The following is a 144,179-nucleotide window of genomic DNA, read 5'->3' as shown; positions in this document are numbered from 1 at the left end:
AAAGAACTCTTAAAACTTAATTATAGGAAACAAAAACCCTCAGTTAAAAAATGGGCAAAAGATTTGAACACACTTTTTACCAAATAAGACATACGACTGGAAAATAAACTCATAGAAAGATGCTCAACGTCCTAAGTCATTAAGGAAATTCAAATTGAAACCATAACAAGATACCACTACACATCAAATGGAGGGGCTAACATGAAAATGTCTCACCATACCAAGGGTACGGGGAAACCAGATGTGACTTCCTGGTGGGAATATAAGATGGTGCAACTATTTGGTAACTTCTTAAAAAGTTAAACATACAGCCGTCATATGATTCAGCCATTTGGCTCCTAGGTATTTACCTAAGAGAAATAAAAGTGAATATCCATACCAAGCCTTGTACATGTAAAGCAGCTTTATTTATCTAGCCAAATACTGAAAACAACCAAAATGTCCATAAAAAAGCGAATGGATAAACGTTCACTTATGTATATCCACACAGTGGAATACTAGTTAGTAACAAAAAGAGATGAACTACATGATGAACATGAAGGAATTTTAAAATGATTTTGCTGAGGGAAAGAAACAAGGCAAGGAGAGTATATAATGTATGATTCCATTTACATAAAATTCTAGAAAATGCAAACCAATCTAAAGTGACAGAAGCAGATCCGTGGTTGCCTGGGGACCATGGGGCAGGAATAAGAGAAAGAGATTACAAAAAATGACAAGGAAATGTTGGTGTCTCACAGGTGTGTTCGTATGTCAAGATGTAGCAAGTTGTACATTTTAAATATTTGCAGCTTATTGGATATTAGTTATACCTCCATAAGGTTGTTACAGTACCAAAAAAAACCCAATCATCAGCTTTACAGAATGATTCAATCCTCTGGAGAGAATCCAACTGGATGGATAGTTCAGTTTCATGCAAGGAAAGAGTATTAGTGTTCAAGAATGGTTTCTAAACAGAGAGGAGGTTAAAGATGAACTATGGTAAACCTGTCTAACTCAGCTAACACATCGAACTATATTGATCATTTTTAAAGAAAACATTAAAATGGGCTATTTATTGGCAATAGTGGAGAAAAAGGCAAATGTACAATGATCTGAGCTTTTCCCCACTTCTGCTCTCAGGGCTGAAGATGCTGAGCTTCCAGGCATCTTCAGCTCAAGAATGGATGGGACTGGTGATGGCTAGCCACCTTGGACCATTCAAGGCTCTAGCTGGAAAGAAAGCATCTCTCATTTTAGGTCTTTGAAGAGAAAGCACAGCACTCCCACTTCCAGACCCAGACTCAGCTGATTACAATGCTCCCTTTCTGTCTCTGGTCCTACCAACCTAGGCCAGTTTTGGGTTTTTTTGTTTGTTTGTTTGTTTTTTTGCGGTACGCGGGCCTCTCACTGTTGTGGCCTCTCCCGTTGCAGAGCACAGGCTCTGGACGCGCAGGCCCAGCGGCCATTGCTTACGGGCCCAGCCGCTCCGCGGCATGTGGGATCCTCCCAGACCGGGGCACGAACCCTCGTCCCCTGCATCTGCAGGCGGACTCTCAACCACTGCGCCACCAGGGAAGCCCCTAGACCAGTTTTAACTGCTCCTTCTTACCCATAGTCAGGGCTTAGCTCATCAGCTGACTCCCTTATAGAAAAGCTGTATGTTCTAGTTCCTTACCCTGCATGGGGAGAAAGAATTTAAGCAGTGTGTAGAACCCCATCATTGCTACATTCAAGTCTTGCACAGAGTGGTAGCTAATCGACATTCTTTTAAAAAAAAAAAAAAATCTACAGCCTAACCTCTCTGTCTACTTCTTAAGGTGACAAAATCCTAAACAAAACATTATACTATGTAACAAAGTCCCTGGAAAAAGCTTCACCCACTTTTCTTTCCTAACCAATCAAAGGAAGAGAAAACAAACAGAATTTTAAGGTGTCTTCTAAACACGAAGGGGCTGTATGAGCTTGGGCCAGTCACAACTTGTTAGTCCTTGATTTTCCCAGCCACAGAAATGAAAAGATTATACAGAAAGATCTCGAAGGTCTCATTCAATTCTATGCAGACACATATGTTCCCAGGCCTTAATGGGTTTGCAATCTGGTAGGAGTTGAAGACTAAGCATCCTGAAAAAACAGTAAGCATTACTAGAAAAAAATACAATTAGGTGTTCAGTTATGCGGTACAGATTCTGAGTATTCTAAGATTTGGGTGCACAGTCATTTCTGAGGTTGCAGAAGCAAGTGAAGGTTCATGGAGAAATGGTCGTTTCATCTGGGTCTTAGACATGACTTATTAGCATTGTAATTCCAAAATCCACTGGGGCAGTGGCTAATTTTCCAGGCAGGAACTGTGTCTTCCTAATGGTTGTACTTTTTCTCCTGAGAGCTTCTTGTCTACACCATCGGATTTAGCTCTAAATCCATTCTATCTTGTCCTGTTTACTGTGGACTCATGCATGCTAGTCCAACTCTCTTGTAAGGCTTTTGAAAGCCAAGCCTCTGCTCTACATTTCTGTATCCAGATTCATGGATTCCTTGGTTCAACATCAGACTAAATCCTATGCTCTTTAAGTCACAACCCTTTCTAAACTCTTTTTCATAGAATTGAAATAATTTAAAGTGTGTAATAAAGACAGGCTTCAAAGGAAAAGAAATTATTAAAGAAGAAACGAGGAGCCTGCAGAGGAGTGGATGGTGATGGCAGAAACTTGTGTGGTACATACATACGACAAAAGTACATATATATGCGTATATACCCATAATTCCTTTGTGGTCATGGGCTGAAGCCCCAAGTTTTTTTGGTTATTTGGTGTATCTTGTTTGTGTTTAGCTCTACTCTCTTCTACCCTGTTTGTTGTCTTTTAAAATCCTTCCTCCACTCTATGTAAATTGGTGCCCCAGGCTGAGGTCATTAGAGAATTGTAGTCTAGTGATAACCGTGTCTGTATCCCTCTCCCAGACTCCAGTATGGAGCTGGGCATAGAGTGATGCTTTATAAGACATCAGTTTCTTCATCTGTTTATTTATCCCTTATATTTAATTTTCCTTAGATAATCGGAATGTTCTCTGCTTTACTAAATTAGAGTCAAATTTCAGGGCATGGTTAATTCTGGTGTAACAATTGGCTGAGGCTAGAGGCTCCACTGAACCTAGACCTGCCTGAACAGTATAGAAATTTGGGACATGATGGCTTAGGGGACTTGAGCTAGACTAGGCTCTGTGTAGAATATGGGTCAGGAGGGGTATAGTAGACTGAGTCAATGGTCTCCAATGGTCCTCATTCCTTCCTGAACTTGTGCCCTCTGCCGTGTGATTTTGCAGTTTTAGTCAAGAGGTGAACTCTATTCCCCTCCCCCTGAGTTTTGGCCCGACTTGTAACTTGCTTTGGTCAATTAAATACAGCAGAAATCACAGTGTGACAGTTCCAAGTCCAGGCCTCAGGGGCCCAGGCATGTTCACGCTTGCTCTCCTCTTGCTCCTCTGTGGTGGCCATGAGAACACACCTGGGGGAGGCTGCTGGAAGCTGTGATGTAGGAGCAGAGCCCCACCATCCCAGCCAAAGCTAAACTAAACGTAAAACCCCAAACGCATGTGTAAACCCAGTCAAGGTCACCTGAACCCAGCCTGTGTTGACTGAACCTTGAAAACATGTGAGCCCCCAAAATGTTATTGTTATCTGCCACTAAGGTTTTGAAGTTGTATGTTCTGCAGCTTTACCGTGGCGATAGATAACTGATACAGAGGGCAGCCACGGAAGTGGGACTGGTGTCCAGCTGCAGCTCTAGTGACAGAGGAGCTGTTGGACTTTACATTCCTGACTTGTTGGTCCTGTCTGTTATTTGGAAGCAGAACTGGCCTCTTCTGGACACAGTCAGAGATGTTCTTGGGCAATTGGAGGGCACAAAAGTCCTCTAGCTGGTGATGCTGTACTTTCTGCTAAAAAGGGGGCTTCTTTTGGAGACTCAAATGATATAAAAGAGATACGAGCATCTTTTGTAAGAAGGACATGCCGGTTAGACTATATTTCCAGGTAACTTAGGAGAAATAGAACAAAAGGAAAACAACTAAATGTAGTACAATTCCTATCCGAGATATGGTGACATTTGGATCTATTAAAATGTCCAGAATGGGTAGACTGATCTATCCATTCATGCAACAAATATTTATTCAGCAACTTGCATATGCCAGACACGATTTTGGATATTGGAGCTGCATCGGTGAACAAACAATAAAAACTTCCTCTACTTGTGGAGCTTCTGTTCTAGTGAAGGGAGAGAGAGAATAATCAATAAACACAGTAAGCAAATCATATAATATGCTGAAGGGTGACACAGGCTATTGGAAAGAGAAAAAAAATAAAGTAAGAGGCATTGGGAGTGCCACAGGGGAGGGTGCAGGGCAGTTACAATTTAAAGGTGACACTTAAGCAAAGACTTGAGGGGAGAAAAGTGAGGTGTGTGGAGGTCTGAGGAAGAGGCTCCAGAAAGAAGGAGCTGGTGGAGTAAAGGCCCTGAAGCAGGATCTGGCCTCATGGTTAAAGCAAAGCAGGAAGCTGGTGAGGCTGAATAACAAACGGGAATGGAGGAGTAATAAGAAAGCTCAGAGAGGGAGCAGGAAACAACATGGTCTAAAACCTCGAAGACGGTGAAGAGAATTTACTTTGTACTCGGAGAGAAAATGGGAGCCCGTGGAGGGTTTTAAGCACGGAGGTGGTCATAATCTGACTCAGCTGCCTGCTGGGTGAGGCTACACTGCCCTGGGGTATGGTGGAGATCAGTTAAGAGGCCATTACAGAAATCCAGGTGACATGCAGTGGCTTGACACAGTGCTGGCAGAGAATGTGGTGAGAAGGGGGCGGATTCTTGGTATATATTCAAGGTAAAGGGAAAAAGAATTTGTTGATGGATGGGATGAGGGGTATGAGAAAAAGCGAGAAGTCAAGGATGACTACTGGCTTTGAGAAACTAGAAGAATGGGGTTGCCCTTCACTGAGACGGGAAGACAGTGGGAGGAAGAGGGTTTAGAGGAGAGACTAGCATTTCTGTCTTAGACACATTAACGGTGAGCTATTCGCTAGACATTTAAATAGAGATATCCTATAGGAGGTGAAACTAGGATATTACTTTCTGGATTCATTGGAAAAACTACATTTTCCTTTTAAAATCATATAAGCAAAACCAGAAAGCCATAAATTCCTGATTTTCTAGCAGGGTGGTGACTATTAGTACCTGTTTGCTTTAGTTTCCCTTCTAAATAACTTGACCTAAACCTTTGCACACACAATTTAATTATTCCTTATCAGGATAGACCCAGTTATGTTATTTCCAAATTATGAATTTTGTTTGGTGACGTAAATTACCAATCAATATCACAAAAGTCTCTCAAGTCATCCCTTACATGATTTCCAGTGCAAACAGAGCTGAGAAAACCAGCATACCATCCAATTGCATATTTAGTGTTTTAATTTTAGATATACCTAAATTTATTTTATTCACACAAAAAACAGTTATTAACTAAATACCAAAAGTCTGGCATTGTGCTAGATACCAGGGGGTGCAGAGATTTTTTTAATTCCTTTTTTTTTTTTTTTTTTTTTGCAATGAGGATCCTGTATGAGGCAGAGGTGCAGGTGATGGAGGTGTTAAGGAGTCATTGAGTAGACCGAAATATTCATTATAACAGAACCAAGTGCTGTAAAGAAAAAGTTTGAACAAATTGTGTGGGTGCACTAGAGGAAAACACTGTCTCTCCATTCCACACGCAAATTCCATCCCTAGTATGCGGACAATTCCTTGACTTTTTAATTCTTAGTTTCAACCCTTCCTCCCTTCTACCCCAGCAAGAGGGGCTGGTCGAGTTCAGAAACAACAGGCAAAACTGAGTTAATTCGATCAAATATTCAGAGATTCTGGGTTACCTTCCCAGATAGCAATCTTTTATCCCCTAAAAAGTGACCACTCAAGGGACTTCCATGGTGGCACAATGGTTAAGAATCCCTCTGCTAATGCGTGGGACGCGGGTTTGAGCCCTAGTCTGGGAAGATCCCACATGCCACAGAGCAACTAAGCCCGTGCGTCATAACTACTGAGACTGCGCTCTAGAGCCTGTGAGCCACAACTACTGAGCCCTTGTGCCACAACTACTGAAACCTGTGCGCCTAGAAGCCCATGCACCGCAATGAAGAGTGCACGCTGCAACTAGAGAAAGCCCACGTGCACCAAAGACCCAATGCAGCCAAAAATAAATAAATTAATTAATTAATTAAAAAAAAAGAAATTGGCCACTCAAGTTTGAATTCTGGAGATGCTTTGTCATATAGGAGTAAGGAGGATGTACCTACTGCAATCCTACTCCAGTGGCACTGCCTACTCTATTTCAGCCCAGGGGACACATTACTTGAGGTCCTCTTGCTTTCTTTCTTGGAAGCCTAGAGCTACTCCAAGTATCAAGTATCATATACACTCAACAAAAAAACATGAAGTCACCAACCTCCCCACCCAATGCCATATTTTATAAGATGATGTCCATTCTTGATCTCTTGCACAAGATAAATTGAGGGAGTGAGTGATGTCTGTTCACTTAAGAGCCTGGACTCTGCATTCAAACCTCAGCTGCACAGCTTGGGACCAAGTGACTTGGGTGAGTCACTTAATTGTCCTATGCCATGGTTTCTTGATCTGTAAAATAGGGAGATATATACATCAGAGATATAGCAATCATATAAGATAATCCAGGTAAACCTTGGCACAAAGTAGATGCTCAATAAATGTTAGGCATTTCTCATTTCTGTCTTCTGGTCTTGATACTTGATTTTACAATGCAGATGTTGATGATTCTAGAGCCTATGATGCCCATGTGAAACAAGAGGGCTGTATAGGGCGGTGTGGAAGGTACCCCAAAGTCCCAGGTTTTATGATCCTAAGTATAAACACAGTATCAGGAAACTGGATGTCTAGACATTTTCTGAAATGTCCGCTAGGTGGCAACATGTTGTCATATTTACTGTCCTCACTGTCTAAATTTGCAGCAAGAATCCTGAGAGACTACATTCCCCTCAACTGATAATTAAGAATTTTGTTATCTCAAACAAAAACGCGCTGGCTACATTCATCATTTGAAGAAAGGAAACGTTTCAACTAGTGGCTTCTTGTTTAAAAAATAACATTTTTTATTCACATGTTTGAATTGGTTATCCTTGTATCGTAAGAGCAATGTAATGCTAACTATTACACTCTAGGATTCGTCTATTTCCTATTCTTGGGCTCTTCTTTATTTGAATTTTGAATGTTCTAACTTGTTGGTTTCCTGACGAAGGATGAATAATTTAGGAGATGTTCATATCCATGATTCAAAAAATTTCATTGCCTGCCCTTCTTTTCATTTGCCGTGATAGTAACAACTTAGAGAGACAAAGGATAAAGAAGTTTTCTCTTCTCATGGATTTTGTGTTCTTTGATCAAAGTATTGATGCAGATGAAAACAGTAAGGAACAGCACATGGGACTGATTGTGTGATAAAACAAGGGCGGCATTTTTTCACAAATATCAAAGTAATCTCTCCAAAGTGAACTTCTAATTTACGTTCTTGTGCTACTCCCTTTACAGCGTGTTTATTTGCAGAGGCATAGAAAAGGCACAAGGGAGAAGAAGTTGATGAATCTGACATGAAGCTTTGGGAAACAGCTATCAGCGAGAGAACAAGGAGTAAATAAAATAATTTGTGGATGAGGTAGAAAACATTCCTAATGATTCCAATTGACATTAAAGATTTACATCCTGAGGAAGGGTTTAGGTTTATAGGGAAAGCGCAATTATATAACAAAACCATTATAAGGAGATGAATTGGAAAATATTTGTAGGATGAAACTTTGTTACTTTACATAATACATATTTGAGTACATTATTGAGAGTGCTTTGAAAGTCCCATGACACAACTGATTGCTTACTTACTTTTACTGTAAAGCATTAAATGGATGGGGAATAGTTGATATTGATGAATGAAGTTCCAGAACAAGGGCTGTCTGTAGGCATTGCTTCTGAAATCCCACTGCCTAGAATAAAACAATAATATATTCTTGATCAATACACATGCTAAGTCTTTACTTTTTAATTCAAAGTCATTCATGATCAAATTATTACTTGAAAATGAACCTGTCAGCCTATTATAAAATTCTCATTCTCACACTCAGATTTTTAAGCAACATTTTAAAATTACTTTTGCTGTTATTAGTGATGGTACTGGGGCCCATAGTGGAAAAGGAGGCTTATTGATTATAATATGTATTATTGAGGAAGGGTCATCCAGCATAAACTTCCAATTATATTGAAAGTCACCCTGTGGTAATATATAAATAGTTGCAAATGTTGTAGAGTAGGGTTTTATCTGTTTGTTTTGTAAAGAATACCCTGTCAGTATCTGAACGGTTTAGAATTATTGAGAGTTGTAGTTGCTGAGCGCTGGAAACTTAGCCTTAGCAAGAACGAAGTATATCATTGTTCCTTAAACAAATATTTACTGACTTCTTGATTTAGACCTCAGGAATTCAGTGGTGATCCAGATAGACATAGTCTCTGCCCTCACAATTACTCATAGGTTTCAATAGGAAAACAGACAATAAGTAAACATTTGTATTACATATAGCAATGATGGGAAAGCAGGCTAGTGGACATTTGAAATAAAAGAAGAAAGTTTGCCTAGACTGCATATTGGAACTTAACTCTACTAAATCAGTGATTTGTACATGTAAAACAAAAAAAACCTCACAAAACCCCATGTTGTTTAATGTAACTAATTAATGATCTTTCAAATAATCAGTAGACATGTTACACTACCACTTTGTTGGTACCCTGCGATCCTTCAAGCTAGCACAGAATCTACAAAACTCTATCTGATCCCCAGCTCACTGACTCACTGGATGTAACTTCCAGTGTCCATTCCATTGATAAAATCTGTGAGTGATACCCACTGCCCTGAATATGGGCAGCCGGTAAGGTATGTCTCTAGAGCCCCCAAATACTTCTGCTCACACCAGTGAACTGTATGCTTATTAAGTATCAATTACATTTTTCCCCAGACCTGTTTATGCCAGTTTTACTCTACATTTTAGTTTTTTTAATTTACTTAAATATTATGTAAACTGATAAAATAGTGTGAAAAGGAGTAGTTGTTTTTATGAAAACAAGTTGAATGCTTTGAAGGCTTAAAGACAGATTGCTAAAAAAAATTTTTGCTTTTGAAATAGGTATAGGTAAGAAAATTAACAGATTAGGAGAAACAGTAAAAATCTAGAAGGGGCGTACCCTTAGATGGCTTCATAAGTGTGTTTAAGTCTCGGCTTTTTTAAAGAAACTGAATGTGGACATTGTAGTATGTGCCCTTTTGGGTGTATGCATTTAGAATCAAGATGCCCAAAGATGATTCAACAGACATCAGCCACTTACTCAAAGACTTGGGGCCTGCCTCAAAATATTGATGAATAAAGGTACACTTACGTTTGAAGTTAAAGTGAAATGTTTAAAGTATTTACATGGCATTTTTTATGATTCTACCACTTTAACCAACTATTTGGATCCCACTGCAATTTTTTTTTAACCAAAAAACTCTTTAAAGTGTAGTTAGACAGCCCCTGCTTCCATTTCTGTACCTTTCTTCCCCCTTAAACCCTGGAATCAAGTTTTCAGTGATCTTAAATGGGTCCCCTGACAGCCCAGCACCAGAGCCAGGGGACTGTGCCTTTCATTTCCTTTCCATTCTCTCTCCATTCCCTGTTCATTCCACATTCACATGCTCAGATATTGTAGAAGACTCCCAGGTAGCTCACTCCCTCCAGCCGGCACTCTACATGGAGGCCAGATTAATCTTCCTAAAATACAGCTCTGTTCAGGTTGCCCAAGTCCTACCTGAAAGGTCTGTGGGGCTGGGCAGGAATAGGTCTGATAAAGTGGGGTGGGCATGGGAGAGGGGGAGGGGAATGGGGATGCATACAGGGGTTCCAGAGGCAAGTTGAATGACCCCCATAGAACAAATCCGCAGAGTTCACAGAAAAAAATCCAAACTGTGGTTGAGGGAGAGCCAGGAAAACTGTGTCAAATGTGAGGGCTGAAGGGTTACACTGAAGGGGGAAACCACAAAGGGAAATAGGATTGGAGAACTGGAACGTGGAATATATATTGAATGTGGTCTGAGTAACAAGAAGGCCTTGAAGTAAGCAGGAGTGTGGGGTTGGCTTTCTCCAAGCTGCCTGATATTTGAACTGTTGAGCAATCTCAGGTTTGGGGTTGAGTTTAAGAGCGGTGATGCCTTTTTTTTTTTTTTTTTTTGCGGTACGCGGGCCTCTCACTGCTGCGGCCTCTCCCGTTGCGGAGCACAGGCTCCGGACATGCAGGCTCAGCGGCCATGGCTCACGGGCCCAGCCGCTCCGCGGCATGTGGGATCTTCCCGGACCGGGGCATGAACCCGTGTCCCCTGCATCGGCAGGCAGACTCTCAACCACTGCGCCACCAGGGAAGCCCAGTGATGCCTTTTTAGTTATACACCTATCCTTAGAAATTCCTTGGAAAACTACCTGTCTCCACTGCCTGCATTCTTGTCGGGACTGTTGACCAAGATTCTCTTCCTAACTTTGGCCAAATAATGAGCAATGACTCATACAGACCAATAAGATTCTCTGTCTTGGAAATTTGCATCTTGGGTGGACAGAATTTGGGGCGTTGACTCACTCTAACAGAAGTGTCTTGGAAGCACTTCCTACTGGGTCCTGCCCCTTGAATCCTGGCCTAGTAGAGCTGTCTGGGTTTCTCTTTTTCCTGAGAGTTGGTTGTTCAGCTTTTCCCTTGATTCTGTGACCTCCTTCCAATTAAATAACTTAATCAGGGCCCAGTTTCTGTTGCAGGCTGCCGAAGGCACTGACATTCTTCAGCTTAAAGGACTGCCTTGGCCTATGCCTATGGGGCTTTTCTGTCCAAACATTCAATCGTTCCCCAGGACCTGGCATATTAAGTGTACGTTCCTCTCCATGAAGTTTCAGGCCTCCCAAAACAAAATCATGGTCTACTTCTTAAGTTTTATTTCCTACTATTTTTCCTATTTACATTCTGCTCTCTAGTCAATAAATTACCTGACATTAGCTTAGCCATCTGGGATAACTGTCATAATAAAGATTGACGGTGAATCACACCCCCAGGTATCCATGCCTTTGCAGAGTCCCTCCTGCATTGACACTGGGCTTGGTCATGTGACTGGCTTCGGCCAATGGGACATTAGTAAATGCACAGAAGCAGAGGCTTTCAGAGAAAGCCCTTGTGCCTTGGGGTTTGTCCTCTTACAACACTGCTGCCACCAGGTGACAAAATCCAGTCTAGCCTTTTTGAGGGTGAAAGAGCAGGCAGTTCCAGCCCCCAGCATCCTCCTGCTGAAGACTCATGAGTGAGCAACCCACAGAAGCCAGTTGTGAGTTTTGATAAATGATGGTTATTTTAAACTACTAAATGTTAGGATAGCTTGTTACAGAGCAATAGAAAACTGAGACAAAAATGTTCCCATCTCCTTAATCAGAGCCATAAGTCCATTAGATATATTTTTTAATTTTCTAAGTATTAATTTTTTATATTCCACCAACAATCCCCTTACTGCTGCTCCAGCCTCTGCCTGCTGCCTGGACACAAAGTCAAAGCCACATATTTTCGTTTACTTTTGTGGCAGCGTCTGCATGACCAGTTTCTATCTCTTGCAAAATTGCAAGTAAAATTCTAATGTATTACAACATTTTAAAAATGCTACTTCTTCCATGAAGCCTTTCTTCCTGTACCAGGTGTGGTTTCTCCCTTTTTGAAACTCTCACCGTACTGGAACTTTGAACTTCTCTCATGGTACTAAGAATTTGCATCGTATTCTTTCCTGCCTTGTGTTTGTCTTCCAGGTGGCCTCCTGCGTGGCATTTACCAGATGTTAGAGCACTTGTCTCTGCACGCCCTCGGCTCTGCTTCTCAAAATGTGGTCCCCAGACCAGGAGCAATGACATCACTTGGGAGTTTGTCAGAAACGCTAAATCTCAGGCCCCACCCCAGAAATACTTTTTCCGAATCTGTGTTTTACCAAGATCTCTAGATAACTTGAATGCATATTAAAGTTTGAAAAGCTTTACTTTAATGTAAAAGTATGCAGCTGTGCATTAGAGTACCTTGGGGATAAAACATAAAAAATCTATCCCAATGCCTGGGGACCGCACCAGATGAATTAATTTACAGTCTGTGTTGACACCCACCATTCTAAAATAGAATTGCCAGATTTAGCAAATAAAAATACAGAAACACAGTTACATTAGAATTTTAGAACAAAAGTAAAGATTTCTTTTAGTATAAGTCTGTCTCAAATATTGCATGGGACATACTTACACTAAAAAATTCTTTGCTCTTGATTTGAAATTCAAATTTAATGGAGCATCATAAATTTTCTTTGGCAGCCCTACTCTAATGTTTATTCCAGAGCAGCGAGTGATTCTCAAACATGAGAGTGCAACAGAATCGCTTGGAGAGATTTATCGAGTCCTAGGCCCCCATCCTCAGAGTTTCGGATTCAGTGGATTTGGGATGAGGAAGAAGAATTTGTGTTTCTAACAAGTTTCCTGGGAGAAAATGTTGATCTGGGAACCGCATTTAAGAACCATTGATCTAGCATTAGATTTGTCTGAATGGATGCCTTATATGTATACAAATCGGTGACTGGGAGAAAACCTCTGGGTAGATCCCATGGTTATCTTCATCAGCAATGCTGAACATGAAAAAACCTTATAATGGAGATGAGGATTATATAAAGGTCAGGTGTGTGGGTAAGAAAATCCGTTCCCTATTGGACTCTTTAAGTTCCACCAGGGTCCCTATGTGTGCCCCTCCCTCCAGGGCAATGGGAAGCTTGACTTATCTCTAAGAAGATGGCTCTAAACCAGAGCTATCTCGTAGAAATACAATGTGAGCCACAGATATAATTTTAAAAATTTTAGTAGTTACATGAAAATAATTAAAAGAACATATGAAACTAATTTTAATAATAGATTTTATTGAACCCAGTATTTCCTTCATCTTAATCTGTAATCATTATCAACAATTAATAAGATCATTGACATTCTTCTTTTTCATAGTAAGTCTTTGAAATCTGGTGTATATGCTTAAATTTCATCTCAGTTAAGACCAGCGGCCACATCCCAAATGCTCAATGGCCATATGTGACTCGTGGCTGCCTTATTGAACACTGCTGCTTGAAGCTACTGCCTGACTCTGAACTTGGGGACACAACCTGACCTTGGACTGATCACCTGGTCCAACCACCGCATTCTTCTCTGACCACAGACTTGGGCTGGTTTCCAGGCCAGTTGTATTCTGTGATTTTTCCTTTTTCCAAATTCCTACCCTTGCCCATCGCCTCCTCACTCCTGAGACTTTGCTTGAGAGGAAACCACATGAATGAAAATTCCAATGTCAAAAATAACTAACGGGGCTTAAAGGGACCTTGTTGCCCATCCAGTGTCACGTTAAGTGGCTGAAATGTTGCGTGAGACCATTGCTTCTTTGCTTTGGAAAGGTTTACCCATCACCCAAGAGGCTTAACCAGAGTCTCAGTCCAAGAAGCCCTTGTTAATCTGGTTTTAAAATCCTAAGTGCCAGAGAGACTAACATTTCCCTGGGATAGCTTGACTCCTATAGCTTTCCTGTTCAAGGAAGTTGGCTCCACATAAATAACACAAGTGAAAGAGAAGGAATACCATGAAAAGGCAATAGGCCAAAAGTCTTAAGTTCCTGAATAAAACATAAACAGAGTGTTATAACTGAGACTATTATTTTTTTTTTTCACAGATCAGTGGCATATTGATCTCATATTTGAAACTCTTTAAGTTGCAAAGTTGTCAAAGAGTTTAGTCATTTTATAGTTACACGTCGGAAAGAAATTATTTATCAAACTATTTCTCTATGAGACAGAACAGACAGATGCGCAGATTTTCTGTATATTAGTTCTACTTTCATAGCCTTGGAAGGTTCAGATAAGTTTCAGACTGAGGTTCTGTGAGATTTGGAACTTGGCTACTTTCATGGAGAAGCAAAGTGGCAGACGGGGGATTCAAAAGCTAGGATCACTGCTGTGATCTGGAATTATGTGTGAGGTCCTGAGACATGGGTTAAATTTAACTTAGATGATTAACTAGATGAATTTTCGGCTACGATTTCAGCTGTAAACAATCTGACAGGGTGATTGGCAGCCTCTCATTATAGAGGCGTAGTGATTAATTAACACAGATCTTAATTAATTTTGTAAGGCAAGGAACAGTATTTCCTCGCAGTGAAAATCAATATTTGAATACTTGGGGCCCCTTCTCTGAGTTAATTTCACTCAGATATTTAGCTCACTTTAAATTCCCAGTTCCTAGTAAATGTTATGTGCTTCCAACTATTAAGGTAATTGGGAATATTTATGATATTCTATCTCAAGCTATTTCTGGAAAGATGTGAAGTGTAAATAAATATATTTTAAAATTCTAGTTTCAATTTCAAAATCATATTTCTATTTTTGTACTTGTCAGGATGTTAAACTACACTGCTAAAAGCAAAGAGGTATATAGAAATGGTGGGAAAATATCTCCCCTGCCCCAGCCCTGCCTTTGGTAGGAATTATCTCAATGCTGTGCTCAGTGCACATTTAAATCATTTTGCCACTGTGAAAGCCTAGAGAATTATTTCCTTAAATATTGGAGTGAGTCTCAGGGACTCCACAGAAAGGAGATCATTCCCTTGGCACATGACTTAGCAGTAATCTCCATTCTGCAAATAAAACAAGAATGGGAGATTTTCTTCAGCCTGGAAAAGTAATGTGCTGGGAGAAGCCAAAGATTGCTCAGAGGTTGGAAAGTGGAAGGGCTGAGATTCTCCCTCTAGCTGGGAAAGAGGGGCGATGCCTGCCAAGTGGCTTAAGATGCGCACTGAACTGCGAGGTGGTCACTTGGACCATGCAAAGTTGGGGTCAGAACAAATAAAGGTGCTCGCTTCCCTGAGGAAGACGGCAGTGAATGTGGCATTGACCAGCGGTGCAGGGCAGAGATGCAGAGGGAGATGGCACAAGAGGGGGGGCTGGCCCTCTGGAGGAAAAGGTGCTCCAGAACATTCCTGTAGAGGGAATGTGGAACCTACTAGAAGCCCAGAAGCCCAGGGAGGACTCAGGGGTGAGGGGATGGGGATCTTCTTTTTCCTTTTGCTAAACCAAGGGCTAGAGCAAAGCTTGAGGGCTCTGGAAGGGCAGAGTGAAGAAAGCAGACAGGAAATGACTCCGCTCTGAAAGGGCCAGAGAGGATTGTGGGAAGCGATGGTCAGGAAACAAGTTCCAGCCTGAACACTGTTGGTGGGAATGTAAAATGATACAACTGCTGTGCAAAACAGTATGGTGAGATTCTTCAAAAAAATTAAGAATAGAATTATCATATGATACAGAAACTCCACTTCTGGACATATACTCAAAAGAATTGAAAGCAGGATTTCAAAGAGGCATTTGTAATGTTTTGTAGCAACATTATTCATAATAGTTAAAACATAGAAAGTGACCCAAATGTCCATCAGCAGGTGAAAGGATAAGCAAAATGTGGTCTATCCATTGCAGTGGAATATTATTCAGGCTTAAAAAAGAAAGAAATTCTGACACCTGCTACAGCATGGATGACCCTTGAGGACATTATGCTGAATGAAATAAGCCAGTCACAAAAAGACAGATACTGGGGGCTTCCCTGGTGGCGCAGTGGTTGAGAGTCCGCCTGCCGATGCGGGGCACACGGGTTCGTGTCCCGGTCTGGGAAGATCCCACATGCCGCAGAGCGGCTGGGCCCGTGAGCCATGGCCGCTGAGCCTGCGCGTCTGGAGCCTGTGCTCCGCAACGGGAGAGGCCGCAGCGGTGAGAGGCCCACGTACCGCAAAAAAAAAAAAAAAAAAAAAAAAAAAAAAAGACAGATACTGTATGATTCCACTTATATGAGGTACTTAGGGCAATCATAATCATAGAGACAGAAATTAGAATGGTAGTTTTCAGGGGCTGGGAGTGGGGAGAGAATGGGGTATTGCTGTTTAATGGGTACAGAACTTCAGTTGTGCAAGTTGAAAAGAGTTCTGAAGATGGAGGGTGGTGACGTTTCTACCACAGCGTGAATGTACTCAACTGTACCCTTAAGAGCGGTTAAGATACGTAAGTTTTCTGTATGTTTTACCACAAGAAGAAAAACTTAAACAAACAAACAAAAAGAAACAGTTTCTAGGACTGACGGAACCTCCTGTCACACCTAAAACCCATGATGCGGGTATTTCACGTCTGCAGGAGCAGTATTTTACTTTATGGCATGTGGGATCCTCCCAGACCGGGGCACGATTCCGTGTCCCCTGCATCGGCAGGCGGACTCTCAACCACTGCGCCACCAGGGAAGCCCAGTATTTTACTTTAGTTTGCAGGGTAGTTCTCTCCAAGCAGTATATTGGCTTGGTCAAAAAGTTAGTACACCAAATAGTAGTTATTTGGTTTAGCTACATTTTTAAGTAAATATCACTCCTTTAAGGTCTCTTTAAGGTCATAGAATGGGGAGCAGTGTCTTCTTAGGACTGAAGTGTGGGAGTGTCTGAGTCTAAAAGCCCAGGGAGAATCAGTGATGTGGGCAGGGGGAGATGAGGTACCAGAAGGAGAATTTCAGGATCATCTGTGGACACTTGGGGCCCAAATGCCTGCTTGTTACTAAAGCCATGCTCCTCCCCAGGTGTCTGTGACTGCTTCACACCATATGTACAAATCGTGTGTGCACAGAGGGGACATTTATTTGCTAGTAAGATATGCTGTGACCTTTGGCAACTCTCTGCTTTCAGGAATAAGATGCAAATTAGACTTCTTTCCAGATTTTAAACTGATTCACCTGTTTGAGCAGTCCTAAATAGCTTCCTTTTTTATTTTTAATAAAATTTAAATTTCCCAGTTCGTCATCATGATAACATACACACATAAGCTTTCAATGGTTACATACTAGTCATTTTGATTCGTTAATTGGACTTGTGATCGAATCCTATTTTCATGGCATCATGAAATTTACAAAGAAATCTGAGACTTCAAAGCTACATAAATCCAGTTTTTCTCCCAATTCATTGGCTGTTTTTCCTCAGTTTTTGCTACATCCTCCTCCTATTCCTGTCATCTCAATATTTACTCGCTGTTCTCATTTCCTCAGTTCCTTCATCCAGTTCTATATTTTTCCCATGGCTATAATAATTCATATATATTTATATCCAATTTTGAATTCCAGACTCATATATTCAACTACTTCAGCGTTATCTGTCCTCACTGGGTATCTAATAGGCATTTTAGTCATAAAAGTTTGAACAAAACACTCCATTTTCTCTAAGACTTGTTCTTTCTTCTATTACTCCAATCTCACAAATTAGTTATTCAACAAGTATTATTGAGTACGTCTTAGATGCCAGGCATTGCTCAAGACTCATCAGGGAACAAAAAACGGAAGGGGTAGAAAATAAGCAGCAAATAAAACACCTAAATAAATTACCTAGTGTGTCAGAGGGAAATAAGTGCTTTGTAAAAAAAGAAAAAAGAAAATTAGATCGGGGTGCAGTGGAAAGAGGCCAGCATCACTAAATAAGGTGGTGAGGGAGATGTCACCGAGAAGGTGGCATCTGAGCAAAGACTTGAAACTGGTGAGGGAGTTCAGCATCGGGAATCGGTTTAAGAGATTAGAAAAGAGACACTGGAGAGAATATCTCTTTTTAAGAGTTCTTCTATATGTTGGTCCAAAGGCATGGAAATCTAACAGGCAGAGGAAATGGAATCAAGACAATGTTTTTCTTAAATATTTCAATTGAAGTACAAAAACACATAGAATGTGCAAAAATTCTAAGCATAGATTGTGAATTATTTTTGTAAGGTGAACACTATCTAAACCAGAAAATATAATAATGCCAGCACCCCAGAAGCTGCCCTTGTACCCCAAGCCAGGTACTAGGCACCCAAGAGTAACGATTTCATTGACTTCTGATTCCACAAATTTATTTTTCCAGTTTTTGAATTTTATATAAGCGGAATCATTTAGTGTGTGCACTTTTGTGATGGGCTTCCTTCTTTCTGTTTGTGAGATTTATTCATGCAGGAGGAGGGCATTTATTCTCACTTCTGTACAGTATTTAATTGTGTATCATATCACTCTGTGATTTGCTTTTCACTCTCTTAATGACGTGATTTGATGAAAATAATTTATTAATTTTAATGTAGCGACATTTATTAATCTTATTCTTTAGGGTGTGTGAATTTGTGTTCTGTGTAAGAAAGTTTGCCCATGCCAAAGTTATAAAGATATTCTCCTGTGTTAAATTCTAGCGCTTTGCCTACTTTGTCTTTTAGATTTTGATCTAAAATCCACCTGGATTAATTTTATGTGAGGTGTGAGGTAGAGTACAAGATTCATCATTGATTATTGTTATTAAAAAACATCTTTTCCAATTTTTTCATTTCATAAATTATGTGACTGGATATATGTGACGTGTCTCTGGACTTTCTAATCTATTCAATTTGTGTTTCTCTTTGTCTTCGGGCCACTTGCAAAGCTAATTACTATAGCTTTTTACCCAGTCTTGATATCTGATTGTGTAAGTCCTCCAACACAGTTCATTTTGTTCAAGTTTATCTTTACTATTTTTGGACATTTACATTTCTGTATAAATTTATAAATAACTTGTCAACTTAAATTTAAAAATATCATTTTGATTGTGATTTCTTTAAAACTAGAAAGGTCAATATGAGGACAGCTAACATCTTTCTAGTATATTTTCCACTTTACTAATTAGGCTCCCCAACTATGAACATATTACGGCTCTCCTTTTCCTACAATCTTTCTTCAGTTTGGCTTAGTCTGTTTTGTAGTTTTCTGTGTAGAGATCTTGCATTTTGTTTTATTTATTTTATGTTCACTGGTGCTACTGTAAATGGTATCTTTCTAAAAATCATCATTTTCTATGATGATTGTTGCTTTTATGTAGAAATAGAAGTGATTGATTTTCTTCATGTATTAACCATGTATCTAGCAACATTGATGAATTCACTTCTTAGTTCTAATAGTTTATGTGTAGATTCTTGTGGGCATTCCTCATATACAATCACACTATCTGTAAATAAGGACATAATTTTTCCTTTTCAATCTTCGTATAATTTATTTCCTTTTTTTGCCTTAGTTCACTGTCTAGTATCTCCAATATGATATTGCATAAAAACTGTGATGAAAGTATCCTTACCTCATTCCTGATCTCAGATCAGATGCTTTCAATTTCTCACCAAATTATGACATTTTCTATAAATTTTGTGGATATTCTTTGATCAAATTAAGGAAGATTCCTTCTTAGTTTTCTATGAGTTTTGTTTGTTTTTAAATCATGAACAGGTGTTGAACTTTAACAAAGTATTTTTCTCCATTTTTAAAAATTATCAGATATTTTTCTGCTTTCTTAACGTGGAGAATTATGTTGACTGATTTTAACAATGAAGCCAATCTTGTAACACTGGAATAAGCCCGACTTGGTTAGGGTATAGTATACTTTTTGTACTTTGCTGGATTCAATTTGATAATATTTGAGCACTTTACGTATGTGGTCATGAAGGACATTGGCTTTCATCTTCCTTTCTTGTAGTGGTCTTGTTATACTGTCTGATGGTCTAGTTGTGAGCACCAGATCAATGCCTAGCAATATCAAGGCCAGTTGACAGTACCATGCTGTCTCTTGGCTGACAGGGTCTGAATTTCTCTTTCTTAGTCTCCTCTTTTGGCCAAAAGTAAATAATGTTAGGCCACAGGGTACTGATGTAGGATATGTAGCTCTTTACCACTGCCATGATTTTACTGATCAGGAGCTCGTCCAGAGTGTGTTGTGTGTCGTTGAGGGAGGGTTACCGTTTCCTGCTCTTTTTGTTGCAGAATGAGTTATTTAAACCCCTGATATCACAATGGCTGTGGAGTAGCATTTAGATATCTGGGAAAGATACATCAGCCAACTGCAGCCCCAGTGATTACCAAAAACAAACTGGTCATCTGTTCTTGTACTAGACTCTGAAGCAGGGGCCTAGATTATCATCCCAGCTTATGAAAACATGTCCTGAAGTTCAATTGGTCTCTTCTAGAGACCTGGGTGGTCTTCTTGTCCTTACGATACAGAGGGAAGTGACATTGATTATTTCAGCTACTGCTAAGGCAGAGTGAACCATGTTCATCATGGAAAGAAAGATTATAAAAATCACAGCTTGTTAAGTCCAAAAGAATATACCCAACTGTGTACTTTGAAAGAAAATGAAAGAACACCTAGTCTTGCTAAGCGAGCAGCAGTAGTTTTAAGTAGTGATGTCTAGGGCTGACCTCCAGCTGGTCCACATTGGTTCATCTGTACCAGTTCATCATGGCCGGCAGCTTTTCTGATTGGTTGGTGCCATTGCTCAACCAGTAGGCACATATTTGGAATGTCAAGCTTGGTTATGTCATGGTTTTTGTATCCTTTATATGAAAGGAGTCTTAGAAAAGATCTACCTGTTTAGACAGACATGTAGCTACAAGTAGCCACTCGTATATTGTTCATAAATATTTGCTAAGTGTTTTACTAATGAATTCAAAGCAACCAGAGTTTCATTTCCTACAGTGACTTTTTCTTTCCTCTCCTAGCAGGGATGAACAAGAAAAATCTATTACCTGGAGCTTTTGTTTGTTACGCACAATGTGTTTCCACCTCTCTGATTTATCTCCCACAGTCTCTCATGGTCCAGCTGGACTGGTCTACTGGGTAGCTCCCAAATCTGCCTGAACATTGACTTGCTTTTGTGCTTCCGCCTTTGTCTGATTTCAAAAGACTCCTCCTCTCTCCAGTATAACAAGGTACTTACACTCAAGACCCAGATCCAATCCTGCCTCCCCTTGAGGGTTTCCCTTGATTGTTCACTAAAGTCAATTTTCTCTCTTAGTCTTGTAGTACTTTTTAGCTCTCTTACTACTCAGTGATGATTTGTTTGGGACACTTTTAATTTATTATGTAATTGTATTTATAGTTATTTTCCATGTGCATGGGTAACTTATCCACCTATAGTACAAACTCATTAAAATTTAAAATTATAAAAATTGACCCCAACACTCAGCACAGCAGCTTGCATGGAGTAGAAGGATTGTTTTCCCAAGCTGGAGAGAGACATGTAAATACTCATTTTCCCAAGCTCAGAGTTCAGTCTGCAAGACTCAGGGGAGACCCACAGAGTTTGATTTTGTCAACATCAAATGCCTTCATTGCCATGTTTGCATTCCTTTCTCCATCCAACAAGTCCCAGAAAGCCCAGGAAGACTGTAGGTATGGGGTAGGAGGAAAACCTTAGAAAATCTGCCAACACCAGGCCCTCCTTAGGGCGGTATGGTGGGAGGGCTGTGCGAAAGGGAGTAGAAAGAAGAGGAGGGTAAGCAGAGGCATCACTAAAAAGGAGATGGGAGCATGCCTCCTTCATAATCTTGCCAAGCCTTCTTGATCTTATGCCTTTAAAAAATGAAATATTTAATAACAAAATCTAATTGATGTTTGAATTATAAAGTGATTTAGGAGCACAGCTGTGGTTAGTAGAATCATGACCTCAAAAAACTGTCCACATCCTAATCTCAGGGACTTGTAAACATGTTATCTTACTTTGTAGGTGTGATTAAGTTAAGGATCTTAAAACGGGGAGATTATCCTAAAATACCCCATTGGGCCGAATGTAGGTGAAAGAGGGAGATTCAGACTGAGAGAAAGAGATGGGGCTGGTTTTGAAGATGGAGAAAGGGGCCACAAGCCAAGAAATGCAGGCAGCCTTTAGAAAAGGATGGAAAAGTCCAAGGAACAGATTGTCCCCAAGAACTTCCGGAAAGGAACACAGCCCTGTTGATACATTGATTTTAGCCCAGTGAGGACCATGTCAGACTTCTAATTTACAGAACTAGAAGATAATAAATTTTTTTTTTTTTCTGTACGCGGGCCTCTCACTGCTGTGGCCTCTCCCGCTGCGGAGCACAGGCTCCGGACGCGCAGGCTCAGCAGCCATGGCTCACGGGCCCAGCTGCTCCGCGGCATGTGGGATCCTTCCGGACCGGGGCATGAACCCGTATCCCCTGCATCGGCAGGCCGACTCTCAACCACTGCGCCACCAGGGAACCCCAATATGTATTTTTTAAACAATCAAGTGTGTGGTAATTTGTTACAGCAGCCAAAGAAACTGATACAATAACAAATGCAGCATATCAAGCATTTTATGGGAACACCTAAGTGGGATGCCCCATGTAAGCTGGAAAGTTCAGGGAAGGTTTCCCTGTATGCAGCAAATAAATGGAGAAGGAATTTTCAGGGCAAAGAGGAGGGGAAAGGGCATTATAGTGTGTGGGATCAGGATGTGTGTGGAAGAAACATGAGCAAAAAGGAACAAGGTGAGAAATGAGAGTGAGTTTGGATCACTACAAGCCATCCCACCTTGCTAGCAAGCAACATGGCAAGAGATGAAGCAGGAGGGATGGGGTGAGAGTGTGGAGAGGACTTCTCTGCCCTGGGGAGGGGCTTAGGCTTTAAACAGGGGGGCCTAAGGAGGCAATGAAGTCTTTTAATGAATGGTGGTGTGTATGTGTGTATGTATGTGTACTGGGGGGCTGGAATGACATGGTAAAGATTTGCACTAAAAAATATATCTTACATAGAATATATCTTACATATAATGTATATACACATACATATATACATAGATATATGTGCACATATATGTGCATATATAATATATAGTATATACATATAATGTATATACTATATACATTATATGTATATAATGCATACAATGTATACATTGTATATATTGTATATACTATATACATTATATATATGTATATATACACATATATACGTATATGTATATATACTATATATACATATATATACATATATATGTATATATAGTATATATACGTATATATACTAATATGTATATATAGTATATATGTATATATACTATATACATTGTATATATTGTATATACTATATACAATATATACAATATGTATATATTGTATATACTATATACATTATATTATATACTATATACATATAATGGATATACTATATACATTATATGTATATAATGTATACTATATATATATGTAATTCTTCCTTTTAGCAAATAACTTCCAAACAGAAATAAACAACAGTTATTTCAAATATAAACCCCAGTGGCTGTGTCACAAGGCACAGGCTCTGAATGTGGGCACCTGATTTGCAGTCAGACCCTTCTTCCCACCTGGGCAACAACATGCACTGTGCTCCAGGAGGGGAGACTGCACGAGGCACTTTCTTCTGCCCCTAAATCCCTCCTCTTTAGTGGTCCCCCTTCACAGGGGCATTGTCAGAGGATTTATTCAGGGAGGGTGCTGATGGTGGTTTGGGGATGCTTTAGTCCCTACACAATCTCCATCGGACCAACCCAAGCTATTCCAAAAAAATACATAATACTAATACTTTTATAAACATATGGATAATCTTATAAAGCAGGTAGGTTTGAAGCTGCTCTGCTTGGAGTGGGTGTGGAGGCCATACTGTCTTCTGCTCAGCTTTCTCCCCCTGTCCACGGCACCCTCATCAAGCCCCAAGGATTCTTCGATCATCATCAGTAAAGTACCACTCATTGCCCTCATTCATTCCACAGTTACTGTGCAACTACCATGTGTCTGGAGCAGCTTCAGGCAATGGAGGTACGAAAGTGAAAAAGACAAATTTCTCTCTCTCTCTCTCTCTCTCTCTCTTTCTCTTTCTCTCTCTCTTGTTAACTAATGTGCAGATGGTAACTAGTGTGACGGAAAAAAACAAATCTGGAAAGAAACTTAGAATTCTGGAGTTGGAGGAATGAACTCCAAATGAGTTAGAGCAGATAAAGTTTATCTTCAGATTCATTGATCTTAACAGGTACGCAGAGAACAAGGTCATCAGCTGAGCTTGCTGGAGAGGAGTTGTTGCTGGAAATCTGGAAGGAGAGGAGGAAACTTGAAACAGTCATGTAGGGGAATAGGAGAGAAACAGGTCTGGGGCTGTATCATATGATCACTGGGCAGCATTAAGGCCCATTTGAAGTTAATGATAATAAATTTAAAGTGAAGCCAGTTGACACCCCTCCCCCTCCCCCCAAAAAAGAAAAACAAATAATCTCAGGTAAAGTGTGAAGAAAAGAAGCTTCAGAATATTTGGCTATTTAAAATGATTTGTACATATTCTGTCATCAAAATAGCAACCAACTGCTATAGCCATAAAAGAAATCCGTAAACATCTATCCCTTCTTTCCCAATTTCCAACCTCTAAGACACACCACTGGCATTTTATATTTATGGGTGGTTTATAGATCCTCCTGAGCTGCATTATGTAGGTTGCCAATATTTTCTAATTCCACATTCTTGTTAATGAGTGGCTCCCCGTTGCCCTCCACACAAGATTTATTAAAATTACCCAGGGAATAGTACATTTACAGAACTATGAAATATAGTCACTGTTTCATACTGATTAGAATTGGTACTTTCAGTTGAAGTCTCCTCCCAGAAAAGTGCACAAAAATCTCACCTTCTCCTCCAATTTTGTCAATTTCTTCTGGGATATAGTGGGCCTTCAATACAAAATATTTTCCCTTAACAATTATTGTTTCTAGTAACTTTGTCAAAAATACATGAAAGACAGAAAATCACTTAGCTCTGTGATGCCAGGCACTGGGCCATCCATCCTGTGTTTAGCAGGCAAAACTTGGACCAATGGAGTAGATTTTGTTCTCCAAGGAGAGTTAAGGACAGGAAGAGAGGTGAGAGGCTCTCAAAAAGCAGGACAGCCTCAAATGCTGAGCCAGAGGCAAGCTCAGAAGGAGGAAATGTGATGTTTATGGGACCAACTTGCAAATGCAAACATGAGTCAGCCAAAGCAACATAACAAAGGATCCTCAACAGCTGGATTCCTTTGATGTTTAAAGTAGTAATAAACATCCATGACTATCTTTGGAACATGATTTATCTCTACATACACATATATCTATTTAATAGAACCACAAGGATTAGTTAACCAAAACTTACCTAAGAACTATCAACTTTCACTTCCCTAATTGGGTCCCGACGCACAAGTTTATCTGTTGGGGAAAAAGAATTTTTTTTTACTTCCTATTACTGAAGTGGGAATCAGTAATTGTAGGGTTCCCAGGAAGACACTGAAAAACCCTCGGATTGGGGGGGATTTGGGCTGCAGTTCTCCAAATCTGTTACATGGGAGGGGGTAGAGCAAATCATTAGTGAGTTTTCTTGTCTCCTCAGGTCTAAAAGTTTATGAACTTTCAAAGGGATACAGGAGCCAACCTGAAAGAGTTCCAGCCAAAGCTGTAAAAATTTGAGCAACAAAATAAATAATGTAGTATTGAATTATAGCTCAAATTATAAACTAAATACGTATGAGTCCACACTGCTATAAATAAATGATTGAATAGATAAATATTTAAGAGGGAAGGAACACATCTACCTTACAGAATAATTCCAAACAATAAAGTAGATACTCCCCGCTCCAGGAGGTGGAGTTGCATTTCCCCAACCCTCCTCTCTGGAGTGTGGGCTGAATTTGGTGACACTCATCCAAAGAAAAAAGTATGGAAAGAGAAATAGCAACTGCTGGGCAGACACTACTTTAAGCGATTTAGGTCAACATCACCAGTAACAAGTCCTGTTGCTATCGTGTAGCCCCTGAGAGGATGTGATAACGAGAAGGACATTTTACCTGTGTGGTCTTCCTCCCCCAAACCCATAACCACAGCCTAATCATGAGGAAAACATCAGAAAAAACCAAATGATAGATATCCACAAAATAGCTTAGCAGAATTTTTCAAAACACTCAAAGTTAAGAAAAACAAGGGAAGACCAAGAAACTGTCACAGACAAGAGGAGATTAAAGAGACATAACACTAAATGGAGCGTTGGGTCCTGAACGTGATCCTGGAACAGAAAGATCTTAGAGGAAAACTAGTGAAATCTACGCGAAGTCTAGTTTAGGCAATAGTAACGGATCAGTGTTCATTTCTTATTTTTGACAACTGTACCATGGTGATGTAAGATGTGAATATTAGGGGACACCGGCAGAGCGGGTTTAAGCAACTCTGTACTATCTCTGCAAGTTTTTGGAAATCTAAAATTACTCCAAAATAAAAAGGCTTATTATCAACAACAAAAGCAAACATTTATGAACCTGGAGTGCAAACAGAACCTTTTTGAAAAAGCAGCAGCAACTATTCCCCTTTACATAACTCAGTTACTGAGGGGTGTGCAGTGCTGGGAACTCGGGTGTTGGGATGCAGAGAAGGCAGCCCGGGGCCGGGCGTGCGCGTCCGGGCGCCGCGGGGGCCCAGGCTCCTCTCCGGAGCCGCTGGGGCGCCGGACTCTGCCCTGGGCGCGCCCTGCGGGGCGGAGCCACCAAGCCCGGCCTGGCCGACCCGGCCCGAGGTCCAAGCAGAGCGGAAGAGCAGCGCCTGGACCCTGCGCTCGCTGAGCGCCCTCCAAGGTAGGCGAGCCCCTGCGATCTGCGGGCAGGTCAACCCTCCCGCCCCCCAGGTGAGTGGGTGTCCAGGTGCCCTTGGAGCTGCCCGCCCCCCCCAGCGCCGCCCAGTGTACCAAGGGCATTTTCCTGAAAACGGATCCTTGGTAAGGAGCATATTCTCCCTGTAAACCTCTTTTCTGGGCTCGGATTCCCTGGGCGAGAAGTTTGTGCTCCTCCAGGAACAGAGTTGCCTTCCCCGAGAAAGCTTACCCCCTCCATAGCCCTGTGCACACCTGATTATTTATTTAGATTGGTGTTACGCAGTCCCTTGGTCAGGGGTCCCCGCGATTCACAGGCGGTGGAGAAAGCCCTCTGGAGAACTTGCTGTCACCTGTGAACCCCTGCGTGGCAACTTTGACGGCTTACTGTGCCCGAAATTTTTAAGAGCATAAACAAATGAACGAGTGAAGGTGGTTGTCTTACCCTTCATTCATTCGTGCTGGCTTCTGTAGCTGTAGGTGTAGCGAAAAGAGAACAGCCTATTGGCTGACAGTTTTCTACTGTCATGGGATTTTAGAGCTGAAAGTTACTCAGCCCCAGGCAATTTTGCAAAGGGGCAGTGTCATCTTACGGAAAGAACAGTACAGGACAGTGCAAAACTGGATGATGACATGGCTGTAACTTTTCAACCTTCTTCGAAAGGGAAAATAAATTTATATATACATATATATATACACACATATATATACATATATATGTGTGTGTGTGTGTGTGTATATATATATATATATATATGAGCAGAAGAAGCCGTTAGCTCCAAATGTAGCTGAAGCTGTGTCTGTTTACCATTTTCACTATAGTTGTTTGATTTAAGAATCAAAACCTTTTTTACTTCTTGGTATATATAGACTAGATGAAGTGTCCAAAAGGGAATTACTTCTCATTTGCAATTGGGAAAAGATAATGTCTTTTTAACCTAATGCTATTGAATATTCAGTTCTGCGGAAGTCTGGCTTTTCAGAAATATGATCTGAGCTGGAGTTTCAGGTACCCTAGCACACACAATCGGTGCTGTTGTTTCTTCCTGCTGGGCTCTCCCCCCTCGCTCTCGCCCTACACTGATAATTTGAGAGTGAAGGGCCCTGACACAGGAATGTGCACCTAAGCAGAGGCTTCTCAACCACTTACAGAAAGAATGAAAATGGCTTACACTTCCTGTGACCTAGGCAAACTTCCCAAGGTTTTTACCTTTGTGATTTGCTAACTAAATGTAGTAACTAAACCTGCACTAACTAAAAAGAGATTTTTGAAATAAAGACAGACACTATTTCAGTTGTATTATTCACCTTTCTGATTCTGAGAATTAATGACAGACATGTTATTTGTTAGCGTATTGATTTATAATGTGCTGGACAGTGGGCTTGAGTTGTAATCCCCAAATCTGGACAAAGCCGGAAGATCTAAGCTAGATTTGGCCAAAACTGAAAAGTGAGGTGTACATTTATTTGTTTAGAATAATGGCTGTAAAAGGGAACAACTGAAGGTTTCTGAAGGGAATGTCATTTAAAGTAGTGGCTTTGACTCGGCGAGGCATTTACATCAAAATTAAAAGACCATTTATCCATAGAAAAGCATTTCAAAATGGCAACACGTTACTATCAATTTAATAGCATGTTTAAGTAAATTTACATTTCACTAAGTGTGAAAACAGCCACCCACTGAATTTGAAAACCAAAAGCACGGGTGTGTGTGTGTACTCGGTTTTAGAAAATATTTGGTACATCTGTGGATTTTCGGGCCTAGTCATATATTCACTGAACGAATATTTATTGTGTAGGGCACTACGTTCTTTCTAGGAGACACAGGGGGATACAGCTTTGTGTAAATAAGACACATTCCTGTCCTCGTGGAATTTACACAACTTTGGACTCCTCCGGGACACCCCGAGGCCATAGATTAGGAATCACAGCAATCACCATCCATTACTTTTTGACAGTGACCGAAACTAGAAACTAGATTAGTTTCAAATCACAGACTCTTTTACACTGATTGAAATAGATTAAAAAATTGTAAAGGAACTTATATGTTATTCAAGTCAGTTTTCTCTTCTGCTTAGGTTGGGAAAGAATTTAGGGATCCTGTGTTCTGGGTTTAATATTATGAAATATTGAGATCTTAAACCTGAAATAGCTAAATATCAATTTCATGCAAATTCAATGAAAACTAAACTTGTAGTAGCAGATGCAATCATTTAGGGGGTGAAAAATTCAAATCGAGAAAATCCTATCCATCAAGTTATTTTTTTCCTGTAAATTAGAAAAACATGACTATAATTATTTTTTAACCTCAGAGGAAAAGAGTGACTTTATGTAAGGCATGCTTACTTTTTTTTTTTTTTCATTTTGCTATTTTTAAAAACAGCTCTATTGGAGGTATAATTTACATACCATAAAATACATCCAGGTGTCCAATTCAGTGATTTTTAGTAAATTTACGGAATTGTACAACCATTATCACAATCCAATTTTAGAATATTTTCATCATCCCCATCCTTCCCAAATCTCAAGGACCTGTTTTCAGTCACTCACCATTCTCACCCCCAGCCCCAGGCAAGCACTCATCTACTTTCTGTTTCTTTAGATTTGACTTTTCTGGACACTTCATACAATGAAATCATACAATATACGGTGTTTAACAGCTGACTTCTTTCACCTAGAATAATGTTTCCAAGGTGCATTCAGGTTGTGGCATGTGTCACTAGTGGTTCCTTTTTATTGCTAACTAATGTTCATCCCATTGGATGGCTATGCCACATTTTGCTTACCAGGTGATGGGCATTTCTGCAATCACATTGAAGGGGTAAGACAGATATTTTGGTCCAGCTTCCATGGTAGCATAATTTGAAAATAACTGATAGGAGCCAAACTTGTATTTCTATTTATGAAAAATATATTCCTGATATGGATTGCTGATATTTACCAAATGTCATAACTGTGATCTTTCTGTGATACTCCATGAAAGTAGTAAATCGTAAATCCTGTGCCAGTGGCAGGAAGCATCGGTCATTTCATATTCTAGGTTGGACTTAGAAGACGTTTAACTCTTTTTTTTTTTTTAAATGTGAGAATTTATTTTGCCTTTATTTTATTTTATTTTTTTATTTTTTATTTTTTTTGCGGTACGCGGGCCTCTCACTGTTGTGGCCTCTCCCGTTGCGGAGCACAGGCTCCGGATGCGCAGGCTCAGCGGCCATGGCTCACGGACCCAGCCGCTCCGCGGCATGTGGGATCTTCCCAGACCGGGGCACGAGCTCGTGTCCCCTGCATCTGCAGGCGGACTTTCAACCACTGCGCCACCAGGGAAGCCCTTGCCTTTATTTTTGATAGATAATTTTGTTGGATATAAAATTCTTAGTTGACATTTTTTTCCCTTCAGCACATGTAATGTCACTATCTCCTGACCTCATTGTTTCTTTGAGAGGTCTGCCTTCAATTTTATTTTATTTTTTTTTTAATTTTTAATTTTTTTTATTGGAGTATAGTTGCTTTACAATATTGTGTTACTTTCTACTGTACAGCAAAGTGAATCAGCTATACATATACATGTATCCCCTCTTTTTTGGGTTTCGTTCTCATTTAGGTCATCACAGAGCATTGAGTAGAGTTCCCTGTGCTATACAGTAGGTTCTCATTAGTTATCTATTTTATACATAGTATCAATAGTGTATATATGTCAATCCCAATCTCCCAGGATGCCCTGTAAGTAAATGTCTACAATAAGTTGTGAACATAAAGATAATTACTTAATATTCTCTGAATGTGTATTATGGTCAGATACGCCATAAGCACTTTTGATGCTGTATCCCATTTAGTTGTCATATAACTCTATGAGGAAGTTAACATTTTCATTTGGATTTTTCAGTTGAGGAAACTAAAGCCTAAGGGAGTTTAAAAACTTTTCCAAGGAGGAGTTTGGGATTAACAGATACACACTACTATATATAAAATAGATAATCAACAAGGACCTACTGTACAGCACAAGGAATGCTACTCAATACTCTGTCAGAACCTGTATGGGAAAAGAATCTGAAAAAGGATAGATCTATATGCATAACTGAATCACTTTGCTGTACATCTGAAACTAACACAACATTGGAAATCAACTATACTCCAATATAAAATAAACATTAAATATAAAAAAAGATGAAAAAAAAGAACAGACATATACCAAAATAGATTAGAAGAGAATCCAGAAATTTACCCAAAAAAACAGTTGATTTTTGATAAAGAAAAAATTTAATTCAATATGTAAAAATTAATAATTTCAATAAATGGTGATAAAGGAATTGAAAAAAAAAACTTTTCCAAGGCTGCTCAGCTAGTGGGGAAGTAAAATAGTCTTGTGGGCAGTACCGAGTCCGAAGCCCTCATCTTTAAGCCATGGAGTCACACTGCCTCTGTTTGTGGAATAAATCTATTGCGACAACATCTGCTTAGGCTCCTGAAGGACGCACCTGGGGGCTCATGGCAGGAGTCACTTGACTGTTACTTAGTCACTTACTTTGGAAAACCCCCGTTACTAAATGAGCTTGGACCCAAGAAACTAGGCTTGGAAGTCCATGCAGAATGCAGCAGGAGACAAAGTGGAAATTTGGAAAGAGCCCAAGCCCTGTGGGTTGGGGTCCATGACCATCATTAACGAGCTGTCTTTGCTTGACCTTGGGGAGCTCATTCTCTCATCTGTAAAATGGGGACAATAACACTTAACCGCCTCAGGTGTTCATGAGGATTATTAAAGGCAGCATACCCCAGCCTGCATGAGGTGGGCTGTCATCGGATCCCGGTCCCCTCGCTCTTCCCCAAATGGGAAGGGATTCATGTGATTTGCACCACTCTGCAGTTGAGCTGCTATACTGGTCATTGGGCGAAACCTTCAGCTGTTTTTCAAAGTTTCAAATTATACCAGTGAACTATGAAGATAGATTTTCTCATTACAAAGACACTTGGATTTGGGGGGTCAGTCTATCTGGGTTCAGGTGATAAGATTAACTTATGATCTTGAAAAACATGTCACTTTTCTGTGACTTGGTTGCCTTATACCTATGTCTATATTATACATATAGACAGATATAGATATATAGGTAATAATTATAGCACAGTGTGTTGGGATGATTAATTCTGACAATATATGGAAAATAATTTTTGGTAAATGGCACAGTGCTTTGTCAATAGTATATATTTTACATTGTGTTTGTACTAGGATTTCAATCCTTTTTTCCCCCCAAACTAAATAGCTTTCATTTCATATCTAAGAGCTTGCTATAGCACTGGCTATGATATAAATATATTTGTATATACAAATGAGTAGCATTTAGAAATGAATAAAAATTAATTCTACTTTAAAAATCTTAGATTATTTCTTGCAAACAGCATTGCAGTTACTTGGGCTCCGTGTTAACATGCATGTCTTTTGATATACTGTACATCATTTTCAGGTAAACTGCACAGTCACCTGAGATTTAGCCAGCTGACACTGGATGTCACCATTGTGCCGTGTAATGTCGCTGCAGAACAGGTGTGCTATTCAGCATTCAGTACATGACCAGTCTATTCAAGTGTCTGGAGATATATTAGCTTTTCTCCTCCATCACATAACCTAATTACCCTTGTAGCACTTTTATTGTAAATTACTCTTTCAGTTTCTAATATCAAAGCTCTCTATCATAGTGGCCAAGAATGATGAGACAATTGTCAATATTGTTAGCTCAGAACTGAGGAGGTGAAAACTCAGAAACTGTGCGAAAACAGGGCTCTCGGTCACTAAGCAGAGTCACTGACTCTGGCTAACCTAAGTAGGAAAGGAATTTACTGGAAGTAAATTCATCTTCCAGAATCGATGGGAAAACTAGGTATGGAAATGGGAGAATCCAGTCCCAGTACCTCAGCAAAGATCAGCCTGTAACAAGAGGGGGATAGACTTCTTCTGGCATTGCCACTGGTCACTAGATACCACGCTGGTGTCCCTGCTGCTGGACACAACGCACTCTCTGTGCCAGACTCCTTCCTGCCCAGAATAATGATGGGATTTTCACTGCCTCCAGCTTATCAAGCCCAAGGGACAATCCTTTGCTGGCCTTTCCAGGAGGGAGCGCTCAGTTGGCTGAGTCTAGGAGTTGTTCCTGTGCTCCAGCCCCAGGGAGTGAAGGAGAAGTAAGGGATCTTTCCTGAAAAGACTCCTGCAGATGGTGACCCTACATACCTGGGAGGGAGATTCAAGCCAGGCGTCCACCACGGTGCTTTTCAATCAGTACCCACAGAAGTGAGTTGAGAATGCTGCCCTGTGGTCAGCTGCCCTGTGGTCAGCTGCCCTTCGCTACTCCTTCCATGGACCTGGACTCAGTTGCATGTGCCCTGTGGCACCTGACAGCATCCCAGACTTTGCTGTCCCTGTCTTTCCTTCAACCCTGAGGGAGCCTTACCAGCCAGGGCTAGACCTATTTTAAGTGGCCAAGGAGAAAACTCCTTAGGTAAATTGAAAGTCTTAACAAGTTCGGTCTATTAAAAGAAAAATTCCTGCCCATTAAAAGAAAAAAAAAAAAAAGGTAGGCCACACTGCCTACCTTGTTCTTAGAATATGACTTCAAGCAAGTTCCAGCCTCAGCTCTTGCTCTGCCCTTTGCCTGGAATCCTCTTCTCCCAGATGGCCACACGGCTTCACCTCCTTCATTCACGTCTTTTGCTTAAATGCCACCTCTTCAGATCGACCTTCTCTCAGCACCCATCCAAAACAGCGCCGCTTTTTATTCTGTTACCCTGCCTCCGCTTTTCTTCATGACACCACCTCTGATTATGTTCCCTATATATTTATTGTTTTGTTTCATGTCTGTTTCCCCCCTGTACTGAAAGTCCCGTGAAAGTGGGGTCTCTGACTCATTTCTATAGCCACAGCTCCTAACACAGCTGTATTCAATAAATGTTTAATACATGAATGAATGAATCAAGGGTTAAGTAAAGGAAGGGAACTCCTTTGTTAAAATCTCTAGACTATAAGTACCACAAACTGAATGGCTTAAACGTAGTACTTTCTTGTCTCAAAGTTCAGGAGGCTGAAAGTTCAAGATCAAGGTGTCGGTAGGGTTGGTTCCTTCTGAAAACTGTAAGGAAGAATTTGTTCCAGGCTCTCCTTCACCTTCTGGTGGTTTCCTGGAAATTTCTGGCATTCCTTGGTGTGTAGAATCATCACCTTGATCTCTGCCTTCAACTTTACATGGAGTTTTCCTTGTGTGCAAATTTTCCCTATTTATAAAGACATCAGTCATATTGGATAAGGGTCCCCCATACTCCAGTGTAACCTCATCTTAACTAATTACGTCTGCAACAACCCTGTTTCTATATAAGGTCACATTCTGAGGTACTGGGGGTTAGGGCTTCAACATGTGAATGGAAGGGGGGACAAAATTCAACCCACAACAGGTGCCTTCTTTGTGTTTATTGTATAATGGTTGAGCCATGCTTAGGTCATTAATCAGAAAAGTAGGTTTGGTTACATAATCCTGGGTGCCCAGTGCTGTGCTGGTTTACCACATGGATAATAATTCACAATAATGTGTATGAATTGCTTTGTAAATGGTAAACTATTCATTGGATGTTAGTATAATCAGCTGGGGATGTTGACAAATTATTGACGCATTATCAAGAAAGAATCAATACTATGGATTTGCTAGTCTTAAAATACCCCCAAATGGATTTTCCTTTACAGCCCAGCTCGCTCTGCAGACTGTTTAAAGTATTACCGGACTTTTTTCTACCAGTCAGACTGCTTGTCAGCAGTAATTGTGGATAATGGCTTTATGTTTTATTTACTTATTTGACAAACATGTACTAATCATTTATTATGTGCTAAGCACTATTATAAGTGCTTGACAAATGTTAACTCACAACCACATGTTTATTATTTATATTATTATTATTAATAATAATATTATCTGAATTTTACCGATAAAGAAACTGAGGCACAGAGAAGTTAAGGAATTGCTTAAGGTCACACAGCTACTGATTGGCAGAGTCAGGCCATGAAACCAGGCAGTCTGCCTCCAGACCTTTTAGCTGTAGAACATTCTTTGTTCACAGAAACTCTCGTGGAAAAATTCAGTGTGTGACAGAACAAAGCAGAGCTGCTTTGGTTCAAGTCCAGACGGCAAAGCCCTGTCTGGGCAGTGCCTCCCCTTCCCTGGGGAGCCCTGTTTGAAAAGGCCTGATCTAGGAAATAATACCTCTTGGCTTGATGCCACTTGTAAGCTGTCTTCAATCCACTCTAGCATAAAACAAATAAAATTCTTTTCTCACTTTAATTAACTGATTGTGTTTTATTTTGAAAATTTTATCTGCTTAAACTACTTCTGGCAGAAATAAATGTTAAGATAGATTTTCCCCCGGACGGTAACGCCATATGGCAATTTGGACTTTCCTGGCTTAAGTTCCCCTTTGGTTTCTTTATACAAATGAAGGACTGTGATCGTGAAAGTTTCCTGAACCAAAAGAGAAATGGGATTTGATTTCCTATAAATAGAGTTGCATATAAACTTTGCAACCAGATAGGCATGATCTACCCTCTCTGTTACAGACTGCTTATTTTCTGTGGTTATTCATAATATGAAATAATCGGAGCAAGAATTTTAAGAGTTACTGTCCATTGAGTGCCTTCTGCAACCAGGGATTTAAAAAACTCTTCATTTTTTACAACTCTAGGTGTTATCACCCCTATTTTACAGATATGTAAGTCGGGGCTCAGGTTTTATGTAACTTGTTTAAGTTGGCCCAACCAGTGAGGGGAGGAGGGAGGATGTTTTGAGAAATATCATTGGTTAAGGAGCAGAATTTTTTTTTTAATTGAAGTATTGTTAATTTACAATGTTGTGTTAGTTTCAAGTGTACAGAAAAGTGATTCAGTAATACATATAGATATAGATATTCTGTTTCAGATTCTTTTCTGAAAAGAAAAGGTTATTGCAAGATATTGAGTGTAGTTCCTTGCAAGATATAGGTTATTGCAAGATGTTGAGTGTAGTTCCCCCCTGGGCTATACAGTAGGTCCTTGTTGTTTATCTATTTTATATACAGTAGTGTGTATATGTTAATCCCAAACTCCTAATTTATCTCCCCCTACTCTTACCACTATCCCCTAACCATAAGTTTGTTTTCTATGTCTGTGAGTCTATTTCTGTTCCATAAATAGGTTCATTTGTGGAGCAGAATTTTTTGATATTAAGAATAAAAGTCACATAAGAGAATATATTTTAGGATGTATAATGTGAGGCCTGATGCAATTTTCAAATTATGAAAGACTGAGAATGCAGTGGGATCCATTCTAAAGAGTGATTATTTCCTGTGATGAAATGCCCCTTATCATTCGGTAATGTACACAATTATATAACACACTAAAAAGAAAAGAGACGGTGAATCAAACAAATGCGACTATAGATCAAGGGCGATTGGATTGACGAACAAGAAAACAACGCAGACCAAGTCAATTGCTTTGCTTGCCTCTATTTTCCCCCTGCTTTTGCTCCCACCTGCTGCCATACTCTACCTCAGGGGAGGGCAAACTTTTTCTGTAAAGGACCTGTTAGATAGAAAATATTTTAGACATTGTTTGCCATGTATTTTCTGTGTTGAATCTACTCAACTGAGCCGTTACAGTGCAAAAGCAGCATAAACAATACGTAAGTGCACGGCCATGGTTATTTTAGAGTAAAACTTCATCTGTGAACACTAAATTTGAACTTCATATAATTTTCATGTGTCCTGAAATGTTATTCTTCTTTTGATTTTTTTTTTTTTTTTGAACCATTAAAAGATGTAAGAACCATTCATAAGCTGTCCTAACAGGCTGGAAGCCAGACTGGGCTCCCCGCCGTGGTTTGATGACCACCACTCCAGCCTGACCACCCCTCTCTCATTTCCAAACACATCATTTCTTGTCTCTGTGGGCATTTCTTTTACTTCCAGCATTTAAATGTTGTTTTGGACTAAGAACTTAATCCCGGAAGAGACTTCAGAGGAACAAGTAACAGAAGTAGTTCCGCTCACATCCTGCAAAAAACAGACATGCAGAGCTGCTACGGCCAAATCAAGTTCCCCTGAAACAAATAGAAGCCACGGTGGCTGTCTAAGAGGATTTAACATAAAATGGAAAATTCTTGGCATACTCTGTCAATTTCATTGAAGATTAAAGGATAAATGCAGGACTTTGAGTCATCCCCAGAAGCTATTTAGTTTCAAAGTGATGCTAGCAAATATGAAAATTCTTTGTGTGTTTTAACAGCATAGGTCATTGCTAAATTTTAATTTTTTTCCCACTAGGGAATCTGACCTTAATGTGATAGAAACACTTTTGATCTTGGTGTCCAAAAGACAAAGGTTTGAGTTTCAGCTCTGTTAGTTTTACTGTGATCTTGGGTAAATGAATAGCACCTACTAGATTCTTGGCTTCCTTATCAGTAAAATGAGATTAATAATCCTACCTTACAGGACTTTTATTTTATCTTATTTTTTTAGTCCTTTACTATTTATTATGAAAATTTCAAAGAGAAACAAAATAGTAGAGCACTGTAGGGATCCCATGTGCCCTCACCCAGCTTCTACAATTCCGTGCATTTTATCAAACTTCTTTCATTTTTACCTCACCCCATTTTTTCCTCTCTTTAAATACTAGAGTAAAATACTCTCTTTAACATTTCAAATGTAATATTATCTCACCTGCAAATATTTCAGTATGTATAACCAACAGAGAAGATCTTTCTAAGGAATATCAATTCCACTATCACACCTAAAATTACAATAATTACAAGTAATGCTTTGCAAAATTGCAATAATTCTTTAACATCATCTATTATCCAGTCAGTGGTAAAATTCCCCTACTTGTTTCAAAAATGTCTTTATATAGCTGGTTTATTTGAATCAGGAGCCAAAGAAAATTCATATATTGCATTTGGTCATATGTTTCTTAAGTCTCATAATTTCTGGCAACTTCTCTTCTCTTCTCCCCATCTTTCTTCCTATAATTAATTTGTGGAAAGAATAATTATTTGCCCTGTAAAATTTTACATAATCTGGATTTGGCTGTTTGCAACCTTCACCTTTGTAGAGTCATTGAACAGTTTCCTCTTTCTCAGATGTTTACCGTCAGTAGATAGAGGGGCTGCATACTTCATAGGTGATGCTTTCTACTTGTGCTTGTACCACATCTAGAGAGCATAGCGTCTGGTTGTCTCTTTTTTAGTTTTCTGTTAAGGTTGATTAGTGGGGTCCCTCGAGTTGATGCATTCTTCATCAAGCTCTCACCTGATGTTTTTAGAGCTGGTTGATGACTGTGGCTTAGATCCATTACTTCACAAAGGGTTGCAAAATGTAGGTTTTCTAATTCTTTCAGTCCTTTTGGGTTTATTAGCAGAAATTCTGTAGCAAAATTTTCCTAATCAACTGTTTGGTTACCAAGAAATACATGGTAAATTCATATCATAAAGGCAAGACCAATGCTTGTTGGTGTCCCCCTCACCCCTTTTTCTGGGCTAATTTTTAGTATAATTGTGGCCCGTCTCCATTGAGTTTGAGGATTGTTGTTGTTGGTGGCGGTTTTTCTCTTGTCAACATAATTTCAGGAATTAAAAAAGTTTTGATATGTTTTAATCCATCACAGTCATTCCTCTTCAGGTTGGTTTTTGTGTCTTATTCAAGTAGTATTTGGTTACTATTTTGCTTTCTGGTATGACAAGATATCTCAGGCTCACCTTATATACTTCTTGCTCCAGATCTAAATCACTCAAGAAGCCCTGGTTGCATTTTAGTAGAAAATAGTGTACTGAGACCATAGTCTGGGCACTGGGAGTGTTAATTGCTTCTGTTTCTAAATTTTCAGTGGATAGACTTGGAATATACATTTTTAAAGGAAAATAAATCATTATTTTCTACTCATGGTTCCAGTTTGGATTGTAAGGTTTTTACGTAACATTTTTGGTTCTGATTTGGATTTCTTCTTCTCTTATGCTAAAAATCTTGGTTCTTAAGACATTAAGACCATGACTTCTTGACTTTATTCTACATCATGCATTTATGTGAGTGAGTCACGTGAATGTTTGCACACACATATAATAGTTTCAAAATAGCAATACCAATATTTCCACTACAGTATTATTAGTGAATACGGTTTAAGATTGTTTGGGGATTCTTTTTGTTCTTAGGACATATCACATCTGGGAAAAATAGTCCCTGGTGCATGTTTTAAAGTCACTTCAAGTAATTCATGAGGATATGCCACCAAGTTTGTATGCAGATATATTCATTTGTTTTATTAGTTTTTTATTTTTGAGGATTTTATTTTTTCTTTTTAACTTAGTTTTATTTTATAATTAGGTAAAATAATTACATTTTTCAGTGTCAAAACTGTAAATTACAGATTTTCCCCTTCTATCCTACTCTCTCTTCTTAGAGAAATTATATGTATCCTTTTCTGCACCATGCTTTTTCACTGAATAAATATATCCTAGAGAAAACTCTATAGACGTAGGTAGTTCATTCAGTCAGTCCTCTTTTTGTGGGCATTTGGGCTTTTCCAAATCTTTTACTATTACAAATAGTTCTTGAGTAAATGGCCTTTACAGGCTACTGAGAGTTAAATGAAATGCAGTACATTAGAGGTCTCTGTAAAGTATAAAGTGATATACATACATGTATATAAGTTTTATATATATATATATGATTTTGTTATATTATTAGCCCCACAGACATTTATTAAGCACTTATGAATATGAATAAGGCATAGTCTCTACTCTTGAGGTTTTATAGTCTAATTGATACTGAATGAAAAGAAAATTTTCCCATTTTTCATTCTCAGTTTAATTTTTAAGTTTCTAATCAATGACTGTTTCAACTGGTGTCGTTTTAATATTAAGTTAATTCCTGAATTTTGGATATATACAGATTTCCATAATTTATAATATTTTTTACTATATTTGATTACAGTGCTAATACAGAACTCCTTTCAGTTTACAAACCACATAATTATAACGTCAAGGAGGTTAGTTTTGTCCAACTGATTTGGGCTGGGCTTCACAATGACAGCAGTAACAGTGACCACGACAGTTCCCCTGAAGGGGAAGATAGAAGATAATTCTGCCTCGTATGAGTCCACATCAGCTCACATTATTGAAGAAACCGAATATGTGAAAAAGGTATGTGGGCACTGGAAATCATGTTACCATGGTATGATTTTTTACAATAAAGTCTGATATGAATTAGTGGGCTTTGTTTCTCCCTCTCTAGAACATGTGAGGAAGAACAAACCTAGCTTGGCAAAGGACAACCTTGATAGCTGAAATTTAAACACATGCGTTGTCATTTCTCTTGAGGGTATGAACCTCTGTTCCTACACTTGGACTAAAACTGAATAAAGGGCCAGGAGGGTTCAGAACACCTATCAGCACTTAATTTGTCCCACACTATTCACCACTGCGTCCTACTGTTTTACATCATTTCTCAGTTCTTTCATAAGTATTGATACTTTGTTGCCAAGTAGATATTTATGATGCCTGCTGAGCTTCTGTCTCTCCTTACCTTGTTCCTTCTCAAGCAGTTCAGAGCCACTATCGCCAATGACTTGTACATGTTGGCATGTTACTTCATTAAAAATGTGAAATCTTATGAGAATCCAATGATAATGTCTGACAAAGGTATATATTCTCATGAACTACTTTTTAGAACAGATGGAAAAATTTGGACATAGCTAGTTTGTGACTTAGAGCGATTAATTTATCTTTGAGTGTCTTGCAATTCCATAGGTCACCAAGACACGGGGCTTGTATTTCATGCATAAATTTGTATGATCTCCTCTGAGTAATTATTCTCTAGTAATTATTAAATAGTAGTTATTCTCTAGTAATTACTAGAGAGTAATTATTTTGCAGTAATTATTGGATAGTAATTATTTTATAGTGATTACCAAATAGTAATTGTTTTATAGTAATTACCAAATAGCAAATTAGTACTAAATTACCATATAGAAAAAAACAGAACTAACTAGTATTAAATACTAATTACTAAATTGTAATTATTTTGTGGTATAATATTCATTTGCGTTATATTTTAGGTTTGCCTAAGAAACAGTTGTAAAGACCAAATGCTCATTTTCTGCAATCTAAACAATATTAGCCTAAATGCAAGTTAGGTCAATGGCAGTCATTTAAATCTGAGATTGACACAGATGTAATACTTCCTAGATAAATTTGGCACCCTGTAACTGGTATAGAAAAAAAAGAAGTATTTGGTGTTAAATGCCTTTGAAAAAAATATTTTTCTTTTCTTTTAGATTCGAACTACTCTGGAAAAGATCCGAAATCAAATATTTAAAGATGAAGTAAGACATAATAATACAAATCACAAACAAGATGCAAGGGTAATGAATTCATCAAAATGTACCACTTTTATTCCTTCAGTAAATGAACGTAAAGCCATATAGACTTCCTTTAAATAACTTTCTGATATTATTAAATTATTCTTTGAATGATGAGTATTAAGTATTTTGTTGGTATCTAAAGATGTTAATGGGCATATGTATATTTAACTACAGATGTCATTAGTAGGATCAGATTGGAATGGCCAGGTCTTACTTGAATATTTTAAACTTGGCTTACTTATCTAAATTGTATGGGAAGATATTGGCTCAGCCGGGATACATACAGGTTCACCTGGGCCACACCAATGGACATCTAGTTGAAGCCATTACACTGCGTGATCAGTCAATAAGCTTAAATGCACCCCCTCCCCTGTGACCAGCCTTTTATTCTTAAGGTCAAATGATGTGCACTTAGCCTTGTCTGGATTCTGCCAGCTTAGACCTCACCTGAGCCACATGCACCTCATCAATGTCAGTGTTATCCACTCTGCAGGATGGCCACAGAGAACACTAGAACACTAGAACACTAGTAAGATGTATAAACAGAGTCTTCTTTATCATCCTCAGCTCCTAAACTGACACAACTCACTCCAATTATTTTCTTAAGTGCTCTGAAACTGAAAAAAAGATTAAAGTTTGTGAATGATAGGAAAGATCAAACATTCAGTTCTGACTATGTTGAGTTGCCTATCAGAGTGGAGGTTTCTGATGGAAGTTGGATATCTGATTCTAGAGTTGAGGGTAGAAGTCTGGTATAGAAGGTCCAGGCTATGGAGATTTTGGGAGTAAGGATGGTATTTAAAGTTCTGAAACTGGAGGAGATCACTGAACATATCAGTGTGGATAGAAAGGAGAGAAAAGCTAAGCATCTAGTCCTGAATTTATGATATTTAGATGTTGGGAAGAAGAAGAATCCATCACAGGAGGCTGAGAAGTGAGGCTAGTGAATTAGGGGGATAAACAGGAGAGAATGGAGCTACTGAAGACAAGGAAAACAATGGGTTTTAGAAAGTGAAGAGGGACCGCTGTGTCAAATGGCGTCCGTGGGTTAAGTAAATTGAGGGCTAGTTATCGACCGTTGGCTATAAAAATGGGGAGGTTGTTGGACACCTTAATAGGAATAGCTTCCTGGGAATGCAGATGAATTGTGTTGCCAGTATGTCTGCCTCGGCCATCTCAAACCACAGAAGGTCAGCAGACAAGTTAGATTAAAAAAAACAAACAACTGGCTTTGTGGATATCATTTATCTTCTTAAAAGGTCTTAATAGTATATTTTAAACTGTAGGGAATATAAAAGGCATGAAAGATGTACTTCCACCTTCCTTTTAATATAAGAATCTATTCAAATTTGAGCAAATATAGAGGCCAGCTGCGTTTCATCTGGAACTTCCCATTGATATTTGAGATTCAAAAGATTTATTTGTGTTGATATGAATCTTCCTTGAAATATGTAATACTGAGTGATAATTATTGTTATTAGAGTTAGTAGAGAAAAGGAAAAGTCAGGTGAATGACTTTCTTGTTTGTTCTTTTCAGCACTGTCGGCACGTTCAAAATGGCCTTGACTCTGAAATGGACCCCTCTTGTTGCAGTTTGGATCTGCTCATGGAAAGGATAAAAGGAAAAGACCTACAGCTCTTAGAAATGAACAAAGAGAATGAAGTGTTGAAAATCAAGGTATGAGCAGTAGGAGAAATTTCTGATTTTGTACTTTGTGCCGGTAGGATAGATTTGTGGATCTGTGAAATTAGATAGACATCCGCACACATCCATAAATCCACACATGTGCTCACATACTTAGAGAAGCACTTTTACAGTTGATCAATTAAATCTCACTGTTTTATTCTGAAGGCGATTTTTATTATTAAAATAATTTTACAAAAGTTCAACGGGCATAGTTTCAGTTGTACAAGATGAATAAGTTCTAGAGATTCACTGTACAGTATTGTGCCTATATTTAGTACTGTACTGTACACTTAAAAATCTGTTAATGGGGCAGGTCTCATGTTAAGTGTTTTTACTACAGTAAAATTTAAAAGTCTTTATATATGTAATAATTAGGTATTAAAAATGGCGTATTAGTTAGAGCACTCAGTCAAATGTCTCATTGTTTTATTTAGCTAATCTATCGTTGGGTGCCTTATAGTTTCCTTTTCTGGCTTATTTTATATACAGTCCTACAGTGATTTAGTAGGTAGATCTTTGCAGCCATCCTTGATTATTTCTCTAGGTTAAATCTTTGAAAGATTCGTGACACGTTGTCGATATTGCCCCTAATACTTCAATCTTGTCCTCCTTCTATTTCAGGAAATATGTCTTTTAGTACTGTTGTGGCCAATGATACGAAAACGCTTGCAAATACGTGTATACGCTGATGCGGCACTGGGGAACACTTTGCAGGGGTGTGGTCTATATATGCAGGGCACTGATGTTCATAGAGCTCGCTTTGGCCTGGCCAGTGCAAATCACCTGCATGACAGCCCCAATAAATAGGGGGTCCTCATTTTGTTTTCTTCTTACCAGATAACAGCATCTTTCCTCTTACCCATTGTCTATGAAGGTGCAAATGGTACGGTTACAGCCTCTGTGTTTCTGGTTGCCCATCAAACAGTTCTGTCTTTAACCCTTTTTATTGTAAAAGTCAAAACATGCACAGTGACCTTTTGTTTCTAGCTCGAAGCCTCCAGAGAAGCAGGAGCAGTGGCTCTGAGAAATGTGGCCCAGAGATTATTTGAAAACTATCAAACACAGTCTAAAGAAGTTAGAAAGAAGCATGAGGACAGTAGACACTTACTCCAGGTACCGAGCTAGCAGCTTGCATACTGGTGGACTAAGCTCCAAGCTGTTCAAGTCTCTCTTCTGGGGAGGAGTTAGATGTGAAACAAGCAATGGCCACGTGACTTGGCAAGACCTTGGAAGGGCAGGCTGCCCGTCTTCTGCCCTGATCTCCCCCCACCCCTGTTTAGCCTGGTACCCGGATATTATGCCTCCCTTGCCCAGAGCCCTGCCACCCAGCCTAGAAATCAGGGCTGGCCTCATGACACTGGCCAGTGGCTTCTCTTCTGGTTCTGCCTTTGACTAACTAGGTGACCCAGTTTGAATCACTCTGTCTCTCTGACTTGACTCTAAAATGAAAAAGTTGGGCTACATAAATGGTTTCAAAATTTTTTTGGTCCTGGAATACATTCTTCAGAGTAAACGAACAAAAACATGTATGTGTATGTACATATATATATATCATATAAAATTATATATTTTACATTTAATATATAAATTAAAATATAAAATCATACAAATATATATGTGTGTGTATATGGGTGTCTCTATATCATAGACACACACCTACACTTTGTTTGTTTTTGAATCTGAAATATGTGTCCTAGGGCCAGTAAAACTTTATCTGGAGAATGTATTCTAGGACTGGAAGAGGGAAACATGTGTATGTGTGTGTTTGCCAAAACTCAAAACAGGGAAGCTCATTCAGGCACGGGTAGGGCACCTGGGTCTCTGCCAGCTCAGGCCCTAGAAGGGTCCCCAGGGAAGCACAGTAGGAATCCACTGCATAGGCGACACGCCCTCAAGCTTCAGGTTGGGGTGATGATGGTCACAAATGCCTAGGCACGCAGGGTGCAGGTAAAGTACCTATGTGAAAGAGTGAGCAGGTGTGTGTGGACGGGAGTGCCCATGTCCCAGCAAAGGGAGTGTCTGGGCAGGAATGCCCACCTGGTATATTCAAGGGAAGTCAGACACTTTTTTTCCTAACCGTAAAATCTTGAGTTCTATTAAACACACAAGCAGATGTGGGTGCGCATGTCAGTTACAAGTCAGTTGAAACACTCCCAAGTGTGGCCTATGGGCTGCCCGCTGAAGACTTCTCTCCTATGTCTTTTAGTAGAACTCCTGCTATACGCCTAGGAGATAACCCCCTGACACAGCGGGGATAATTATTCTGCTTTTATGACACTTTCTGGTTAAAAAGAAAACACTTTTTACTTGAACGTATAAGATTTTATTTTTGTTCTAGATAAGTTTTGTTGAGAAAAAGTCAAAAGTTTTGCTTTTCTTAAATTTTTGTCTCTCTTTCTTATACCAGTTCACAGAGTATGCTTTATGGTAGCAAATGTCAACATTCTAGAAATAATATTTATATGTTATTAATTCTCCATTGATTTAGTGTTGCTGTAGTCCATCAGGTTTATTTTGAAGAAAGACTGAATTCAAGGAAGTACTTCTAAACAAGTGTGAATTATTAAATTTTTTTGGCGACTCAGAAAATTTTAGAGGGAGATAATAGCTGTATAGGTTTAATGAAAACGATAGTCTGATAACTGTTTTTCTGACAAAAGGTTAACACACTTGAAAAAGAACAGAAATTGAAGCAACATGTTGAAAATCTGAATCAAATTGCTGAAAAGCTTGAAGAAAGACATAATCAAATCACAGAACTGGAGAACCTTGTACAGAGAATGGAACAGGTAGGCCTCTGGAGAATTAAAGGGATTTCTTCCTGACAGGGTTAGGGTGAGAATTAAAGAAGATAATATGAAAATAAATAACATTAAGTGAAAGTGTTCTTTGCAACTCCTAAGATCTTAGGATGTACTCAATAATGTTCATTTCTTCCCTTACACATTTAATATGATGTATATTGTAGTTACTGATTTACCTCTTTACAAATACTGCACTCGAATCATTTTCTGTCACTTTTTTTTCTCATAAATGTATGGCTTAGAAAGGGGAAACATGTGAGGCTATGAAGGGAAATAATGAAAAAAATCACAAAGTCTACCTACTGCTAGTAATAATATAGCGAATCCCTGTAATTACAGCATTTTTATGTATTGGAGTCAGTGAAGTGTTTATTTTTGGCCACCCAAGTCCCCTTTAGATTTATAAAAACCTATGACTGCCCTAGGACAGGTATAGTTCACGATTAAGAAAAGACATTCTTGGGACTTCCCTGGCAGTCCAGTGGTTAAGACTCCACGTTCCCAGTGCAGCGGGCACGGCGCACGGCTTGGCCAAATTTAGGGAAGAGTAATAATAGAACAAAAGTTATTAAAAGTTTCATGCAGTGTTCCTTTAAGTAGCTGCCCCTCCAAATACACACAAAAGGTTAGCACATAAATTTCGTTTTGCATGCCTTAGAATTTAGATAAACCAAGCAATATTTTTTAATAGTAAAACAAACCAATAGAAAACTGGCATCTTTGAGTTGGAGTAGATAAGAATACAGACTTTAACTTCTAGTAAATATTGCCCAGTACATTTTTATATTTATTACATGAATTCCCTGATTTTCCTCCACTCTGCTCAGTCTTACTGTTTTTTAGGAGTCTCCTTGAATTGAGGCTATTTCAGAAACATCACTTCAAAAGCATCACATTTCAACATTCAGGATATTTGCCTGAGAAACCTTGAGTAATTTTTTACATATTTCCCAAGAATTTAATTTATAACACTGTGAGTTTGGCTGAATTGGTGATCTTAATGAAGGTCCTATGAAGAAATCATGAAAATTAAATAAGCCCAACCTTAACTGAATCTAATAATAATAATATACAGCTACATCTGTGTTGTACGGTGGGTGATGCTGAGTGTTTTACTTTAGCCAAAATCACAGGGCTAGAATGTCCTCAAGTAGCTGGTTTGCCCTCGTGTAACAGTTTATAATTATGATGTTTTGGACAAACTGTAACATTTGGATGAATACTTTACAATGTTAGAATATTTATCCTGTAATAAATAGTTTAGCAAACTAAGACAGCACAAGGAACGTTTGCATTTCGGAAAGGAAGACAATTCTGGAATGCAAATAGGGTTGTTTAATCAAACTACTTGATTAACCAGCTTGACATTTAAATGTAGATTTGCCATCACCTCAAACCCAGTAACACTGGGTCATGTTTACTGGTCAGCTGTCAGTCCCTGAAAGTTAACAAAAAAAATAGTGTAATGTAATTTCTATCTTCTAGAAACCCCAGGAAATCTGTACTGGATGTGAATTCATCTCAGAATTCCGGGGTGTAGTCACTGGGCTATTTATTCAACAAATATTTGAGCTCCTACCGCCTACCAGGCAGAGCTCCAAGCTAGATATCTATTTGTGAATGAACCAGATACAGTCTCTTTGTGGAGATTGCAATGTAATATATCTGGGTTGTGTGAGACTCAAGGAACTGCCCAGATCTCCTTTCATTCATTCTCCCAGGGGTCCTTAGGGAAGCTGACATCCAACTGAAGGTAGGGATGGACCCCAGAATAAGGTTAAGTGGCTTAGAGACTGGCAGACATTTTTGAGAAGTGATGGCCTAGCATTTGTCTTGATATTGACCCATAATGGAGAGCTGTCTCTAGGAGCTCTGTGACATAGTAAGTGGACAGAATGCCCATCGTTCAGCAAGGCCATGCAGGAACCTTCCAGAACATTCTAGTTCAGTGACTTCCTAGAGTGGAGTCTTTTGGAATCTCTGGGAGGTGGAGGTAGGTGGGGATACAGTGGAAGGAAAATGTGCAGGAGTTTTATCTTTATTTTTTAAACATATTTAGTTTAAAGATACATTACATTTGTAAAATGATCACGCAAATAAATAAAACTATAAGAAGCAAAGCTTGGTAACATCTTGGTCTAAGGAGATACTGAGGATAAAAGCTGTGATGAAGGGTTTCTCAGGAGGGAAGTGTGTATCGGAATGAGAGGAGGGGGTACTGAGACCTTTGTATTAATAAGAAAAGGCCATGAGTTCAAAAAGGAAATGAAAATTAAAAATAAACATCCACAACAAAGGTTGATAAATACTGCCCTGGTGGTGGGCACCCCCTGGAGAAGGATTCATTTTCTACTCGCTTGCACGAGCCACTGCTCCAGTAAATAGCCATTAGTGGTATGAGGTCTGGTAATGAACGCATTACTTAAAACCTTCACCATCTGTCCCACTTTAATCAGGAATGCAGTGAGAATGAATTCCATAAACACAGCGATAAGCCAGCAAAACCACCCAGTAAGAGCATTTTAATACGGCATATGTCCCTTTGGCTGGCAGCGCACTTCTGTTGCATCATATTTGCTTTCCAGTGTCATTGATTTAGCTCTATTAGCATTTTAGAGCTCAAAGGCTCTTTTGAGACCACCTAATTCCTCCTCATCATTTTATAAACGAGGACAGTGCGAATGAGGGACTATTCCACCATCCTCCACTTAGCAGTTCACAATCCTTTCCATTATGCCCACATCTTCTCTGATGTGGGATAAAAGGGATGCCATTGGTTCCTAAATCATTTAGATGTTAACATATGGCAGTGATTTAAGTTGGTGTCCACTCCACCTTGATCCATAAGGTGCGGGAACTCTTACGCTCTTCAGAGGTGTGGTTTTGGCAAGAGTGGATTGCCCCCTGGGTGGTGCTGTGAACGCCTTTCCCTTCCCAGAAGACACTGTCCCTGAGAAGTGCTAGCTGATGTAGTGTGATTTTCCGTGTTGTCAGAGAGGCAGCATTAAGAGTCCAAGCTACAAGGACCTACTGTATAGCACAGGGAACTCTACTCCATATTCTGTAATAACCTATGTAGGAAAGAACATGAAAAAGAACGGATATACATGTATGTATAAATGAACCACTTTGCTGTACACCTGAAACTAACACAACATTGTAAATCAACTATACTCCAATATAAAATAAAAATTAAATTAAAAAAAGAGTCCAAGCTAAATACCGGAGGCTTGACCAAGGCAGAACATTTATTTGTCCAGCTGTCTGGTCTCCTTGAACCCTGGTGATAAAGATTCATGAATTGAGAGTAAGTCCATTAGAAAGAATGTTTGTTAAACACCACTTTTCCTCCTATAAATTCAAAATATATTATCAGTGATGTGTTTCTTTGATGACCCAAGTGTCATAATAAGCTTGCAAAGAGTATCTTGATCCCTCAGATCAACTAAGGCTACACCAGAACAGTATCTAATATATGTGACAAGAATGCTACAGGAAATTTTTGAAAAAGTATAAATTTTAAAAATAACAGAGCACATAAGATATGAAGTATTTGGCACCTTCAAATTATTATATATTGAGGTCCTAATATGTTTCAGAGAAGCATGTAGACCTTTCACATACATCTCCAATCATCCCAACATTTCAATATAGATAGTATTATCCCCATCTTAGGGATGTTCAAAAAGTCAAAAACATGACTCAAACAAATATAGAATGAATACATGTCAGATGTTTTAGTCAACTCATTAATTAATGAGGGAACCAGTAAGGTTGTAAAGCTGGTTTAAATAAAATATTTTTTGAAATTGGCTATTTGCATGCATTTTGAGAAAAGGAATGTAGAATAGGATTACTAGGTTAGATACAAAGGTAGTTAATATTCTTTAAGGCAATAAACCATAACCTTTGGGATTACCTTTTCTACCAGGCAGAAACCCACAAATTAACATGCAACTTCACAAAGTCAGGGCTCTAATCAAATAATAAAGTCACACGCAAAGAAATTCTCCAAGAGAATTAAAAAAATCCTTGTGTCAGGTTATTAAACCATGACCCAATATGACATTAAAATTATATATTTTGATTTACAAGTTTTGGTTAATTTTTCTTAACAGTGATAAGGTCTAGAAGGGTTAAAACCTTGGCAAAACTTAACACAGTCACCAAGTTTCAGAACCAGTTCTGTCCATGTCCAAAGACATTCTGAGATTTTTGCTCTAATGGCACTGTCTTGTCTTTTACCCATATAAATACTACAGAAGGAATGATTTTAAACAGCATTGTAAATACTGTCAAAACATCTATTTCCATCAGATATAAAAAAGAACACAATCCTCCCAGCTTGGTTTTTCATGGACTCATCTATTTTCCTGTTGGATATAGAGAGTTTGGTTTAATGGTGACAATCAGAGACCTCTTTAGGGATTCTTTCACAATGTCAACATTTCTGTTATATCCTAATTAGGAAGTGACTTTATCACTTATGACTTTGATCTTTCACTAAATATACATTTACTACTTTTCTACCTCGGACAGTTGCCATGTAAGCAGGTAGGTATCAAGACAAGTGCAATAATATCCTTGGATACCAACAACTCAAGATTACCGGAGGAGAAGCAGGTGGAGAGCCAGTGTCTAGAGAGAGATGGGCAGGCAGTTAGCATTTAGGGCGGGATGGAGAGACAGAAGAGAAGTTTGACTGAGCAATGGACTGGGAGAGGGGCCAAAGCAAAGCTCTCCAGAAAAACGTGGTTAGTGAAGACAACTAGTCTTGATCTGTCCTTGAGCGGCTTACGTTACCGAGTCCAAAACCGCTCTGCTCGCCGCACGACAGGCTAATAAATCGGAAACGAGGTGTTGAGGCAAGGAACACGACTTTATTTGGAAAGCCGGCAGACGGAGAAGACAGCGGACTAAAGTCTCAAAATAACCATCTTATCGGGGTTTGGATGCCAGTTTCTTTTATAGCACAGAGGGGGAGATGAGGAAGTAAAGTAAAAAGGCGTAAGTTTTGCAAATATCACCTGGAATGGCCAGCCTCGGGGAGCGGATGTGTTAATTTCTTCTTTTTTGCAGCCATCCATGGCTGGAACAGGGTCTGGATGTTTCCCTGATCAAAGGCAGTTTGGTTTAACATTCAGACAGAGGGGCAGGGTTCCCCGAGGCAGGCCGTTATGTATAGACAGTATCCTTTTAGTGAACAAAAGCAGTGGAAAGCAAAGGTTTCAACATGTAGTTGAAAGCACAGATTCAACATGTAGTCAGACCTGGCTCTTCCCTGTTACACTTGTAAACCATGCTGGAGAATGCCTGCCCCGGACTTCACTGGGGTGGGTTGTAACAGCTCCGTATGAAATGAGCTCTTTAGCTCAAAACATATTTCTAGTATTACAAGAAGCATCTTTTGCGAACAGTTTGCAAGAATTCCTTGCTGAATACACACGCACATAGAGAGAAAGAGAACGAGAGAGAGAAAGACAGAGAGAGAGAGAGAGAAATAAAGGAAAAGAAATGAGCAAAAATTGTATTTTATTTTCTCCTAGGAAAAGAGGACACTGCTAGAAAAAAAACTGTCTTTGGAAAACAAGCTGCTGCATCTCAAATCCAACGCTACATATGCTAAAAGGTTTGCAGATCTCCTACGTAAAAGCAGTCCCTGATATCTTTCCTCTCTTCAGGTCCACTGACCAGTGGATAGAAGGCAGCTATCCCCCAAGGGAAAGGAAGCCTGAACGTGCAGGAGGAAGGGAGATTTCTTAGCATTAACAGCCGTGTGCCTCTCCCTCCCTACCCACTGGGGAATCTGGATGGGGCAGAGGTCACTGGGGGTACAGGGAAACTGGTGTGTGTATATGTGTGTGGTGGCTCGTTAATCCTTTTGAAGAGTGAATGAGCCTGTCCCCTCCCTGTTTACCCTTGGTGCTGAAGAGGATGCTGTTGAGGTCTCCATTCCCCTGATGCTTCTGATTTTGTTAATGGATCTCCGCTACAGCCGGCCTTAAATTAGCTAGCCCGCAAGTGGAATTGTAAGATAGTTTTGTCGTGCTCCCAACTTCGTAGAGAATGAAGGAAATACTGTGAAAAGCATCCTTAGTTCTTGGGACTTACTTACAAATATTCGTAATTCACAAGCAGTCCTGGTCCTTGTGTGCTGGGGTAGGGATGGATTTATGGGTTGATGGGTATCGAATGGCTTGACTACTTGGCTGCTGTTAGAAAAATTCTCTGGAATGTCATAGAATAACTCATATCATATGAAATCTCCTGAACTTTTTCTTTTCTTTTCCTTTCCTTTCTTTTCTTTTAATTCTAAACCTACCACAATCATTCTATATTCTGATATAACATCCAAAGTCAAATCTATTTCAAGATCTTAGTTTATCCATCTAGACCTCTTGATCTAGGCACTATTATGAATCTCAAAATGTACACATTCTTATTCTCATTTATTCAATAACATCTGCTCAGGCATCACTTTCTCTTGGTCTTTTGATTTTTTCCTATCTCCTTTTCCTTTCCCATTATCTCTCTTTCTCATCATTGGACCTCATAAGCCAAAGTCCAGAACTGGGCTGACCCTGGCAATTGTACCTACATATTTGAAACACACTGGGATACCACTGATATTAATTTCCTTATACGCTTCCCTGTGAACACGCATATAGCCCCAGAAGGTGGATTTCTGAGTTTCATAGCACTGTACTCTCTGTAGAGAATAAAGGAAATATTATGGAAAGTATCCATAAGTCTTTGGAATTACTTGTATATACTCATAATTTAACTCTAAGTAAATTTTTGGCTTACCTCTTTTTTTTTTTTCCCTAAAGAGAGCTTTTCCATGCAGCAGAACTACAGCTGGTACACTGTGCCTTCCATTAAGAGTCCAGACAATGAGTTTGATTTATTCTTTAAAACATGATTTTTTATTGATAATAGAGGTTTTGTCAGTCTTTGAGCCAAAAATGTAATGATTTTAAAAACCAAGCTGAGCTATTCTTTCAGTTCTATTATATATGAGCAGTCAGGATAAAGAATTCTCAAAAAGCTCTTGAGGAGGTTTTAGAAATATCTTGAGGGAAATGGAGCTTCTGTGTTTCCAGAAAGGTGTTTGAACATCCTGGCTCGTGCAGTTTTCATAAATTGCAGGTGTCACAAATATTTATTTTACTTGTTATTTTGAGCCGTGCGTAGAGGTATTCCCTTTGCTAAGTGACAAGAAAATGAAATCAGTATGAGTCAGATTCCTTTAGTTAAAACAACAGAGACTTGGTTAAGCTACCATAAATAGGATTTCTGTTAGGTGAAGACTGAATAGATATGGCCATAAAGAAGATGTACTCATGGGAAGACAGGAGGACAACCCTTTAGCACCTAATGTGATTTGAAAAACCAGATTATTTTGCTGATCCCACTTAGTGATGCGTGTTTATGCAGTTTCACTCTTTTCTTGTTCGTCCTGGATGATTCATTACCTTTTCCCACCATTTTTCACCAGCTGGTTTGTATTCTCTGTATTTTCCTTTCAGATTCCAGAGGAAAGAGTCTGACTGGCCTAATATTACTTCCTGTATTGGACAGATAGATCATCTTGACCAACCCCTGCATTGACATCCAACCAATAGCCTTTGGCAGGCGTCCCCTCCCATCTTTGTGGGTGGCCTCCCCTTACTCAAAGAATAGCCTAGGGCTTCTTCCCTGAGCAGGGGGCTATGGGTGATTTAATTTCCCTTAAACATAGATAGTTTGATAGGTGCCATGACTTTCTTGAATTGCAGTGAGTTTCATTCTACAATTTTGATAAAGAGATAAAAAGATTCAATATGTTGTAACTTGGCATTTCTAATATTAGAAAGCATCTCTGAGGGTGATAACTTTTAAGCTTTTATAATTCAGAAGAAAAAGAGTTTCTTCTTGCACATGGACTTGTATGTACCATTATGTTAAGCTACTCCTCACAATTACTTCTTTTTTTTAAACATCTTTATTGGAGTATAATTGCTTTACAATGGTGTGTATGTGTATGTATAGCTGATTCACTTTGTTATACGGCAGAAACTCACAATTACTGTTAACAGGAGTAAAAAGGTTTGGCAGAAGCCATCTTTTTTAAAAACAAGGTTGACTCCATATTTCTACTACCATCACTACTAACTGACACTACTAACTGACTAACTTTCGGTTTATAAAGTAACCTGAGGGACCTTATTTAATTTGATCTTTCCACGGACCTTTCAGGGAGGAAACAGAGCTTCTAATTGGTTACATGACCTGTCAAGATCACTCGGCTCTCCAGAAGTTGTAGGGCTGGGAGTTTGGGCTCTAGTATTGCGGTAGCAAAGCCTGTGCTTGTTCTTCTATAGAGGAGACTTGACTTTTTTTCTCTTATTTCTGGAAACTCCAGAGACCTTTTCTCTGCCTGGTTTCCTCAGTCCCCTGTGTGGCTCCGAGCAGAAGGCAGTTTTCCAACTTTTCTCTCTGCCCTGTGATGTCACAGACAAACACACAGGCCCATTTTAGAGTTATCCCTTGGGGAACACATTTGGGCTTTGTAAAGACAAGTAGTGTGTTGGCTTCAACATACCTGTAGAAGCTGCTTAGGGATGGTACGTTCCTTAGAGGAAGAAACAGGGTATCTTGAAGATGTGGTTGCATGTCGCAGCATACTGTTGTTACTTACATTTATCTTTGGTAGTTTTGAGGGCTGTCTTAAACACCCCCATGCCCCGCCCATCTAGTGCTACCACTGAAAACAACAATGGGGAAGATTTTGACTGGCAATAGTAATACATATTCCTGAGTTCTGGTTGAAATGTGAACAGAGCTATACCTACGTCTTGTTTATTCTTTCACCTTGGTCTGGCCTGGGAAAGGTAAGGACCCGGCTCCTCCTATTCTTATGGTTGTGATTGTCAGTTTCCCTCTCTTCCACTGGCCACCATAAAGGTCCAAAGAAACATCAAATCCTAAATAGCAGGAAACCTGAGTCCCTGTAGATTCTAGTATGATTTTTTCATAGCTTCAAAGAAGCTCCAGGATGCCACCAATCTCACTATCTTCTCTCTCAAGTGGGAATTCCATATGGGGTTATTCATATGCCCAATGCTATGAGTAGTGTGCCCAGAAGTAGCAGCATCTGGTACATGCAGCATAGTTTCAGTTGCCACTTTTATTGCATTCATTTTGTCTCTCAGTATCTAGCTCTTTTTATTTCTTCTGGAATTTTCATTCCTATAAACAGCATAATGCATTAATCCCTGATAATAAGTACAATTTATAAAGACTTAAAAGGGTTATGTTCTGGGGTTGTGCAAACATGGCCATCCTCATGTTCTCATACCCTTTGCAATTATGTATTTATGTACCCTGAGTTCTAAGAAAATGTAAGATCATTTACAAAAACTACATAAAAGTAACATAATCCTTTAACCGGAAATAGATTAGATGAGAAGGCCAAGGAGATACAAGAACAGGTAATATAATGAGGTTGCCCCACAAAATGTATACACGTGCTCACAGTGGACCACTGATTCAATTTTAAATTTTCTAGCAGCCAATCCAACGAGAAAATTATGATTAGTTTTGTGATTCACAATGTCCAAATGACTAAACCCAACCAGTTCTTTAGGAAACGTCCAGTTCTTTTTAATGTATCTGTAAGTCCAGAGAGAAAAATTTCCAGGATATATTCATAAAAAGTACCATGAACGATGTCATTATAGTAAACACAGAAGCTGTACCTCAGAAAATACTCTTCAAAAGGTTACCATGCCTCCAAAGAACAATTCACTCAAAGCCATTTGAACAGCGAGCAGCAGAGGGCAGTGTGGCAGGGCTCAATAATGCTACCTCGGGTGGTGGACGTTAACCCCAAGATAGATTTTAAAGTATCCTGACCATTGGATGGAGAGACAGTCCTCCATGACCTTGATTTCCTTTGACCACGTCTTTCGCAGACATTGGCCAGCAGAGAGATTGAGGATGTGCTTCTTGCCTAGTACTCATTCTACCGTTATCCTGTGTTACTAAAGACAAACCATTTGTTTTCACATTTCTGCAAGTTAAAGATAAGATTGACTTCCTCTCTTGAACACTAGGGAATCTAACATGAAGAAAACCAGAAATGGTACTCGGTTCACTCTCCATCCATAGTGATTTGAGAGAGCATCTTCAGTTCCCTTTCTCAAAAGGGTGGAGCCAGGGTTTTCCTCTCTTTTTGTTTGGGCTTTTTCTATGCTCCCATTGCCGTTTCTAGGCTGTGGACTTACTCAGCTCCAAGCCTAGCATCTATAAAGCAAAAAGAAAACCCAGGGAGGTCACCATTGTGTTGTTCCCTGCATCCCAAGGTCCCAAGCTAGTGTTCCTCCTTCTTTCCACCTCTCAGAGTCTTCTTGTGTTTGTTGATGTACAATGTTCAGGGTTTGGGTTGACTTAACAGGAAGAATAGGGGAAAACACATCTTCTACATCTTTCTGGAAGCAGCAGTATGCGATTCTATTTTAATTTCAACATTGACTTTGTATTTATATTGAGGCATTGGGAAGCAGAGCATAAATCCTAGATACAGACGTTTGGCCTCCTTTCCTAGGCCTGGCCTTCATTATGTTTCTTCTTACTGTTTTGCTTTAGTACATTAAGACTGAGTGCTTCAGCTGAAAGATAAATAACAGAGATTAAAGGGAGCTCAAATGCAGCTTATTTAGCTATATTCTCACATTCAAAGACCTTAAATGGATGACTAGGTTTTCTGTTTGTTGAACAAACCTAAGAGATTTTTTTTTTTGCAACTTCCTTAAATCACTGTTCCAGTGTATAATGCACATAAGTCTGAAACCCTTACGCTCTCCAGAGTGCTTCCAGAAATACTTTTCTTCCATCTTAAGACCTGTTTCAGATTTTTATTTATTTACGGTGAGCTTGATGGTAATATTCTCCTGAAATACATGGGGAAATCTCCTGAGTTTTCTATTTTGGAGAACATATCTACCCACTCCCATCCTTCTAAAGACTATTTTTCTTTTCAGTCCCCGAGTTCTGGGTCATCATAAGACACGATGAGACCATTTTGAATACTCACCTTTAATAACATACGGTATTTTCATATTTTATGAATTTTCAAAGCCGACCTGGCTCCGCAAAGCATCCCGAGTTCCTTCTCATTACTCCCCAGGAAAGTCCTGAGTCTGGCTCCTCTTTCCTCCTTTTCTTTTCTCTTTTTTTCCCTTCTCTCTGGAGCAATTTTGAATCTTAGCACCAGCTGTGGGCCAGATTTCCGTTTGCCTCCGTGTCACTTTGATCCTTATGTCCACGACTCATCTGTTTTTGTGAAATGCCTTTTTGAGTCACTTTCTAATTTTTATGCTGAGTTCCTGTTCCATTGATCTGTAGATGTTCCTTATATATTCTGGATACAATGCCTTTATTAGTCATTTATGTTACCGAGATTTTGAGGCTATCCTACTCACTCTGATTTGATGACTAGAAGTTTAAAATTTTTGTCTAGTCAAACTTATCTTTTACTTTGCAGGTAATACTGTTCTAAGCTCTATTTGAACAATCTTTCTCTATTCCAAATTCATGAAGATGCTCTTCTGTATTATCTTTTGAAAGTTTTTTGGGTCTCCGGTTTTATCTACATGGAATTTATTTTTTTGATGAAGCGAGGTTAGGATTAATTTTCTTTTTCATTTTTTCCTATGAGTATCCAGTTGTCACAATATCATTTGTTGAAAAGACCATCCTTTTATAATATTCTGTAACATCATCTTTGATATAAATTGTATAATGAACTACATTTCACGTATATTTTGTGACATACATTGTGTAATTGTACAGTATTTTATAATATAAATTATTTCATTCCATAAGATAAATAAATAATAATGACTATCATTATACATCATTTGTACTTGTGCAAACATTTCTATAGTTTTATAGAAATTAATTTTTTCTACAGTAAAACAAACTCTTTTTAAAGCTCTCTCATACAAAACTGAACAAGGGAAAAAATCAAGACTGTCTTAAATATTGCAAATTGCCTGAAAGTTACTTGGCTTTGAGTGACCTTACTGTATATTAAACATTATTGAGACAACTGTAGTGGATTAGTGCTGTGCTACTCAAAGCACTCAAAGCCTGGCTCATGGACCAGCAAAATCACTGGAACACCTGGGAGCATGTTGGAAATGCAGACTCTCAAGCCCTTCCCCAGGCTATCGGATTAGAATGTGCATCTTAACAAGATCCCTGACAATTTAACAAGATCCTCCAATGCATATTAAGTTTGAGAAGCAATGTTTTAGTACATGATGTAAAACAAAATGGAGACTCTTTTGAAAAAAATGAGAACAAGTTCCGCCGTAGTGTCACATGAATTTCTATGACCTTTGTAATATTTGTAGAGACTGTGAAAATCAGAATTGCGATTGAATTGGACGTTGGCTACTAATTGTGAAACCTTAATAAGCTAAAATAATATATTACTTTATAAAACGCTCGTTTTCAGAAAGCACATTCACTTTATCTCTTTAAGTGTACCGTATAATCTTTCAATGCTGTAAAGGTAGGGATTGTTATACCTGTTATGCTGAGGCTTAGAAAGGTTATGTGACTCCAAAATTACAATGCTCCCAAGTTTAGGGGTCTTGTCTCAGGCATTTTGCCTCAAACTCTAATAACATTGGCAAGAAGAGAAATAGTCAAAAGGCATGTAATCAATACCAGTTACTTAAATGGAGCTTTGGGAAAGGATGAATAATCTAAATTCAAACTTCACTCATCTTTCTTCACCATGGTTCATGTGGACTCAAAATATTAGCTGGAATTTAATTTTTCTTTCCTTGCCTTATTTACATGTAGTAGAATTAACAAAAATAGGAAGCCAAAAAAAAAAGAAAGACAAAACAGGCAATTCACAACCTATACTAAGCCCTGTATCCTTGGAAGTTGGTTTCTGATATGTGTGTTAAGTCTCCATTCCTGGCCCCATGTTCTAACGCTACTATCCCATATGTGTGTGCTCTGATGGACGCTAGGTCTGTGGATGCTCTTAGGTGAGACAGATTAGATATATAAGTGCTTCACCTGGTTCGATGCAACTTGACTCAACTACCTGCTGGAGGGAGGGAGTCACAGGTGGCCAGAGAGGAGCTTTGGACATGAATCGATCCTCTCATTCAAGTTCATGTCTGAGCTAATCAGAGCATGCTTCATGACTGTTTATCTTCAGTGTGTCTTGTTTGGCATAAGGGACCCTGGGCATCTTACCTACATGTTGCCCAGCAGTAGAGTCAGTGAGGAGATCCTGGTAGCACAGCTGTAAAAATAGCTGTATAATGCTTTAGCAAACCTTTCTCTCTTTTTTTCCTTTGCATTTCCAGTTGCCAGGATCTTCAAAAGGAGATTTCCCTCCTCCAGGAGCAGATCTCTCATCTGCAGTCTGTGATTCACTCCCAGCACCAGAGCCTGCGCAGTGTCATCCAGGAGGTCAGATTAATCAAGTGTGTTTCTGCAGTAGCTAGTGTGTTTCCAGTGAGGAGACCAAATACATGTGGCTTGCCTGGACTCTACGAGCACTGAGATTCTTCTCCCCGTTGACATTTCCTTTTTATCCCCACGTGACAAGGCTCTGTTTTCAGTGTCCTCTTTTGTCTCTGTGCCGACACCTGTGATGTTCTCAACGAAGATATGTGGGAAATTGTGTTTGCTCTTTCGATGTTTTTTTTTTTAAGTGTTCTGAGCCAGATAACGCACGCTGTTCTTTAGCAGATTTTGTAGATTAGGAGGTTCAGCCCTTTCTTGAAGAAGAAATGATCTGTTTTCATAACCTCATAAGTGGTTAATTTACGTAGAGGGTGTGTTAGTACAGGGCTGTAACCTGGCCCTTCCTCGCTGGGAACATCTTGGCAGGTGAAAGAGAAGAGGTCGTCGTGATGGCAGCCAGATGGATGGTGAATTGCATACTCATACAGTTTACATCCAGATTTGTATTGATCTGGTTTGGGAATCTGCTTTAGACTTAAAACCAGAACTTCATCCATTCGTTTTTTTTTTTTTTAAACTACTTAATATTTGTTTCTAAAAGGAGTACTTCTAAATAACTCAAATGCCTTCTTGACATAAATGTAACATTCATGCTTGCTGCGGTAGGACCTCTCCAAACAGCCAGAGAATTGAGTCATAGCACTTGCAAGTCAGGGAGGACAGAGGGGGCATCCCATGTCCTCATTTTACAGATGAGAAAACTGAGGCCCACAGTAGTTAAATGATAGAGCTAGCCTTGGAATCCACGTGTTTCTTCTCTTCTGGCACCATCCTGGATATCACCCCACATCCCCCAGTTCCACGTTGCCTCTTAACAGATGCTTTTCTTCCAAAGCAAGTGGGCTCACCTTAATATGCTGCTGGTTGACCAGATCTCTGCCGCAGGGAGCTTCCCCATGCCAGACCATGGCCTTGCATCATGTCCCCTGGCCTCTGCCTGTGCAGGATGAAAATGTTAGGTGGCTGAGACAGAACAAGGACCAGTGTTGCTTCCACAGGATGCACTCCTGCTGAGTTTGGTTTAAACAGGTTTTCTAAAGATTAAAGTGTTTAATTGCACTGTCTGTGTGCTCTCATCCCCAGGTGCCAATTTGTCCTGTTATTTTCTGTAGCCTGCTGAGTCCGCCAATGCTTGGGATTTAATTTTGTTGATTTGATAAACATTACTTGACCACAGAAACCTGTACAATTTCTGACTTAAGGAACTATTCTCTGTTGCCTGACAAGATTTTTGCATTTGTGTTTCTTAAATCTTAGATGGAAGGCTTAAAAAATAATTTAAAAGAACAAGATAAAAGAATTGAAGATCTGAAAGAAAAAGTTAACATACTTGAAGCCCAGGTAAGGAGGGAACCTGTTCTATATTTCAGTATGAAGTGAGTATGTGTGTGTTCAGTATATCTGTGAGCCTGCGTACGAATGTGTCCTGTGTGTTTGTGAGTGCTTGTGTGCGATGGTGTGCCAGTGTGACACTGTGTCCAAGTATGTCTGTATGTGAATGTGTCTGTGTGATTGTATGTGAATGTGTCTGTGTGATTGTGTGTGATGTGTCTAGGTGTATGTGTGAGGACATGCATGTGTCTCTATGTGGGTATGAATGCCTTTTTGTGAGTGTGTGTGTGCATCTTCTATGTATAAGAATTATAGCTTTGTGGGGGAGGTACTCTTAATCATTATTAAAATATTAAGTATTAAACATAATTTTATATTATTAAATTATTAATATTAAATATTACTAAAGAATTGTTGAAAGTTTATTCAAATGTTCCAGAATACTTTCTCTACTGGGGAGACCAGTGATACTATCTCTCGATGTGGACTTGAGTTAGAAGCTTGGTCAAGGCCTCTCTTGCGTGAACTCAGCTCTAGCCAGATAGCCGGGTCTGCTGTCTCCTGTCTTTGTTTCTTTCCCCCGTCCTGAGACTTACTATTCCTCCTCTTTCTCCATCCGTATCCATCAGGGCATCCAAGCTTCGCCTCAGGGCTCACCTACTTCAAGAAGCCAATTGAAATTTTCTTATGTTTCAGTGTTTTAAAACTTATCATAAACCTTTATACTACACTGTGATAAGATGTGCTTTACTTTTGCCCACTCATCCCCGCCTTGACTGGGGAAGCCCTTTTCAGGTGTTGAGCTGCAGTCCTAGGCTGGTGGTACCCCTACCTCACAGGAAGTACAGAGAAGCCCTGTGGTTATTGGAGCACCTGACGACCCCCAGGTGTCTCCAGCCCAGCTCTGCTTTGTGCTCAGTGTCACCCCTTCTGTCTCTGTTGAATAGCTCATCACGGACCGCCTAGACCTGGTCATCTTTTCTACTGCATCCCTCAGCATTGTGACTTCTCTGTGTGTCACGTTGTCCTGTCCAGAGATGCTCTGTCTTCCTTGGAAACCTGCTTATCTTTTGGAGCTGTTCTCTTCCCCAGGACAGACCAGAGAGGAGCTCCATGATTGGACTCCCAGCACACGCCTCACCATTCTTTCCACCACCACATTCTTTCTGCTTCCCTCAAACAGAAGAAAAAAATCATAATAACATAAAGAGGTTGTAAATATTTTGCAACTTAAGTTTTGGAACCATCCCCCTGTTTTGCCCTTTCTACCTTCCTGGGACCACTGTTCTCTTTATTTTAGAGGGTAAGCTCATCGCGTCTTGGGTTTTCCTTAGATTCTCACCTAAGTAAGATGTAAATCGGTTAGTTTACATCAGGTGATGTGATTTATGTCGCATTAGAGCCCCTCCTCCTAAGAAATGTCTTTAAACGCATTTCCTCCCAACTTTTCTTATGTAGTGGCCTTTTGACAAATGTTACTTGATAAAATATTTTTTCTTATAAATATTTTTCTTATAATATTTTAATAACTGTTTTTTATTTTTTTACATAACTAACATATGGTCATTCATCCCATACAAATTAGGAAACATGGATGAGCAAATATAACAAGAAAACCACTCAAACATACCATCCAAGGGCAATTATTCAGCACAGTTGTGTATATCTCTATTTCTGTGGGAATTTTGTGCCTGTTACATACTTGTGTGTATATATTAGAGATACAGACTATATATGGCATCATTTTATTGTGTTTTTAAACTTTTATTTGTTTCAACAATTTTTTCATATCATTAGTTACGTAAGTCTATAAATACTTTTTTTTTTTTTTTTTTTTTTTTTTTGCGGTACGTGGGCCTCTCACTGTTGTGGCCTCTCCCGTTGCGGAGCACAGGCTCCGGACACGCAGGCTCACCAGCCATGGCTCATGGGCCCAGCTGCTCCGCGGCATGTGGGATCTTCCCGGACTGGGGCACGAACCCGTGTCCCGTGCATCGGCAGGCGGACTCTCAACCACTGCGCCACCAGGGAAGCCCCTATAAATACTTATTGAGTGGCTACTATGGTGTAGGCACTACGTTTGGATAAACAATGTTGAACAAAATAGACATGAGCCCTGCTGTCTGGAATTTACTAACTGATGAGGGAGATAGATACAAATAAATTAATATGTAACTAATAATATCTTGGAAAAGTTCTGCAGGAAAAGGACAAAATACTCTGGGCAATAATACCTGGATGGAGGAATGTATACGGACCATTTAGATTGGTGGATGGGAACAATCTCTCTAAGAAAATGAATTTCAATATGACCTTTGTGGAAAACTGGGTGGTAGGGCCTGTCAGGTAGCCAGACAGGAGGCCATTGTGGGTGCTTCTAATCTAAAAGCTGTAAATAGCGTAGGATGACATTGGAAAGGTAGGAAGGTGCTAGATCATAAAAAGCCTTTAGGCCATGCTAAGGGCTCTTTTTCTCTATAGAACAGTATAACAAGAAAGTCTTTGCTTACCAGGCAAATTAAATTTACATTATCTTTTTAAAGAGCCACCAAGGTTTCCATTGTATTGCTATGAAATAACTTAGTTAACTTAATCCCTGCTGTTGGATTGTTTTCCAGTACAGCTTTTGTAAACAGCAATGAATTCAACAGACTTTTACAAACGTTACCGATTATTTGTATAATTACTTCCTCCCTTAAGATACATTTTTAGAAGTTGAATTGGTAACTCGAAGACTATCCATTTTTAAGATTGTTGATCTGTGTTCTCTGAATTTCCATGTCTGCTGGATCAGACATCTCCCTCAGCTGCCACAGCCTCACCTGCTGCTGCCTCTGCTCTTGCAGTTAACTCTTTACTCACATTCAGTCTTTCAGTTCTGACATTTCTGATCTGCTAATAGCCCTCTTTTTTCCTCTTTATTACTAAGGGATTTCAATATTTAAAAATCCTTTGGTATCATTCTAATGAAATCTAAGAAAGTAGAGATGAAAAACACATGTGCTTAGGGCTTCCCTGGTGGCGCAGTTGTTGAGAGTCCGCCTGCCGATGCAGGGGACACGGAATTCTCATTTAGATCCAAGTTTATCTGTAATTCAAGGCAGTCCGGTGTAAGGTAGGGATCTAATTTTTTAGTTGTCTCACTTTATTGAGCAGTCTGGCCTTCCTTCATGATTTTGAAATGCTGATATATCCTAGACTAAATTTTTATGCTGGAAATCTGTTCCAATGGTGTATCTGCCTATTTGGCTCCAATGCCCTACTGCTTTAATTATCATACATCTGTAATACATTTTAATTGGAGAGATTGTTGTCTTTCTCTGATCTTTCATTATGGTCCTAGGCTCTGGTCATGTCTAATTAAGTGTTAGCCCTCATCACAGAGTCAGGGCATCAATGGTGCTACTGCTTCTAATTCAATCTTATATTTTTAGTTGTGTCTCTATTTATATCATCCCCAAAGCTAATTTTATTGTCCTAAGTAAACCGGCAACTTAACCTATACACTACATTATCCAATTGGCCTTTTGGTATAATAGTTAGACCAGAATAATGTATTGCTTCCATTGCACTACTTCTATATCCCCAAATTTAGCAAATAATTGCTGACTAGCCACTCAGTGTCATAGGAGGAAGCAATAGATTGTGTTCTCCTCATGGAAACTTCTTGGTTGGATGCAGTCTGCCCACATTGATGGGACAGCATCTCTCAGTACTGCCTAAGATTCTCTGTATGAAGTTGATTCAAACTACTATTTTCTAACATTCTCTTTTATTTAAAAAAGTCTTCAGATAAAGCAGTATTGATGAATGTCTTTTATGACCTCAAAATTTTTTGTCTTCAGTAGATAAATCATTTCCTTCACTGTAAGGAATGTTACAACGCCCTTTTCAGCTTTAAAAAGCCCGGCCAAGCCACATTAGTTTATTTATTCAGCAAATAGTTTTGTGTGTTTATGATGTACCAGGAAATGTTCTAAGTGGTAGGTACATAGTAGGAACAGGACACACTGTCCTGACTTCATCTAGCTTTATTTTAATTGAAGATACATACAGTAAATACATAAACAAGTAAGTATACAACTTAATTAGGGACGGGTAACTGCTCCAAGAAGAGTAAAACAATGTGACAGTTATAAAGTGATGGGAGTCAGGAAGAGCATCTCTGAGCCTGTGATCTTGGACCAGGTACCTGAATTTAGTAAGTGCTTGAGCTGGAGTGAACCTGTTTCTAGTCTAGCCCTAGTCAATGCTTCGTTATGAAGATCTTAAACTGGGAGGGCACGCAGGGGTGCACTATCTTGCACACAAACTTAGGACTATCCTATATTGAAATAACGGTGTGAGCCGATTCAGTTTGTGAAAAATTGGTCACCAGAGCTGAACAACCCTTTTAAAGACATCAACTATCTAAACCATACAGACAACATAGTTTTCTCATCCATAATAACTCATCTCTTTTAAGGCATGCTACATACTTCATTTTGTTTAATCTTCAAAGCTACTCTGGGAGAAAATTATTATTTATTCCCTCAGGGATTAAACTGAGATTCAGAGAAGTTAAGACACTTGTTCAAAATCACTCGGCTGCATTTGAGTCTAAATGAACAGATATAATGTTAAATTTGCAGAATCATTTGTATGTATTTTAGCCATTGTCACAGTTACTACATTAAATGTTTTTCTGTTTTCCAGTTTTTTGACTCATGGAAACTAATACTTTTTTCTGTGTATTCTTTTCTATCCTACCAAGGACTTCCCACCCTCTCCCCCCCCCCAACAAGGGGATAAAATTCACTCATCTAACTCTGTCCTTTTTTTTCTTTTCAATCTTTCAGGATTTTAAACCTCTTTTAAGTATCACCAGAAAATTTCTGCTTAACTCTGCCAAAATTATTTACTTTTCTTTCTACTTTGGCATATCTTTCATCATCTTAATTTACAGCTCTGAAATTCATCTCACATTTCACACATTTCTAACTTCTTCACTAATGACATGCTCATATGAAAATGCATCTTCAGAAATTACTCCATTTTCTAGACTTTGAAGAGTATCCTACTTTATGTAATCACCATCATCCCTAAAATTTAATTTACTTCCAAGAGCATGTTGCTAGAAGTTTAAGTATGCAAAAATTAGGTTCTTTTGGAAAACTGTGTCCGTGAACTATCCTTGGATTGAGTCATAATAATGGTGGACTTACTCTGGTCATTGATTTGTAATTTTGTAAACTAATGATGAAAACTCATGCATTTGGTTGTTCTAGTTAAAGAAAAGCATATGAAAGCCCATGAATCAAAAATAAAGACCTAGGGCTTCCCTGGTGGCGCAGTGGTTGAGAGTCCGCCTGCCAATGCAGGGGACACGAGTTTGTGCCCCGGTCCAGGAAGATCCCACATGCCATGGAACGGCTGGGCCCGTGAGCCATGGCCATTGAGCCTGCGCGTCCGGAGCCTGTGCTCCACAATGGGAGAGGCCACAAACAGTGAGAGGCCTGCGTACCACACAAAAAATAATAAAATAAAAAAAATGAAGACCTAAATCCAGTAGATGAAATAAATCATCACAGAAGTTGAAATATATGAAAATAAAGACAGTCTAAGCTGATAACTCTTATGCTTCTGCAATGTTTGGAAGGCAACAACTTCAGAAAGTAGGAGTTTATTTTGGAAAAACTCCAAATAGCTTTTACATACTTGTCCAGCCACAAAAATATTTTTATTCCAATGCTTGTTGTCATCATGATATTGTGTTTCGAGTTGTGCTTCATAACTTGTAAAGTACTGTACAGAGAGGAGTTTTTCTTAGCCACGTACTTGGCCCTGATATATGCCTGCACTTGTTTGGAGTGTATATTCGATATATCTCCATTATACAAGGAACATCTATATCATCAATTTGTCAAATCTGAAGTACATTTCCTGAGTGAGACTTAAGTGCTTAACTCTTGAAATATCACAGTGAAATGATTCATGTGTGAAGATTTTTGCTCCATCTTTTAGTTATTATTCTGTGTAGATGCCGAGGGGTAAGAAGGTACAAAATTCACATCTTGTCTCTGCTTTCCTTAGTTCAGTAGTTCTTCATCTTAACTGTACATTAGTATCACCTGTGGAGTTTTGAAAACTCCTGAACCTAGATTACAACCAAATTAAATGGAAACTTTGGGGGTAGGACCCAGGCATCACTAGATTGTAAATCTCCCAGGTAATTCCAATATACAACCAACATTTAAAACTACTCTGGTCCAGTGGCTCTCCGATGTGAGCAGACATCAGAATCATCTGATGAATATCTTAAAACACATCACCTGGCCACCCCGGATTTCTGGTCCAATGGCTTGGTTGGGAATTGAGGATTTGTAGTTCTAATAAGTTCCCAGGGGATGTTCCGATTGTTGATTCCAGGACTACACTTAAAGAATTGTGTCTTCATCTTTTTTCTCTCCCTTTTTTCCACCTAACCCATTTCACCTTGTCTTCAAGGTCCAGGTTAAACGTCCTTGTGTAGGAAAATTATTCTAGTCACACTGATTTCTGTTTATACCTTTGAATTACTGGCTGCCTTATGGCATCTCTTGAATCGCATTTAATTAATTTATTTTTAATTTTTGAATGGTCACATGTTTATCACCTCCACCATACGGTGCATCCTGTGTACTAAAAGGGAAGATACTATCCTTTCTTGTGCTGTGTCACATTCCCTCTGCTACTGGTATGGTGCTGCAGACATGGCAGGGACCGAGTAACTGGATGTATTGCGGGGGGCTGGATGTTTGGGGTAGATTCATTGTTGATTAATTCCCTGACAGTTTGCTGTCTTCTCTTTCCTATATATCATACCTGGAACCCTTTCAGAAATCACTGAATCTCTTTATCTCCTGGGGTCCACCGATTGCTTATTTGTAATATAAGGAGGCTGGGCGAATTCCTCTGGTCACAGAAAAATAACATCTTGCAGGGAAAAGAGCATGAGCTTTGGAGTCAGACAGGCCTGCATAAAGCCTGCACATTTGCAGACCCATGCTGCATATACTACCTGTGGGTCATTGGAAGCAAGGTTCCTCGTCAATTTGAGTTTTGCCAGCTTTATTTCTTTCACATACATAACAACAATGAAAGTTATTCCTCAGAGATGAGTTTATATCGAAGAAAAGAATGTCTGGAAAACACCAGGCAAAAGTCTTGACATTTGCTAGGTACTCAGAATTATGAACTCTTCTGCTTCCATCAAAATTCTGGTGTCTATTTCCCAAAACCATGCATTCTGGTGCTGGCTTACTCCAAACCAGCAGATGGAGTCTTACAAAATAACTTTTATTCAGTCCTTCGTTTCCTACACGGGAAGGGAGCTGGTGTGTTGCTGTTCTTTGAAAGCCGTGGTGTCTCTTCTGCCTTCCTCCCACGGTTACTTCAGGCCCAGAACTTTCTGTACAGATGTATCCTTGAAGGACTTCTGGCCTGCCCATGCAGCCAACTGGCAAGTCAACCTTGGGCATGAGTCTTCACTGGAAAGTCTCACTTTCCAGATCTGTAAAAAGCAATTGTTTGGCTTTGCTGCATTGTAGAGAAAGTATTGTCTCTGGACTGGGAGGCCCTGGCTTTGTGGGGGTTTTTTCTTTCACTTTTTCTTTTTATTAATTTTTATTGGAGTATAGTTGCTTTACAATGTTGTGTTAGTTTCTACTGTACAGCAAAGTGAATCAGCTATACTTATACATATATCCCCTCTTTTTTGGATTTCCTTCCCATTTATCGGAGGACCTGACTTTGAATCTTCAGTTCTGCCCTGAACAAGATGTTGGGCACTTAAACTCTTTGGACCTCAGTTTTTATATATAATATATAATAATGGGCCTTGGACTAGAAAGTCATAACCAGCTGCCTTTCAGTCTTAAAACCTGTGCCAGACACCAAGCTGAGTAGTTTATGTACTTTTATTTCATTTCAGAACCTGTGAAGAAGAGACTATGATCATATCTGTTAATACAGATGAGGAAATTAGGCACAGAGAGGATAAGTAAACTAAATGAGGTCACACAGCTAGCAAGTGGTTGTGCTAGGATTTGTACCTGAAAACTTAAACGCTTTCCCTTCCCGTTATTAGCCATTGCATTATCTCCCAGAATTCCAAGGTGCTTCCAGATTTAAAATATTATGGTCGTATGATATCTGTTTCTTCCACCTTATATATGGTAGTCAGGACCACTACTACTAGAGATGAAGAAACTGAGGCTTCAATGAGAAAATTGAGGCTAAGGATGCCGTGAACCAAAAGAACAGATGGTGCCTATTTTCATGGAGTTTCTAATCAAGAGATTGCACAAGAAAGACAAATGTGTAATAAATATTGTGCGTGTCTTTCAAAAGGTTCTTTGATAGAGTTCTTTCATGAAGTTCTTCGCATCTGTCCATATAAAAGAAACTGTAAATTGAAACAGAGAGTTCAGCTGTTGAATTTCAGAGGCTAAGTCAGAAGACTGAATTTGAATCCCTTGGTAAATTATGCATTTTTCAAGGAGTGTTTGTATTTTCAGAAGTAATATTTGGGGACTCGCAACTGGCTATGTTCTGTGTTCTAATACAGTGACTGAAACAACAGACTTACTGCTAAAGAGGGATGTAGATGGTGGGTCGTCCAGAAACACTAAGCACATGGCTAGTAAATGTGCTAACATGCATGTGATCTCTGCACAATTTTTGTTTTCTATTTCAGAACAAAGAACTAAAAACCAAGGTGGCACTTTGGTCTGAAATTCCTAGGCCGAAGGTATCCAAGGCCGTCTCTACAAGGTAAGGCCTCTCTTCCGCCCCCACCATCTGCCTTCACGACTCCTGTTGAACACCGTTGACATTTATACCACTTGAGAAATTATCCATTCAATTAGTACTTACGTAATCACGTGTTTACGGTCTGTCTCCCAGTTCTTTGAGAGTGGGAACTCTATTAATCTTGTTAACCACTGAATCCTTGAAGCCTGATATACGAATACTTACTTTATGAGTAAATGAATGAACAAATTTAGATATCGTTTTTCCTCTTCTTTGGCATAAAACAAGCCCAGTCTTGGCTTCATCCAAACAGTACAGATTATCTCCTCCACCATCCTTGTTCCTCCATTGCTCATATTTTCTGTGTCACCGATGGGCATTTTAATCATAAATCATGTGTATTTATTTAGGTTTCCATGTCTGTCTCTCAAGTCGATTGTAAGTGTCAAGAGGGCAGGAATAGTTCCTTGTTTTTCCCTTTATTTCCTGCATTGTTAAAGGCAAGTGTCTTCAACAACTACCTAATAACGAATGAATGAAGCAATGATAATGACCCCTAAAGCAATGGAAATAATAGTCGAAACCATCAAATCACTTTCTAATTTTGACAGAATCAGAAGTGACAGGTTTGTTAAAAAAAAAAAAAAAAAAGCCTTCTGGGCTCAAGTCTCATTTCCATAAAATTCCATGAAATTATCACTTAAAAGAAAACAGTCTGTAATTACATGAATCATTTAGAAAGTGACTAAAAACTTCCTGTTCTAGCAACTTTTGAATTTCCAGCCTAGTCTCTCTAGGGCCGAAACCCATTTTCTGAAACTCTCTTCTGCACAGTGCCTGACGTGGAGAATCAGGTCCCCTATGATTAGCCCCAGTCTAGGGAGTCAAGTAGATCTTTCTCCCTCTTCAAGACACCCTGCAACCATGCTTCACTTTGCTAATGATGTATGTAATTAGAGACTAGAGATGAAGCATTATGCATCAAGTCTTCTAAAATCTTTGGGCCCCCAGAGGCTAAGTCATTAACTTTTTGGCCAATAGCCCTGCAACGTCTAAAAAGGAAAATTAAGCCCAAGAAGTATTGAAAGAGGAAGTGAAATGCCCACATTTTAGAAGCAGTAAGAGAAGCAGACATTTCAGAGCAGGAAGAGTTGAAGAGTTTAGAATAGAAAGGGAAGCATGACTTTCCAAGGAAAGGGAGGATGGTCGATTTTAGCTCCTTTACCATATACATCCTCTTGGGGTAGTGAGGTATCATGGCCAACCTCAGCTGTTTTGACCCTGGAGGGAATGGAGCCAGAGTGGAGCAGAGGAAGGAGCAACACGTGGTCTCCATATTGTACTGACTCCAGTATTGCGTGATGAGACTCAGGCTGGTACAGAGGGGATGAGTTTGGGAGAATGACTTCTATGGCCAGTTCTTTAGCTGCAGTTCATTAATAAAGGTAGTTTTAAAGACTTTTTTTCTCCCTATGACTGAGGAAAGGTCAAATGGGAAATTTTCCTAATTGAAATAGGGAAACTGGAATGAATATGCCCTTTGTTTTATAATTTTGGTAGATATTCCAACAGTAATGATATATCTATAATGGTAGGTCTCATGTTTGCCAAATGAAATCTGACCAATTGGCCGTTTGAGAATGTAAGTGGTAGTATGGTTTGGTAAGTCTAGATTCACCAACGTAGAATGGAATTATAACTCTCGGGAGGAATTAGAATGTAAAAGTAGCTGTTAATGCAAAGAAAAACAAGCATCACATATATTTAAAAATTAATCTTGGCAAATCTCTTAAATCACTCATAAAATAGAATTCTCTCAGTCAGTGCAGGAAAAAAAAAAAAGTTTTTTTTTTCCCCAAGCATTAGAACGTATAGATGTTTCTTAAGTTGAACACCAAAGAAATGGTTTGCTGGGTATTAAGGATCAGGTTGTTAGAAAACAGCAAAACAGCAACAATAAAACACACATATATACATATATGTGTGCACACACATATTGATATGTGCGTGTGTATATTTGTGTGTGTGTGTGTGTGTGTGTGTGTATACATATTTTTTAAACTAGACTCACACAGTGAGGAGAGACGTTTAGGCTATGAGAAACCCACAGAACTAAAACGTCCTGACAGAACAGTCTATTTGTGTGTCCCATCTCCAAGTCACTCTGGTGCACGTCTTCACTGAGTAGAAGGGCAGACACACCCTCACTCTTCCTCACTCCTGTCCTCTTACAACCAGATGCATTTACCTAAGGTTAATGCATCCATAACGTGCTTCTACTGTGCCTCATGGGGAATTAGAATCAATTAACCATCATCAACTCGGTTAAAGCAATTTGTTCAGACTTGGTAGTACAGCAGTAGTGGAGATGGTAATGAAGGTGGTACAGCAGTTATGTCAGTAAAGCTTTATGTGCTCGATTTTGAGAATTGTGTGGTCTTTTCTACAGTGAATTGAAGACTGAAAGCATGACCCCATATTTGATGTTGGTTAGGCTACGGAAATGAGGCGCCTGGCTGAAGATCTGAATGAGAAAGACCACTACCTGCGTCTTACTTACTCCTTGAAACACAGTCTAAATTTACATATTAAAACTGCTCAATGACAGTATTTAATGGAATGTATTGTATTATATTTAATGTATACATCAATAACTTTGCAGGAAGATGACATTTCAGAAAATCAAACCAATATATATTCAAAGAAAGGACCTCTTTCTTCAAAACTTACTAATGGATGAAGAAACCAGATGCTTTCCTATGATGGAAGATGAATTTTGCTTTAAACTTAAAAAAAAAAAAAAAACTGAATTTTTTTTTTTTGGCAGATTTTTGCTGAAGGGACTGGTTAAGGTTGTCAACTTTGACCTTTTGATAGTGTTTTTTATGTACAGTCATCCCTAGGTATCCACAGGAGATTGGTTCCCAGAGCCCCCTCGGGTACAAAAGCCCATTCGGATGCTCAGTCCCATATATAAAATGGCAGAGTGCAGTTGGCCCTCTGTATCCATGGTTTCCACATCCATGGATTCAATCAGTCGTCAGTGTGGAACCTGCAGGTACAGAGGGCTGACTGTACATAAATATAAGGAAGAATATACAGGCATGATTCCTTTTACTGTGCTTCACAGACTCTGTGTTTTTTTTTTACAAATTGAAGGTTTGTGGCAACCTTGCATCGTCAGATGATGGTTAGCATTTTTTGGCAATAAAGTGTTTTTAAATTAAGGTATGTATATATATATTTTTAGATATAATGCTATTGCACACTTAACGGGCTACAATATAGTGTAAACATGACTTTTAGATTCACTGGGAAACCAGAAATTTCATATGACTCGCTTTATTGTGATATTCTCTTTAGATTGGTGCTCTGGTACTGAACCTGCGATATCTGTGTGTGTGTATGTGTGTGAATAAATGATATATTTTAAAGTTGACTTTTGGAAAATAAGAAATATCTTACCATGATATAAATTCATCTCCTAACCCATGGTCAGTGGGAGAGTTATTCTCTACTGAATTAAGGGCAGAAAAAGGAGTAGATTCTTTTTAGCTAATTCCCCAAACCAAACAACCCTCCAAAGTCAAGAATTCTGCCTGCTTCACAACATCTTAGGAGGCGGCTGTTCTTCAGCTGGGGTTGAACTTTGGTTGCTAGAGGCAACCCGTACATCAGCACAAAGAAATACACCTTGTGATTCTGTCTTTGTGACTGATTTTCTTTTCGATCTTTGTTAGTATTATCTAAGTAAAATGTTTAGGGGAAAGAACAGAACACAGTGCTGTTAGCTCATACCTCCCTAAAAAGGTAGTCATTATGGGTTCAAAGGAACAGTGGCTGCTGTCTGCAGCCAGGAGGAATCTGAATTCATGAACTTGGAATTATATGTCTAGTGATTTTATGAAAGTGACTTACATTTTGATACATGCATTCGTTACAGGTGGAATTTGAAATTGCTATAAGTAAAAGAAAACTCTAACTTGTAGTAATACAAACATACTGACACTCAGGAAAGCAGAACACACTTCAGCTAAAGGCATAATGGGAGACCTTTGTCATCCTAAAAGGTGAATTACCTGTAGGTTTTTTCATCATTCTCTTTGGTGTATAACTCTAAACATTTTCTCAGGAAAGATGCTTCATGCCTTTCAAGGTAGAGTGTGAAACATCTGTATGATCTATGAAATATTTAAAGGTATTTACAAATGAGATGAAGTAATATCTTTCTAAATTCAGCAAAGTACTGTAATCCTTGCAATGTTGCGTAACTATTTTGTGAGTTTCATACTTCTTGTTTTTATTGCTTTGTAGTTTTTAAGGTGTAGTTACCTAATAACATTTAGGACACAGTCACCCTATGCCAGGAACAATTCTAAGTACTTCACCTGTATTAATTTCTTTAATCCTCCCAGCAACCCTCAGAAATAGGTCATATTATTATCCCTGTTCTTCAGAGGAGGATACTGTCATTGATTAAGTAATTTTCCTAACTGCTAACTACGGAGCGAACATTTGAACCTTTGACTTGACTATTGATACTCCTACCTGGTGGTCTGAGACACCTCCCAGCTATAGAAATGTCTCTCTTTTTGCTACTTTAACAAACACAGCTTTTTTGTTGGCTTTCTGCACCACGCCGTGGATGACAGTCAGAAACAACACTTACTAATCAGGTAAATATTTTGCTGAGATGAGTTGGCCTTTCGCTGTTGGTCTACCCTCGTGAGTACTTAGTACAGAAAAGCTTCCTGCTAAAAATCTGCTAATTTTGTCATTCATGCCTTTATGCCACATCGAAGATTTCTGGTAATGCATTTCCTGGCACATGTGTAGGGGTGTGGGGATCATGAATTCTGCTTTAAGCATCTGCGTGTGGTAGGAGATTTCACCTTTCACTTAGAGATCACTTAGGTTCCTCTTATACCCCAACCATCATGCTGGGTTGTAATAAATGTGAGCTTTTGGAATGGACCCATCTAACTGACCTAACAGCCTGGATGATTTCCATTAGAATAATGTATTTTCAAATCAAAAATGGAAGGACACTGTTGAATTTTATTTGGGTTTCACTATATTCATTTTTGAACACAGAAGTACAGTTCAATGTAATACAGGTAGGACCTGCTCATGTGGTCTCCAGCTTCACTTTGGGATGGTGTTTGGATCTTTTGAGAATAAGAATAAGCATCTTCAGAAGCCTAAAAAGATCTGAACTCTTCAAATACAAAAGTATTGTTTTACTAACATCAGTAGATCATTTATAGGTCACGTATGGATTATTTCCTATTTCCTCATCGTTTCGGCTTCATCATTTGAACTCTTCGTTTAAATAAACGTTTCTGAGTGATAAAAAATCATTACAATGGAGAATGAAATTTATTAGTCTAAAACTAGTACCACACAGAAAATACAAAAACAAAAACCTCAATTGTAGTCAAAGTATTTGTGCTTATAATGATACTCATCAAAGTATTGGATAAGAAGGTCTGAGGTGGGCTATGAAGTAACTACATGGAGGTGGGAAATGAAAAGAAACTTAGTTTCACTTTGATTACATATATTGTTACAAATTATCATTAAGAAATGTTTAAACAATTGGTATAATATATACCATTTTAATAATTGCTTATGATATGCCTTAAAATAAAGAAAATTGATGCCATATTTTGTGGGTTTTGTTTTTCTTTTTACATTAAAATTATTAGGCATAAATGAATTAAGTAGCTGTTATTTGACTGTTAATGACAATATAACCCATAATAAATAGTTTCTGTCAGTGAGCAGATATTTAGATAGCTCCTTGAATTTTTCTCCTAATTTTCTGTGAATCCAAATTAACAGCAAAAGTAATCTATTATGAATCTATCAATAACTAAAAATTCTTTAAACAAATATCATAAATATTATGATTCCTTTCCTACATCTCTTCCTTCCTTCCTTCATATTGAAATATAACTCAACAATAAAAACAAACCACAATATTACAACAATGGATAAATATCAAATTATTACACTTGAAAACATCCAGTAGAAAAACAGAGGATATACCATATTATTTTATGGGGACAGAGAGCAAATCAGTGTTTGGGGACAAGAGTAGAGGGAGAGAGTGTGAAGGAGTACAGGGAAACATTAGGAAGTAATAGCATGTTCAGTGTGTTGATAATGGTCATATTTTCGTGGGTATGTTTTATGACAAAAAATCAATAAATTGTACAATTTAAACACTTACTTCAATAAAGTAGTAAAAAAAAATTTAAGTTAACCCTATGTTATTCTACAATCCACCCAGTTCGTTTCTCACACTAGATTCATTCATTTCTTCTTTCACCAAATATTTATTGGGGCTCTCTATTTGCCGGGCGTTGTTCTAGATGCCAAGGCGACAGCAGTGGGGAGAGGGAAGAGGTGCATCTGGCAGGGAAGAAAGAAAAGGGGAAAATCTCTACCTTCATGGAAATATCTTCCAATGATGAGGAACAGATAAACTCAGGGAAGTGCTGTGGACTCTGAAGAAAAGTGAAGCAGAACCTAGGGAAAGGGAGGTACCAGGGGTGAAAGGCTGTGGCGGCAATTTTTATCTGACCGATAATTGAAACTAAACTGTGTGTAGATTGGTCAGTTAAATAGGATACTGATTTTAAATAAGACCTTTCTCTTTGAAGGTAATATTTAAGCAAAGATAGGAAGAATGCTAGGGAAGTGATTGGAAGTAGATGTTTTTTGGTGGAAGAGGGGTCCAGGCAGAGGCAAGCACAAGTGCATGAGTCCCTAGGGGCAGGCAGGCCAGCTGTATTCCGGAATAGCCAGGAGGACATCAGCGGGACGGGCATGTAAAGAATAAGCCCCAGGGGGGCTTCCCTGGTGGCGCAGTGGTTGGGAGTCTGCCTGCCGATGCCGGGTATATGGGTTCGTGCCCCGGTCCGGGAAGATCCCACATACCGCGGAGCGGCTGGGCCCGTGAGCCATGGCCGCTGAGCCTGCGCGTCCGGAGCCTGTGCTCCGCAACGGGAGAGGCCACAACAGTGAGAGGCCCACGTCCCGCAAAAAAAAAAAAGAAATGAAATTTTCCTTGGTGTAGAGAACTGTGATCATACAAATACCTTACATCCAGTTTTAAAAAGAGAAATCCTACCATTACAAGATGGCCTTATTTTTTCCTCAATAGGGGGCATGTTATGACTATTTTTACACCCTATAAACCATTAGGAAAAGCAAGTCTCTACTGACTTGTCTTGAATTGTTTAAGATGAATCCAGGAGGCAAAAGATTCTGCCTGTGTGAAACAGCATTACTGCTACCATGGAGTAAAGTTGAGAGAATGGTGCCAAGGATTTATTTGCTTGCAGTGGGAGAGTTGTTTATCTTTAAATTAAAAACTCATCATTATCTTGGCAAAGCCTATCTAAGTAACATATGGAGGGAGAACAACTCTGGGAACAAGGCAGCCTTTGCAAATGAACATTTAAGAGGAAGCTGTATGGTTGTGGTCTTGAATTGGCCTTGAACATTGGTCCTGTCACCAGTCTGTAACTAAAGGAGATATTACCACCTGCCTCAGCATTTTATTATGGTGAAGAAATAGGTTATAATACATTGAGGTGTTGACATACCATGGAATACTGTTAACATGCTAACTGCTAAATTTATAAATGTATCATTTAAAATTATTAGAAAAGGTGCCTTGAAAATTCCAGCCTTTAAACAAATAATAAATTAGAAAGTTTAGAGAGATGGATAAAAACCACTTGGCCTTTTTTTTCTTAGATTCCATATATATGTGTTAGCATACGGTATTTGTCTTTCTCTTTCTGACTTACTTCACTCTGTATGACAGACTCTGAAGAACCTAGGGGTAAGACAGGAATAAAGGCACAGACCTACTAGAGAATGGACTTGAGGATATGGGGAGGGGGAAGGGTAAGCTGTGATAAAGCGAGAGAGTGGCATGGACATATATACACTACCAAACGTAAGGTAGATAGCTAGTGGGAAGCAGCCGCATAGCACAGGGAGATCAGCTCGGTGCTTTGTGACCGCCTGGAGGGGTGGGATAGGGAGGGTGGGAGGGAGGGAGACGCAAGAGGGAAGAGATATGGGAACATATGTATATGTATAACTGATTCACTTTGTTATAAAGCAGAAACTAACACACCATTGTAAAGCAATTATACTCCAATAAAGATGTAAAAAAAAAAAAAAACCACTTGGCCAAATCCAAATCACTTCTTTCCTAGTTCTTGATGGATATCACTTTTAATGGGATACAATTCCCATACTGATGCTAATTTAATGTTCCCCATTCACCATTCATTCAACTTCAGCACAGAAATAAGATTGCCTTGAATATACAAAATAATTGATAAAAATGCATTTTTATTTGAAAAGTGTGCAGAAACAATCACTGAATACAGTTCTCAACCATAGTTTTGAAACCCACACACCACAAAATCATTGGATGCTCTGATTTCTGAAGCTACTAGAACTTTGGTACAACAAAATCCTGACCTAACAGTGTCTGTCAGGTACCACAGTCTATTCAGGGTCACAGAGAATAAAAACTCCATGTTTAGGGTTTTAATTTACATTCATGGCACTAGACAGAACAGAGATCTGAGTAAATGACAGACAAAACAACCGAACGTGCTTAGCCTAAAACTGAAGATAATAGCACTTAAATGTAGACCATTGGGGTACAGTGCAGCACTTCAGCATTATGCCGGAACATTGTCTACTTTTAACACATTAAGTGGGATAACTTATTTTCCTCAAATAATTTCAGATACAGTCAGTATCTTTTATAAGGCTGTGGACACAGAAGCCCTATTTATACAAGGAGGATTTTGGCCCGATTGTAATATACTATCTAGAATGTAATTGGATTCCTTGAGAGAAATACAAGATGACCTACAAAATGAAATAGAACTCATATTTTTTCAATAACTTGAGATATATTAAACATTTTCAATCACATACAATGACAGTAAGCCGACTACCCATTTCAAGTTTCCAATATCTCGACTAAAATTAGTGTTTTGTCCCTGCTATAACACTTGTGAAAGTACGGTTGTGAAAGTATGACTGTGATATTTTATTATTCTTAGCTTGGGATAATAGTGTCAGTTTATGAAATGGAACATAATTTACAAACCAGTTTCTACATATGTTCTCCTTTGGGCCAGACATGAACCCTGTGAGGCATGTAGGATTTATAAGCCTACTTGGAGAAGCCATATTTAATGACATACCCATGGCCCCCAAATTGTTCTTTTTGGCCACTTTCCTTTCTATAATACTAGAAAAGAACTAGAATACTAGAAAAGAAAAAAGAAAATGTTCTTTTTCAAAGAACATTTGAAAAAAACAACCTGGAGAAGAGTAAGGATAAGCACATGTTATTACTTTGCTAGGGACAGATACTATTTTGATGTGCCGGCAGACATAAGGACAACAGCCATTGGTTAAATAAGGGATCCGTTAGGTTAAGAACAGACATGCGGCTCCTACAGGACTTGCTAATGACTAAGTCGACTGAGGGATAATAGCCATGACTTCCACGACCAGTTGGAAAGAAAATGAACTCGGAAACAGATTTAAATAACTCAATTCAAAGACAATTTCTTTGTACTCTTTTTCTTCAAAAGAGAACACCTTTTTAAATAACCCCATTATTTTGGTACTCACGGTTTTTTATGTTTGTTTGTTATTCTCTCTAACTATGAATTTAGAAAATATCTCAATCATAGGCTGTTGGGAAAAAGAGCTCTGCAGAAAGGCATCTTTGTGATGCTACCTCTTAAAAAATTAAAGTGCAATTTATGAGAAAATTTGATTCAGATAGAGTAAATATTTCTAATTTTCCCAAATTTTGATGCCAATCATGAAATATTTAGTGTTTCAATATTTTTATTAGCTTAGTTCTAAGGGCATAAACCTCTAGTTGGTTGATAAAAATAATGGCTAAACATTTGCCATAGATCTGGTTACAAACAACTTGGTCAGTCTTTTTTTTTTTCCTGCCTAAAAATCAACCTTGTAAGTATGGTCTTCTCCGTGTTCTGCCATAGTTAGAAACTCTACTTAGACAACTTTAATCTCTAATCTCTATAGTTCTTGCTCAACAATGTCAATGTGGTTGAGCCTCTACCCAAGAACTCCAAGGCAATAAGTTTATAAAATTCCCTATTCAGCTAACAATGTTTCATTTTTATCAGTTCTACTTTATGAGACAAGTATCTCCATAGATTTATAAAGCATTGAGACAACACTCATCTCAGAGAATACTCTCTATCTACTTTCCATATTTAAGAGCTCAGCACTCTCCCCAGAAATAAACTTACACCACTTTGGTCAAAGATCAAGAAGAAAATACAGCTTTTGGTGAATTCTTAGACAAGCTTTTCAAACATAGACAGTATCTTGGAATCTTTAAAAATGATAAAGCTTTCCCTAAAATATTCAGATACACTAGACTTCTTTTAATGCTTTCAAGCTTGGGAGTAGAAGGTGAAAGACAACTTTTCTATCACTTTGGCTAATGTAGCTCCCAGATCTTCCTTTTAAAGAGTTATTAAGTATCTTAGGACACCAGAAACTTCAATATTATCTCTTTACAATTAGAATTTTAATCTCAAAAATTCTTTATGGATGAGGATTCTCCCTCAAATGTTTAGTTCCAGGCTATATGCTACATCGTTATACACTGTATCTCTTTACACATATTGCTTCTCCTTCTAACCGATGCACCCACTCCATTGGTGAGAATGTATATGAGCTTCATCAAATTTGTTGATTCCCAGTGGACAAAATTTACACTTTAAAGAATATTTCAGCTGTTAGTAAACTATCTTTTAATGTAGTGAGTCCTCCTCTATGGTCAAGTTTCTCTCTCTTATAAAGAAGACAAGAAACGCCTGATAAAAACTCTTGCCCCGTTCCTCCTATCTGTACAGACTGGCAGAGAATAACATACTAGAAGCATAACAAAGACACCCACTGATACATAGAATGTCCCATCTGGTTCAACACAACAGGTAAAATATTTACTTTAGAAAACGCTGGTTTCAAATTTGTTGCAGCGTGCTAGCTGATAATATGGAAATGACAGCAACTTGGCTGGAGTGGGACTGGCCGGAGTTTTGAAATTCTTATGTAGAGACCCACAAGCTCAATTCCCAGCATTTAGCATTTTTTTTCCTGCCAATTTGTGACTTGTTACCCTCATCACACCAAGACAAACATGTCCTCTCAACTATATTTGATACATTTTTCGAAGGACTTTTTTTTTTTTTTACATTAAAAGGTAACCTTGTACCTAATCACAGAGTCTCAAATAATGCCCACTCCCCAAAAAGTGACCAGGAGATGGTGGTAATAATCTCCAGATTTGAATAAGATTCTTATACCCTTTGCCGAAAACCTCAGAATACCTTTAGCTGCACTAGAGTCTCTGTGAGGCCTTCCTACAACATGGTATTATAGGAAATAAGCTATGGGGCTGGAGACAACTCTGGTCAAGGAGGTCTCCGAGGCACTGTGTTAGAGCAATGTAAACATTAAACCAGTGTAAACACTTCCAAAATGGTTTCTATATCAGAAAGGAACTTCATGTACATTTTAAATAATTCTCCAAAATATGATATGGTTAACTAAAGCATTTGGGACAAAATAAGTAATACATATTGCTGTGTATTAAAGGGTGTATGCAATTGTTTAAAAGCAGTCTGTATACTTCGTGACCCCCAAGTCAATTTGAAATTGTAAAATGAATTATACAGAATAATTAATTCTGAAATAATGAAAGAGTAATGGTTACTAGTAATGGTTACATAGACTTCAGGGTCTTACATCAAACTTGACAGAGAAAACATTTTTTTTTAGATTAAGTGTTTATTTATAAGTAGAATACTATTTTAAATTAATTTTCTTGTCTGTTTTAAATTTCATTCCTCTTGAGATTACCCAATAATTGTTATTTTTATAGGAATAGTTCTTCAATTATAAGCATCATCATCCTCTGCTTCACGCTATGGCTATCAAATAATGATCCTAAAATAGACCCTGAATAAAGGCTTGTTAAATAACTGACAGTGACAGAATCTTGGATAAGTAAATCAATCATGTAACTGGAAAATAAATAGAAACAAAAAGGCATATCAAAAATAAAATGCTTTTTGGATTTTAGAAAGGCTAAGTGTTTCCTGTTGTGGAAATACAGGGGGCATCATAATTTGAATCCGAAGGAGAAATCGACCTAATGACCGAAAAGTTCACCAAATTTTGCCACACCAATGGTTACATTGTTTTTGCTCATATTCGTTTCAGAAGAAACATCTTTGACGATAGCTAATAGCTTTCTATCCTCCTGGCACAGGCACTGAGGTCATGAATAGCATCATAGAGAAAAGCATCCTGGGAGCGAATACCCACTCATGACCAACCTTAGAAGTTGGCATCGTGCTGCAGAAATCAGAGGACCTGGGCAGCTGACAGTGAGAACTTGTTAATCTGTTAAGGACTAACTCCATTAAAGCTTCCAAATTACCTGGATTCATGGCACATTTCTGGGTCTTGTAACTAGACAGTCCCTTGGGTCTGTGTTCCTAAAACTGATTGACACCCAGTGGAGGTTGGCAGACGGAGGTTAAAGGTGGGGGACTGGGATTTAGAGTTTCCTATGTTTGTAACTTAACAAAAAATATACAGAGAGTCTAGAAAAGTGAAGTTTAATTGGAAAATTTTTCTACAAAGAGGAACTATCCTGTAGAAAAATCATATATTCACAATAAAAAGAGAAAACCTAAAGTATGATGACTTTGTTATTGACAAAATTGACTGAAATACATAAATAATAGTAATAGGAGTGGTTTACGTTTACCAGAAACTAAATCAAAAGCCAATGTTTAGATGCAATAATAATAGGCCAATGGAAAATACCTTTGTGATCATTTTTAGAAAGAAAAGACAGCATTATGTGAAAAATAAAGCCATTAACAAAAGTTTTGCTTAGATCAGATACAGCTCCATCTCTGCCAGCCCCCCAGTATAGTTCAAGCAGAGGTGTTTTGCCTTAGGCAAAATAAAAACAGATGCTAAACACACTGTAATGTGGCATGATGTATCATCCATTTTTATGTGATGAATGACATGAAAATTCAGAGTGACCATAAAATCGATCCATCATTATTCTAAGTTGATCTACAAAGTGACATCCCTCTATTTTTACAATCGATTCAAAGCCAGGGGTGGGTGTGGGTTGGAGGAGAGTAATGTGATTTAGAGTTTCCAGTACTTTGTAAATCAGAAAGAAACCTAGAATTAATAGTCACTTTTTATTTCATATCACCGACATATTTTATCTAAAAAAATTAAGGCTAAATCGTTTTTCTTGAGTGCATAAAGAGATAGTTAATAAAGAGCAATCTTTAATTTCTCTTTGTGACTTTTCATCATGATTGCTAAGAAATGTGAAATGTGAAGCTGAACACTACACCAATTTCTGAAATTTTGTTGGAAATGCAAACCTCTGGAGACTCTCTTAATCCCAACTGATAATGTCAGCTTCTAATTGGCTTGAGTGAAATTTGGCTAAGTATCTCTCCCAGACATCTGTAACAGATACATTTAATTTCAGTTGCCCAAATGCCACGTTCCCATACCTTCATCTTTCTCCCTGGGCATTTCTCTTGTCCTCTGTCATTCAGTCCTATTCTTGTCTATCTGCCATTTATTAAGAATATACAAATGACATTATCACACAGTCTCCTACATTTTCTCAGAAGTCTGACATTCATCCTCTCGTAAGGTAGTCATTCTAGCACAGCTTATAGGATGCACATGGTAATGTCACTCTTAATGAACCACTTAGAATTCTTTTTTGTGTATAAGCATTTTTAGCTAATGTTTCTCCCAATGCAAACCTATAAAAGTACAAGTCAGATTCTATATAAGAAGTAAATCCAACTATTTAAAAAAGTCATCTTTCTACGTTATCCCTTTAGAAGCTTATTCTTGTCCCCCATGTGACAAGGTACCTTTGGTTCTTTTGGTCTGAAAACTCCCTGATACTTCTTCTTGTGTACTTCTCTTATACACTCATCTTCTTTATAAGGAAAACAAATGGAGCATCCACGATGGTATGATGACAATGGAAAATCTTTGATCTTGTTTGGATGGGCCTCAGGGACTACTGGTCAACTCTTTTGAACACTGTTGACTACTGTGACTTCTTAAAATAGATTTTCTGGCAGAAAAAGAAAGACATGCCATTATGCATGGTCTACTCAACAACAATCGTGTGGTTTGTCACTCTTTTTGGAAGTGATGCTTGTGTGGGGTTCTGGATGATCAGTTCATATGGTAAAGTTTAGCAGGCACACTTCTTTTTTTTTTTTTTTTTTTTTTAGCAGGCACACTTCTTCTCTGCTGGTTTGTCCCCATCCAGCTTCCCAGAACTACCACCATTGACAGTGTCGGGGACTTGGGTCTTCTCTACACACTGTTCCATTCGTTTCATTATTAAGTCCAGAAGGGTTTCCACAGCCTTTTCCACGTTCTGGCCAGTCGCTGCACTTGTTTCAAAATATGGTATGCTAGCATGGAAGAGATGACAAATATTTTTGAGAGGAAGGAACCAGAAAAGATACAACAAGATGCGCCAATGAGTCACACATGCAACAACATGGCTGGCTGAGAGATTGTGAAATAATCACGATCTTGCTGGCTGAGTTGGAAAACATCCTTGTTTTTCCTCAGTGAGTGAAAGCTGGTGGGTTTCTTTTTAGTATGGGTGTAACAAGTTTTATGGGCAAGGAAACTGATACAGGAGGTAATCAGGGACTTGAAGCCAAAGCATCATCCCTGATTCTTAAAAATTAAGCGGGTAAAAATGCCTAAACTAGTGAACAATACTACCATCAGAACTATTACTTCCCTCCAATCAATTATCTAGGGGTCTGATTTAGACTTCAAGCGGGCACTGTATAGGGTATTTATGTGAATACAGTCTATATTTAGTTGGAATCCAAAGTTCCAGAAAGACATGTACATTTATAAAGCTCTCAAGGAGAATCCTTCAGTAAAAAATGGACAGATTTGGCAAAGATGCTTACATTTGGAAAAGAATGACAACTTCTGCCTTGGGAGTCAATTTACAATTACATGGAATATTTAAAAAATTTTAAAAGCTGCCATTTAAGCTCAGCTAGGATAATGATTGCAATATTATGTCCAGGTCAGGTATCACTCCTTAGAGTTTTGTAGTTATTGACTGAGAGGCAGTAGAGTACAGTGTTGAAAAGCATGGACTCTGATTTCAGTCTGCCTGGGTTGAATTCTAGCTCTACTACTTACTATCTATGTGGCCTTCCATCAGTTACTCAATCCCTCTGTGTCTCAATTACTCATATATAAAGTGGGATAACTCTAGATTTCCTACATATGATTATGAGGGGTTAGATGAGTTAAAGCCTAGGAACAGTTGCTAGCACATAATAAGCATTCAGTAAATGTTAGCTGCTAGTATTATGAAATAGTTCATTAAAAAATCACATATATTCCTCTGGAAGATCTTTTTCATTCATGCGACATTCCTGAATCAAAGGTATCCCTTCTAATATCAATCTTGTGAGCCTACCCCATTATAAGCAGCAGTGTGCGAGTTTAGAGGACATCTCCACATGACTGACTTACCTGTATTTGTCAGCCAGGTCCCGGGCTTGCCGTTCGTTGACTTCTCTCTGGTCTGACAGGTCCGCCTTGTTGCCAATTAATACTATATCTGGATTTTCACAATAAGCATTTGCTTGCAGTTGGCCTTGGAAAGAAAACAGATGGAACCAGCAAGTTAGTTATAAACAAGAGATGTCAAATGACTGCTCATACTTCAGAGTCCTAATCTGATTGTTCATCTGCAGCTTGGCTGCTTACGCGTTACATTATATTAGCCAAGTTGCTTAACTCTTCCCAGCCACAGTTTCCTCATCTAGAAAATGGAGCTAATTCCTCACAGGTTGCAGGTTGTGAAGATTAATAAGAGTGTATATGAAGCGCTTGTATGAATACCTATCAGTGCTCCTCTCTATCTGGGGAAATGCCCTTTGAGATGAACATACTGTTTTTCATTCCATTTATTCTTCAAATATAAGTGGAGATAATGGAACGTGATCTTAAAGTACATAAGTTTGCTCTTTCCTTTAGGAGGCTGCTACATTTCCCTTTCCTGAAGTTCAAGGTGATGATCCATAAGAGCAGAACCTTTTTGAACCACCACAAATTCATGTAGAAACAATATTAAGACAGGTCACTTGTTTTTCTCTTTTCTCCAGGAGACACTGTTTAAAAGAGAAGGGGGGTGGGGGGAGGAGGAGGAGAGAAGAAGAAGGAGGAGAAGAAGAAGGAAGGGAGGGAGGGAGGAAGGAAGGAAACGATAAAAAAAACTTGTCAATCTATGTTTTCAAGGTTACGGGACTATTTTACGGTCTACCTCAAGGCAAGCTATTTGCAACCTTGCTGAGGTCAGAGAAAGAAGACAAATGCTTACTCTATAACACCAATTATTTGGATGTTAGAAATTAAAGCCTTATTAGATACGGCAATTAATTATCTTAAATCCCAACTGTATCTTTCTGGAAATTTTAGTAATAAGGGAGCATCTCATCTACCTTGAAAAATGATGAACGAATCAGTCTCTGAAAGAACTGAATAATCTTATTATCTCCTTATCTCCCCAGAATCTAATAATAACACCAAAATTTGGATAAAGAAATGTAATAGCAGAAGAAAATGGAGACAGATCCTAGGATAAACACTCATTTGGAGAAGGAATTAAGTCAGAATTTGTTGGTATTTTTCCCCACTGTTAGTGAACTTACATTTAAAGCATTTATATATATTAATAATTATATATAATATGTAATAATAAGATATGTATATATTTGAGAATCTACACAGCCAGACACTCAGCCAGGTGATCTGGGGTATCGCAATGGAACAAAGAGGACCAAGTCCGCACCTTTATAGAGCTTACATTCTAGTGGTAGAAAGAACCCAAACCACAAGTAAACAAAGAAATAATATAATAAATATAATATAATATAATAAATATAATATGTGTCAGGTGGTGGCAGTGACCAAATGAAATAGAAAGTGTATTGAGGGCATACAGAGTGGTGAAGAGCACTGTTTTAGATGGGGCTGTCAGGGAAAGCCTCTCCCAAGAGATAAATAAGGTTTGAACGAGAACCTGAAGGAGATGAAAGAACTAACACACGCTATAAATCGGAAAAGAGAAATCAATGCAGAGGCGAACAGAAATCAAAGTCCCCAAGGCAGGACTGTGCTTCTCAGGGGAGAGACCTTTAGCTGGAGGCCAGTGAGCTGGGGCAGAGTAAAAGTGAATTAAAGAGGCATTCCAAGTGAGATGGGAGATCCCCAAAGGACTTCGAGCAGAGGAATAATATGATCTAGTCTTTTAAAAAATATCACTCTGGCCACAGACAGCCCTGACAAATCTAGAAATGACAAGTAGCACCAGCCCCATGCGACTGCTGGTACGTCCCACTAGGATCAAAACTGGTATTTGTAATTTAAAACATGCAAATGAAATATTGTCTTTAGTGCTACATCAGTTAAAAAAATAAAGGAAAAATCAAATACCACGCTTCTGTGCTGACATATCAATGTGGCTTTAATAACTGATTAGGCTACTTTGAAACTTTATATTATGTTTAAATTGCCATGAAGGCTGGAGATTTTTCTGTACCAGTCTTCCTCACATTTGAACACTTTTCTAAAAAGAAGTAAAATTTCAACGTCAGCTTGCTGACTGACACGCTACCGTATTTTCACGTGGCTGCTCTGCTCTGAAACAATTTCTCACCTAATTAACCCATTAGTTCATTAACACTTTAGTTAACCCACGTGCAAGGGCACACACTGTAGGTACCAGATGCCCCCTCAGAAAACGCTGCTGTTTTTCTGTGTCCCCACCAGGCTAGATGGAGTAGATGTGACCACTCATTTAGTTTTAAGAAGTCCTTCAAGACTTACTGGATACGTGGAATTAATGGCCTGTCAATTGCAACAATAAAGTCCTTACGTATAGGTGGTGATTCTTCTAAGGCGTCAAAGGAAAACACAATTTTAAGCCACTTTGGATGAGCCACGTAAAAGCCACCGCTTTGAAGGTGACACAGGAAACACTAAACCTGTGACTTTTTAGAGTTAATCTGTGGTCCCCAATCTGGTTTCATCTTGTGAGGCAGAGAAGCAACGTGGCCAACGGAAGTTACTCAGTCCCACTTACTCATCCAGTTTCTGACATTTAAGAAGCTCTGTTGACTGGTGAGGTCAAACATTAATAAGAAACCCATGGCGTCTCTGAAAAACGCAGTGGTGAGGCTCCGGAATCTGCCAAAAAAGCACAGTGGGTAGTTCTGGAAGTCAGTCCACATGCAAATTCTGATGACAATACAAACAACACTATTTCCCTTTCAGATATGAACTCCCCATGGCATCCCTCGGGATTATTCTGCCGAATGGGCAGAAAGACTGCTGAAGGGTCGGGGAGAACACCTCGTTGTGGATTTGTTTAAGATCGCGTCCCGGCTTTATGTTCCAGAGCAGGTAGGCGTGCAAGAGTTTGTAAACTTCAACCACACGCTCGCTTACACAGCCCCTTGGAATCTTTCTCTCATTGGCTCACGGGCATCTTGTGGCCCACAATTAAAATAGAAGCCACTTTAGAGTTGGGACTTTAACTTACACTTTTCAAATTTCTTGTCTGTGCCCAGAAGGAAGCTTGGCACATGGTAGCCTGAAGATGAATGCCTGTGATTACATGCAGAAAATCACAACTTGTTAGCAGCTGGAACTAGGGTTCTTTTGTAAGGAAGAACATTGGTGAGAAAACTCTTTTATAAGCACTCCTTAGGGATAAAACTGAGCTTTAGGCTGGCATGCATGTCTCTTAAGGAGAAGGACGACAGTGAAGAAAGGAAAAAGAGGATGTTGATTAGGGGAATGAGGGAAGGGCAGAGAGACTTGGTAGTTGAGGAGAGAAAGCAAGAAGTCTCATCTCTAATGGAGGATTCTGAAGAATGCACTCCTTCATGTGCGATGACTTTCCCTTGTTCCAACCCCTTCTACCCCAACATCCTCAGGGAAGTTGAAGATGCTTTGAGATCCACTTCAATGTCAGCAATGGGCGAAACAAGAGATCACACGTAAGGTCCAGAGAAGGTTTGGGTTATACTGATAAAGAAGTGAATTTGGCAATTGACTTTTAGAAAGGCACATGACTTTGAAACAGAGAAGCGTATCACTTCCTATCCTAAATGTCCTCCTAATTTTGGATCTCCTATTTTGGCCTATTTGTAGATTCTTGGGTTTCCTCTGGGTTCTATTCTTGACCCCTTCTTCCTCTACATATATTCACTGGTTAATCTCATTCACTTCCCTGGCTCTATTATCCCCTATATGTTGAACCCCAAATTTATAGGTCTAGATTTTTCCTGCCCTCCGCACCATATGCCCAATTACTTGTTTGATATTTCCACTTGGAGGAAACTAAGGTACCCTCAACTTCATGTGTTTAAAACCAAACTGGCCCCTCCTCCTGATTTTCTGTCAATGACATCACCATCCTCCTTGGTCACCACAGCCTTTCTACCTCACCTGCTATATACAAGCAATCAACAAATATCTCCTGACTTTCTCATTTCTGTCCACGTACCCTGCCACTATTCTAGTTTTGGACCCATTATCTTCCACCTGGATAATTTCAACAGCCTTCTCAACAGTCTTCCTGTCTCCAGTGTCGTATGGGATCCTCCCCTTCCCTGATTTCTTCCCACTGATTATATAAATCCTCTGCTAAAAACATTTAAATGATGGTACTTTGCTTAAGATAATGACTGAACTTTTCAACAATCCGTCAAGGCTCTGCATGAACTAACCCTTGCTCATCTATCCAGCTTCATCTGTTGACCACCCACAGGCAAGCTGATCTTCTTTTGGTTCTTAGAAAGTTCACACTCTCCCCTGGGCTTTCACACACACTGTTATTCCTGTGGGAAGCCTCACCTTCATGCTTCCTTTACCTTCTATCCTTTTAGCCTGGATAAGATTCACTCATACATTGTGTATGAGTATGTATATTTACATATAACAGTATCACCTCCCCACGCTGACTTCCCAACACCCTCATGTAGCTTATGGGCTCCTCTTGGTGCACCTGACAACCACTCTTTGTTTTCCTGTTAGTGCCCTAAAGCTATTATTGCAATTGTTTATTTGTCCAAATTCTACCCCGGTAGCTCCAAGAAAAAAGGAGCTGTGTTTCTAACTTGCTATCCATTGCGTTTCTATGGCCCTGAGCACATTTTTGGCTCGCTAAATGCCTGTCAAATATAGATAAAGAAATAAAGAAAGAAAATAGCAAAGGATATAAATCATTAAAGTGTTAAATGACTTCAATAGAGAACAATACTTTCAATACCAAAGCAGGGAGAAGAGTTTTTTTTTTTTTTTTTTTTTTTTTTTCGGTACGGGGGCCTCTCACTGTTGTGGCCTCTCCCATTGCGGAGCACAGGCTCCGGGCGCGCAGGCTCAGCGGCCATGGCTCACGGGCCCAGCCGCTCCGCGGCATGTGGGATCTTCCCGGACCGGGGCACGAACCCGTGTCCCCTGCATCGGCAGGCAGACTCTCAACCACTGCGCCACCAGGGAAGCCCAGAAGAGATATTTTAATGACTTTTTATTTCCAAAATAAGATTCCTTTGGTAGGACATACTCATGATGATTATGAAATACCAAAAGTTTTACTCAGTTTTCTTCCTGTGGATTTGTTCCTACCAGTCACTAGAAGCTCGGAGATTACAGGGCTTTTATTGAAGGGTTCTTTCTCTGTCTTTGGGAACTAGCTGTACTCCCAAAACTGTCTCCTGCTCCAACCACAAGAGTGTGGCTAACTCAGCCACAATAGTCTCCTCTCTGTCCTCTCCTTAAGAGTGTGTGTGTGCGTGTGTCTGATTTGAGGATAAGACTGTGCCTTATCCCCCTCTCATTGCCCACAGCACATGACAGTTTCTTTAAAACACACTTGCTCGATAAGATCTCATTGGAGCAAACACTTCTGCATCCACAGCAACATGGGTAAAATACTCTTGCTCTGGACCAGCTTCATACCCTGGACCACTCAGCCCAGTACCCTTGTTAACCCCCTTACTTTCCAGGGTTTACTCCAGGGGAAAGCTTATTGATTTCTAGCTTCACTCACCAACCTCATTGTGGCCCCAGGGTGGAGAAAGCTAGGACCCCATCAGAAAACAGATCCTAGGGCGCATTATAGCTCCTTCTCCCTCACTGAGAACTAAGTCTGTGCCCTGCATCCTTTAGGTTTACATAAGGGGTATGATTTCTGTCCTCCTTCCCATAATGTGCCTTTTATCAATAATCATTATCTTACATGGCTTATACTGCCAGCTGTCCTCAGGCACAGGGTTGAGGTGTGAGGCATTGTTCATCCTGCTGCTTAGCTGCACCTTTTGTATACAGAATGCAAAATTCTCAAGGAATGAATAACCTTGATGTACTAAGACTGTCCTTAGTATTTCCTATTTCACTCCTGGAGCAGCTGTCTTAAGGGGACAGATGAGAGAAGCCTGCCATCACGCTAGGCTGACATATCGTGTGCGAAGACATATGGGAACCACATTTTCTCATATTCCTTCTTCAAAAATGAATTAAATCGGTCTATAAAACATACATCTTTGTGACAACAAAACTGACATATGAACAGAGATTCTTGTAAGGAATGACTTCAGAAGAACCAGCCGTGTTGAAGGATGTGTGTAAATGGAATTCACAGTCAAAAAAGCTCACAGAGAGGGCCCAGCCCCTCTCCTGGCGTTTACACTCACTGAAAGCGAGAATGTTTTGGATTCATTTCAAAGACTGAAGTGTTTACCAGCATAAACATTGTAAGACATGTGATGTAGAATTGGGAGGTATGTGCCTTCTAAATGTCTTCTCTGACAATCTATTGCCAATTTCTGTTTAATCTAATATTGAAAAGCTTCACTAGCTTGGGGTCTTTTGCACTCCGGAAGTTTGAATCTCAAAGAAATATATTTTCATCAAATAATGCCATAGCACCTCCAGCTCTCAACAAGCCACACTACTGTCTACTGAGTGTCTCTTGACTTGGACGCTGTACCAGAGACGAGGCTGAAAAACCAAGTATGGCCTCTGCCCTTATAAAGCTCACAATTGTGTTGGGGTGAGACGGTCACAAGTGAATCAGAGACCAGCAGTTACAGATAAAAATAAAAGATTCACCTTACTGCAAGGTGGTATATAATTAATTGAGTAATTTAAGGGATGGAAGAATAGATGTAGGAGTTCAAGAAAGAGGGAGTTTGTTTCACTTGGGGTGTTCAGAAGAGCCCCGACAAGCAGGTGTAATGTGAGCCAGGCCTGGTGAAAGGAGAGGCTCAGGGGAGGTGGAAAGGGAGTAAAACATTCCAGCTGGAGGCTGATGGTGAGACCAAAATCTCAGAGAGTTAAGCCAGTCAAACGGCACAGGATGAGAGTCTGTGTGTAAGGGCAGGAAGAGATGAGAAAGATATTAACACCTTTTCTTCAACTCCCTCTTCAAGTAGTACTTGTAACAATGTCAATTTCCCACCTCAATTTAATTAAATTCTGGAGAAGTTTTTTTCTTTTTTCCCCTATTACAAAGTACAAAGACAATGCATAAGAATTTTCACAGAGATTTCTGAAAATCTGATTTTTGAAATCTGTACCAAATACACAGTGCTAGTTATGGTCGATGAACTACAAGTAATTTATTTTTATTTTTTGATACAAATGTTTATTTTGAAACCAGAAGGAGAGTTGCATATCCTTACAAGTCCACATACCACATACAGCGTTCACCTTAAAATAAGTTTTCCTAAGATATTTGTAGCTAGAAACAAAGTAATTCACTGTTACCTCTCTTGTCCTGCTGTGTCCCAAAGCTGAAGATGTACCTTAACTGCTTTCCCTGTTGACCCATTTGGTCCCTGTGTGTTATAAACCTGAAAAATACAAATGTCATCAGTTGATACTGCTTTGGATTATGTCAGCATTCAAATTCTCTGGGTTCACTCAGCATATTTTTTCTTCATTACTATAATCAAAGTTCATAGTGCAAAATAAATATTTGCTCTGTTTTGTTTCCCCAGAAGTATCACATATACTCTCACTTTTAAATGTCAAGTATAAGTATGGTTTTCAAAACAATTTAGGCATCCTGCAAACTTAAATTAGACACCTTCTGTCATTTCCTCATGGAGGCAGCAAACATTAGATTTAGGACCCAACTTCTACATTCAAATATAGACTCTTCATTTAACTTCATAGAATCTTATTTTCCTTTAGCAAATTTAGACCCATCATTTCCTCCTACTTTACAGAGTTACTGCTAACTTGAATGAAATAGCAGATGTGAAGGCATTTTTAAAACAGTAAAATGCTTTACAAATACCTGAATATCCTCTACTGTGAACTGGACTTTCAAAATGAAAAACACATGGAATTTCTCAATAAGTTTACACAGGATATTTCAAGTCTTTCCTTACTAGTCGTTCCTTCAAGGGCTCTTTTTAGAAAAGTTTAAATTTTTTAAATGATGGCATTTTGACTTCTTATTTAAACAAAGCATAGAAATTTTAATATTTATCCAGTTCTTTTACTTATGGCTTAGTGAAGATGTTTTAAAGATAAGCTTTGCAAAGATTTATACCTAGATTGGGGTTGGGGGTGGGGAATTGGGAGGGGAGAAGGCACAGAAAAACCCTGGAAGGGTTGGGAGCAAGTTTGCTAAGACTATAGTACTGGACTTTCAGATAAGGTACAGGACATTATAAGGAACCATGATTTAACTTCTCAACATCATTTTCTTTGTTTGTTGTTTTGGATTTGTGATATCAACTGGAAGCCACCGCCATCTTGGCAATCAAGAATACCTTGGGTGGCAGTAAATCTGGCTAAGCTTCTCTGCCTATGTTACACGTCTCACATGTCACAATATCCTTGTCATTAGCGTCTAGCATAGGAGAAGGAAGTGGTTGTGATTCTCACTTAAAATCCCTTATCTTGAAAAATAGCATGGATTGGTCTCACATTCTGTTCATAGAAGCTAGTGATTGATGGCTGAGTCTACACATAAATAAAAATGCAGCAGGAACTCACAAAGCTCACGTTCCAGCTATTTGCCAATCATTCTTTTAACTTTTTTTGTAAGCATAGGGAAATGAACACTTGTTTTTATTGAGGAACTCAGATAAAGAGTTAATGATTTTAGATACTAATTCATGTTTTGAAAGTTTCCTTAAGAATTCATAGAAAACACACTATGCAAACCCATAAATGATTTTAGTTGCCCTGTGTACTTCTGGGGGCAAGTGACAGTGCCACTCAATTTTTTCTAAGCAACATGTTATTTATAATTGAGACAGTAAAAAATAATATTTAAATTGGATTAAAGTGACAGGTTATGAATTTCATGTGATAAAAGACGGTCACCTTGCAATGCAATAAACATAGCTTCTTAATCTTTATCTTTTTTTTTTTCTTTTTTTTTTTTGTGGTACGTGGGTCTCTCACTGTTGTGGCCTCTCCCGTTGTGGAGCACAGGCTCCGGACGCGCAGGCTCAGCGGCCATGGCTCACGGGCCCAGCCGCTCCGCGGCATGTGGGATCCTCCCAGACCGGGGCACAAACCCATGTCCCCTGCATCGGCAGGCGGACTCTCAACCACTGCGCCACCAGGGAAGCCCTTAATCCTTATCTTATATAGTAGGATCAGCAACCAGTTAACAGTATGGTTAAAAACTCACCACACGTTTTTCCCGAAAGTCTATCCCTACTGTCGTGATGAACTTGGGATTGAATTTATTGTCTGTGTAGCGATAAAGAAATGTCGTCTTCCCCACCCCCGAATCTCCAAGGGCCAGGAGTTTGATCAGATAATCATAGTCCCCATCGGTCATAGTGATGGTCTTGGTGGGCCTGTGTAGGAGGAAAAATAAGTACTTATGATTAAAATTGGTTTTCCTTTGCCTTCCTGCAAAGCAACGTCAATTTAGCTTTCAAGGGTAAAAAATTGGAATGCCTCTATTCTGTGACTCAGTGAGTTCACTAGTTCAGAGCAGCTTCAGGAGTAAGGACTCTTCTATGATTTCACTTAGTACCTATCTTTTTATATCGTATCAGGTAATATGGAACAAAAAGCTATGTGATACCCACCATGGCTATTGCCACAGCAATAGTAGAACTTAAAGAGTTATAGCTTTTTTTTTTTTTTTTTTTTTTTTTAAGCCAGTGTCTCTTGGAATCAGGAGTGTGGTGCTAGGAAAAAGAGTCACAGGGAATAGAAAAAACTGTCCAAGATGATGCAGGTGTGCTAGAGGGAGACTGAAATTATATATGAGTAATGGAAGAGAAAAACCTAGGGGGATATTCTGCATGTAATCCTGCAGGATGACCTTTCTATTATATGCATACAAAATATTCCTTTTTAATTTAAAAAATTTCACAGCTGAAATGACAACCTTTAAAAACACTGATTTGAAATCATTTCAAAAGCAATGTTTTAAAATCTTACGTTCTGAAATACTGAACCCTCTGTTCTCCAACGGCAAATATGCTGTATTTGGCAAATCTGCCGAATATTTTCTAGGCCTTGAAAAAAGGGAAGAGCTATTCAGAGGCATAACTATGGTAATTCTTCTAATATTTCTCCTGAAGGAACATCACTTGCCATTTCACCCACTGCCCTAACCTCTCCTGCCTTGGTTTTAATTTCTTCTGTTGTTACAACGGCTATGGGTGATGCCAAGGGCCAATGCCAAAAACAGTGATGACATGAAAACTACCACCACATACCTTTGAATTTCACCATCACCCACTAAATACTTGATGTACTTTCCACTCTTGAGGTTAGCAAAATGATTTGCCATTTGGTACAACTTTCTGATTTGTGGGTTATACAGATGGATAGAGGAAGGCTTATGAAGACATCCCTAGAATAGAAACATTTCTCTCCTATTAGGTAAGAAGGAGGAATATTTCCTCACCTCTACAATCCAGAAAACATTGTACTCTTCAGGAGTTCTGAGGTGATCAAGATTAAATGTCAACAACAGGCTGCTCCATGGACATATCTGAAAACTGCTACATAATTCGAATCATTTTTCTACATGTAAGAAAATGATGCACATATTCATCAATTTAAACAAAACTTTATTTTTTACATTGTCATTTTGGTACAGGGTCAAAACTAAAAGGTTCCATGTCTTTGGATAAATAATGATGAAGATGATGATTAGGTAGTTAGCCAGCCAGTATTATTACATCATTTGGAAGATTTACAATGTTTTTACATTAGAATTTTCTAAAATTTGAACCCTATTGATGCTAAATCCTCCTAAATGTATTATGGTTGATGGATGTATATTTCTTTAATTAATGAATGGTTTTTGAGGTCAGGTGTTTTGAGAGCTGCCAATATATATTTTTGCACTAAAGTTTTCCTCTCTTATAACATCCTTTCTTCACTGAGTAGGGCTCTCAGGGTAGATGTTTGCTGACTGTGAATGTACTCTTTTTCTTTTTTAAGATCTATACAAAGTATAACCATTGCTCAGGAAGAGATGCATAGCAACCATCAACAACAAGCCTTCCTTAATGCAGGGATACAGATATCTCCACTACTGATGTGAAATTCTTCTTAGAAAATGTCTGCATTGATCCACCCCCTGGCAGTGAGTAGTTCTGCGTTTGGGTTGGTGCCAAATATCTTACCAGGACTTTTTGGTTGAAGATGTTGCTGTTTCTAGTCTTTGAGCCAAATGGGTTGCTAGAGGAGATTGCTGTCAAAGTTGTAAGGTTTCCCCCATCTAAGGTCTATCATCACCACCATCACTCTACCTTAGTCTCTCTTTCCCTTCCAAACTTGCTCATGTGAAACTCCTCTGAAGGGTGATAAAGTCTGTTATTTCACCAGTAAAATCAGATAAAACTGTTAATTCTCTTGTGAAAAAAAACAGATGAAATTTAAATATTCTAAGATAGTTAAGTAATTAAAGCAAAATTCGTCCCTGGACACAATCCTTGATAATCAGAGGGAAGAAACTGAAGCTACTGGTTACCTAAATACACGATAAAGTCGGAGGATATTGTGGTTTCCTGGAAACATGAATAGAATCAAGAAGATACATCAGCACATTTTAAAACTTTGCTTACAGTTAACTATGCTTTTTGCAATATTTTTGGTGACAGTGTCACTAAAGGCTAAGTCTTGAGCAAATCTAGTTAAATACCTCCAATATACAGTATCAGGCCCAAAGATGAAAATTCCAAAAATATAATCCATAATCTACTTTCTGTCAAGGCACGCATACCCCGAATAAGGATGAAAGAAAATACAACATAATTTTACAAGACGGAACATGATTAGTTGATAAATGAGTCAAATCGTTGTGCTTTTAGTTCAAACAAAACAATAATCTTCATGGACTGCAATGGTCAGAGCAGATTTTGTAGAGGAAGATGAACTTGCATTTAACCTTATAGCATAGGGAGGAATTAGGTACGAGAGGAGATTCAGGACCATCGCGTGGGAGATGAATTGTCACTTACAGAATGAGACTATCACTACTTGCCAACTACATGCCCTACCATGTATTTCGGACCTGTAGCCAATCTGCAGTCCATAAACTGCCTGGGGTTGCCTCCCAATCAGGCTCTAATCCAGAGTCAACAATCCTGGCTAACACAGATCAGTTCTACTGCAGCCCACACAGGGTCTTTTCTTTAACTGAAAGATGGTGGAGATTTTGTGGCATTGAACATAAATTCCACCTGAAATGAATGCAAGCTTGGTACTGTGGAAACCATTTATTTAGTGTCTTCAATAGACTAGTTAAAGAAATTGACATATTAAGCTGGGTATGAGATAGTTTGCCTCCAAGTTTCTTTTAAAAATGAATTATTTTATATATACAATTCTTTTGCATTTAGTTTGTAACTTTTAAAGAAATTTCTTTTGTATTTAGCTTCGTTCCTCTTTTATTACTATGTGATTTTCTGAGTCCTAAAATCATGTGACCTCAGTAGTCTATCCCTGGCACAGCAAATACACCACCACAAAGAAAAATAAAAGCCTTGGTAAAAAAAAGGCTGTTTTCTAAGAACTGGGCTAAAAGAAAAGATCTGGTAAGGATCAAAAAGCTGACAAGTTTAGCAGTATTGTTTATTCCCGCGCAATGATTGATGGGATTGTTAGTTCTTGGTTCTATGAATCTAAAAGGGAAGAAAAAGCCAGAGGATTGCCATGTTTCAGGAAATGCGTCTGACTCTCTGCCATTATCACTGTGTCACAAACTATACCACAAGAGCCAGAAGGTCTTTTAGATACAGAAACCACAGCATCGACCTCAGAGCCTTTCGTGGGAAGGTAAGAGGCTGGAAGGAGTAGGGAAAAGAATTCACAACGCCCATGAAGCTCTGTTTAATGAAGAATCCTAAAGGTAGAAGGAAATCTAAGTAATCATGTGGTCTAGCCCTTAGTTTACAGATGAGAAATCACGTGCAGGGAAGTTACCTAATTTATGGGGTGACATTTCTAATAGAGGAAACCCCAAGACTGGTGTTCATTATGATTTGTAATGGAAACTGGGTTAGATAGGTAGAAAGTAGAAATATATTCATTCTATGAGGGAAGGGAATTTTCTCTGGGAACATGATTTTCATAGTTAGAATATCTCAAATGAGGTTGCCCATACTGTCTCTCTCTCTTTTTTTTTACCCTGCTTTGTTTCATTCTTGTTCAACATAAATTCCATTAGCTCAGGAATTTAATTTCCTTGTCCACTGCTGGATCCACAGAGCCCAGTATAGTGGTTGGCATACAGGAGGAGCTCAATACATATGTGTTAGTGTATATTTAATATTTAAGATTCTCAGAGCCATGCAAATGTCATGATTAATGAAATGTGTCTTTGGGCAGTTGGTGGAAGTGGAGTCTCTCCAAGTTCAGAGCTTGGATTCTCCTTCCTTCCTCATCTGTAAAGTGAATGTTTAGATTAAATAATGACCTTGGTACTTTCCAGGTCTGGCTTCCTGAGCTCATTTTTCTATTTTAAGTTGCACAAGAGTATAAAAACTTCCTCAAAGTAGAATATTTATATCTTCAGAAGAGCAATTTCAAATAACCTGGGAAAAGAGAAAGTACAGAGGGACTATAATTTTTGAAAGTGAGATTTGTGCTGGCAGACAGCATATTAACTTGTCAGTTGAATAGGTCAGAGCTCAGAGAACTGGGCTCCCCTATGAAAGCATCCATTTGTCCATCTAACACTCATTGGCACCTTCTGTTTTGCATGATATTTTGCATGGCTCTGAGGATACACTCCGATTTGTCTAGTGGGGAGCTTAACAAATGCTACAGATATGTGTGGACGACTACTACCCAGATGGACTAACCCATGCAAACTTTGCTAGTTCTCCAAGTAACAATCTTAAGGATGCCATGACAAGTTATGACCTTGTGACGTGAACTTATTAAATTCATAAAACCATTCTTAAGGTACTTCAGAAAGCTTAAAATAGTAGACAAATAAAATATCACGGATACTACGTTGCATTCAGTGTAGATGGTTTCCATAAAATAAAACTATCAAGCATAAAATGGACAGATGTTTACTATTTCCTCATTTATCTTTATTTGATTGGTTTGTGTTGGGCTCCAGTAAGAGCATTTGGGGTCTGGGATTCTCACAGCAAGCACTTCATTATCTGAACGATAGCCTAAAGGTGGTTCTCATTAACTGACCTTGAAATATGGCTTCCTACCACCACATTCATGTCCAGGAGGTTACAGTTAAATTATGGACGGCTGAAGTACTCTAGGGGCCTGTAGCCTGTGCATCAGAACAGAAGGCATTTTCTGGAAGGAGGGAAGTTGTGGGGGAGGGTGTAAATTAAAAAATAAAAAATAAAAACCTCTTCAGTGTATTCCATAGCATTTTGTTCGGTTAGCAAAGTTTATCAAAGATAATTTTTATTTCGATACTCCCTAAATGCTATTTAGAATTAATGGATGTGAGCCTATATGGAACATTCAAACTAAACTGCAAATATAAATCAACATCAAATTAACTGGACTTTTATTTGTTGACAGTGGTCAATGTGTCTACTGGAGCAATCAAATCTATTTTTAAATGTGTTCATTTTGTTGCAATTTATGGTCAAGGGATATAATATGAGACAGACTAAGAATTCATTGAGCTTACTCACCCCGAAAATAAAGGGTAAAAATTCCAACACAAGTCAGCTTTAAATTGGTTTTTCTCCATTGATATATCATTATTCTCACATATTAAGTGCACTTCTAAGCCAAAGTATAATTTAATTTCTCTAAAATTCTTTTTTCTATAAGGTAAAAATGTCCCTTTAGCTTAATTTTGTGGTATCCTTTGAAACTGTATGAATTTTCCCCTTTACTTTTTATTATGAGCACTTTCAAACATATACAAAATTTGAGGGAATAGTAGTGTACACCCATATACTGATGGCCCAGCTTCTAAACTACCAATACATGGCCATCTTTGTTTCATGTATCCAAAACGCTCCCTTTACCAAATTATTTTGAAGCAAATACCAGGCATCATAACATTTTTTCATGAATAATTCAATATATATCTCTGAAGATTTCTCAGCTTACCATTTATATTGTGCTTACCTATAGAGAAGATTGTCAAACATCTGGCTTTCTATTTGATAGGTCTGAAGCCATATCTTAATACTGTTTTAGCCTGTGTTTCTTTTACAGTGATCAAGGTCAAGCATATTTTCATACGTTTAAGGGTTATTTGTATTCCTTTTTTGTGTGACTGGAAGGCTCATATCTCTTGTTCAGTTTTTAAAAATGGTTTATCTCTCCTATTTTTAGAAGTTCTTTGTGTATTAGGGACATTAAAACCTTGTTATTTAAGTTGCAAATACTTTTTCCCCATTTGTCTCTTTGCTTGTGACATTTATGCCACCCAAACGACTTTTATTGTTATTGTTGATGTCTGGGGGAGGAGAAATCAAATTCTGAATCACAAGAAGGTTTTCCCATGCCAGATAATAAAGTAATTCACTTATGTGTTCTTCTGCTACTTACATGGTTTCAACTTACATTTAAAAATCTAACTCACCTGGAATTTACCATAAATATGTTATGAAGAATTGATCCAAACTTATCTCGTGATAGCTGTCCAAATACAACTTACATACAAATTCATCTTTTCATCACTGATTTAAGATACTACCTCTATCATATAGTAAAATTTCATACACAGTTGTGTCTATTCCTGGATTCTTCTCTTCTGTTCCCCTGGTCTAGCTGTCTGTTCATGAAGCACCAGTTAAGTATACAATGTTTAATATCTGAAAAAGTTATCCCCTCCTCATTGTTCTTTTCTTAACATCTTTACAATATTGAGTCTTCTAATCCAAAATCATATGTCTTCCATGTATTCAAGTCATCTATTGTGACTTCCAGGATTAATTTATGGTTTCCCTCATACAGATTTTGGATATTTTTGTTAAGTTCACAACTAAGTATATGATTTTCCTTATTTGCTTTTGTAACTTGGGGTTCATCTGTCAACTTTGGCCTATTATTGTTTTGTTGTTTATGTGAAGATTATTGACTTCTGTATATTGGTTTTATTACTCAGTGCTTTGCCAAATTTTCTTATTTTTTTAGTGGTTTTTCAATTCATTATTTTGAATTTTCCAGATGTACAATTATATCCTTGATTAAGAGGTATACTTTATTTCTTCCTTTCAAATTTTTATGCTTCTACTTGTTTTTTCTTGTCTACTTTCAATGGCTGATGCCTCTACTACAAAATTAAAGAGTAGTAGAGACAGTGGACATCCTTGTTTCTGATTTTAGTTGGAAATTCTCTAGTGTTTTTCCATTAAGGAAGATGCTGGCTGCTTTTAACATGAGTGGATATTAAATTTGTCAATTACTCTTTCTTCTTCTATTGAGATGATCTCCTGGTTTTTCTCCTTAGCTTAATTTTATGAATAGATTTCCTTATATAGCAACACCTTTATATTTCTGAAATAAATTTCACTTGCTCATGATGTAGTATCTTTTAATGTGCCATTGGTTATGTTACTTACATTTTATTTAACTTTTTCATCAGTATTAATAAGTAAGATTTGTCTTGCTTTTGCAACAATCTTTGGTTTTGAGCTTTGCATTACAATCACTTCATTGAAAGGATATGAAAAATGTCCTTCTTTTTCTGTGCGCTAGAGTAGTTTAAGTATTATGGAGGTTATCTGATCTTTAAATGTTCGAAAGAATTTCTATATGAAACCATCTTGTCCAGGTGATATGTGTGTGTTGTTGGGGGGGATTAAATTGCTCTCTATTTCTTCTCTGGTAATTGGTCCCTTTAATCCTGTCTCCAGTAGGATCAGTTTTGCAAAGTTGTAATTTTGTAGGACATTAATCATCTCATCTAGAAATTCAAATGTACTTTATAGAGTTGTACAAACTACTCTCATATGATTTTTTAAATCCCGTTTTGATACTTATTTTTCCACCTGACATTTCTAATCCTGTATAATTGTATTGTACTTATTTGTGGAAGGCTTTAGAAAATCAATGAAAGTACCAGTCTTATTATCTCAAGAGTTTATTTTAATTTTCATATTATAGCCCATAGTCCAGTAATCCTATTTTCTACTATCATTAATTTTTCCCTTAGAATGTCCTCTCTACCCCTACTCTTTACCTTCTAAACTCAAATCATATCCACACTTTCCTTGTTCGTGAGTTCTTACACTTCTCCAATTTTATTCCAGTTTTTTTGTATCCATAAGGGGCATAGTACTCTGGGGTCAAGGTCTAGCAGACCTTGAAATTCTGGACTTGAAATTGCTAAAACCCAAATCTGCTCAATGAGTATTCTTACTGAGAACACTGCAGCTTGCCAATAATTCTCACAATCAGGGTCAGGATAAGGCTGCTCCCTGATCTGAGAAATTTTTACCTGAATTGAAAGAGCTTCTAAATCATTTGGTTCACTAATATAGATCCATTCAGAATCAATGCTTTTCATGTGTTTCCCTAATATTGGATCATTATGACTCTGTAGGAGGCAGCAAAACACAAAGCTATTTTGTTCCCAGTTGCAGCATGATATTGACAGATGTTCTAAATGGAATCATTCTGAAAAGGACATGAGAGCAATGGTCTAGCATTATCTCTGAAGCTCACGTGTACCCCTGGATAGAAAGCAAACCCCTAACGGATGTGTGCTTGAAAACACTGTTTAGCAGACATGACTCAAATCTCAGGGTAGTTAAAGCAATTCAGGCTTTTGGCTTCAGATGAGTAAATTATCAACAGGAACAAAATAGTACTTTACAAAGTTGCTGTTTCAGATTCAGAGAAACCTCTGAAGGCTTGTACTTATATTTACAAATGCTGATAAACTGAAATACCTCTTAAAAAAGAAAACTTCACAGTCTTCTTAGAAACTTAAATGTGTGCAGTCCCAAAGTGTGTCCAGGGTCATACTGAGGGCACAGGCCTTGAAGCTCACATAATTTGTCACTGATCTGTCACCTCACCTTGTTGGCACAGGAAAGAACCGGGCGTTCAGTTTCTCTAGCTCTGACAAGATCTCCTTGTTTGGCTTCTCGGAATCCTAGGCTGGGTGTGTGTGCAGCTCCATAGAGAAGGCACAGACTCTTTGGCAGGTCATCTGCACCACTGAGGTTAGAGGTGGTGAGAGATGCAGGCAAGTTCCAGGCATCCTCCTGGATTCCAGTTTGTCCTCATGGATTTTCCTGTTTGACCTTGCTCTGACTTTATGTCCATCTTTCTCTCCTGACCCTGGTTCGGATGACTTCAGGTACAACACAACACAGAAAAGCAATAGGCTTACATACACTGCCAAGCCAGCTCCCACAACTGTGAAAAATCCAATCGGATTAATAAATCGCATGTTCTGTATCACTTACAGTGATTCTGCTTTTTTTGATAAAACCCTCACTGATACCAAATTCTAGAATCTTGAGAATCTCACCTTATTTTATTTTTTAAGGTTTAGAAAATTAAATGGACACTGTTATAACCAAGATAGTGGCAGGGAAAGTATACCTATTTCATATCAGATCTCCTGTATAACTTACTTCAAACTCATAAATTCTAGTTTTGAAAGAGAGCCACAAAATTACCACATTAAGCATTGCTTAGATATCCTGATCAACAGCTGAGAGGGTCTTTCAGCGCACTCTCCTGCAGTATTTCTATATCCACCGCAAAATAGTTTTAAGCTTTAACATTAACTTACTCAACTCTAAGACATGGTTTTGGCATTTCCCACCAAAGTCTCCAAAAGAAGCCCAGTGGATGCTGACATGTCTGTAATCAATGAGCAAGTGAATCAAAGACGAACTTCACTTTAAATGTACACATTAGCCTTCAGCTCACGTTGATGATTTAAAGGAATAAGTTGGCTTCTAGCCAAAGCAATCTTTAGAAAGAAAAACGGAGCTGGAGGAATCAGGCTCCCTGACTTCAGACTATGCTACAAAGCTATATTCATCAAAACAGTATGTTACTGGCACAGAAATAGAAATATAGATCAATGGCACAGGATAGAAAGCCCAGAAATAAACCCACACACCTATGGTTAATTAATCTATGACAAAGGAGGCAAGACTACACAATGGTGGAAAGACAGTCTCTTCAACAAATGGTGCTGGGAAACCTGGACAGCTACATGTAAAAAAAAAAGAAAAAGAAAAAAGAAATTAGATTATTCTTTAACACCATACACAAAAATAAGCTCAAAATGGATTAAAGACCTAAATGTAAGACCAGACACTATAAAACTCCTAGAGGAAAACATAGGCAGAAGTTGGCTTCTAGCCCAATTTACAGAGTATTAAGCCAATGGGAAAATAATTATTTTATGGATTGGAATAAGAGCATTTGCAGATATTATTCTTAAGTTTAAGACTTCATGAAATTCAGAAATAGTAATGAGAAACTTCACAGATGCTTCTCTACAATGTTACAATGTGGGATTTTATGACTTCTTCTCCAGACAGGTAAGAATTACACTCAGGCAATTCTAATAGATTTTACCAATTAACATAATTTTCATATAAATATAATAATTTTTACCAAGGAAAGCAATTTGTGACTATGAAGAGAAAAATGCCACACAGAAGACAGTTGCAGTATAAAATACAGAAGTATCAAACAGAAAGGATTACTTGAGACAATTCAAATGATAACATAGTGATATCTAACAAGTTATATTGCCTTCTTATATATCAGGCACTTATTCTAAGGACTAAGTACTAAGGATTAACACAGTTAATCTTTAACATAACCCAATAACACACAGATTCAACTCAATCTCTATCAAAATCTAGCTGCCTTTTGGCAGAAAATACAAGCCAACCCTAAAATTCATAGAATAGCCAAAATAATCTTGATCAAAGAAGAACAAAGATGGAAGATTCATACTTCTCAATTTCAAAACTAACTACAAAGTTATAGGAATCAATACAGTGTGGCACTGGCCTCAGAGTAGCCATATAGATCAATGGAATAAAATTGAGAGTCTAGAAATAAACTCTCAATAAATTGAGAGTCTAGAAATAAAATATAGATCAATGGAATAAAATTGAGAGCCTCAGAGTAGCCATATAGATCAATGGAATAAAATTGAGAGTCTAGAAATTGAGAGTCTAGAAATAAAATTGAGAGTCTAGAAATAAAGTCTAGAAATAAATTGAGAGTCTAGGCTGTTTGTGATAAGGGAACCAAGACAATTCAACGGGGAAGGAATAGTTTTTTCAACAAATGGTGCTGTGGCAACTAGACAGCCACATTCAAAAGAACAAATTTGGACTGCTGTCTTATACCATATATAAAAATTAACAGAAAATGGATCATAGCCCTAAATGTAAGAGCTAAAACTATGAAACTCCTAGAACAAAACATAGGAGTACATATTCATAACCTTAAATTGGACAGTGATTAGATATAACACCAAAAGTACCAGTAACAAAAAATAGATAAATGGATTTCATCACAATTTCAAACCTTTTTCTTCAAAAGAACCATGAGACAAGTGAAATTACAACCCCCAGTTGGGGTGAAAATAGTTGCAAGTCATATTTGAGACTTGAATCCAAACTATATAAAGAATTCTTACAACTCAATAATAAAAGACTAATAACCCAATTTAAAAAAATGGACAGAGGATTTGAATAGATATATTTCTCCAAAGATTTTATACACATGGCCAATAAGCATACGAAAAGATGCTAAGATAGCATCAATCATTAGAAAAGTACAAGTCAAAACCACAATGAAATACCACTTCCTAACCACTAGGTAGCTATAATAAAAATAGGGACACCATCAAGTGCTAGTGGAGATGTGGAGAAATGGAGCCCTCCCATATTACTGGTGGGGATGTGAAATGGTGCAGCCACATTGAAAAACAGGTTAGCACTTTCTCAAATAGTTAAACGTACAGTGATCCTAAGACCATCAATTCTACTCCTAGCTCTAAATCCAAAAGAAATGAAAACATTCATCCACACAAAAAATTGAAAACAACCCAAATGTCCATCTGTGGATGAATGTATCCAGACAATGGAGTATTACTCAGCTATAAAGAGGAATGAAGTACAAATACATGCTACAACACAGATGGGCCTTGAAAACATTATTCTAAGTGAAAGAATCCAGGAGCGAAAGGCTACATACTTTATGATTTTATTTATATGAAGTGTCCAGAATAGGCAAACCTGTAGAGACAGAATGTAAATTAGCATGTGCCAGGGGATGCAGAGAGGAAGAATGGGGAGTGACTGCTAACGGGCATGAGGTTTTTTCGAAGAAATGATGAAAATGTTCTGGATTTAGATATTAATGGTGACACAACTTTGTGAATCTATCAAAACCCACTGAATGATACATTTTAAAAGCGTGGATTTTATGGTATATGTATTATATCTCAATAAAGCTACTATTTAAAAAAACCCAACAGTGTAAGAATACTATATTTTATATTAAAAATAATTGATTGGGCCTAGCTCCTCTAGCTAGGTGTTAATTAATACTTGTTTACAATGGAGCCACTCCCTAGTAAGTGTCTTGTGTATTCAAACAATACCTTCTTACAACCTAACGGAAAGGGCCTGTAGTATATACTCAAGGAAGTATATTCCTGAGACTCTGTAACCCCTTTCAGCAACTGATTCTAGTAGAGAAAAACTCAATGGTCAGGAAAGGAGTCAGTTATCTAATTTGATCCTGTTACAGTTTAGAGCAATTTCCTCTTGCTGATTATCATCAGCAAAGCTCAGCATACAGTGGATTCCTTCCTTTGCTGAAACCCATTATGACAATGCCCTTAATATGCTTTCCCAGCTACATGCTTTTGTTCCCTCACATATCCTAAATTTTGCTTCCCTACACATTAGTAGCCCCAAATCAATACTTTACTTGCTCTAAACACATACACTATATCACTGAGATGTTACGTAAATATTTGGATTAAATAAATGAAGCTTCAAGAATTTTTTGCAAGATTTAACATTTGACCCGGAAAGCTTTTCCATTTGGTTTCATAAATGGACTGCATGACTTACTTTTTTTAAGGGAGTCATACTTTTTTTAAAAATGCTTTCCTAGGTCCTTTTCTCCAGAACTTCAGCCAGGAGCAAGAAAAAAAAAGTAAATCCCTGAAATTCTGCAAAGCCTTATATTGAAAGAATCTTTGACATATTATTGATATATCTCTTCCAGGCTGGAAAATCTTGTGATGCAATAAATCAGATTAGTAAGTATACACAAAGAGGTCAATGCCTTCCTGAAATCTATCAGCAAGACCAGAAAATAGGTTTTTCCAACTTAGTGGTTCTCAAACTCGGCTGCATTTAAAATTCCCTGATGCCTAGGCCACATCCCAAACCAAGTAAATCTGAATCCTGATGGTGAGACAAAAGTGTTAGTAGTTTTTGATGCTCTCCAGATGGTTCCAATATGCAGCCACCTTTGAGAACCACTGCCCTACCTCCTAGCCCAGAGACTCCTCACTGCCAATGAGTGATTTCTAATCTGGAAGTAACCTCAGCCCCCCATCCTATAGCTAACAGAAGAGCAGAGTGGACCACATGCATAAAGACATCTCTTTTCCTAAGATAGTGGCTTGTTGGAAAGATGGTCCTTTCCCACTATAGGCCTCTGCTCGATGGGCCAACCAGCACCAGTCACAGGAGTGTTCCTTTCCCTTATCACGACAAGGACATGTCATCCTCTATGTTAGCGGTCAATCTGTAGAGTGATGTGATATATGAAAGGACATTAAGTGTAGATATGTAACTTGAACCATCTACACTTAAACCATGTCTTCACATGAAAAAAGACATGATTTTAAGTTAAAGAGATGTTTGTTGAATAAGATGTTTTACTAAGTTTTCCGACTTCGGCCTAATAATCTTGCAGATTGGGTTCATTTTCCAGCTGGCTGCTGCTTTGAGAAAGTCATGCCACACTTCTACTGCTTTGCTTCAATATCTGAGAAAGGACATACTAATCAAAATATCTGCCCACAACGTCTGCCTCTCTGACATGTGAGGAAGCCAAATTAGATAGCATCTAGGAGTCCACAGGCAAATATCTATGAAAATAAGATGAGGGCCATATTATTACAATTTTCTCACTTAAACATAATTCTAGATAACTCCCAGAGCCATACAATTCCAAGAATAAGACAGATAAAAAGTCCAAGGCCTCTTTAGGAAAAGAACGTTGGCTGGTCATTATTTTAGCCAATATTTAACAAGATGCATTTTATTAGCTTAATTAAATGCGGGGAAAAGAGAGATTGTATCTACAAAGAATGGAGTTAGTCCAAAGAAAGTGCTTATTTGTCTCACAAGGGCTCTTTCCACATTATGTAGATGCGTATGTTAATTGAAATTTCTAAATCGGAATTTTATTTCTGCAATAGATGTGATCGGAGGCTGAATAGAAAATTTTAAAAAAGCTATTCCACGTGGTTCTTAAACCTTATGTGGTTGGGGAGAAAAATGAACAAATGTTCAGTCCTTTCCTCTGATAAGTTATTTGAGATGAGGTCTACATCAGAAAATCTAGGGCTCGAAGTCTGATAGGTGTTCAGAGGAGAGAGAAAAACTCATAAAGAGGGATATGCAGGTGGGGCCGGAATTAATCAGGCGGGCTTCACAGAGGAGGTGGGATGAGAGCTGGAGTTTGACGGGGAAAGGGGAGAGAGAGGGATTGGGATGAAGAGAACACGCACCGGTCCTGGAAGCAGCACGTGCACCGTGGAGCCCTGGCTACAGGAAACGTGGCTCAGGTGGAAGCAGAAGCAGCTTTCTGGGGGCCTTGGTGATGCGGCGGGATGTGCAGAATCAAGTGTTGGCCGTAAGAGGTGTAACCGTAAGCACTGGAGTCCATAGTCCTTGTTTACAAGTTCAGTTTTAGCTATTTGCCAACCATGTGGCCACGGGCAGATTACTTAACCCCTTATTCTTAGGGTCTTTATCTGCAGCTGTAAGTAGGTAAAAATACCTGGCTCGATGCATTCAGTCACCATGAATTCCCCTTCACTCTGGGCTTGCCAAGAAGCAGAGAACCTTAAAAAATGTTTTGATTGATGACACAATGTAACAAAACACAAAATGATTAATCAACTAACACAGGTCACTTTATAGCCTAACATGAAGTCACCAAATTTCTCAGAACAAAGGTGGTGTAGAAATCCCAAGGAAAAGCCGGTCTTACTTCTCTTTAACAAAGCACTAGATTATTTCAGCCACTTTATCCCCTGATGGAGCTCTGACTAAAAATACAATATGTCAACAGTGACTAATTACAACTTTAATGAGTCTATTGTTTACTTCTTGGCGGTAACCTAATCAACTAACCATGTCTTAAACTCACCTAGCATTTTCCAATATCAAATATTTATAATTTTGAATTGGATAACTTTCACCCCCAGCTGTTACTGGTGTGAAAAGAAAAGTCATCATTGGCACAAAGACATTTATAGCAATGCCCTCCTTTTCCTGCTGTTTGGTGCATTTTAAAGACTAATCCGAACAGAGCAGACGGCAGCTTGTTTAGTGCCCTGCTCAGAGCCCGCTAAGGTTCTGACAACAGAGAGAGTCCTAACAGGGCCGTGTGCTTCTCCTTTCTACAACATTCTTTAACTTTACAGTAGGTGAACATTTTTTGGTTAATAACAATTTGGGGCTGAGAAAAGGTATGAAATGTTCAAAAGTGTGAATGGTTTGCTGAAGGGACACTTATGAAGAGGTTGCTCCTCAGAATTTTGCATTATGCCTTTGGTTAACTTTTCCTTAAACCGAAAAAGGGACTTTCGTGTGGAAACTTACTCTCTCCATAGCTCCTAGTCATAGTAACTGTTCTCACTGTAAAAGGATCACGGTTTTAGCAAAGAAATAAGGGCGGAGAGTTGGACTTTTAATAACCTAGCATTTGTGATAAGGCAGCTCTTATGAAATTAGCTTGGTCTGTATTTTCCAGATTTGACCTAAAATGAGAGGAAAGCTCATGGGAGGCTGGGAGAACACAGACTGGCTTATATTGTATCCCATTTCTGCAAAATCACCTTCCTGATATCCACTCCTGTCCAAGGAAAAACATGATTACATTTTCCATTAAAGATTTACATTTTACTTTCTGGTATTTTTGGCCAAAAGGACAAATACCATAATCTACTATAGTAAGTCAAAATACTGAAAGATAAATGTTAGCACTTTCGTGGAAAAAAATCACAGTAAGCTATCTGACATGAAGAATACATTTGCTATATCCGACACTTTCTAGTGTATAGAAGGTCTGTGTCTTGAAGAAATCGTTAGCAATCAGTCAATTTCTGCAACATCATAGAATGTTCTTCCTATATCATTTCCATCAAGTTTTTAAAAAGGAAAATTCAAATATCTTGCTTTCACTGTCTTTTTTCTTACGGTTCCAGTAACTTTAACTGCAACCGGGGGCTTCTGTTATAGTTAAACTAAAGGTTTTCCTGCTAAAATCTGTGCCCATTTTGGTAGGTTCTATTATTCCAATAAATGGCAAAATTATGAAAGTTAAATGCTTGCATATTAAATTTCAGGAGTATAACTTCTAGTTACATAGAATAGCAAAAGAGAGAAGTTCCACATTTGTTCCTTCTAAATATTTCTGTTGAATATATTAAGGTGAATATACACACCAACATGGATGACTATTTGGGGGTTTATATTTTAGGATAAAGTTGGCTCTGCTCTACTCTGATAATGTTACTCAGCAGCTAACCTTCTAGTTCATATTTACAGAATGATGAACAGAGGTTACTACTAAGTTCCTTGTCTTTCCCCTAATTGAGCAAAGGGTGGGACTATGATAGTATACACCTTGAAATCTTCCAACGTCATCTGAAGGAGCTGAATTTCCCTAGGATCTGAAACAGAAACTAGTTTTATAAATCCAGCTAGAGGTAAGGTGTCATCATTGAATAATCACAAATGTCAGCAAATGATATAGTCTACGTCAAATACGTAGGGTAAAGTATGAGGAATGAGTATAAGAATACAAGCTGGAATATTTTTTCTCCAGCATAACAGCACTGACTGGGTTACATGAGGTATTGATTATAAAGAACTGGCAGGGTTGTAATGAGCGCATATGCACACAGATGCTCAAGCACACACACACACACACACACACACACACACACACACACACACACACACGCATGCAGGCACATCACGCATGGAATCATTATGACTGTGTATACACTCTCTAAAGTCAGTCTTCTATTTAACTTGACCTTGTCAGAAGATATGTCTGCTTTGAATATTAATGGAGTAAGCCAGAAATACATACAATTTATAATACAAATTTTATAAAATAAAACAGTTTGAATTTTTTCTACGTCCATAAATCAAAGTACGAGAGGAAGATAATATTTCATGTTGAGAATTTGGTGCAAGTTATACAGCATGCAAAAGCGTCTCTACCTGCAAAGAGTGGGAGGTGGTCTTATGGACATGATTCCTAGGTTTCTTTACCTGGGAAAAAGGTGGTACTAATTTCCTGGAGAAGCAGAAGAGGATGGAGGAGGGGGGTCCCCTGTCAAAGAAGCGAGTGGAATGTTAGGGCACCACGTACCATCAGCCCTAGTAAACCAACCCTGACAGATTGCCCAGGTGGAGGCCTTCTGAGATTGGGCATTAAAAATGACACAGGATGCTTCAAAGAAAAGCTCAAAAAGTTGCCTGGGGATACTTAGACTGTCAATGCCTTTCAGATGCCTGCCTTTGATAAAACTACTGCAGCAAATACATTTCAGAACCTCTGTATGTAAGACACTAAACCCAGGAGAGAGGAGGAGATGAAGGAAGAAAATGGAAGTATGTGTGAGATGGTCTAGAAACATTTAAAGAGCAGCAACAGGAGGTATTATGTAAAAAAATTGAAATTGTGTTTTTTTATAATCAAAATTAGACTTCACAATATACTTGTAGCACAGCAACATTTATAAGGAAAGGATACTAATCTCTCCCAGATTCGGTCATTTACTCACTCACTCAACAGACATTTCTTGGGCACCTACTGTGCGCTGGGCACAGAGCGTTTTCTCTGGGGATCAAATGAAGTTACCTAACAGGTTCTGCTACTCTCACCCTCCCAGGACAACTGTAAGAGCTACAGCAACCACAGGTCCTGGTATGCCCAGCCGGGCCCAGTTTCTCCCCGCTATTCTATTAATAGTCTCCCCTTTCACTCTCAGAAGGATATTAATCTGAACTGTATGATCACTGAAACTAATAAGAGCCTCCAGACTTGTGTTCATGCCCCCAGTTCTGCCTTGCCCCCATCCATCCTCCACATAACAGGCAGAGTTATCTTTTAAACATGTAATACAGGCCATGTCACTGTTCCGCTTAATCTTTGCCAATGGCATCGCATCAAACCGAATCTGAACATCCAAAGTCCTTCTTCTGCCTTACAAAGTGCCGCGTGACCTGCCTCTGACTCTTCTCTACCAATTCTCTTTTCCTTGAAGGAGCCAAGTTTCATCCTGTCTTAGGACCTTTGCACTGGCTATTCCCCCTGCTGGTTTTCACAAGCTGTCTCCTTACTGTCATTCAGTTCTCAGTTTAACTGTTTCTTTGTCAGAGAGATCTTGCAGGGCCCCCAAATGTAGAATGCTCCCATTCACCTTCTACGGCATCACCCCATTTTAATTTGTTGAATAGTGCTTCTGCCCCACAGATATCTGTCTTCCTGTTTATCATCACTCACTTTCCCCTCTAGAATGCAAGATCTTGCGGGGTGGGGGGGGGGGGCGGAATTCTTACAGGCCTTGTGCACTTTGAGGTCTAGGTAAAAATGGACGTCAACAAATGTTTGCCGGATGCACTAATATATGCCCTGTTAGACCTAATTTAGTGTAGCTCTGTTATAAAGACTGCTGGTCTTGGAGAGCTTCAGGCTGTGCACTAAAAAACTTGAATACTCTGTATAAGAAAATGTATCTTTACTAACAAAGTTACCTTGTATCTTAAGAAGAAACCAATCTAAAACTTACAAGTTGAGTATAAAGCTACAGAACTAAAGACTCTGATGGGTGAATGTATAGTTTCCAACTCTATTAATACCAATTTTTAAGAGGGTAAAAGGCTTAATACCTACCTCGGCTTCCTTGATTCTTAAAACCATGTCCAGGAAAAATAAGTGATGGGGGATTTTGATGAGGTGCGGGGAAGGGTCTTATTTAAGTGCTCCAAGGGTAGATTACTGAAGAGGGAATCTCCTCTGGGTTCCTGGACCTAATTCCAACGTGTGTGTCTATGTGCGTGAAGCCTTCCCCCACACCAACAAGCAATTCTCAGACATGAGCAGGTGTCTGAGAAATCAACTCAACTGAACTCAATTCGGACACTGTCTACCCATCAGATTCCACAGGTAAAGGGCTGAGTCCCGCAAGGCTGCCCTCCACTTCAGATGCCAATCACAAGCCCTTTGCTTCTGACCAACCAGCTACAAATCGGAGGTTCCAGCGACCCCCTCCTACTCAGGATGCCAATCCCACAGCCAGGTTGTTACCTGAACTTCTGACCAACTGGCGGTAAATCAGAGGTTCCCACAGTCCCCTCTTGGAGTTCAGTTAACTTGCTAGAGTAGCTCGAAGAACGCAAGCAACCCACTTATTCACTAGATTAGTGATTTATTACAAAGGATATTAAAGGATACAAAATCAACAACCAGACTAAGAGATACATATGGTGAGGTCCTGAACAAAGGAGCTTCTGTCTTCATGGAGCTTGGGGCCAGGCATGGTGGCATGTGGGCTCATTATGATTCCCTATCCTGGAAGCTCTCCAAACCTCCTCCTTTTAGGTTTTTAAGGAGGCTTCATTACTTGGACATGATTGACTAACACATTGGCCATTGGTGTTAGATTCAACCTCCAGCCCTTACCCCCTTACCCCCAAATCAAGGGAGAGACTGAAAGTTCTAACCCCCTATTCGTGGTTGGTCCCCTTGGTAACCAGCACCATCCTTAGGTGCTTTCCAAAAGTCACCTCATTCACATAAACTCAGTTGTGGTGGAAAGGAGTTTGTTATGAATAACAAGACACCCATTTTGCCCTTATGGCTCTGAAGCACAGGCACTGAGGACAAGAGACCAAATATTAAAATAAAAGATGTCCCATTGTTCTTATCACTTAGGAAATTTCAAGGGTTTGGGGAGTTGTGGGCCAGGAACTGTGGATGAACATCAAATATATATGAGAAATATATTTTGATCATCTGAATGACCAAATATATATATTTCTTACAAATCACAATATCACAGGATCTCATGCAAGAGAATCATTGGCTCAAGCCCTCATTTCTACCATCCCATATGCAAGGTTCTTAATGGAGCAACACACTGTCTTGGATATCCACTTTTGAGGATATATGATAAAAGTAGTCTGTACTTCAAGTAAAAGCAAGACCATGTTTTAAATGTATAAAAATGGCTAGTATTTCAGGAAAATTCAAGAAAACATTATCACCATAGCAGGCAAATAACTCATATTATATGTAAACTGAAGAATGAAGTTTGCTACTGAGCCACTGTTTTTACTTTGGACTTGATTCTTGGAAAGAGAATAAATTAATTGTTCAGTAAGGGACTAGACTCTGGAGGCCGGTCTGCCTGTGGACAAATTTCAGCTACACTGAAACCTTCAGAACCTGTATTATAGACATCTTATGGACGATTAGGAAACTTTTTACTTAATTTATCTGTTTTATTTTTCAACCTCCACATATTTTTAAAATAAGGTTTACGGTTGATCTTCTCTTGTGCGATGCAAATGCAAACTGTATCTTGTGCGCTCCCATATCTTTTTTCCATAGTTGTTCTCTACAAGTGGCCTCTGTGGACAGTTTTTTTGTTTTTGTTTTTTCTTTTTTTTTGGGGGGGGGGGGGTACGCAGGCCTCTCACTGTTGTGGCCTCCACCGTTGCGGGCGGAGCACAGGCTCCGGATGCGCAGGCTCAGCGGCCATGGCTCACGGGCGCAGCCGCTCCGCGGCATGTGGGATCTTCGCGGACTGGGGCATGAACCCGTGTCCCCTGCATCAGCAGGCGGACTCTCAACCACTGCACTACCAGGGAAGCCCTGTTTTTGTTTTTTGAGGTATACTGAGACTGTCCTGGACCCCAGCATCTACCCAGCCACAGTGACTGAAATCCTCATGAAATCAGGGTGAAACAGACATTCATAATGAGTCTAGTTAAAGAAGTAATGTTAACTGTATTAGGGCAAGAAGTCACCAAGGAAGTAATATATTAACTAGCTCCCTTCTTAGTGTTGACTAAGTTAACTCATTAAACTCATTACCTCCCACTGTCACCAATGCAAGTTTTCATTAGCAGTGTACCTGGTAAAAAGAGATGTAACATACTTTGTTGAATGAATAATGAAAAGGTGGACAAGATTCAGAACAGGACATATTTGTATTAATGAAATTCCTGAATGGGAAAGTAGAGAAGAAACTTAGTAGAATAAGGTCCACGGGCAGATGGAGGGACACTAAAAACGATGGGGGATGGGGGACAAAGCCAAGGCCCCATCACTCCCCACTTGGAATTTTGCTCCTAGTTGGCCGTAAAGATGTCATAACACATCCTAAATATCTGTATTGTAAATGGTCTCAGCCCACATTTGTTGAGCTCTTCAGATTCTAAAAGCTATTGTAAATAATTAACTTGGGAAAACCACTCTGCCCTTTACTGGTGGCATTTAATTAAATCTATAACAATCTGAACTTTTACTAATATACTAAGTCTAAAGCTGTGTGTTGACAAAAGATGCAGTAAAATGGCGAGGAGTCAAAGGGAGACACCAAATCGTTCACAGCTAGAATTTATAAAGACATACTCGTGTTATGTGATTCCAGAAGCAAAAGAAGCCACTGGCAAAAGGCTACCAAAAACTCAAATGCAAGGGGCCTGAAGGAAGAGAGGTGAGAACGTTAGATGTGAGATAATGATAGGCCTGGCCTGGACAAAAGAGATTTTATAAACTTCCAGCAAGAACTATATATCATTCTGAGCTTATAAAGGCTAGTCCCTCAACGACAAGAAGGTGCACCAACAGTAATACACATGAAGAGAACCCATTGTGATACTTCTGAAAAAGAGTCAAGAAACTTCAGGCCGCTTCATAAAATTAACAAAACACTAAGAGAGGGGCTTCCCTGGTGGCGCAGTGGTTGAGAATCCGCCTGCCAATGCAGGGTACACGGGTTCGATCCCTGGTTGGGGAAGACCCCACATGCTGCAGAGCAACTAAGCCCGTGCACTACAACTACTGAGCCCACATACTGCAACTACTGAAGCCCACGTGCCTAGAACCCGTGCTCTGCAGCAAGAGAAGCCACCACAATGAGAAACCCGCGCACCTCAACAAAGAGTAACAACTAGAGAAAGCCCACGCACAGCAACGAAGACCCAACACAGCCAAAATAAATAAATAAAATTAAAAAAAATAATGTAATTAAAAAAAAACACTACGAGAATTAATAAAAATTAAGAAGTTGCTCTGGTTTCCATTTTTTTTCTTCTTTCATAGTCTTTAGAGAAAACTACTTACAATTTCTTTTGATGCTGTCACAGCATTATCCTTCGGATTCTGGGCTGAGACCCAATTCCAAACTACTGGAATAACTCAAACTGTGGTTTCATGGATGTCTTTTTTTTTTTTTTTTTTAAAGCAAATCCACACTTGCTACAGACTGCCAAGCATCAAGTTTTCTCTGAAATTCACTGGGCCTTAAAGAGTTCTTTCTCATCTACTCTTTGCTGAATGTTAAGATTTCAAGTTTAGTTGAACTTCTAAAGATGCTTCTAGGTGAATTGAAGTTGTCAAAATTAAAAGAATTTAAGATCCCATTGCAGCTTTATGGTCTCTGATTCCATGATAACTATGCTTTCAGATTCCGCCCCACTGTTGTCTCCACATTGTCAAAATACCCGGAACATAGTATACCTTCAGTTTTAAAAAAGAACATCAAGACAGTTCAGCAAACATTTACTGAACATCAGCTACATGCAAGAGACTTTCAAAAGTGTCTGTATTGTCCTGTGTGTTTTTTGCATGTCTTCAGAACTGTATTTAAAGTTTCTCTTCCTCTCCTCCTGATGTAAGTATTTACATCCCCTCAAGAGATAATGAACAAGAGTTAATACAGAAGCCCTTGTGCTAGCCCACAAATAAACTGTATCCATACTGGAAACAACAAAAGTCCACCAATACTGAAGTACATATAGACATTGTAGAGTATTCATGTAATGGAAACTAAAACACTAGGGAGGAGAAAAACCTACTATTACAGGCAACAAAATGGGTGAATCTTCATGAATGCGCATGAGGAGAGGGGGCGTGTCACAGAACCCTTCTATCATTTACGTTATGTGAAGGTTAAGATCAGGCAACACTCATCTGTAGTGATGGAGATCAGAACGGTTGTACAAGAGAGGGGAGTACGAAGGAAATGAGAGTGGTGGAGGCAGTGGTGGTTGTACAGTATACATGAGGGGACCTTCTGGGGAATTAGGATTTTTCTATCTTGATTTGGACATTGGTTACATTTTTTATATATTGAAATAGTCATTAATCTGTGTATATTCATGATCTCTTCACATTATAGTGTGCAAGATTTGCTTCAATTAAAATGGAAAGAATAGGGACGTCCTTGGTGGCCCAGTGGTTAAGAATCCGCCTGCCAATGCAGGGGACACGGGTTTGATCCCTGGTCCGGGAAGATCCCACATGCTGCAAAGCAACTAAGCCCGTGCACCACAACCACTGAGCCTGTGCTCTAGAGCCCGTGAGTCACAACTACTGAGCCCGTGCGCCACAACTACTGAAGCCTGTGCACCTAGAGCCCGTGCTCCACAACAAGAGAAGCCACTGCAAGGAGAAGCCCGTGCACCGCAACGAAGAGTAGCCGCACCCCCCTTGCTGCAACTAGAGAAAGCCCACATGCAGCAACGAAGACCCAACGCAGCCAAAAATAAATAATTTTTAAAAATGAAGGAATAAATGAAGAAAATTAAGTGCCAAAATCTGTACTGTGATGGAATTTCCCACCATCAATCTCCAATGAAGAGACTGGTGGTGTGATATGACCTAACTGTTCATTGTATAATCAGTTCCATATGAGTCTTATTTGGCGTGTTTTCCTCATCTTTTAACTCCTCCGTCTCACAACACTGTTATAACCTTTGAAATAAATAGATTCATTCCCCCCCTCCCACAAAAAAGTGCCGTAAATATGGAGACAGATGAAAGCAGCTAAGCCAGGAATAGAATTCACTCGCCATGTGCAGGACAAGATATACACTGCCAGTGTTTTAATTCAATTCCTTCATTTAGTCACACATCCAGACATGGATATGACAGACACCCAATTTGATCAGAAAGATAAGGTTCATTAGCAAAAGACACTGCTTCCTTTCCCCCTAATTCACAACTTGTCATTATGTCTGTTCAACTCTTTTTTCACAAGTCCATCACGCTCAGGTGATACAAGGCAGGTGAACCAAACAACAAAATCCAGAACGACCTTAAAGGATTTAATAGCCATGAAAGAGCCTTGAGCCTGAAGGAATTTTTCCTGTTTGGTTTCTCTCCGGCTGGTTCTCTCAAGAAGGTATTTTAGCTGAGATAGTCATCCACTGAGAAACAGAAACTCCTGCTCTAGATCTTTTTCCAAATTAAAAATAGGAGTTTTTGAGGAGTGTTAAAAGAGCTGGAATCTCAAAATTAGGCCAGATTGGGATGTGACCTGAGCGAGACTTTGAGGTCAGACATGGTTCAAATCCCAGCTCCTCTAATTACTAGCTACCTGGCTTCTATTTTATTTAACCTGGGTCTCAGATCCCACCGATGTAAGGGGGGGGCGGGGGGCGCCGTCATACAGTACATGTAAAGCCCCTGTCTCTCCACTTAGCCAATGGGGAGACAGCAAGCAGGTGGAGTTGATCTCTTTGTATAAAGCACTGCGGGGAAACTATTTCTTTGCAATGTCTGTGTGTCTTTGTAATTACCGTTGCAAACACTCATTAATAACATTTCTCATTTTGTGCATTAAACCTAAATAATGATTGCAATAAAGGACTTTGTGGCTAATCAGCCTGCATTTATCTGAAACACGAATGAGTGCTCAAGTGTTAAGGAAGAAAAGTAGCATAAAATACAATGCTTGCTCTAAAGCATTTACACTTTAAGAAATCATTTTTGGGTGATTGCCAAAATATATTGTTAAGTAAAAACAGGTGTATTTGTCAACGTTCATTGAACTGTACACTTAAAATGGGTGCATTTTTTGGGGTGTAAATTATTCCTCAGTTAAAGACAATCACTGAAAGAAATTCTGTTGCCCAAGTACAGCCATTAGAGATTCTGACGAAATTGGTCTGAAGTGTATGACTTGGATACAGGAAGTTTTAAAACCATTCCAGATGATTCTAACATGAAAAAAATAAAAAAACAAAAGTGGACAAACAAGATGCCAAACAATGTGAATAGTGATTTAGGGATGCCAGAGTTAGCAAATAAAATTCAGGACACTCTGTTAAATTTGAATTTCAGATACAACACCAGTTAACTTTTTAGTGTAAGTGTGTCTCAAATATTGCACATTTAACTGGATGTCATGTATTTCATTTGGCAAAGCTAAATAGTATGTTAATTTTGTGCAAAAAAAAGAGAGAAAAAAGAATATGTGAATCCAATTGTTTAATTAGATATGCATAAAATGGATTTGGAAGATTTGCTTCTGGGGAGGAAACCCAGACAGGAGGCAAGGAAGGGAAAGATACTTTTCACTGTTTAGTTTTTGTGCCTTTGTAATTTTGAAACATATGAATGTATTACATATTTTTAAAAAATAAAATTATAAAATTTAAAATAAGTTCTAAAAGGAGTGAAGATTCATTATAGGAAGACAAAACTAATACACATGATACACTTAGAAAATAAAACTGACTGAAATTGGCCCCAATATTTTATTCTATTATACTCTGGTAGTTAGATGTAAGTAGAATATTAACAACCACTTGCTGAGTTGCCAGGCTATAACGGGAATTAATATTAGCAACCTCCTGTTCAGTTGCTATTATGTTAATTTAATTTAATCCTCACAATAATCTTTGGGGGTTTTCCAAATGAAAACGCTGAAAAACAGAAACATTAGTGGACTTGCCCAGAACCACACATTTAATGATTGGCAGGTCTGGGGTTTGAATCCAGGTTTTTCAGTATCCATAGCCTGTTGCTTTTAAACACAAGACATCACTGTACTGTCTTCAAGAATATGAATTCCTAAAGTCAGGACATTTGTACTTGGGCATGAAAATTGATACAAAAAGGAAGAGCAATGAACGAGCACTCTCATATGCTAACATCAGTTACTGAGCTATGAAAAAGGACACACGGGCAAGTATCATGTTTGTTTCTAAGTAAATATGCAGGTATATTTCACTTTATGTGGTCCTTCTGTTCCAAGACAGCCGTTTTTATAAATGACATTTATGCAAATGTAACCATATTTAGAGTGCAATTGGGAGTCTACTTTTTAGATAAACTGTTAAATTCTTTTTTAGAAGGGAAGCTATTTCTGTAATATGGCTGACCCAGATTCAGTTGGTTTTGGACAAGGTACAAAATGGGATATTCTCGGAGTTTGATAATTGTCCTTTGGAGTTAGGGGTCTTAATACAAAACATGATGGATGGTCTATGTATGGAGAGGGTACTTTGCTACATGACAAAGGATTTAACTAGTTAAATTAAGTTTCTAACTGGAGCCTACCTTTAGCAGATTTAATGTCTAAAAAGTATGAGTAAATATTTGCCAGGGAGACGCAGAACATTGCTTCACTTATCAAACCTGTACTATCTTCGCAGCTTATCAGACACAGGAGTATTTCGTTTTCTAACACGAATGAGTAGAAAGTCTTCTAAGACTTCTCCAGAATTTGTTCTGATCTACACCTTCTGTACATTTCCCAATGATCTGTCCTCTTTATACTGCAGGGTGTGGTGAGTGGGATGAAGGGGTCTATCTGTTGCATATGACAATTGAAAGCTATATTTAGTCTTTAAAAAATTAGTTTTAAAAACAGTTGACCAAAAACTATCATTCCATTGAGAGGAGAGCCACAGACTCCTTAAATAGTTGTCAGGATTTTTGTCAGGTATTGGGGATGGGAGTGGTGGTGAGGCAGGTAATCGTCCTCTCCAGTCCAAGTGCAACCAGAGCAGGGCAGCTGAGGTTTAGGCAAGATTTGACTTCCCCATGTTTAAACTTTGTGCTTTCTCTCATCACACATTTACTCTTCTGAGCAGCCAGTATTACAATTCCAAATTCAGGCTTTTAAAATATCGACTCTGGACTGAACATTTAAGACTATGCCCCAGAGGTGCTGTTGGCTGGGCAATGGTTCCATTTGTCAGTGTTGGTCGCCATATTTGCAGAGCAATGTTTGTGTCATCATCTGAATATTCTATTTATTTTCTTCTTTATTCCTTAAAAAGTGAGCATTTTCTTTGAAAGAAAAAAATGAAAGGATATGTATAAAATGCTAGATCTACACCATCAAAGATTGTGTCTCAAAGGCCATGAGTAATTGAGAATTTTACATCACTTTTACTCATGGAAACAGATACCCCTCCATCTCCCTATTTTTTACCACCCCACCCAGCACCATGAAATTTATTTACTTTTTAACATATTTACACATATTTGATTTAGTGGACATTTTTCAGAATGTATCACATTCTGGTAAGGCATTACCAAGAATTAATCTGCATAAAAATTCATATAGTTTCCAACAAATCAAATCGCATCTCCATTTAATTCCAGTTTTACATCTAATTGAATCAAGTTTTTTGTTTACTCTTCTTAATTTTAAAAATAGGGAAATTGAATGGTTTACATCTTTTATAAATCATAATGGTTAAAAAATGTTTTTCCCTCAGTTTTCTGAAGGTCTTTTTTTTTTTTTTTTCCCCTGTAGGTCAGTAGCCTGTTCCTCCTTAAATGTCTCCTCATCTAGAGTCTGGGGCAATATTTGTACATTTGTTTATGAATAAGTTCCATGAGTTTTCCCCATTTAATATTTTAATAATATGAAGGCCAACATTCAATAAAAAACTTTATATAATAATTTCGGATAATATAGGGTTATGAAACAGACATAAACACCTATTTTTATAAATTCTGACAAGAATTGGGTTAATATTCAAATCAGGACAAATCAAGCCCAAGATTTTGGACATCAACAATCATGAAATATGTGTTGGGAGGTTTAAATGAGTTTATAAGCTTTCGCTGAATTTTTTTCTTAACATTTCTTTACTCACTCGTTGAACCTATAATTTATACCTTCCTCCAAATCTTACCAGAAAATTCTTAGCACCAGTGGTAGTATTAATTAATAAATAAAAATGATCATTGCTATTTAAAAGAGTCAAAGCTTGGAGGGGACAGTTTCAGATATGTTTATGCTCATAATCAACATGATACTTCTAGTTAACATCACGTTCCTAATTGGAGTTGTCTGGCGTGGGTTGGAGGCCATAGCCTTCCTCATTCTTCTGGCCTCCCCCTGTTGACTCTCTAATCCACAGGCAAATGCAGATATCCTTGTTCTACAGTGATTTTAGAGGCACCAAAACAGCCACCTGCTCAAAGATAACTCTTCCTCCAATTCACCAGAGAACTGGGTAACTCCACTATTACAACCATTTCCTCTGAAGCTCTTTAGAATGCAAATGTCAGCATAATACCTGTGATAGTACTGCATTACATGTCAGCGTCCCAGCAATATACAGAACATTCAGATCCCTTTAGAAATCCTTCCTAGGACGATGAAATAGTATTTGTGCCTTGGGCTTTGTTTTCAATATGAAAGCAATCACATAAGGTCCTTTTCTACATCACTTATAAAACTACCATTAGAAACATTATCTAGTCTGTGCTTGTGCCTTACAGTTACTCTTAGAACATAATCATAGAAAAAAAAGTCTCTCTCAATAAACTGATATACTTTCTTTAATCTGATAAGAAAAGCTGTGGTACTCATTATCTTTTTTGCCCGGAAGATCAGAGTTCAGGGTTTTTTTTGCTTAAATACAATAAGCATCAAGTTTCTCTTTTTTTAAGCTACTTTACTTCTCTTTAATTCTGAACTACATGACTCAGTTTTTGCTTGTTTTTTATTCTTCCTTTAGCTACTTGACCGCATTTTTATCACTAGCCCTTAACTACTGCAAATGCTTTTACGGGAAGAAGTAAACATAGTCAATTCTTGTTATTTATGGTAGTTTTATTCTATAAAGTCACTGCCAACACTGAATTAGCAAACACTGAAGAATTACTTCTAGGGAAAATACAGGGTGAGGTTCCCGTGAGCCTCTGGTCACAATACTTTCACCAAGTGATCAACACATCACCTTGTTTTATGTGTGTTTCTGTTTAAAGAGACCTTATTGAATATAGATTGCTGATTCAAAAACATTGAACTCAGCTAATAGCGCAATAACTCATGCCTGAATGAAGTTCATCTAACACACGTACATTCTTCATGGGACACATCACAGTTTTTTGAGCTTAGGAACATTAGCCCTTCGGCAATATCCTTGGGAGCCATTTTAAACAGAAAAACTACCACCTAAAAGCACAAAAATGCAAAAAGTGTGGCTCTAAAACAACCACGAAAAGGATACTTGTTTACTGTATGAGAGTTGACATAAGAAGGGAGAGTGTCAACTTGTTTGACCTCAGCTGGGCACTTGCACGAAATTCTCCCCACTCCACCACGCGTGTCTGTGAACGCCTGCAAAACCACCATGAGTATTGATTTGGGAGTTACAAAGGAATTTCAGCCAGTAGGCACATTCACAAATACACAATCAGTAAATCACGAGGATGGATTGTATGCTTTCCAAGGTGAACATCTTATTATATTTTGGCCAATTGGCACATTAGTAACAATTAGAATACTAAATGATTGAGTAGAAAGGAGGGCCCTCAGGGAATGAGGTACCTGGGACAGGTACTTTTTGTTGATCCTGTGGAAACGTGAGAAGGGTAAAGACAAGAGGAGCGGATGCAAAGGGAGCAACCAGAGAGTCCCACAAGGGACTCAGGTCTCTGGGAAAAGTATAGGAGAAACAAGATGAGGCTAAAAAGGAGATTGCACTAACCTATTTCACAATTTTACTTTTTTCCTATTGCAGTGATCCTTTTCTTATATCCATTATTGCCTACCTCGGGGAATTCAGGGGAACTTCTTGCTTACCTAGGGGAGTTCAGGGGAACCTCTTTTCTTCCCCAGTAGATTCCTACCCTAAAGTTAGAAACATGTATCAGACTATATGACCAAGTATTGCAATGCTAAAATGTCTGAGGGAAAAGCAGCTTCATATGTACTTAGTTAGTAAAAGTTGTTAGTAAAAGTTAGTAATTGTTAGTAATTGTTAGTAAAAGTTGTAATACCAGATTCAGAGGGAAGATCCCTCTTTCTAGTGTTGATGATGAGAAACAGAATTAAACCGGGAACAGCCACTCCCCTCCCCAAAACCTCCATTTTCCCAGTGACACCAACATAAAGACACATACTAGGCAAAAACTGGCAGAAAGGCTGACTGGGAAAGATTCTTATGAATTTTGTAGGGCTAGTAGTAAAGCAGATCAGTCCATTCAATTAGGATGTTGCTCCTAGCGAAGTCCTCCAGGGATCAACTATGCAAGAAGTAGCTCTGAATGAAAACTTATTAGCTCAGGAAGTGAAAATTCAGCCTGGTTTTCTGCCTGTACTTGGCTTATCATCAACACTAATTAACTCTCTTGGATCTTTCATTCAGCGAAAATTATTGCGATTATTAGCACCGCAGGGCTCTGTAGATATTTTAACTCATGGCTATTTGTCATGGTTGATGGCTAATTCAATGCCTTTTTCACAAAGTTATTGTCTGTAGAAGATATTGATGTATAGATAAACCGTAATTGTACACTGTGCTTTATTCATGAACTTGGCTTGGTTCTTCAAGTCACGCCCTTGTTATTTCAGACCCCACCCTGATTACTGTGATACTCTTCTCTGCTCACTAAAGCCATCTCAGGGTAAGGGCTTTTCTAGTTCTGGGACACTTGTACTTCCTGGGCTTCATTTGGACTATGGTCCTAAATCTATTTGGATGAGCAACTGGCATACAGATTCCAGTATATGAGGAATGGTTTCTCTAATATTCATGTTTTTTTAAAATTAGTTTAATCTTGATTATCTGAAAAGGGAGAAAAATGTATAGCTAGAGTTTGGCCAAACTTTATAGAGTTTGAAGAAACCTTTCAAAGAAGACTTTATCATTCACATTTTATATTTCATGAGAATAGAAGTAATCATCTTGTTATCATAGAATATTTTAAAGCATTAGAATCAAGTGGATTGAGCTAAAAGTTTGAATGTGTTGTATTTCCAAATAAGCCAGTTTGCGCTGCTTTATTTTATAATAGTTTGACATTGGTCCCCCGGCTCAGATGATATGCACCAGGTACACAGCAGTGTGGCTTAAATGTTCCTGTTGTTATTCTTATTGGTCAGCAGGTGCCATGGCAGTTGTTTAATGTGTTTAATATCAAAGCCCTAGCCCCTTGGGACATCAGGAGAGGAAACAGGAAAGATGAGTGCAGATACATCCCTGACGCTATTTCTAAAACCACAAGTGCAAGTTCTCCTGTCAGAAACATCTTCTTAATATAAGGCAGTTTACCACTGCTAAGACAAAATAATGAATTTTATTGAAAATGTAAAATTATAGGTACACTATTACCACAAAGCTTTAACAAATAACAACGGTACGAGGTGCTAATTTTTTTAATGCCTTCCTAAACCTCAATCACAAGAAAAAGTTTAACCACAAACTCTCATCGGGTTATATTACTTGCTGACACAATGCCCAGTGACAAGGGTACAAGTAAATTTGAAGGACAGTGACTGACCTTATAGAAATCTACAGTTTCAGCTCATGAAAAAATAATATAAATGCATGAATTCAAGATACGTTTGCCTGAAACTAGAAAATCTAAGGTGAGATTTTTGGCTGCAGCAGCCCTCCGAACGAAGAATATTTTTAAATAGGCTTTTTGCTCTTAGAAGTAGAGACAGATAAAACCTAATGGTAATCGGTGTTTTAACATATATTGCAGTCAGTGTTTTGAATTCTGCTTTGACCCACAGTAAAAAGGAATTCTACCTAGCCTATTGATATGTTCTCAATGGATATTTTCTTTGGTTTTTTGATATTATCATCTAAGCTTTGATGGAGTTGATAATGTCCCGATAAACTGTGTTATGCTTAAAAATTATTTGAAAATATCTATAAATTTCCTTTCAAACATGAAGCTTTACAGAACTCTCTTTCTGAAAAACAGCTCACAAACCTCAAGTCCTTGAAAAGATACTAGAAATTATTTCAGTGTTGTTTACATGTTCTAGTAGTTCTGCAAAGAAAAATCCATAAAATATTTCTAAAAATTTCAGTAGTTATCCAACATAGGTTTTCCATATAGTGGAATAAATGAGAAACTGCTTACATATCACTTCGTTCAAACAAGAGGGTCAACCACTTTCATGACAGTGTTCTAAATTTCACTGACTTAAAATTAATTATTGTTTGGAAATAAGCCAAGTACAGACAGAAAACCAGGGCTAAATTTTCCCATAATGAACTAAGTAATTTTACTTTAGGGCTATTTCTTCCATAGCGGTCTTATGCCATGTGACATTTGACCTTTCTTGTTACTTGACAATGCTTCCAAATATTTTTATGTGGCAAATACTGGACTCCATTTTGCTTACAATGATCCATAATGTATGTTTCTGTCTCTAAGGAAAATCAAACTGATATCTCTTTGTGGTTCCTGTGAATTGTTGAAATCCTCAGTTTTGAACCATTTTATTCTATGTAATAAGTCTGTTTTTCTAGGCTGGCAGGCTAGAAAATGAACTGAACAGTAGATGGGTATCCATTTCTGAAGGCAGCAACCCAGAGGGCATTGATGGTGTTAAGGATTACTCTAAAATTACCAAGATGCAAACAACTGTATGTATGCATCTGGCTGATTCACTTTGTTGTACAAAAGAAACTAACACAGTATTGTGAAGCAATTATACTCCAATAGAGATCTATTAAAAAAAAAGAGAGAGATCTTTTGTGTCTATAAGTTTGGCTATTGAGTGTGCCATTGTGGATCTGAATCTATTTAGAGAAACTACAGTTTTTTATGAGCCCATCTCTTATATTAGCAGTTGGCTGAGGTCACCTAAGAAAAATGCCACCATTCCTGATGGAAAAATACTCAGGCAGTTACTATTAATTTAACCTGCAGACTAACCAGAATGTCTGCCAGTTTATCAACTGAGTTTATTTACATATACTTGTCATGTTCACCCAGAAGACAGGAAACTAAGAACTTACTGTCAAGGATACACAGTTAAGTGTTTCGAACAGTTTTGGTGATCAAGTCTCAAACTCTGTGAAAGAACCTTTCCGAGGATGGACTTAAGAGGCTCTACCGAAAGGACATCCTTTCTACAAAGGGACCATATTTTCAGAACTAGGGATTTGAATATCTATCTAACCCAGATTCTGCCCTGGTAAGGGAAGATTTTAGATGGTGGCTGCTCCAGGAATTCTCAGCCAGGGCATCACCATCCACATAGGCTACGTTAGCTTTTACTGGTAAAGTTCTTTTTGTACCAAATTGTTCCCCTACAACTCTATTCTTAAGCCTGGAACTTCTAACATTAGGCATACCTTTGGATTTTTGCTACATGTTTTAAAGCAAACATGCTTACCAGGAAGAGTGATTCATTAGCTGTTTACAGCTACAACAAATTGGTAGCAACAAATTGGTACTAGCACTGTAGAAAAGTATCAAAAGAGATAAAAGGGGGCTCTGAGATGAAGTTCTGACTTGTACTAAAAAGAAAATTCCTTGCTCCACCTTCAATTAATGTCAAAGAAAAAAGATTCAAGGAGATAGTCTTCCCTCCATGATATAATAGATATGTAATAAAACGATTCACCTAGACAGGAGTTTAGGGGCTGTAGGGAATATTTGGCCTTATAAAATGCTTCATTATTTCCAATTACATAGGAGAAGCTGAGGATATATCATGTTTACAAAAAGTCTGCAGAAAAGCATCTTTTGTTTCTTCCTTAATAAAGCTTCATGGTAAAACCTACTATTGTTAAGAATGTTACAGATTTACTCATAGACACCATGGCTACAGTATAAATGTAGTTCTGGAAACTCACTCCTGGAATGGATATCATAAAAATATTCACTCTATTTAATTCTAATATAAATTCATTTCAGATCCAGTTAAACAGGAATATTTTTAAAGTAATCAGAATTAAGTGATATTTGCTGTAACAAACAAAAAATATTATTCAAGATCTAGTCTACTCCTTAGGGTTTTCTTAATTAATACTGGATTTTATATATGCTCTCAGTATCAGGACAAGAGAAAGGCCCTAAATAGATAAAAACTTCTATTTTTGCCCATATATACCCCTTTCATTGGGACTCTGTGATTTGGAGAAGACGTCCCTGTTGCTTCGGTCACTCAGTTCAATTTTGCCTTTAAATGTGCCTGGGGCCAATTCTGTCAATCATATTAAAAGAAACTAGACTCATAAAGATTATGGATAGAATGGGAAAAACGTTTGTTTAACCTTCTTTCACCTCATTCATACTTTGGCATGTAGCCTGTATTAGTGTCCTGAAATCTCAACAAGTTAATGCAAAAAATTATTCCAAACAGGAAGCAGTTGTAAGAGAAAGTAGAATTTGTAAAGCTGTACCCATTAAAATAAAAATTACCAAACTTTTGATTTTCTTCCACAATGGCCTAGACTTGAAAATTGGTGCATTCATTGAACGCATTCTTCGGGTGATGATATTTCAAAGCTGAAAATGAGGATGTTTGCTGTCAGTCTTTAATCCAAGGTTAAACATCAGTGCAAATTTTCACCCTTGACAACCATGTCAAACAGTCATAATTTATAGTGATATACAAATGTTCATCATAAGTTATACAAAGGATTTTTTTGCAGTAATGATATTTGTCTTTTCTTCATATTTATTATTATACTCCCACACAAGTAGGAGTGCCAAAAACAAGAGATTTGTGTCCCTAATGTTAGCTTACATATATTCAAACCTCATACAAGAAAAAAAACACACTGATATTTCCCAAGAGACTATGAAATCTTGATGAATTTACAGAATGGGATAATCTAGATTCTAGAAGATTCACAATCACAGTTGGATAATAGCTTAGTAAATAATGTAAGGAGGGCTTCCCTGGTGGCACAATGGTTAAGTATCCGCCTGCCAATGCAGGGGACACAGGTTCGAGCCCTGGTCCGGGAAGATCCCACATGCCACGGAGCAACTAAGCCCGTGCACCACAACTACTGAGCCTGTGCTCTAGAGCCCGTGAGCCACAACTACTTAGCCCATGAGCTGCAACTACTGAAGCCTGCGCACCTAGAGCCTGTGCTCCACAACAAGAGAAGCCACCGCAGTGAGGAGCCCGCGCTCTGTAACAAAGAGTAGCCCCGCTCGCCGCAACTAGAGAAAGCCCGCGTGCAGCAATGAAGACCCAACGCAGCCAAAAATAAAAATAAATAGATAAATAAAATAAATTATTTAAAAAATTGTTAAAAAAATAATGTAAGTAACCAAATGCTGGAGAACAAAAAGCACTAAAGTCAACATGGATTTAATTAGAAATCTTGACTGGGATATTTGTAGACATGGATTATGTGTCTAACTCATAGATGAGTCATTAAAATGTTGTTTAGAATTTTTCCTTCTCCATCTATAATAATCAGAACACAAATAACTGAGCTATTGGCATATTACAAGAAGCTTTTATGGAAAAACACATTTGTTCAGAACTAGATGTCTGAAATGATGCATCCATAACAAAGAAGACTTTAAACACCTGAATCCAGAAGGAACAGAGAGAAACGTCTCAACTGGACAAGTACTCATGCGGAATATTCTCATGTTGATAATCTAATAATCAGAAATACTTTGATGGAGAGTGAGAGGCAGCCAGATGGTTGTATAAGGAATGTTCTTAAATGTAATAAAATATTTCCCAAACTTTTTCAAACAATGAACTGGAAAGAGTATTAACATGGGGATGGAGATGGGGTGGGGAAGAGGAGGTGGGAGACAGAAAATAACTTTCCGTAAACTAGACATATATTTACAAGTCAATTACTTAACAATATTTTATATAGGTTGGAAATTTAAAAAGTAATCATTACTAGATAATTATTCTTTAATTCTTTTAGAACATAGAGATACATTTTGTTGAGATTTCATAATCAGATCTTGAGGTTAAAAGTGTCATAAATTCAGACACAGCAGAGCTAGAAAAAAGCTATTGCGTAAAATAAAGAGAATGGCAGTTAATTTGTTCTTAAATTAATACTGGTTGGGCATCAGTTATTAAAGCATGGTATTAATGAGCCAAAATCAATAAATTCAATCACTTTAGTAATCTATTAGGTTTTTTGTTCTATGGTACTAGAACACATTCCTAACGGAGCTATGACTTCTCATTTTTCACAAGGGGGGCTGGGAGAAAATATGGGTGAATAGAATTCTAGGTAAAGGAAATGCTTAAAGCGGTTGTCCCACAGAAAGGGATAAATGGCACCTGTAACTAAGAGTTACAGGTATATTTAATACGTCCTCCCAATTTAATAATAATAATAATAAACATAATTATATATAACATTACATTTCCCCAAAGTCCTTCCAGAGCTTAAATGTCATTATTAGCCAAAGCGAATCAGTGCTGACAGAATAGGAAGAAAATTATTACTCCTATCTTATGGCTACTACTCCTCCCTCTTTCCAGGGTCTCCTTAAGGGATGGCACTAGGTCTTGTGGATTTTCATGATCACTTGCAGGCCAGTACTTCCCAGTTACTATTACCAGCCTGACCTCTCCTAGGAGATTTAGATTCCAGAAGCCATTTTCCTGAACAAATCCAATTGAATCACTAAAGGTACACAAATGCAGTATGTCTTCCTCTTTCAATGCGCTTCACCTTTTCTACACCTAATTTCAATTTGGGGGACCACTGTTCATTCATCTAATGCCTCCTTAAAACCAGCAGTTGCAACTATAAAAATCTCTCTTTTCTCTCAATATCTAATCAACGTCACTAGTTAATTATTTCCCTATTCTGACTTCTCCAACCTTACAATCGTTGAGCTAATTTCAGACCATTTGTATTTCCCACTTCTAACTGATCTCTCTACAGTTTTAACCCCCTTAGATTTATCTTCCTCTTTATTACCACAATACTGCATTCAAACCACTAACTTAAACTTTACCAGGTTATACTCAAATTATCTGCTCATGTATCTACTGCACCAGATTCTAAGTTCTTCAAGGGCACAAGCTATGTCTTATCCATCTTTACAACCAAAGTACCAAATATGCTGCTGACACAAAAAAAGCACTTAAGGAATATTTCTAGTAAAAAATTCAGATATGTAAAAATTATACCAGAAATTAAGTTGCTATTATTAGTTTTAACATGGTGAGCAGATCTTTTTATTGTAAGTAATAATGTTGTCAAATTTAACATAACTAACTTGACATCTTCTCTAAAGTTTATACGATACAGGTAGAATTTGTGCTCTCCAAAGGATGTCAATAATTCTTGAAAAAAAATTTTTTTATTTTCATGCTTTGCGTCAAGTGATGATGCACAATAACATGGTTATGGTAGAAAAGACTAAAAGTAGTTTAGAGCTATTTCTTTAACCTTCCAATTTCAATTTCTACACACTTTTAAAAACATGATTCCTGAGAAATAAGACAAATAAAAGCGTTTCTACTGGTTATAAAATATTATGATGAAATAGACATCTTTCTTTGAACATATAGCTAACATTTATGAATTCGAATTTTTCTTTTTCTCTTTTGAATTAGTTTTCTGTTCTCAAGGTGCCAAGCTTATCCCCATAGGTGTCTGCATTTTTACTATATTGATTTTAAGAATCAACACTACTCTAGAAAAACCACACCGTACCTCAGGCTTTATTTCACTAAAATCACCCTAATCCAACACCTTCCAAGAATTAAAGGATAAGAAATGAGTTTACAGTTCCCTGGGCCTCACACAGGAGTTGACTTAAAAAGTCAAAGTGGACTTTGAAAGAATGAAAACTGTAATGAGTCAGAACCATGAAAACCACACTTGATTAGCAAAGCTGTTGGGAACCAGAAAGAAGAACATTACAATTCAAAGGAAATTCATCTTCATAGCAACTCAGTTATTGTCAGATAGTTGTTTTACAGAAAACCACACCATAGAACTCAAAGACCTCCTCCCCAACTTGCACTGGAAACAGACACATGCCAGGCTTCCTTCAAGTCTGCTGAGCAAAGCAAGCCCACAGCTGGTGAAACTACCCCGGTTAGAGGACAAAACACACGTGGGACATGGGTCCATACTTTCCATTTCTCACCTCATTCTCACCTTTATCTAAGTATACTCTTCGTGATCTTAAACGGAATGACTTCTCACCAAATGTGCAAGCTCCTGGTGGGGGGAGAGGGCACCTCAATTAAGAAGCTATCCAGGATAGCCTCATCCACCAGAGGGCAGACAGCAGAAGCAAGAAAAACTACAACCCTGCAGCCTGTGGAACAAAAACCACATTCACAGAAAGATAGACAAGATGAAAAGGCAGAGGGCTATGTATCAGATGAAAGAACAAGATAAAACCCCAGAAAAACAACTAAATGATGTGGAGATAGGCAACCTTCCAGAAAAAGAATTCAGAATAATGATAGTGAAGATGATCCAGGACCTCAGAAAAAGAATGGAGGCAGAGATCGAGAAGATGCAAGAAATGTTTAACAAGGATCTAGAAGAATTAAAGAACAAACAAACAGAGATGGGGGCTTCCCTGGTGGCGCAGTGGTTGAGAGTCTGCCTGCCGATGCAGGGGACACGGGTTCATGCCCCGGTCTGGGAAGATCCCACATGCTGTGGAGCGGCTGGGCCCGTGAGCCATGGCCGCTGAGCCTGCGCGTCCGGAGCCTGTGCTCCGCAACGGGAGAGGCCACAAGAGTGAGAGGCCCGCGTACTGCAAAAAAAGAAAAACAACACCAAACAAACAGAGATGAACAACACAATAAATGAAATGAAAAATACACTAGAAGGAATCAATAGCAGAATAACTGAGGCAGAAGAACAGATAAGTGACCTGGAAGACAGAATGGTGGAATTCACTGCTGTGGAACATAATAAAGAAAAAAGAATGAGAAGAAATGAAGACAGCCTAAGAGACCTGTGGGACAACATTAAACGCAACAACATTTGCATTATAGGGGTCCCAGAAGGAGAAGACAGAGAGAAAGGACCGAGAAAATATTTGAAGAGATTATAGTTGAAAACTTCCCTAACATGGGAAAGGAAATAGCCACCCAAGTCCAGGAAGCGCAGAGAGTCCCATACAGGATAAACCCAAGGAGAAACGCACTGAGACACACAGTAATCAAATTGCATACGTTAAAGACAAAGAAAAATTATTGAAAGCAGCAAGGGAAAAACGACAAATAACATACAAGGGAACTCCCATAAGGTTAACAGCTGATTTCTCAGCAGAAATTCTACAAGCCAGAAGGGAGTGGCATGGTATACTTAAAGTGATGAAAGGGAAGAACGTACAAACAAGATTACTCTACCAGGCAAGGATCTCATTCAGATTCAATGGAGAAATCAAAAACTTTACAGACAAGCAAAACCTAAGAAAATTCAGCACCACCAAACCAGCCTTACAACAAATGCTAAACGAACTTCTCTAACCAGGAAACACTAGAGAAGAAAAGGACCTACAAAAACAAACCCAAAACAATTAAGAAAATGGTCATAGGAACATGCATATCGATAATTACTTTAAATGTGAATGGATTAAATGCTCCAACCAAAAGACACAGGCTTGCTGAATGGATACAAAAACAAGACCCATATATATGCTGTCTACAAGACACCCACATCAGACCTAGGGACACATTCAGACTGAAAGTGAGGGGATGGAAAAAGATATTCCATGCAAATGGAAATCACAAGAAAGCTGGAGTAGCAATACTCATATCAGATAAAATAGACTTTAAAATAAAGAATGTGACAAGAGACAAGGAAGGACACTACATAATGATCAAGGGATCAATCCAAGAAGAAGATATAAAAATTGAAAATATATATGCACCCAACATAGGAGCACCTCAATACATAAGGCAACTGCTAACAGCTGTAAAAGAGGAAATCAACAGTAAAACAAGAATAGTGGGGGACCTTAACACCTCACTTACACCAATGGACAGATCATCCAAACTGAAAATTAATAAGGAAACACAAGCCTTAAATGACACAATAGACCAGGTAGATTTAATTGACATTCATAGGATATTCCATCCAAAAACAGAAGATTGCACTTTCTTCTCAATGCACACGGAACATTCTCCAGGATAGATCACATCTTGGGTCACAAATCATGCCTCAGTAAATTTAAGAAAATTGAAATCATATCAAGTATTTTTTCTGACCACAACGCTATGAGATTAGAAATCAATTACAGGGGGAAAAAAAACGTAAATAAAAGAAACACATGGAGGGTAAACAACACATTACTAATTAACCAAGATATCACTGAAGAAATCAAAGAGGAAATAAAAAAATACCTAGAGACAAATGACGAAGAAAACACGATAATCCAAAACCTATGCAATGCGGCAAAAGCAGTTGTAACAGGGAAGTCTACAGCCATACAAGTCTACCTTAAGAAACAAGAAAAATCTCAAATAAATAATCTAACCTTATGCCTAAAGGAACTAGAGAAAGAACAAACAAAACCCAAAGTTTGCAGAAGGAAAGAAATCATAAAGATCAGAGCAGAAATAAATGAAATAGAAACAAAGAAAACAATAGCAAAGATCAATAAAACTAAAAGCTGGTTCTTTGAAAAGATAAACAAAATTGATAAGCCATTGGCCAGACTCATCAAGAAAAAGAGGAAGAGGACTCAAATCAAAAAAATTAGAAATGAAAAAGGAGAAGTTACAACAGACACCACAGAAATACAAAGCATCCTAAGAGACTACTACAAGCATCTCTATGCCAATAAAATGGACTACCTGGAAGAAATGGACAAATTCTTAGAAAGGTATAACCTTCCAAGACTGAAACAGGAAGAAATAGAAAATATGAACAGACCAAATCACAAGTAATGAAACTGAAACCGTGATTAAAAATCTCCCAACAAACAAAAGTCCAGGACCAGATGGCTTCACAGGTGAATTCTATCAAACATTTAGAGAAGAGCTAACACCCATCCTTCTCAAACTCTTCCAAAAACTTGCAGAGGAAGGAACACTCCCAAACTCATTCTATGAGGCCACCATCACCCTAATACCAAACCAGACAAAGATACTACAAAAAAAGAAAATTACAGACCAATATCACTGATGAATACAGATGCAAAAATCCTCAACAAAATACTAGGAAACAGAATCCAACAACAGATTAAAAGGATCATACATCATGATCAAGTGGGATTTACCCCAAGGATGCAAAGATTCTTCAATATATGCAAATCAAACACTGTGATACACCATATTAACAAATTGAAGAATAAAAACCATATGATCCTCTCAATAGATACAGAAAAAGCTTTTGACAAAATTCAACACCATTTATGATAAAAACTCTCCAGAAAGTGGGCATAGAGGGAACCTACCTCAACATAATAAAGGCCATATACAACAAACCCACAGGAAACATCATTCTCAATGGTGAAAAACTGAAAGCATTTCCTTTAAGATCAGGAACAAGACAAGGATGTCCACTCTCGCCACTATTATTCAACATAGTTTTGGAAGTCCTAGCCATGGCAGAGAAGAAAAAGAAATAAAACGAATACAAATTGGAAAAGAAGAAGTAAAACTGTCACTGTTGCAGATCACATGATACTATACATAGAGAACCCTAAAGATGCTACCAGAAAACTACTACAGCTAATCAATGAATTTGGTAAATTTGCAGGATATGAAATTAATACACAGAAATCTCTTGCATTCTTATACACTAATGATGAAAAATCTGATAGAGATATTAAGGAAACACTCCCATTTACCACTGCAACAAAAAGAAAAAAATACCTAGGAATAAGCCTACCTAGGGAGACAAAAGACCTGTATGCAGAAAACTATAAGACACTGTTGAAAGAAATTAAAGATGATACCAACAGATGGAGAGATATACCATGTTCTTGGATTGGAAGAATCAATATTGTGAAAATGACAATACTGCCCAAAGCAAGCGATAGATTCAATGCAATCCCTATCAAACTACCAATGGCATTTTTTACAAAACTAGAACAAAAAATCTTATAATCTGTATGGAGACCCAAAAGACCACGAATAGCCAAAGCAGTCTTGAGGGGAAAAAAAAATGGAGCTGGAGGAATCAGACTCCCTAACTTCAGACTATACTACAAAGCTACAGTAATCAAGACAATATGGTACTGGCACAAAAACAGAAATATAGATCAATGGAACAGGATAGAAAGCCCAGAGATAAACCCACGCACCTCTGGTCAACTAATCTATGACAAAGGAGGCAAGGTTATCAATGGAGAAAAGACAGTCTCTTCAATAAGTGGTGCTGGGAAAACTGGACAGCTACATGTAAAAGAATGAAATTAGAACACTACCTAACACCATACACAAAAATAAACTCAAAATGGTTTAGAGACCTAAATGCAAGACCGGACACCATAAAACTCTTAGAGGAAAACACAGGAAGAACACTCTTTGACATAAATCACAGCAAGATCTTTTTTGACCCATCTCCTAGAGTAATGGAAATAAAAACAAAATAAACAAATGGGACCTAATGAAACTTAAAAGCTTCTGCAAAGCAAAGGAAACTACAAAGAAGACAAAAAGACAAACCTCAGAATGGGAGAAAATATTTGCAAACGAATCAATGGACAAAGGATTAATCTCCAAAATATATAAACAGCTCATGCAGCTCAATATTAAAAAAACAAACAACCCAATCCAAAAATGGGCAGAAGACCTAAATAGACATTTCTCCAAAGAGGATATACAGATGGCCAAGAAGCACATGAAAAGCTGCTCAACATCACTAATTATTAGAGAAATGCAAATCAAAACTACAATGAGGTATCACCTCACACCAGTTAGAATGGGCATCATCAGAAAATCTACAAACAACAAATGCTGGAGAGGGTGTGTAGAAAAGGGAACTCTCTTGCACCGTTGGTGGGAATGTAAATTGATACAGCCACTATGGAGAACAGTATGGAGGTTCCTTAAAGAACTAAAAATAGAATTACCATATGACCCAGCAATACCACTACTGGGCTTATACTCAGAGAAAACCATAATTCAAAAAGACACATGCACCCCAATGTTCATTGCAGCACTATTTACAATAGCCAGGTCATGGACACAACCTAAATGCCCATCAACAGATGAATGGATAAAGAAGAAGTGCTACATATATACAATGGAATATTACTCAGCCATAAAAAGGAACGAAATTGGGTCATTTGTAGAGACGTGGATGAATCTAGAAATTGTCATACAGAGTGATGTAAGTCAGAAAGAGAAAAACAAATATCGCATATTAACGCATATATGTGGAACCTAGAAAAATGGTACAAATGAACCGGTTTGCAGGGCAGAAGTTGAGACACAGATGTAGAGAACAAATGTATGGACACCAAGGGGGGAAAACGGTGGGGGTGTGGGGATGGGTGTGATGAATTGGGCGTTTGGGATTGACATGTATACAGTGATGTGTATAAAATGGATGACTAATAAGAACCTGCTGTATAAAAAAAATTCAAACAAAAATACACACTACTATATAGAAAATAGATAACCAACAAGGACCTACTGTATAGCACAGGCAGCTGTACTCAATATCTTGTAATAACCTATAATGGAAAAGAATCTAAAAAAGAATATCTATCTATCTATCATCTATATATATATATATCACTTTGCTGTACACCTGAAACTAACAGAACACTGTAAATCAACAATATTTTAATAAAAATTGGAAAAAAATGCCAAAAAATAAATAGAGAAGCAATCCAGGAGCCTACTAATCAGTTATACATTCTACTTTTGTTTCATTGGGTTTTCTAGTAGCTAAGTGCAAAATTATCACCTAACAAGGGGTATTTGGGGAAATTAAATAGGTCAATTTCAAAATGACTAGAACCTGATGATGGCCTAGTGTGGTCCTGAGAAAAAAGCAAACCCAAAGTTGTTCATTACACTTTATTGCTACCATGTAGTCTTCATCAACTAGCATCCCGTTTCTTTTTTTTTTTAATTTTTAAATTTTTATACAATTTTTAAAGGTTTCTTTCCATTTACAGTTTATTACAAAATACTGGCTATACTCCCCATATTATACAATACATCCTTGAGCCTATCTTACACCTAATAGTTTGTACCTCCCACTGCCCCACCCTACCTTGCCCCCACCACTGGTAACCACTAGTTTGTTCTCTGTATCTGTGAGTCTGCTTCTTTTTGTTATATTCACTAGTTTGTTGTACTTTTTAGATTCCATGTATAAGTGATATCATACAGTATTTACCTTTTTCTGGCTTAGTTCAGCTGACTTAGTTCATGACTTAGCGTAATGCCCTCCAAGTCCATCCATGTTGCTGCAAATGGCAAAATTTCATTCTTTTTTATGGCTGAGTAGCATTCCATTGTATGTGTGTGTGTGTGTGTGTGTGTGTGTGTGTGTGTGTGTGTGTGTATATATATATTTATAATATATATATTTTATATTATATACCACATCTTCTTAACATCCCATTTCTAACTTAAGATTAAAGAATAGGTCTTTGTCATACCATGTCCTATTCATTTAAACCTGTTTCAGTATGTTTTTACCCCTCAGTTATAAATACAAGGATATTTTCAGTAAAGCGACTTTTTCCTAAGATATGTTTTGCAGTGTTTGTTTTCTACATTGTTTCTAATAGAAGCTTTCACTTCCAAACCCTGAGAAGCAGCCTTTGATAACTGGCATTGCCAACCTTGGAATGATTAGGATCAAAGGTTGAATCGGGGAGGGATAGGGGCAGAAACTGGGAGTAATAGTTTCCACGTATTTACTTGTGGTATTCATCTTTAGTTCACACAAGAAATTAAGAAATTAGCAAATGAGGTGCATTGCTCCTGTACTTCCCAGCATTTGGAAAAAAATTTCAGAAAATCGGAAGCCTAAGTCAGTCCAAGAAGGTGCCTTGGGTCAATATAAGGCAGTTCTTGATCTTGGAAAAGGTTTCTACTTTTTTTAGGCACTAAGAGATGCTTCATTTTTTGTTCCCTCTTTGAAAAATCTACGTTCGTTCTATATTTTTTACCATTTTGACATATCCAGAAACACTTATCAACAGTACATTTTGTTTATGAAAACAGTATATTTTGAATAACAGTCCATGAGAACTGAGTACCTCTTTTAAAGAACTTCTCAGGCTCTGAGGACCTTGCCTAAGTTAGATTGGACAAGTATCATACAAACCCATTTTGCTTTTTCTAATTATTTTTGTTCTGGTGTATCCCTCAGGTCAGACTTAACACACAGTTTCATTTTTCTGAGAAAGTTAAGAAGAGAGCAACAAGAAAACAGATCGGGTTGACCCCAAGTTCACTATAATTGAAAATAAATTTATGGGCTACAGAAAGAAAACTAAAATAAAATCTTGTATTTTTTTCCTAAGCCTCTTAAAATGAAAATTTTCCTCTTTTATAGAGTGTATGTATTTCTCTTTTTTCTTTATCTCTCTGTGTATGTGTGTGTATACACTTACACATATATACATCTATATCTATGAACATTGATACTCACACACATAAAAACATCTATAACTATGAATATCTATCTATCTAACTAAATGGGTAATAGGTACATAAATGAAAGCGAGGAAAGAAACAAGGAAAAAAAGGAAGGTAAGGAACTAAACATGAAGTAAGAGTTGTAGGTTACCCAGGCCTAGAGCTAGACAACAGGGATATTAAAATAACCAATCTATTGCTTTTATTTTACACAGGAGAAAATTATGCCTTAAGGAGGCTGAATGCCATACCCATAGCTGTACTATTCAGCACTAGTAGAATTTGATTAATGATGGGCTTCTTAAAGGTTTGATTTAAATCCCACCAATTTATGATATCTATATCTGCCTTCTCTAAAATTTCTCCCAGATTATGTGAGTGAGTCTTGATGTCCTTTTTACCTACTAAAAATATGTTGGTCCTGCATTTCTGGATATTAGGCATTTGGTTTGTATCACAGCTACAACTTACTTTACTTTGATATTATTTTTTACAACTGTATTAACTAAACTCTCACTATTATCTCTTAATTTGTGATCTAGAATATCTATCACATACCAAACAAATTGTGTCCTTTCTTGTGTTTGTAGGATCACAGTTTTGGAAGAGGGGTTGAAGGTGACTTAGTTCCTCTTCTCGGTACAAACCATCTCTACAGTGAATAAGTCATGCAGTGGACTTAGTTTTCTCACATCTTATCGAGCCTTTGCAATGGCTTCCCACTTCTCTCCAGCCTCACCTTGTGCCCCTCTCCAGCCCCTGCTTTCTACTCTCTAAACTCCTCTTTTCAATAGACAATATCTAAATGCTAGTCGTCTTCTTCTACTCCGAATAAAAATCAAAAGCCAACATGTACTTTCAAAAGCCTTCTGTGACCTGTCCCATTATCGCCCCACCCCCAGACATACAGACAGGCTTCTTTGCTGCTCCTGGAAGATGCCAGGCAAACCCCTGCTTGTCGTTCCTTCAGTCTAGACAGCTCTTCCTCCCCGTAACCACAAGGTACGCTGCCTGGCTTCCTTCAGAGCAACCTTCAAATGTCACTTTCTCAGTGAGACTTTCCCTGGGCACTTGATCTAAAATTTCAGCACAGCCTGGGCCGTGCCACTGCCACTTTCTGTGTGCTTCCTCTGCTTTATATTCTCTCCTTAGCTCTTATCTCCGATATAGCATGGATCCAACTTGCTCATCTCGTTTGTTCTCTAAAGTAAAAGGCAAGCTCTCTGGGGTCTGGCATTTTGGTCCATTTGGTCCACCTCTGTCCACACACAGCCCAGAACAGGGCTTGACACTATTAATGAATATTTGTTGAATAAATGAACAAGAAACTTAAGTCCTTTTTCTCACTGCATTCAGCAGTTGTTTAGTTAGAAAAGACAACTTACTGAAGATTTTTTGGCTGTGTGTTAAACAGCATTTCATTCTCATTACTGATAATCCAGACAAGTTTCCCTCATTTAAGGAGGGCCTATAAGAGAAGGTTAATATTTAAAGAATATGAATAATGCAAAGGGTGTGAAACAAATTAAGTAATACTCTGAACTCCATTTATGGGGTTTACAATAGGTTTTTATTGTGCTTTGTGGTGTTGCTACTTCCTACTACTATATAATAAATGTCAGCTCCATACTACATCTAATAATGAGTGAAAAATCGCTCCCTTTTAGCCACCAGCTCCAGAAAGTGGCATACCCTTCATGGGAAACCCCTGGTTTGTCCTGTCTGTTTTTACTGTCATTGTTTTCCTGTCTCTCAACACTGCAAAAACTTGCTTAAGAGCTGAACTGTTGGTTAACCTACCTCTATGAATCAACTCAGGCAACTGGATTAATTGTGAGCTGAGCTTTATGGGAATAGTTGGTCTATGTTTCATGCTCTCCTGACCTGAAAGACCTGAAAAACTAACCAGAAATGTCCCAGGCTGAGGGTGGGAAAAGAGCAGGTTTCTGTTCTGAACCACCTGGGGCTTTGGATGACTTCCACCTTTCCAGAAGTACAGCTAAATAAACGAAAAGCAATTCAGAAACCAGTAGATACTTTTAGTCTAAGATGGTGCACCAAGGAGCTGAGCAAATCAATTATATTAGGGTTACCTTTCCTGTAAGGGCGTCAAAGATTCCTGTTCCAGAAACGGCCTAGGAGAGAGCTGTGGTTTGCTTACATTTGAGATTCCCTTTATTCCTTCTTGGCATCTTTGAGAACAGCCTCATCCAGTTTCATCTGCAATGTTTTGTTCTCCTTTCTAAAGCAAAGATGGTACCATTTTATGGGAGGCCATTGTCGGTTCTTAAGCAGAAAAGGCTCATTAATATTAAACTACCTGCCAAGATGACCTTGTTTTGGTCATTCCTGAGAATCCCTTCTTGCCTTCAAGAAGGACTGATTCCCTCTGGGTAGAGGATTATGATAGGAAACTGTGAAAAATAAGTATTTAGGGGGAACAGCACAAGGCAAGTATGGCTCTCACTTCAAACTACAATTTGGACTTTATAGTAGCTTAAAAACTCAATAAACTTAAATTCCTGAGGCTATCATGCTGAAGTTAACTTTTCTGTTAACTTTCCAGATTTAGAACTCTATACCCATGCATATAAAAATATATATATTTATAATATTACCGTGAATGTAACTCAATTTTAAGAACAGTACACATTTTTCTTTGAAACAGACTAAATCAAAATTCACAGCTATTATTACGTTCAACAATAATTTTGTTGCTAAGAGCTCTGAAACTACATGTTATTAACTTGGGCTTAATTTAATAATGTGCCATATACACAACTGGAATCTTATATACTCTTCATTTTAGGTCTTGAAATAAAAAGCAGTGTCCGTATTACAAGCGTGATGAATTTAACCAAACTCAGCCTCTTCCTAGGAACACAGCCTCTAGCTTCTGTTTAGGGACATTTCACCGGCTTTAATAGTTTTCAGATAATGAGATAATGTATTGAGTGGAAAACTCTTGGAAGCTAATTTATTGTGACCAGTTGAACAAACACACATGTACACACCCTCTAGGACTGCAACACCCGGATCACAATTCAGAAGGAACACGGGGAAAAAAAAAAAAAAAAATTGGCAGACAGACATTGCTCTTGAGTTCTCTGAAGCTCTTTCACCCACGGACGGACATAGAAATGTCCTGTCGCTTACCTGGCTTGCCTCACGAAATGACTTCTCCTTAAACGAAACTCTAAACACATTATGATAATGAATTGTTTTTGGTTTTTTGTTTGTTTGGGGTTTTTTTTGAGATACAGATGAAAGGAAATTGACATTGCTGTGCTAGGTTCTTCTGTAATCCGAACCAGCTGTTTGATAGGCAAAAGCCAAAGTAAAGAAAGACAACCAGCTAGTTTTTGGATGACGTCCGCGTACCCATCACGTCTGCACCTGGATCTCGGTGGAAGCCGCCCCCCTACTGCGCTCACACCCAAAACCAGGCTCCAGGACCCGTCTCCCTCGCCGCGAGCCTGCGGCCCCTCATCCATGTCTCACTTCCTTTTCGCAGGCGAGCCGCCCAGCAAACCCCGAATTGGTGGGAACACATTCCAGCAATAACAGCCCGGCTTCCCCAACTCACCAGCCTGCGAAGTTTCCGCGGCGGCAAGAGGTGTCGGGTTTCAGAGGTTTCCTGCCCCCTTCCCAAGCCTTTGGACTCCTGGGGTCCGACTCCAGCAACGATCTGCCTTCCAGGGCGACAGTCCTGGGGACAGCTCCTATTTTTCCAACCTGTGGCGCTGGATCGGTGCAACGCCGGCCGGTTCCCAGCCCCTGCCAGTCAGGACTGCAAGTGGCCGGACTTGTAGCACCACCCCTGAGTCCGCGGAGACCGGGGATCTGGAAGGTTTGTGTGAGAAGAAGGCGTGTCTCCCAGTCCTAACGCGGACGTGCGGAGCGCACCTCAGGCTAATCTTGGTGGCGACTCAAAGGCGCTCGGCTTCTGGTTCACTTCTCTTCACTGCAGGGCTCCAAGCCCTAGCAGGCAGCTCATTCTTAGTCCTTTATTTTTGCGTGTTTTCTTTGATTTCTCTTTTTCATAGAGCCCTGGGCACCGGGAGAACTGCTTCCAACGCACTGCATTTCTCTCCTCCGGGGAGATGTCTCATTAACTAGAGAGAAAGCAAGGAACTGCTAGTGGAGAGCAAACAAAGACTTCCGGAAATAAAAGGGCTTAGAAGGAAAGCCGTGTTTTAAAAGTTAGAATCTGTTAATATGAATACATTAATCAGTATGCACCGCCCTAATCTTTGCCTCCTAAAGTCATTTCAGAGATAACGTAGGTTAGTAAATAGGTGTCATGTCTATGAGAT

The 144,179-nt window shown here is 38.5% G+C and overlaps 2 protein-coding genes across 13 annotated transcripts; one reads left to right on the top strand and one right to left on the bottom strand.

Moving 5' to 3' along the window:
* The first annotated feature begins 26,432 nt into the window (after positions 1–26,432).
* Positions 26,433–73,263, top strand: CCDC68 (coiled-coil domain containing 68). 7 transcript variants are annotated; one of them, XM_073790745.1, is made up of 12 exons: positions 26,514–26,588; positions 32,059–32,138; positions 39,584–39,792; positions 40,926–41,012; positions 42,550–42,690; positions 43,687–43,812; positions 45,360–45,488; positions 51,050–51,132; positions 58,883–58,988; positions 60,303–60,386; positions 69,094–69,170; positions 71,599–73,263. In XM_073790745.1, exons 3-12 carry the CDS (start codon positions 39,676–39,678, stop codon positions 71,654–71,656), a joined length of 1,008 nt encoding a protein of 335 aa, XP_073646846.1. In that variant the 5' UTR covers positions 26,514–26,588; positions 32,059–32,138; positions 39,584–39,675; the 3' UTR covers positions 71,657–73,263. The 7 variants fall into 7 exon arrangements, with proteins under 7 accessions (XP_073646849.1, XP_073646851.1, XP_019792646.1 ...); XM_073790746.1 differs by lacking the exon at positions 26,514–26,588 and adding an exon at positions 26,599–26,638; XM_073790748.1 differs by lacking the exon at positions 32,059–32,138 and having other exon boundaries at positions 26,433–26,588; positions 40,926–40,973.
* Positions 73,264–74,153: 890 nt separating this feature from the next.
* On the bottom strand, positions 74,154–143,900 carry RAB27B (RAB27B, member RAS oncogene family). Of its 6 annotated transcripts, none has more exons than XM_019937085.3 (7): positions 143,450–143,900; positions 141,957–142,105; positions 94,036–94,207; positions 92,148–92,233; positions 87,457–87,560; positions 84,843–84,966; positions 77,509–83,743 (listed from the first exon to the last, which is right to left on the bottom strand). In XM_019937085.3, the coding sequence occupies exons 3-7, from the start codon at positions 94,186–94,188 to the stop codon at positions 83,554–83,556; spliced, it is 657 nt and encodes a 218-aa protein (XP_019792644.1). In that variant the 5' UTR covers positions 94,189–94,207; positions 141,957–142,105; positions 143,450–143,900; the 3' UTR covers positions 77,509–83,553. The 6 variants fall into 6 exon arrangements, 5 of the variants coding, with proteins under 5 accessions (XP_033693668.1, XP_019792644.1, XP_019792642.1 ...); XM_019937083.3 differs by having other exon boundaries at positions 142,025–142,105; XR_012325421.1 differs by lacking the exons at positions 141,957–142,105; positions 143,450–143,900 and adding an exon at positions 74,154–74,491 and having other exon boundaries at positions 83,186–83,743.
* Positions 143,901–144,179: the final 279 nt, after the last annotated feature.

This window comes from Tursiops truncatus, chromosome 13 (genome assembly GCF_011762595.2).
Source record: "Tursiops truncatus isolate mTurTru1 chromosome 13, mTurTru1.mat.Y, whole genome shotgun sequence".
NCBI classification, from domain to species: Eukaryota; Metazoa; Chordata; class Mammalia; order Artiodactyla; family Delphinidae; genus Tursiops; species Tursiops truncatus.
This window is presented reverse-complemented; position numbering and strand designations above follow the sequence as displayed.

Coding starts and splice junctions, on each gene's coding strand:
- CCDC68 (XM_004310504.4), top strand. CDS start 39,676: ATGACAGCAGTAACAGTGACCACGACAGTTCCCCTGAAGGGGAAGATA. Junction 43,813..45,359: donor ACAGTAGACACTTACTCCAG/GTACCGAGCTAG, acceptor TTCTGACAAAAG/GTTAACACACTTGAAAAAGA. Junction 69,171..71,598: donor TCCAAGGCCGTCTCTACAAG/GTAAGGCCTCTC, acceptor TCTTTTCTACAG/TGAATTGAAGACTGAAAGCA.
- RAB27B (XM_019937083.3), bottom strand. Junction 84,967..87,456: donor AAATGTCAGAAACTGGATGA/GTAAGTGGGACT, acceptor TTTCTTTCCAAG/GCCAACTGCAAGCAAATGCT. Junction 83,744..84,842: donor GACCTGGCTGACAAATACAG/GTAAGTCAGTCA, acceptor CTTCCATGCTAG/CATACCATATTTTGAAACAA.